At 38.5% G+C, this 139,681-nt stretch overlaps 8 protein-coding genes and 3 long non-coding RNA genes across 26 annotated transcripts; 6 read left to right on the forward strand and 5 right to left on the reverse strand.

Moving 5' to 3' along the window:
* The first annotated feature begins 13,479 nt into the window (after nt 1-13,479).
* Nucleotides 13,480-14,692, forward strand: LOC124193240. The gene is made up of 3 exons (XR_006874123.1): nt 13,480-13,754; nt 13,940-14,176; nt 14,250-14,692. It is a non-coding gene; the product is annotated as an uncharacterized LOC124193240 (long non-coding RNA).
* Nucleotides 14,693-27,414: 12,722 nt separating this feature from the next.
* LOC124193241 lies at nt 27,415-31,148 on the reverse strand. Of its 2 annotated transcripts, none has more exons than XR_006874125.1 (5): nt 29,735-31,148; nt 29,294-29,673; nt 28,911-29,231; nt 28,404-28,840; nt 27,415-28,335 (listed from the first exon to the last, which is right to left on the reverse strand). It is a non-coding gene; the product is annotated as an uncharacterized LOC124193241 (long non-coding RNA). The 2 variants fall into 2 exon arrangements; XR_006874124.1 differs by having other exon boundaries at nt 28,395-28,840.
* Nucleotides 31,149-43,686: 12,538 nt separating this feature from the next.
* Nucleotides 43,687-44,561, reverse strand: LOC124193245. The gene is made up of 3 exons (XM_046586975.1): nt 44,405-44,561; nt 44,119-44,340; nt 43,687-44,060 (listed from the first exon to the last, which is right to left on the reverse strand). Exons 2-3 carry the CDS (start codon nt 44,327-44,329, stop codon nt 43,936-43,938), a joined length of 336 nt encoding a protein of 111 aa, XP_046442931.1. The 5' UTR covers nt 44,330-44,340; nt 44,405-44,561; the 3' UTR covers nt 43,687-43,935.
* A 470-nt stretch (nt 44,562-45,031) lies between these two features.
* Nucleotides 45,032-46,445, forward strand: LOC124193244 (NADH dehydrogenase [ubiquinone] iron-sulfur protein 3, mitochondrial-like). The gene is made up of 6 exons (XM_046586974.1): nt 45,032-45,189; nt 45,247-45,330; nt 45,516-45,763; nt 45,825-45,937; nt 45,988-46,120; nt 46,181-46,445. The coding sequence occupies exons 1-6, from the start codon at nt 45,099-45,101 to the stop codon at nt 46,334-46,336; spliced, it is 825 nt and encodes a 274-aa protein (XP_046442930.1). The 5' UTR covers nt 45,032-45,098; the 3' UTR covers nt 46,337-46,445.
* LOC124193242 (tyrosine-protein phosphatase 69D-like) lies at nt 46,441-57,540 on the reverse strand. 5 transcript variants are annotated; one of them, XM_046586971.1, is made up of 13 exons: nt 55,262-55,375; nt 54,851-55,190; nt 54,434-54,603; nt 53,064-54,367; nt 51,583-52,314; nt 51,029-51,518; nt 50,467-50,945; nt 49,984-50,400; nt 47,271-49,916; nt 46,905-47,011; nt 46,757-46,842; nt 46,591-46,687; nt 46,441-46,532 (listed from the first exon to the last, which is right to left on the reverse strand). In XM_046586971.1, exons 3-9 carry the CDS (start codon nt 54,555-54,557, stop codon nt 49,047-49,049), a joined length of 4,416 nt encoding a protein of 1,471 aa, XP_046442927.1. In that variant the 5' UTR covers nt 54,558-54,603; nt 54,851-55,190; nt 55,262-55,375; the 3' UTR covers nt 46,441-46,532; nt 46,591-46,687; nt 46,757-46,842; nt 46,905-47,011; nt 47,271-49,046. The 5 variants fall into 5 exon arrangements, with proteins under 5 accessions (XP_046442927.1, XP_046442925.1, XP_046442926.1 ...); XM_046586969.1 differs by having other exon boundaries at nt 46,901-47,011; XM_046586970.1 differs by having other exon boundaries at nt 46,901-47,011; nt 47,097-49,916.
* LOC124193246 lies at nt 55,276-56,054 on the forward strand. Its single transcript, XR_006874126.1, has 2 exons — nt 55,276-55,360; nt 55,432-56,054. It is a non-coding gene; the product is annotated as an uncharacterized LOC124193246 (long non-coding RNA).
* Nucleotides 57,541-57,622: 82 nt separating the features above from the next.
* On the forward strand, nt 57,623-61,439 carry LOC124193243 (trifunctional enzyme subunit alpha, mitochondrial-like). The gene is made up of 15 exons (XM_046586973.1): nt 57,623-57,696; nt 57,785-58,013; nt 58,197-58,409; nt 58,473-58,559; nt 58,640-58,728; nt 58,790-59,040; nt 59,103-59,307; nt 59,369-59,544; nt 59,605-59,772; nt 59,870-60,092; nt 60,167-60,366; nt 60,435-60,640; nt 60,710-60,876; nt 60,952-60,990; nt 61,054-61,439. Exons 2-15 carry the CDS (start codon nt 57,950-57,952, stop codon nt 61,255-61,257), a joined length of 2,292 nt encoding a protein of 763 aa, XP_046442929.1. The 5' UTR covers nt 57,623-57,696; nt 57,785-57,949; the 3' UTR covers nt 61,258-61,439.
* A 10,161-nt stretch (nt 61,440-71,600) lies between these two features.
* LOC124192856 (protein grainyhead-like) lies at nt 71,601-101,519 on the forward strand. 5 transcript variants are annotated; one of them, XM_046586355.1, is made up of 15 exons: nt 71,602-72,463; nt 86,032-86,601; nt 86,850-87,909; nt 88,249-88,375; nt 88,451-88,496; nt 89,914-90,076; nt 90,945-91,056; nt 93,688-93,782; nt 94,398-94,454; nt 96,913-97,014; nt 99,175-99,354; nt 99,425-99,474; nt 99,581-99,797; nt 99,922-99,986; nt 100,107-101,519. In XM_046586355.1, the coding sequence occupies exons 1-15, from the start codon at nt 72,168-72,170 to the stop codon at nt 100,234-100,236; spliced, it is 3,270 nt and encodes a 1,089-aa protein (XP_046442311.1). In that variant the 5' UTR covers nt 71,602-72,167; the 3' UTR covers nt 100,237-101,519. The 5 variants fall into 5 exon arrangements, with proteins under 5 accessions (XP_046442309.1, XP_046442311.1, XP_046442310.1 ...); XM_046586354.1 differs by having other exon boundaries at nt 71,603-72,463; nt 88,249-88,378; XM_046586353.1 differs by having other exon boundaries at nt 71,601-72,463; nt 86,853-87,909; nt 88,249-88,496.
* A 964-nt stretch (nt 101,520-102,483) lies between these two features.
* Nucleotides 102,484-103,514, reverse strand: LOC124192860 (small nuclear ribonucleoprotein Sm D1-like). Its single transcript, XM_046586366.1, has 4 exons — nt 103,352-103,514; nt 103,088-103,164; nt 102,724-102,924; nt 102,484-102,665 (listed from the first exon to the last, which is right to left on the reverse strand). Exons 1-4 carry the CDS (start codon nt 103,363-103,365, stop codon nt 102,580-102,582), a joined length of 378 nt encoding a protein of 125 aa, XP_046442322.1. The 5' UTR covers nt 103,366-103,514; the 3' UTR covers nt 102,484-102,579.
* A 293-nt stretch (nt 103,515-103,807) lies between these two features.
* Nucleotides 103,808-105,137, forward strand: LOC124192859 (GPALPP motifs-containing protein 1-like). 2 transcript variants are annotated; one of them, XM_046586365.1, is made up of 3 exons: nt 103,808-104,420; nt 104,511-104,678; nt 104,747-105,137. In XM_046586365.1, the coding sequence occupies exons 1-3, from the start codon at nt 103,947-103,949 to the stop codon at nt 104,900-104,902; spliced, it is 798 nt and encodes a 265-aa protein (XP_046442321.1). In that variant the 5' UTR covers nt 103,808-103,946; the 3' UTR covers nt 104,903-105,137. The 2 variants fall into 2 exon arrangements, with proteins under 2 accessions (XP_046442321.1, XP_046442320.1); XM_046586364.1 differs by having other exon boundaries at nt 103,809-104,420; nt 104,508-104,678.
* A 947-nt stretch (nt 105,138-106,084) lies between these two features.
* On the reverse strand, nt 106,085-109,247 carry LOC124192858 (spastin-like). 6 transcript variants are annotated; one of them, XM_046586363.1, is made up of 13 exons: nt 108,954-109,227; nt 108,719-108,824; nt 108,366-108,424; nt 108,074-108,244; nt 107,853-107,972; nt 107,679-107,773; nt 107,454-107,612; nt 107,243-107,351; nt 107,020-107,168; nt 106,678-106,868; nt 106,496-106,590; nt 106,397-106,432; nt 106,085-106,333 (listed from the first exon to the last, which is right to left on the reverse strand). In XM_046586363.1, the coding sequence occupies exons 1-13, from the start codon at nt 109,072-109,074 to the stop codon at nt 106,170-106,172; spliced, it is 1,575 nt and encodes a 524-aa protein (XP_046442319.1). In that variant the 5' UTR covers nt 109,075-109,227; the 3' UTR covers nt 106,085-106,169. The 6 variants fall into 6 exon arrangements, with proteins under 6 accessions (XP_046442319.1, XP_046442318.1, XP_046442314.1 ...); XM_046586362.1 differs by having other exon boundaries at nt 108,719-108,827; XM_046586358.1 differs by having other exon boundaries at nt 106,397-106,590; nt 108,719-108,827; nt 108,954-109,247.
* Between the last annotated feature and the right edge of the window lie 30,434 nt (nt 109,248-139,681).

The following is a 139,681-nucleotide window of genomic DNA, read 5'->3' on the forward strand; positions in this document are numbered from 1 at the left end:
CGATCTCCTGGACAATAGTTCGCCCAGGATTTTTTAAATTTAAATTACAGGACAATAGAAATCCATTAAAATTAAAACTAAACTTAATTCTAGACAATAGCATCCCCCGAATAATATTATTTAATAAAATACTAGACAGTAGTTTATTCGCTAAAAATTGAATTATATTATATTAAATTAATTGACAATAGCTCTCCTAGACATTAGATCTCCTAGACAATGGACATTGCAACAGTGCAAATGGCAAATGGTACAGGCTTGGATTTTCATAAGGTAGCTTAAAAAGTCTTCTCAATAGATATATAATATGACGAGGTGTAACAAACCCCAACCTCTTCCCAATAAGCGGGAATAAAATAAAGTGAAGAAAATCCCAGCCTCTAACCATCCCACTCTATAAGCGGGAATACTATAAAGGTGAAGAAATTGTGGATATAATGCTGCCCTAGAAAAGCGGATGTATAGAGCTCAGCAGAACGGAAGCCACCCAATCCAACCAGTTTTGACATGGCTGAAGAATTGATTCGTGAACATCCTCAATATTCGTGAATATAACATTTTATTTTAGTTTCTCTCGTGATCTTATGCTCATCTTTGCTTACTGTTTTAAAAGAAAAACATTAGACGGGTCATCCGACTTTTTTAAGGCTCGCGTCTCCACTACAACTGGTACGGCATTCCTATCTATTACTCTACTTACTCAACTGCGAACAACAAAGCAAATTCAAGCAGATGGAACATTTAAGACTGTGCCTAACTTGTTTTACCAGCTATTTACTCTCCACTTTAAAGCATATAAAAAGGTTACAATTTTAGTTTTATTACTTCTAAGACTTTTTTTTTCATTTCAAATATTTATTTTGCTTAACCGTCTCCCGTTTCGCGGTAAAATAGTTAGTGATGTTAAAGGGTAGAGTTAAGAAAAGAGGGGGGTAGAGGGGTTTGGGTTAACAAGGAAAAATGCGCACGAATAACAACCCCTTTCTCTTGCGATAGGCTCACACTACCCGCCAATACAGAGTAAAAAGGCGTATATTTGAGCACAAGGTATACAAACTTGCAGCCGCGACTGTATAACACTGTAGGCCTATTCCATTCAGGTAACAAAGATCTCTGGAAAACATAAAAGACAATACCCATGAAAGAGAATTACACACTGGTTTTTATATTTTTACTGGGGACCAGGCTGGATTTTTATTGATGATAATATGTCCAAAAGTGATGTGAAAATCAACGCTGCTCCAATAAACAGACGGAATGCTCCACTTTCACTGCTGGAATCATATAGCCATAGTCCACTTCGGAATCACGTCCCTTACACATTTAACTTGTAAGAACAATTCTACCTTACAATCATGCTCTTAAGGATCTAACTCGTTTTCGGCGTTTCTCATTTCTGACTGACCCTCCATTTTTTACTATCTGCCTTTTGTACCCGTTCGATTATGGGACGTTTCAAATCATTCTTTAAACGGTACTATAAAGGTGAGTGTAAGGACAAGGAAGTTGATGTATTTCATAATAGTAACACAGGGGAAAGAGGGATTCCTAGGTTAAGAGCGGCTGCTTAAAAAATGACAATATTTCACCCATGTTGTTACAATTGTATTCAACCTATTGCCCATTCCTATCGCACTTAAAATTCCTGGCATAACAGGTTCTAGTTTAGTTGCACTTGTGTTGGTGTAAATACAATATTTTTTGCAATTAACAAAATAATATTTATTTCAAAACGATTTGTTTATTCTCTTAGGGTTTAAAGGTAGTCACAAGACAAATTTAAAAAATGTAAACGTAATGCACGCCGTGGCCCCCTGGCAACTGCCATACATGTTCAATGGTAAAGGAGAGCCTGAGTAGTCCAGCACAGTGCAATAAAAATGCAAATTCTAATAAGCTATGCGTCTATTTTAAATTGTGTGTGTACTTACACACTTATACAAAGTACCCTATGTGCAATGAAAATAGAATGATAATTTTTAATAAAACCCAATTTACTATTTTTAGAGAGTCTTTATGAAGAACACTAATTTCACTTGACATGAGCTAGTGTAACACTGATGCCATTGCACGAAACCACCGTAGAAATAACAACTAATTGATTAATAAAACTGTAACGAAAATCGGGACAAATATAAAAACTAGTGTGTGATCCTAATTATCTTTCATGGGTCTTATGTCAAGTGGTTCCGAAACTCAAAATCTTCACTATAATTCGAAGAACCCTAAAAAAAGCAGTTTTATTCTGCCTTACAATATTACTCTTGTATGGAATTTTTGTCCCATACTATACTATGCGTGTGAATATGTTTTCCATAAAATTATTCTTGTGACTCCAGCAGCCCTTGCTGCAGACAACCCATCAAGTCACAGTATTGGAGGTTCAAACGCTTGTTTCGAAAAAGGGTCCAGAAAGTGTCGGTTTTGCCTTGCAACTAGAGAGGATATCAAAAACAATTTTTTGATTGTGACCATATTCCTAGAACTAAGGAAGACCACGACATGCATTGTGCTGAACTCCTCGATTCTGATTTACAACATTGGTGTACGTTGTATGGTATTAAGAATCATTGTGTCTAGAACGTACGTTGCTTTCATGTAATTTGTGGTTGTATCTCAGATTTGATGCGCGACACATTGGAATGTGTTTTATCAGTTAGTATTCTTAGTATTCAAGAAAAAGTATTTTAGAAGAGCTAAATGGTGTAATTTAAAAATTCCAATATGGTACAGTACAATCTCGAGATAAGCCATCTAAAATAAACCTCAAAATTTAAATTTTAAAACAACAACAAAAAACATGACATTGCCTCAGCTAGACCTGAAAAATTGAATAAAAAAAACACCAGTCCGCTACTAAGCTGCTATTTGGCCACGTCAAGTCAGTTGTTCACTACAATTTATGTAGCCATACTCTTTCTAGAGTGTTTCACTTTCGTGGTGCAACTTTTATTCAGTTTATCATCTTTTCTTAAAAGTAAGTATATTTTACAATTGTGCCATGTTCCCGAATCTAACTTTGTATTTATGTCCACATTCTGTACAGGTTTCGAGCTTTCGAGCTGTGTTTTCTCTCTTTCCCATGGATTAATTGATGTGAGATTTATCTGTGCACTTCGTAATAATTCTTGTATATTTCATGTGTTACAATTTACTTCATATCCCCTTTCTCCCTAACAGGTCCCAGCTACCTAGGATTTATGTATGTAACTTGTTTTTTTTTGTTAAACAAATCACCTGATAGGCTAGCTATAGCTTCCCATGTAAACTTATACTTTGTTGTCTTTCGTCCAATTGTTCCCTACCATGTTGGAACTTATTTGGTACCACAAACATCACCACATTTGTCGCATATCCTTTAATACTCTCATCTTTCATCATCCATCATTCATCTCATTAAATAAACCAATTTAGAGAGAGAGCGAGTTATCAAGAAAGCTTATTTACTTGTTCCACATCATAGAGAAAACCTTTACCCTTCATGGTTGGTGAAAAAATTCCAAATGATGATATGGCATGGGATTGTTTTTAAACTCCTTTTAACATATGCAGACCAATTTTTACGTCTTCCATTTCAAATTTGCAGTTTTTACGAAAGTCATCATCCATCATTCATCTCATTAAATAAACCAATTTAGAGAGAGAGCGAGTTATCAAGAAAGCTTATTTACTTGTTCCACATCATAGAGAAAACCTTTACCCTTCATGGTTGGTGAAAAAATTCCAAATGATGATATGGCATGGGATTGTTTTTAAGCTCCTTTTAACATATGCAGACCAATTTTTACGTCTTCCATTTCAAATTTGCAGTTTTTACGAAAGTATGGTTGATGAATTTCTTGTAGGTTTTAAAAATGGTTTTAATCTGGACATAATTCCGAAGATGCACCATTTGGTGCAATATTCTATAATTATTCGCCACATTGGGACACATAGATCATACTGGTGCATGCTTTATAAAGCCAAACATAGTTATTTCAAATAGCTACAGAAAAGATAACGTCCCCTTAACATTAACGTCCCTTTTACTCTATCACATAAAAACCAGCAGTGGCAATGCCAACAGTTTTTTATGTCAGGGAACGAATTTTTAAAATTCATGTGCTCAGTCCAGTCAAATTTCTAGCAGTCTAATCTTTCATCGATAAGATGTGCTGGGGATATAGTCACAATTCTCAATATTAGAAACTTGTTAATAAAGATTAATATATTTAAGTGGATAATGATCAACTTCATATGGCAGTTTCCTAGATTATTTAACCACTTTTAATGTTTATAGATGCCAAACTCCATAATTATCTACAAAAACGTCTACTAAGCCCATTCCGTTTAACCAAAGCTGATTTAGTGTTAATTCGGAAATAATAAACATGTTGAACAAAAAATATATATTTATCTTTAATGGAAATAAAATGTAAGGAAAACAATAAGGTCTTACGTCAAAAGCATTGTATTGAATGTATAAATTCATAGATTTTTTTTACTCTTATACTTTCATGTCAACTTTCAATAAAGAATACTTAGAGATTTGCTATGGAATAGACTGCAATAATAAATATTCAAACTGCTGAGATTTCTAAAGGTAACTGCCATTAGACAGTAGATGTACGTGTTGTGTCTGTATTGCGATCATCAGATATCAATACATAACAGTAAAAACATATTATAGATAGGGATTCCGATTATCTAAAAAAATTAAGACATCAGATTCACAGCATAACAGGTTTTAGCACAACAATTTGCAAAAGACCAGCGGTGAAAAACTACTTTAGAATGGGTGACTCATCTAAGATGGACTATGTTCTTACTTCGACAAATTCCTTTGTAGAAGAAATGAAATTTTATGGTGTAGATCATGAAAAAGTTTGGTTCTACTTGTACATCAGTGAAATTCAAACATAATCTATAAAGCAACCCGCGAAAACGACACCTGCTACCTTCGACACTGGCTACCCGGGGGGTCGACACTGGCTACCCCGACACTGGCTACCCCAAAACTGGCTACCCCACACTGGCTACCCATACGGCCGACACTGGCTACCCCGACACTGGCTATCCGACACTGGCTAGTGGCTACCCCCGATTTGCTACCCCTGGAACATGGTACTTACAGAATACTCCTCTGGCCTTATGTGTTTTGGCCGGCTGATTATTGACTGTAACAAACAGTCTAAGGCTTTTGGCATATGTCTGCCTTTTGTGATATATGCATCTTTCATACAATAGCCTATGTTTTAAATCAACCACTTAGAATTAAATTTGTCATTTGGAATATTTTGATCTTCAGTACATTTAAATCTATTATAGAGTGTTGACTGTGAACAAAAAAGTCTTGGATAATCGACTGCATATTCTCCAAAACTTTTTAATCGCAATCAATTATCCAAGACTTTTTATATTAACTAGAAATTGTTTTATGCTTGACTACTCCCATTTTCTATGACCATGAGTGCGATGCGTCTGCTTAATGGTAAATCATTAGTTATATGGGAGTAGTCAAGCATAAAACAATTTCTAGTTCGGCTATAGGCCCCAGTGGTGTGCAGTGGCGTAAGCTGCGCACGACTTTTGGCTATGGCGTGTACTTTTTAATTTCAATAATATGTACGTATATAGGCTTAGTACGTATGACGCGTCGTTTGTTAAAAATATGCTGCTTAACCCACAATGCACCTCAAAAGGGTCAATAAATATAAGTTTGATGTGCTAGTTAAAATGGCTTTATTTTCAATGGACAAGTAGCCTAAAAATTCAATTTCAGTTCTTGTCAATGTAACAACCTGTACGACCTGTACGACGAGAATTCTTTTCAGACCAAAGGCTGATTGCGAATAAGTTTAAAGGGTTACATCTGCTTGGCTTCTTAACAAATAAAAACTGGAAGAGTTTACGCAATGATTAACCTCAGTGGTTGACATTCATGATTCATCTAAGAAGTTGTTTTGGCTGTTTGTTGTTTTGGTTGTCTGTATTGGCTGAAAGTGTGTTTTCCCAATACAAAGTTGATTTTGGGAATCAGTGTGTTATTTTTTTTATTTTTTTTTGTGTCAGTTAATTGCTAAGTATCTTGGATAGTATGTGTAGCCATTTGTGTTTCCAGATCACATTTCTTGTATTTTTTTTAATATTTTCCCCTGTTGTTTACTTTTTTCAAGACCGAATCCACAGAGAATGGGCCCGAGGGAAGAAAGGGGAGAAGAGGAAAGTATGGGTCCCCTTTTTTCACACTATTTAAAAATGGCGGACATCAAAACAATTGACACGCGAAACCGCGATGTGAATTGCCTTTATACCTTTTTGATATCTTTTGGTCTTAAAAAAAAGAGAAGAAATTCTTTTATCTTGAACGTATTTTTTGAAAATTTTATGAGTTACAATTCCAGTGTTATTAAAGTTATAAACCGAAATAAAAAATGACCCAACATGCCCTTTCAACGGGGCTAGTTGCCTTTCCCTGTAACTCTAATGGGAGATCAGCCAATACGGGGATTGATTTGAAACCTCGATTTTGATAAAATAAATCATAATAACAACGATTTATTTTTCAAGTGTGGTTTATAAATAATTCCCTTGATTAGTTTGTAATATCCATCAGTAATTTGAGCTTATTCGAAAATTCAGTTATTCTCAGCAATAGTAATTTCCCATAAGCCACCTAGCCCTACGGTGAAAGGCAGAAATAGCCCCAACAAGGTCGTCTACACAAAATATATTTTAACTTTTTAGCACACTATAATTTATTTTTCTGTTTACGCCTTTACATAAAGTCGAAAGAGGATGAAATTCCCTATTTCTTTAGTATTTTTAAATATTGGTAACATTATTTGGATGTGGATGCGGGGGGGGGGTGATTGGGGATGTGGGGTGTCGTGGACTAGAGTGTCAACGCTTTAGAAAAAGGCAATGAGGCTCTGGTTTCGAACCCCAGCTGAACCCGTCATAAAACTGTAAGTAGTGCCCTTGAGGCAGCCTGCATAACACAGGATTCTTGATTGCTTTCAAGGATATGACGTTAAATATACTGTGGTGTGTTCAATCACATCTAAATTGGAAACTGAAGGGGTTTTGAGCATAAAATGGAAAGGCGCCATATAAATACGTGCATTACATTACATTACATTATTCCAAAAGAAATTACCTGAGAAAGCTTTTCGAAAAATTTTACATCAGAAAAGTCAAAAAGTGTTTTTATTGTTTATCTTCAGAACGACTAGTCATACATTCTTGAAATTTGCAATATAAGTGCACATGATAATGATGCATGGTTAAAAGCTCAAATTTTTAAATTAAATAAAGAGCTTAATTAAGTAGAAAAGAGCGACCTGCCACAAGGCCTTTTAGCTCCACTCTCCCCTAAGTCTATTACAGTGATATACCTGAAATCTTCGTTTTCCTCGACAAAGAACAAATCGACAATATTGGCGCAAATTGGGCAACTCTCATTTGATTACTTGTTGGCATCAATTAATTGAATCCACGTCACAACCACATCTTGCCTTAAGAAGCTGCCACGAAAAACCACTCCATATCGACCACTACCCCGTCGCTATTAAAATATCCTGTCGGCAGTAAACTGAATTTCTTGTCGTCGTATTCTTGCCATGCAACCCCTCGCTTCGCTCACGAGTTTCCTTATTATCTACAGTAGTACCATGGACTACTCAATATTAAGGACGGGACTCTTTGCTATGTCGCCGTGTTAAAGCTAGTCGGGTTGGGTTTGTTCAGGAGATAATTAATGGAAAACATCAATAAACACAGTTTTTATCGCTGATTCCAACTTTGTTTAAAAAACTTAGTAAAAAAAACTAAATAATAAGGTATTCTAATTTTACTTTCAGGAGTAGGGGTAAAAAGACAAAACACCGGTGCCATCTAGCAGCCAAGCGACCTAAGCTCTCAAGAATATATGCCACAAGGTAAAAGAGAGTTAGGCAGCTATGTCAAAGCAATAGAGATAAGAGAGTGGTGTCTCTTTCTCTAGGTATGCACGAATGGGCATCTGCTTGCAGACTTCCAAGAGCTTAGGAGGTTTGGTTCCTAGATGGCACCAGTGTTTTGTCTTTTTTTCAAATTTTTCGTAATGTAATTTGCAATATCTCTATAACCGTACATTTTAGGTATAGGGACATTAGGTAAAACAATAAATAATTGTAAATTTCGATTCCGATTCTCCCGGAAAAAATTTACATGGCCGACATAGGAAAGGCCGAAGAGTCCCGTCCTTAATATTGAGTAGTCCATGGTAGTACCTACCCAAAGTTTGGGAACGCGCGAGAAAACTCTATGGAAAAAGGTGATTTTTCGGCTTTCCCAAAAATCCAATTTTCGTCGGAACACGACGATTTTTTTTTGCCGTAGCCATAGTGGGTAAGAATCAGTTGATTTTTTTACAGATTTTTGCAATCAAGGGAAGTGTAATTTTTAAATCGTTTGGAAACGCTCCGTAAAGCTATATGCAAATTAAAGTACTTTAAGGGGGGATATCTACAGAACGGCTAGAGCTAGGAAGACGCGGAAAACTCTGAAATGAAGAAGTTCACTAGCTGAATAACATTCTATTCTATTCTATTCTATTCTATTCTATACATTATTATAGCGCATTTTCCATAGCGAAAAATCAAATGACGCTCTTCCGACTACACACAATTGGACATGAAATAATCAGAGATAAGCAGTGGCATACAAGTGGGTCTTCAGTAGACTCTTAAACACGGGAAAGTTAGGGGCAAGACGAATCGATGCAGGAAGATCATTCCACAGTCGAGGTGCAGCCTGAGAAAAAGCTCTCTGACCATAGTAAATTTTGATTTTTCTTCTCAAGTCGCGTGGAGAGTATCCTGCCCTGAGGAAAGAATAGAAGAGGGAAAACCGTCGAACCCCTTTGTTCTCTCCTTTTTCTCTGGCATTTTTTCTTTAAAAAATCGGCAAAAATCAGCGTTTCATTAAAAAAATTTGAAACTTTGTCCAAATGTAGACGACTATGTCGTCTACCGTTTGTGCAAGTTTCAAGTAATAATTGACATATTTGAATTTTTTAGAATTTTTTAAGTAACATACACTTTAGCATGGAACCATATGGCGAGCGCGCCGAACTTTATATCTAGCACGTAGGGGATAAACTTCAATTCACTAAAATCTGCAAATATCATGGTGAAAGGAAATTCTTTCCTCACCAAGATGATTTTTTTTAATTTGCTTTGCGATAAATCAAACGTGAGTTATCGCGTAAAAAAGGGAGACACTTTGGCCCGTAAGCCGCCGTGTTTCCAAACTTTGTGTAGGTACTGTATTTAATGTAGTCATTTTTCAATTTAAAATGGTTATTTATTTGTTGGCCCGTTCTAGTCCCTTTCTTCCCCCCCCCCGCCCCCCATTTCCACCCCGTGCGCCTTTTCCTCCGTTAAACAGAGAAAACGCGCTTATGACGGGGCGACATGCCTGGGTGGGCGACATGGCTTGGGTGGGAATGCCCGAATGGGGGGAAGAGAGGGACAAACACAGGCAAACAAATAAATTATGTTTTCAATTCACAATTGACTACATTAGTTATGACGCGAACGAAGTTTGTTTTCGCCGCCATATAAGATTTTACGTAAAAATATAAAACAATGCATATTAGTATTAGCTATATTTACATGGATATAAACATTGTTCTTTTCTTTATTAATTTGTAATTTTAGACCTATTATTTTAGGAAATATGGACACGAGGTTTTGAGCAAATTTTAGTGCAGTTGAGATGGGCAGGAAGATTCGAGGGCGGAGATAAGCTATTTTTTCATAAAATGCAAATCTCAATTACAAGATAATTCATTAATTTTTTTTACAGACACATAGAATCGATGTAGGGGAAAACGATTTCAATTTTTTTAAAAATTTTTTTTTAAATTGTAAGGCTTATAAAGCAATCGTCCCACCCTACCCACGCTAGTGTCCTAAGTTACCCCTCAAAATAGGCTCCTCCCACAAATTTTTGAAAACTTTAGCCGTCACCTACTTGGTTTACTTGGTTTACTAAAATAGTTTACTCTGAAATTAAATAAAAATATGGGGGGTACCTTTAAATGTGAAATACATAATAAAAATGTAAAAAATAAAATAAAATACGGTGATTAAATTGGGAGATATGCGGAAAAAAAGAATACGGTCCCGCGTTACTCCAGTCTCCCCTACCTTTCGTCAGATGCACTTTATGACATGTTGCTTCCGTCGTAAGTAAATACCTTTGCGAGAGAGCGGTTAACGGGTTATTTCAAAAAGTGTAGGTCGAAGTTTAAAAGCTGTTAAAAATGTATTAGATTATTTTCAGAGGGAAAAAGTACTTGTTCCGGGCAACAAAACTAGGTGCGCAGACGAAATTAAAATTTCAAAAAAGCAGCTCGATATTTGTATTTATTATCAAAAAGAAATAGGCGCCAAACTTTTGCCAGTTTTAACCGAAAAAATAAATCTCGCGGTCGATTCCCCTGTTTCTTTGTCGGAGGTAAGAAGATCTCTAGTTAGTTACGGCATGAATGGCCAAGTGGCTTGTAAAAAAACCGCTGCTTCGCAAATTGAAAATTCAGAAACGTTTGAAATTTGCAAAAGAACACGTCCATTGGACGACTCGGCAATGGGAAAAAGTATTGTTCACTGATGAAACGAAAGTAGAGATTTTTGGGACACACAGGCAGACCTTTGTTCGACGAGCACCAGGAGAACATTATAATAATGAGTGTCTCGTCCCCTTGGTCAAATTTGGTGGAGATCTGTTATGTGTTGGGGTGCCATTTCTTCAAAGGGGGGACTTCCGTTACACCGAATTGATGGCATTATGAAGAAGGAAATATACCACCAAATTCTTATTCGCAAAGTATATTTTAGTTTGCTTGAGATTTTTTTTATGAAATGGCTGAATTTAAATTTTTAGGCAGTTCCTGATGGTCTTAATTTGCTTGGGGAGGGGTTCATTTTTCAGGAGGACAATTATCCAAAGCATTCTTTCAATCTTTGCCGTTCATACTTAGACAGAAAAGAGAAATTGGGTATTGATTTTTTTTATTTATTCTTTGATTTTTATTCTAATTGCTATTGTATTAAAAAAAATGTGTTCTAAAAAGAATGATATGGCCTGCTCAAAGCCCGAATTTGAATCAAATCGAGCAAGTGTGGGATTTCGTGAAATCAAGATTAGAAGAATAAAATAAAGTAACCAAAAGGACAATATGGACTGAACTAGAAAAGGCATGGCGCCAAGTAACACCAGAGCTTGAAAATAAATATATCGGTAAGATGCAAGATAGTTGCAAGGCAGTTATTTTAGCAAATGGTGGCCACACCAGATATTGATTTTCGAATTATTTTCGTAAATTTGTTTGTAAACTCAAAAAATAAACCCAGAAACTAATTTTCCATTGATTAATTGTATTTTTTCAATTTAAATCCCACCTTTAAGTTCTTAGCGTTGTTGTACTCTGATAGCGCGCGCGCAAGTGCAAAGAGAAGTTACTATTCTCACCCCTCATTTTTGGAGGGAGTAAACTTCAAGGGATAGGAAAGGGTCTTAAAATTTTTTTTTTCAATTAAATAAACTCAAGATTCTATTTTAAAAAAGACGCCAAATCCTTTGGCATAAAGAAAAATGTTTTAACGCCATTCTAAGTATTTTTTTCGTTTTTAGAAAAAGCCAGTTTTAACACTGCGCTTATGGGGGGGGGGGGGGGAAGGGGACTTTATTAATTGGGAAACGTGTAGAGACGTGGGGGTACATCCTAAGAAAATGTCAAGTGTATATGATTTGTAGAGTCTTTCTTCTCATCGGGAAAAAAAGAAAAAAAAATCAATCTATCTATAGCCGTTAAATAGTTATTCAGTTTTTTTTGGGACACGTAGTGCCATAAGAAAGCACGCAAAACGAGAGGGGTGTTCTTAATGGCTTGGTGGATACTGTAGGCCTATCAGTAATAAACCAAAAATAAATTTTCCGGGAAAAATCTACCTCGTTTCGATCCTACCCATATGGTGGCACTATACTCTCAGAGTGGAAAAGGGTATCCTGGGCCATGTTTATTTTCTACTTTTTCTCTAATTTTTGTAAAGATTTGAAAATGAATATAGTATTTTAGAGAATATGATTATGAGTACAAAGCAATATGATAACGTCAGCGTAATTTAATGTGAAATTAAGATTTATTATTTTATTTTATGAGAATGCAAGCATCGGTTTGAGTCTAAATTTGTTCGCCCCTAGACTTTAAAATTTAATAAATACAATTTGCAAAAATTGAACTTAGGGTATATTTACTGAAAAATTCATTGGAAATTTTCAAGAAATGTTCGTTTGACCCGATATTTACCTGGGCAATTTTGTTTTGACAGTTTTCTGCTTGTTTCATTTCAATAATTTTTTGTGTCACATTAAAAAGGAAGGAGTCACGTTGAGAAGACGATACGACTGTCGGTCGTCATGGAAGCAAAAAATTTCCAGCGAAATGAAACAAGCAGACAACTGTCAAAACAAAATGTCAGGACAACCGACTTCAAAACAGAAGTCCCATGCCTATTTTCTTTCTCCCAACTGGCACCCCTGGTCATCGAGTACAATTCCCTCAATTTGGCCTTTTTCAGTGTGGGGGTTTCGGATGTGTCCGGTTACTTCTACAGTCCAACTACTTATGGAGCATTTTCTCTCTTTCTTCTCATTCTCCGTGGTCCGAGTTCACCACGAGTCTAGTTCCTTAAAGTTTCTCTCAGAAAATGATCTTCAAAGCTCCTTTTTCGGGATCTTCCCAACTACACCCAAACACCGAGTTTTAGTTACGCCCTCTAAAATTATAATTAATAGTATTTTTACTGAATTTTTGTGTAAAAAAGTCCACCCGACTGCCTTTAACACGGAAAGATTGGACTGAGTCCATTCCTTAATATAGAGTAGTCCATGATTTCATTTGGCATGGTGGATTAAACCTCCCCATTAGGTTACAGACAACCACTGATAGAAAACTGTATTTTGGCAGAAATAATTTGAACTTAAAATTCTTTGGTCCAAAGCCAAAAGCTAAGATTTAAAAAGATGCCCAATAAGGGTTGATTCTGTGGATACTGTAAATGACATATAAAAAATTAAATTATTTTGGCTTATTGGACATATTTTATCCCGGATATCGAGCTCACTCTTTGCATTTGTTACTCACTCTCTATTCGTAAATGGGGAGCTTACAGAATAATAAAGTAACAGAAAACATTTTACTACTGTACACGTAAAAAAACGCAGTATTTTACTGAACTATCATTTAAATATCATTCCATGAACATGGAATAGCCTCTTGATTGATGTCTCCCCGTTAAAAAAACAGAGTGCACATCATTTGGGTTTGTAGCACATTAAAGAAAATAGAATCCAGTCTAAGCATAACTCAGTATTCCTAAGAACAAATGGCTGGAACAAAGGGTTACGTGATAGAGTTTTATGCTTTAGTTAAATAAAATAGAAACGAGTAGGGGAGACCGGGGCTAGTTGGCCTAGGGGTAAGTCGCTCTTTTCCCTTTAATTTGGCGCCACTTGCAATCCACAATTTTTCAAAATAGCCAAATTGTTCAGTTTTATCAGTAGATGGTGTGTACAAAATTTTTTTCGTCTGCACTTAAACCGTGACGTTTTAAAGCCCAAAAACGTTTTTCGTCACCCGCCAGTAACTTTTTTTTTCCAAAGTGATTTCCTTTTCATCAATTAGGTATTGAGTGTACAAGCAAGAAATTTGCTTTTTCAGAAAGGTAATTCATTTAGCTAACTGGTAATCAAATAGTTTTTCCAATTTAGTGTTCATTTATATAAGTAATTTGAAAAGATGCTATGACACCTACCCATGGGGTAGGTAGGCCGTTTTTTTCGGGGGCAAGTTGGCCTGTTTTTTATAGTCCTGTGGCTCTGTCAAAATTTCCTTTCTTTTTCTTTTTAGATTACTAAAAACTGTGTTGAAGAGGAAAGACTTTATGTGTTACAATTGAAAGAGCCATTGAAATGGTTTTAAAAGAAGTAAGAAGAGTTAGCAATGTTTGAATCCCACTTTATATACCAAGAAGAAGTCTGTAAAGCTACATTGACAGAAAGAAGAAGGGAATTTCTTCAATTATTGGAACAGATATCTAGAAAAAGTGCCTGCAAACTTAAATGTGGTTTCTACAAGTTATACCAGGTAACAAAGAAACTAAATGCAGTCTTCAGTTTAATAAATTGAGCTAATGAGTCTACAAAAATTTTATCGGCAGGTTTTCATAGATGAAGAAAGGACTATACTAGTTCATTGCTTCCATCGATCAGGAGACATTTATGTTTTCCTTTCCTGTGTAAGAAAGCTTTCAATTTATGCCCCCAATGAATCTCTAATTACCACCAACCAAGATCGACAAAACTTTAGCTAGGCCAGACTTGTTGACTCAAGAGATTTTATCCAGAAGGTGGAGTGTCTCATTTAAACACCACAGAAGAATCGTGTTATGAATCAAAGAAGATTAATTCAGTGTATGTTTTTTAAAGTTGGTTTATGGGTTCGTGGGTTTTGTGAAAACATTTTGTGTGTGTGTGTAGCATGTCCCAAATGCTGTGTAAAAATGCAATGCCAACTTGCCCCAATTCATTGGGCAACTTACCCCGTAGTTGGGGCAAGTTGCCCATTTTAGGTGTCGCATTAAAACGTATTTTTTGGCAGAAATTTTTCCTTTTCTTCGAAATTTTTTGACGCTACTTTTTAGTTAAGATAATAAGGTTTCATTTAAGCTAAGACTTTTATCATTACAATGAAAATTACGACTCCCAGGAGCGGGTGTGTGAAAAAATGGCCTACTAGCCCCGGTCTCCCCTATCAAGACTACAGAGTTTATCTTGACATCCTATTATAGACCAAATTTCTCAATAGGGTCTGTTCATGAATAAGGGATCATGTAGAAATAAATATAATTTTAATCAGTTTTTCACGCTGATTCTCAAAAGTATTTTTCTACTCTTAAAATTTGAATTTCGACACGTAATATCTCTTCCAGGATGAGATAAGCTTCTCTCAGATTAAAACGGGCCCCCGCCATATTTTGTGGGAAGTCCTTAAAAGGTGGTTAACTTATTGGGATCATCCCGATATACAAAGCAGCTTAGAAATTTGCTTACATTCGTCATTTCGACTAGACTTCTTTAAAGCTTGTCTTTTGGAAAGAAGTTTTGCAGTCAGTTTAATTTTTTTACCTCTGAAAAATGGGGAGGACTGGTCTGTGGATCTTTTTTTTTAATTCTGCCGTCAAATGCTTTTCCACCATTACCCTTAGAGTATTTAGCGGAATTGCAACAGCCTGCTGCTTGGATTTAATGATGATCGAAACATCTCTTGAAAAGTCCATTTTTTCCGAGCAGATATGGGGAACTTTCACTGTAAAGACATTGCACTTTTGAGAGACATGCGAACGACAAGAGTTGAGGTGAGATGGTTTCTTTCATGTGGTAAGTACATAAAATAATTTTTTCACTTCCCTTAATTTAAATATTGATTTTTTTAGATTTAGACTGGCTTTATAGTAGTATATTGTTTAAGCATACTTTCACATTGTTTTTTTCATCTATATGCCAGACAGCTTCTTTATCGTCCAAAGATTCTGTATCGTCAGTGATAATCTCCCACGTCTTCGTCGTCAAGTCTAGAAGCCACTTTCATTAGAAGCCAGCACCAGTAAGCCACAATGGCATCTTGATACTTGTTTCTTTACTAATCATGACGTATAAGGTGTGGCTCCTTGGTACCCAGTCTCTAGTTTCTTGGATAACACTGTCTTGCTTCTTTGTCAAATTTGATCCAAAAAGCCACAGTAAGGCTTATGTAAAAAACAATGTTTGTTTTATAGAATGTAAGCCACACTGTGGATCTTTTACTTTTAAAAATAGTCAACAATAATAGAATAATGGTAAATACTATTCGGTTATAATAGTAAATCCTAGTCCATGTGCCAGGAAGCTGTTTTTGCACATTTTCTGCACTGTTTTCAGATACAAAATGCTCTTTTATGTTTCTAGAAATAAAAATTTTATGATAATATTTAGTAAGTTTTAGTTGATTTCACTTTTACAATAACAGGCAGTTATTAAAAATTGTCTTGTAAAAATAGTTACTTCAATAGCATTTGATTTCCAAATTTTTGCAGTGGCAAAAAGGTCGAGCTGATGAAGTACAAAAGGAGTACTATCGCTTGCAAAATAGCTTTGAGGAGGACTGAGGCTATCACAGGAAGCGCTGTGGAGCACTGTCTCAATGGATGATCTTTAATAAATACCAAATTCTTTTAAGAAAACTAATATTGAAGTTTATGTTTTATTTTTTTAATGAACGAAGGATTATTTGGATTATTTTTGTATACATAAATACGTCCGCAAAATGGTCCGTTGCACTTGCGCATGTAGATAGTACATGGATAAAAAGAGGACAGTGGATGATTTCAAAACACGTAAATTTGCACACTTAGTAGCTCAGCCCTGAATGGCAATCAATTATTATAATTGTTTCTTTGTCTTTGGTTGCATTAATTCCACGATTTCATTTGTTCTTTTACTCTTGCTAAAAAAATCTTGATAATATGCTTAAAATCTCTTTCTAAAAAAGAAAATATGTTAGTTGATCACATGACTATTAACATCTATATTATTAATAATTTATAATCACACTTCCCAGTAGTCTTGGTTGAGCCAAAAAATCGCGGAATCAACTTTTCAAATGTTTTGTTAACTTTAAACTCTATTGTAGTCTAAAGATCATTGCATTTGTTATATCTTTATTCCTGCTAGTTACCTTGAGAAGAAAATGTAAAATAATCCAACATAAATCAACATTATCAGTACCATATCCATTCCTTTCACATTCAGATTCTGAAATTTGTCCGGCTCAACTGTCATCAGCACTTGTTATTGCGGTGTTAACATTGCTGCTTGTTTATGAATGTTGCCTTTACTCATTTGAATACTGTTTGAAAACGTTGTGAATTATTGGATTTGGCACCTCTATTCTTTGTTGGCTTTATTCCATTGTTTTTTAAAGCTTGGAAATCTGCAAGCATAAAATATGTGTTGTGATATATAAAATGTGTGTTGAATTTTAAGTGTATGATTACAAAATTAAACTTACTTGGCGAGGAATCCTTTTCATTTAGATTTAGTCCTTTCGAGGATAGCAAAACGCACAATCGTTCAGCAAAATTTCAAACACTTGGGGCTTTCCTCATGTTGTGATTCACAAAAAGGGGCGAAATATTTTATACGCACCATTTTCTGATAGAAAAATCTTGTCGAATCGATAGAATAACATCTTATGAGCAAGAGATCCAATGAAAACGCACTTCTGAATAGTTTTTAGAAAAATATTGACGAAAACAAACACTGATTCCAGAAACGGCCATAAGCCACCATGTTAAATGAAAGTCTGAATCATGAGAGAGTGCTCCGCTCCGCCTCTTGTGGTAGTCTCAATCCCCCTCAAAGCTCTAACACTGGGCAAAATAGCGTGAGTTTACTCCTTCTGTCCTTCATGGTGCCGGTAAAAGCGTAAAAGGTATATAATTTTTGAAAACTTTTCAATAAGAGTATCAAAGGAATCCCTACGATAGTTGCTAGCTTCCTCGAAATGCATCATTAAGAAATTGTCAACTCCCTCGAATCTCAAAGAAAAAATTTGAGCTTACCTTCTTTAGGCCACCTTTATCCTTCGGAATCTTTAGATTGTCTGGGTATTCAGATTAATCTTTTGGAAGATTTTCATTTGTGAGTAATGTTGCTATGCCCTCCTTGCAATTTCCAATTCTTTTTGGTCTCAACTCTCAAATAAGCCTCCAAGAAATCATGCACAAAATGATCAAAATAGCTGCTTTACGCCCTAATTTTGTAAACTTCACTACCCATAGTTGACAATCCCTTCGCCAACCAATCTTTTAAATTCATTTCTTTGTTTTTCCCTTTAAAAAAAACAAAAAGTTATTCAGCATAAAATTTTTTGTTGGATACGGTTGTGGTTTGTAGTTACGAATTTGTAGTTAATTTGATCTGCTAAAGATGATTCGTCCATTAATTTTTGTATTGAGATACTCAAAGCTTCCAGGGTGGTTTTGGGGTTGAACGCAGAATCGTTGTTTTCAGTTGTCATCTCCGTTTTCATAAGTTTTCCGAGAAGTTTTCTAAAAACCTATTTGTGGAAAAAGAAAACAATTCTAAGAAATATGGAGATGATTTTAAGATGTTATGTAGACTACTTTACTGATATTATTTGTAAAATTATGCCACTTTTTTCCCATTTGAGAAGTTCTGAGCGTTTAACTTTAAACGAGCGTTCATGCCATTAAATACACTGTTTACTTTCAATACCATTTCTTCACTTCACGATCCCAAGTAGCTCTTTACCGTTATCAGCGTCTCTTCCGTTTAAATGCAAACCATCTTGTGTTCTCCCTTTGCATTATTCCTAACCTTGCTAACCCTACACACTTTCAGTGGGATCCATGTTGCATCACTTGGTAGGCTTTTATTCCAGCGCAACTAAATTTGGAGTTAATTCAATCCATGCTCGTCTGTGAACGGCTGTATGAATTCGAGGACTATGAAAACGGAAAATGTTTTGAAATTCATGCGAACGAAGAAAGCTATAAAATTTACTTGTCTTGAACGAACTTTTATCCTCTCATCACGCTGAAAATTATTTCGAAAATAGGCGAGTAAATGTGTTTCAATTATGTTCACATACTGCACTGTCGTCAAGTTTCCTTCTAATCGACTTAGCCTTGTCAAGCCAACAGGACACATGCCTCTCCAAACCGATACGGATGTTAGGTCACTTCTCTTGATATTCAAAATATTTCTTTTATAGAATCTGTCTTTCTTTAGCCGACGGACTTGAACACGACCGCGAGATAACGACGACCAACTATTCTCGTCAATAAAGATAACTTGCCTCTAAAAATCAACGTGGTGGATGATTGACACACCTTCGTGCAAATAATAGTTTTCCTGCAAACTTCAACCCAGCGACGATAAATGGTTTATCAATGAGAGCACATTACCTATCCAGGCTTCAAAGGTAATATTGGTGCTGTTATGAAAGACGCGTTCAAGCGCTATTAAAAGAAGAAAGGAAAAGGATTCAAAATGTGAAGGGAACGGAAGACAACAAAAAATCTTCCTCTTTGTCGGTTATATAAGGCCTTCCGAATTCCGCATGACGTTTAATTCTTCACGATATAGAGGTGGATCCAACGCTTTCCAGTTTCTGTGTTTACTCCAAATCTCCACTTTATTCTTATTTTTTAAGAGTTTGGAACAATTCATCTGGCTTTAATGGATTATTTTCATTGATTTGGCGGGCGGTCAGCTCAAATCAAACCCGATACAAACAACAGGGCAGTATACCATTATGGCTAACACAGATACGTTGCGTTAGGCGCTTTGGTCGGTATGAATTACGTACCTCCAGTATCTAGTTCATTCCAAATGTCCGAAAATATCAGACTTTACTCATATCTTTAAGGGAATCGTTTATTTGTTTCATATTCCTGAAATACCGATATCCGTTGTCACCAGAATTCAACTGTATTTTTCTGTAAACTTAATAAACTCCAATGTTTCAAATTAAGATGGGAATAGATGCGATTCATTTAACTTTCTGAGACCTGAAAATGGTTTTTTGAAATTTTGCTGGAGATGTTAAGATACTAAATATCGGAAAATATGACTACCTTTGTACTGAAACATAATAACATATTAAGAAGTAATTAAAAATTGTGAAAATGCGTATAGCACACGAATAAATTACTTGCTGATCTTTGCCCAAGTAACACACATTTTTGGGCCGATATCGGCCTGATCGTATTTTTGGTCGGGAATATGTGGTGCAACATAACCAACTTGCACCCTTGCACCCAAAAAGATGTGATTTAATCATGTTGGCATGTTGGTTGCCGAGATCGGGCCGATCTAAATTTAAAAACTATCCCATACTAAAAAACCTACAATATATTTTTATGACACACTAAGTATAGTATTGAAGTGCAGTCAGGAATTTCACCAAAAGAAAATTGTATTTTAAAACAAAAAGGTAAACGATTATCATGCACAATTCTATATAACATGAAGATTCCAACATACAACTGTTAAACATGGTTGACTGCTGGTCGGGCATTTCGGCAAAGCGCCTCTAAAATTAAAAAAATTTATGTTAATTTACTTTATGTAGTAAATCATAAATACATATATACTTTCCTTTTTTAATTGCCCATCCGTGTTTAAAGATTATAGAAAAATAAAAATACAATCAAACGTTTAAGTAATTCACCTTTAACTTTCGATTATGGAGTCATACAGCCGCTGAAATTGTTCATCATAAGCAATTCGATCAGCTAAAAAATTCAAGCACAGAAAGGCAAGTGTTCTTGGTCCCCTTGTCTCTTGGCCTTGTTGGATGAGTTTGTCTTTTATTTTGTTGGATAGCATGAAAACACTACAAATAGTAGCATTTTTTGCACAATTTTTATAGTGAACTTTGCTTGTTCCCGAATTCCAAGTTAGTTTTTGTGTAAAGCTCCAATTTCTTCAATTCCCTTGTAGATTTAATCTCTGCGGTTCCAATTAAAGGACTGACTTGCCTTAACGATGGAAAGAAAATGTATTGAAATCTTTAACTACTTTTGATTTTGTAGGAGTCAAAATGACAACTAAACTTACCAAAACAATAATTGTTCCACCGTTTTATGGAGTGATGGGTAATTCAATGGATCTTTTAGTTCTCGCAAACCTTTTGCCCAGTTCTCTTTGCAGATTTTGCAGTCCAGCCCCTTTTCAAGTAACATGTTGCATTAAAATGCTACTATTCTTTTGCAAAGAACGTAGCCATCTGGAATAGGAACAATCTCTTCATCTATTTTCGGCTTGACCCGTTCTGATAATCTTGCTGCTAATCTCTTTCTCCATTCTAAAAGAATTACTGGTAGAAAAAGAAAAAGAAATGGTAGAAAACATAGGTACGTTCTCTTCTTTCCGCTCTTCGCCTGTTCCACATAATCTACACTCTCTCTTCTTTGACACTATTATCGTATAATAAGACAAGGCCATCAATCAGGATGGGCAAAACACAGTAAAAAAGACTTTGCGCATTCTCGACACTTTTCGAGCAAATTTTGTTATCGTCATCTATTTTTCCACTTTGGGAAATACCTGGACGCTTTCACGAGTTTCGGATATCTATACAGACTATCTAATAGCAATTTTATAGTCCACCTCCTTCAGATGGCTTGTCAAATTCCCCCCCTCCGAGATGGCCCCCAGTTCTCCCCTAGTGTGATCACAAGAAGATCAGTCTGGACACACCTAACAAGGTAGTAACAAGCCGGTGCAACCCGTGATTAATAAACAAGTGTCACACAAGCCCCCCCCCCCCCGTCTGTCTCAAGTCATTACATGGCGCAGATACTGGCAGATCCTTTAACGAACTTATGTGCCCTGAAACTCTAGTGAAAAATACTTCATTTCAACACATCTCCGTCTACCCAACCCAACAAAGCCATCGCCACGCGATTAGTCCACCACCCCACCGCCACCAACATCGGATTTGTCACGTTAGCCTGTACAACTTTGCGAAAATTGGAGTCGATTTTCCAGTGCTCACGCACAGGGGGGTCGACCCCACACTCGCCAAGCACGAGAATTTCGCGAAAAAACAACCCACCCAGCTCGAAGTCCAACAAGTTGCAGACCGCGAAGCAGAAGGCCAAACGGAAGGAGAAGAAGAAAGCCAGATCAGAGCAGCTTAACAAAGACTTCGGGCCCGTCTTCCAATACCTTAGATGTCTGGCAAACCCTGCCGAGGCAACTACCACCGACCCAACAGCCATTACGCCAGCTCAAGTAGACACCAACCCACCAGCACCAGTCAGCGTCCCCAGCCTTACTCATAGGAGCGTGAAAGCAGCCCACCACCCGAACAACTCAGTCAACCTCGTCGAGCCACCAACTACCGCGTCCGTGGCCACAACCTCAACCGAAGAGGCTACCGGCCCGACACAACCAGCGACCGTCCCTGGCCTCCCCACAACCCGCTCCCCTCTCAAGTCAGTCGTCGTAGTAGTGGAGAACCCCACATACTACAGAGAGAGCACCAGCAGCCACCGACCACGACCGGTAACCCTCTATACACGCCACCACCACGAGTGTGTTCTCCACTGCTCACGCAGAGGGTGACACCACTCAGACAACGACACGTGTTCGCTCTCCACTGCTAACGCAGAGGGTGGCAACACTCACGCCCAGCCACACACAAAAACGCCGCCAACACGAGTGAAACTCTTACACAGGACAAAAAACACTCAAAATGGACGCAGCTCAACTCACTGCACTCCATGCCGCTTCAACCCGACTCGCCACAGCCCAAACGGCAGCGCTGAACGCCACCACCGACGCCGTCACAGCCAAAGCAGCAGCCACCACCGCAGCAGCAGCCAACCCAGCCGTCCAAGCAAACATCACCGCAGCCAACGCACACGCCACGCAAGCCTGAGTAGCCGCAATCATGGCTAACATCGAAGTCGAAGCAGCCACCGCTGCCGTAAACGCCCTGATGATAAAACCGGTAAAACCTTTCGAACCACACGGACAAGCCCCTCTTTTTGACATGGAGGAGAGAAAAGACTCATTCGACGTCTGGGAAACTCAATGGAAAATTTTTATCGACCTGTCCACCATCAAAGATCTGGTCCCGGGGCCACAACAGCCAAAATACATGGCGATCCTGCTATTGTCCTGCATGTCACCAAATACGCTGAAAACTGTAGTCAACGCCGGCATAGGAGCCACGGTAATGGAGGACGTCACTAAAATCATCGAATACCTGATAGAGCGATGCAACGCCGGGAAGAACAAACGCATTTGGCGCCAACAAATCAAGTCTTGCACGCAACGACAAAGGCTCTCAATCGACAACTGGCTATGCAAACTGCGCCACCTAGCCAGAAAATGTGAGTTCGAGACGTGCTGCAACCGTTGTGACGTGGAGCAGATACTGGACCACTTCCTTTTCGGCCAGCACGACAGAGAAGTGCAGCTAAAATTATTTGACATCGGACCGACCCTCACCATCGACCAGCCCCTTCTCTACAGCCCGCACATGTGGGACGTCAAAACTCCTAGCCGAGCAACTAACAACCGGAGCATCAGTACAAGGAATCAAGCCAAAGTCGATGTACCAGAAACAGAAGTCCGCCAAAGTCACAACAGCAGCAGCCACAGCAGCAAAAGCAGACGCATCAAACAAGCCAACCACTTGCGACAAATGTGGCACACGCTAGCTGCGCCAGCCACCTCCCATCACCACCAGCAGAGCCGCTCCGCACACACGAACCAGCAACACGGTCCTTCCAGTTTATCCATGCCAATATTGGAGAAGATGACGGCCGACATTTCCTTGTGATCGTCGACTAATTTTCTGGATGGCCAGACGTGACATTGTACGAGGACAATAACACGACAGCCAACCGTCTAGTCAACAGCTGCCAGCCGCTATTTGAAACCATTGGAGCGCCAAAAGGATTCTGGTTCGACATTCATACATTTAAAGCAGCCTTTTTCCAGGATTTCCTCACCAAATTCAACGTCTCCTGGCAATCGTCGTCACCCCACTACCCAAAATCCAACGGCCGAGCAGAAGCAGAAATAAAACAAATCAAGAAACTCGTCTGCGGCTCCAAAACCGATGGCAGAGTAGATCCAGACAAGCTGGCCCAAGCCCTGATGCTGTTTCGGAACGCCCCCGCTGCGGCGGTGGACCATCACCAGCCGAAAGCGTATTCACCCGACCGATTCGCGACGGTCTTCCGTCACACCACCGCTCCTTCACCAACGAATGGCAACGAGAGCCAGAGGAGCTGGAACGCCGTATGACTGCCAGCCGCGTGAAAAGCAGAGACTTCCATGACGCCACTGCCCACACTCTCGCAGCCCTTCGTCGAAAATCACGTCCTCATTCAAGACCCAGACACTTCCAGATGGTCCATTCCGGGCAAGGTAATCGAAGTTGGACCAAACAGGGACTACTTGGTTCGCACCGAAAACGGAAAAGGATTTCGTCGGAACCATCGCCATCTCCTTTGCCGAATCCCCGTCATGCCCGGAACACCCAGACCAGCGACGACATACACAGAAGCAGTGCGAGGCAAACAGGCCACACCAATTCAAAATCAAAACGTCACAGCAACTCCTCCAGAACCGCCAGCACAAGCACCAGCTGATGAATTAGCCCAACAACCACCAGCCCGTCGCACCCGCCAAAGACGAGCCAAGAACACACAGGCCACCCGCCAGCAACCCAAGCGGTCTTGCCGCAAAACGGATTGATGCCAACGATATCAACCCCGTGTAGAGAAAACAAACTCGAGAAAACCCCGATGAAGAAACTCCCTCCCCACCCGATTCAATATATGATCAAGTGTACGTGTGACAAAGTGTAAATGATATTACGCCCCGTATTCCATTTTTAATGCATGCAAACAAAAATGAAAACAAAGAAAGCGAAAAGGGCATGTTACATTCCCCCTCCGTCATATGGTCTGTCACATCCCCCCCCCTCCGAGATGGCCCCCAGTTCTCCCCTAGTGTGATCACAAGAAGATCAGTCTGGACACACCTAACAAGCTAGTAACAAGCCGGTGCAACCCGTGCTTAATACACAAATGTCACACAAGCCCCCCGTCTGTCTCAAGTCATTACAAGCAACGATCAATATGATACGTAACGGAAAAGAGATGAACATATTTTATTTGTAGATTTCTTCGAATTAAACTTAAATAGATTGTTCTTACAACGAGGTTAACGAATAAAAAAAAGGAAAGACTGAATCACCTGTCTTTGTATAATATTCAAATTTTTTATTCGTATTCCAATCGGTAAACACTTTAAAATTTATTGTCCTTGTTCTTTCATGTATTGACTAAGGGTGAAGAAAATATAATTAGGATAATTTCCTATTAGAGTAAACAATGTGTTCATTAACAAATGTCTATAATTTACCTTCTCTGTTTGTCATTGGTTGAGGTTTCGGTATTTTTGGGCAAGTTGTTTTTGCGTGCTCACGTTAAGGTAAATTTTTTTTATTTTCTTATCAATTTTAGGGATAATAGAGCCCCGCATAACCTTCTCAACATTTGGTTGCACGACGCCATCTTCGATCGGTATTTTCTCCAGCTTTTTTGCATGATTACTTTCTGCCAATTGTGTCGCTTTTTCGTACTGCTTTCTATTATTAAATAATTTCATCTTCACTGTGGGATCTGATTTCTCTTTTAAATAAATCTTTAGCTTCGTAAGTCTCCCGAATGTTTTTCCACTTGGTCTAAAACAGAACAATTCACCCAAGTTACTTATCCATTATCATAAAGCATACGAAAACGAAAAAATAAAAGAAAAACGAAAATGTCAATGTAAACACAATTAAAACAATAAAAAAAGTAAAGTTGTGGAAGCTTCCTTAACAATTTATAGTCGGATTTTTTAAAACTATTAAACTTTTCATTTTTTGAAAAACGTAAAAAACGTCAAAAAGTGAAAAGTCACTTGGACAAGGAGGATATGGTCCCCTGTCAGCAGGAATTATAAACTGGTGCGAAAGCATTAGCAATTAGCCATTAGCCCAGCCAACTTATTGAGCCCGTTGCTCAAATAGGGAAAACAAGTGAACAAAAAAAAGGAAGAACACGATAGAACAAAAAAACAAAATTCGCCAAAATAATTAGCCAGAAGCATATGTTTTATCCAAAAACTCACATTTTGAATTCCACAGTCAATCGTCTTTTTCCTCCATAGTAATCCATAGTAAATAGTCTTTCCATGTAATTATCTGCTTGTCCTAAAATTTGTCTCCATTCAGTTCGTGCTTGAAATAAAGAAAACAATTAATTAGTTTATGACCAAATATTACGCAGTGTGGCATTATTAATACTTTCTAATGGTTTATGTCGTTGCATTCTTGTGGGAATCACTTTGACGACTAAGACGTGTTACAACTTCCAACCATAACTGTCTATTTCTTGGAAAAATGGAAAGAGTAGCGCCGGTACGACACCTACCAAACGTGACATGACTCCTCTAATAACGACGGTTCAATGGTGCACGTCATTGCCGAAGCAATCGTTTTCGGTTATATTCTTTTAGAAGGACTTCATCCCTTTGGTTCAATCGGGGGTAGAGGATTCAAGCCAACGATAACAAAAACGACACGGTTAACCTGAATAGTAAGTTAGCGTAGCTTCAAAATTTTTACTGTTCATTTGTTATTTTCTTTACCCTAGAAGTCGACCTTCACCTCGTTCTGACTTATAACTTTGAAAATGTTAGCCGTTAGCCCACCACCCGGAGGATATAATGCCGTCATCGGAGGTCGTTGAAGAATTGAACATTTTCAGGGTAAAGAGATAAAATTGAAAACGGAATAGAAGTCCACTGCAACCCAAACAACGATGGAAATGCCTTCAACATCGTATGCCGATATTATAAAAAATACAACATGGTTGACATCATTCGACTCCTGAGAGGGAAAAAGGAGGCGAATTTAATGGTAATTTTCCCAATGGTTCACCGAAAGCGATAAAAAGTAGACACGATTGACCAACTCCTACATCATAAAGGAAGCATCAAAACAGCAAAAAATTGCATTAGCTGCAGATGAGATGCGAAGACACACACACACAAATTAATAATATCTCCGAAACGGCTGACAACTTTTATCTGTTTCAAAATGGATAATGGTAGTATAGATTTGCGAGATATTTCCGTATCTTATCAAACTGAAAACTTTTATCGACAGTAGAATAAATTAGCAAGTGCTGTTATGATATCTGGCTTCAAACACAACATCCAGCTGAGCGACATTAGACCTAGTTCTGGTAAGTTAATTCATTTTTTAGTATGCTAATGCTAACAAATGAATTTAAAAATCTGAATTTTTTGACAACTTTTAATATATTGTCATGTCATTTGTTATTAATTTTGTATTCTTAATTTGTATAAATTTTCCCTCCTTAAAAAAACATGGTAATCAAAAAGATTAATCAATTAAAAACAGTATTATTAACTACTCATCAACCAAACACATACGAAATATGACTCTTTTACGAGTCTTGACCACGTGTTTGTTCCAGTAATTCTTCAGTTTGTCTCGTTGCAGCCTCTTATTTAAAAAACGTGATGAAACGCCTGCATTAACGTTTTGCGTATTTTGTTTGTTTCAATTCTTTCACGAATGGAGCTAAATTACCCAACTGGACTGAGATTCTTGCTCCAGCCCTCATCATGGGAGTCGCCATCATGAGTCAACTTTTTATATGCGTATCTCAAAAAGAGTGATTTTGGATTTGTCCAGCACACCGACAAAGAGCACTTCAATTTATTCAGCTCCAGAGAGTTTCCGCACAATTTTGTGGCAAATCGCCAAAGAATCCAACGAAAACTTTGCGAAAGCTCATAAAAATTTGGAGAACATTCTGTTATTACAGAGGGTCAAGTATCTGGCTACGCAAGAGATTGCGTGAGGTGCGTAACAAGTTCAAACGAGAGTAAAATTGAAGACATTTTTGGACAGACGCCTGGATAATATCAAAGAAGTGGTTGACGCTGGAGCCAGGTTGACAAAGAAAGTCTGCGATGCTTTTGATTTATTTGAACAGCTGGCAAATCAAGTCATTAAAGCCTCATCGCTAAGCATGAAGCAAACAGAGAAAAAATTTTTGAACGATTTTGAGGAAGTGATGAATATGGAAGCAAATTAAAAAAAAGAAACAGCGAGATATTAAATTACAACTCGAAAAAGCGGAAGACACTCGCAATTGGCTTGTAACTCATGGAATTGATGAAGAATCATTTGAAAATGCGGGACGAATAAAAAAAGAAGAGACAACGCAGAAAGAAATTGACAAAATATCTGAAAGCATTCAACATTTGAAAGCTATGCGAATTGATATATCCTGGACAAAACTTTAGACCAAAATGAAACTCTTCGATCGACCTCGGCCAGTTACTTGACCGAGCAACCATCGTTTTTTCAATAAGAGAAGAAATTAGTTTATTGAGGTAAATAACATTTCCAAGCCTGAATGATTTTTTTACTGATGCAGAAGAAATTGGGTGTCCTACTAGTACGAATAAGGTCTAATTACAACGGAATATGGATATAAAAGAGTGATCCAAATAAAGTCGTTTTAGGGACGGCAATGGACCTACACAATTGGATTTCTCACGGAAAAATATTTGGTGACGCCAAAAGGTTGTACCAAATCCGACGTCGTATATGGGGAACATTAGTACCTTAAAAAAAGTTGCTTTTAAAGTGTTCAATGGATATTAAAAAAATTAAGGGAAATTACCATTCATACCTTCTAGGAACGTAATTTTGGGCCATCTTTTCCCTTATTTTTAAGGCACCAGCAGTGAAGTTCAGTAGATCTATACCTTATTATTGTACATTTTCCAAAAAGAGACCCCTAATTTGAATTACCATTGTTTTGATTTAAGGGATTGAAACTGAGAAAAAAAACTCCAAGCTGTGGGGAATCTATCCTGCGGATTCAGATCCAGCGTTCCCGCCTAATAAGAAAGATAAAACAATTAATTTTGACATGTATTTGTGAATAAATACTCGGTGGAGAAAAACTGGATCAAAATGGAACTCTTCTACACAGGAAATGGTGGATTTTATCCTCTATGTCAAAGGCATAGGCAAAGGACTGCTTTTTTCGGGAGCACCGAGGTTTTTTTGGTGGGGAGTCCGGGTATTTGTTTTAGCTGGGGAATTGATGAACCATGTGACATCCTATAACATTCAAAAATAATAAAGTGAGTTAGATCTGTTTCGAAATACCAAAAATTTTTGAAATGCTTACCTGGATCACAATCGAGCAGAACCAATCAAGCAACAGTTAGCTGTTTTGCAGAATTCTAATGATCTTTATGTCTCTCAAGAACAGCTATCAATAGGGGCCACATTCAACATCATTAGAACTTTTTATGCTGCTGATCAAAAAGTTCTGGGAAACAAATCAAAATAGAATTTCGAAAAGTATAACTTTTTTCGGAGAAAGCTCGAAAAACCGAGGTGAGTTCAGAAAGAGAAGTGTTTATGGGGGACGTTTCTCCTTTCCTTTGATGAGCGCTTTTAGAATCATATGATTCAGATCCCGCAAAATCAATCAGATAAAAAGTTCCTGCAAAAACAAAACTTTAGAGCTATGGAAAATATTTGAATTAAAAAAATAAAACAGATGACCTTCAAGGATTTCGTTGGCATTCTCTTTCATTTTTTTTAAAGTTGCCACGATGAAGTGACTCCTTGAAGAGTATTCATCATCGGCCTGTGTGGCAGCGGAAATTCATGCTTTCCTGGCACGTTGGAGCTGGTTCTTAATGAGAATACCTCAGAAAATAGCTGTTCCTGTGATGTTTTCGGACGTATTTAAATTTCCGTATTGGTGGCTCTGAAGATTCTTCAATGGTTTGGTGGTAATTCAAGACGTTTAAATAAGGTTTCACAATTTTTTCAGTGGGGTTCGATTGGTGAATCCTGAAAAACACCCGAAATTTGCCCTTTAAATCGGCAAAAATGTTCCGTATAACTCGTCCATTATCTTTTTCTTGTCAAAGAAGGACCTTAAAAATAGAAAAAAAAACTATTTATTACGTTGAATTACATCATATAATCATAATTTACCAGCAAGTCTCTTTTTTCAGCTTGCCAAGTTTCTTTTCCTTCGTCATATCTAGTTTCTCTTTCAAAACACATCCATTTTCTTTTTCCTGGAGAGTTGGGCCTTAAAAATGAAGAATTAGTTAAAACATTTGAATTATATTACTGATAATGAAAAAAACTGTAAGTCTGTTTTCTCAGCTAGCCAAGTGTCCTTCTCTCCAAGAAATTTAAAAAAAAACATCAGTCCCTTCTCCGTTTCATATCTTTGTTAATATGGAGATTTAAAATTGAAGGGGAAAAGAAAAAAAAATGACAACAGCCACTCCTTAAAGTGTGTAGGACTGTAAGAGCCATTTTTAAGAGATAGGTCCCAGTTTAGGAGAAACTATCAAAAAAAGCTCTCATTTAAGTCAAAAGACAATCGTCGGATGAAAAAGGGGGACAGCAACATGACGACTGGAAGAAAAACTGGGTGGTATAGCAATGGTACATTCATGTAATCCAGCCCAATCTAAAGCGAGCATGATGGGCGAAATAGAGAGCCGTCCATATCCATCACGTCACACAAGCAACCAACATACAAAACACATAAGAGTACTCACACACAGAAAGAGAGAAAAAAGTAGAGTAAAATTAGCAAGTCGGGAGAAGCAAAGTTACCACACAATCCAACTCAATTTGGGGCCAACGCATAACGAGGGAGTCTAACTCACGTCAATAAATAGCGAGTACATTGATCAAGCTGGAATTGTGCTGCTCATGGGTATCACTGCCTGACTTTGCCGCAGTCTTCCACACAGCACAGCCCCACGCTTGAAAACTTTGCCACCGAGAAAATGCTGGCCGTTTCCAAGTTGTTGCTGATTCTCTCGGCAACCGACATCCAAAACCATTGTCCCGCCCATAGAGGAAAAAATGACATTCCCAAAGGAAAAAAGGAGCGAAAAGTCAACGTCACAAAAGTGACGTGATGAAGAATGAACATGACCAAGATTTTCTGGACGTGACACAGCATTGATAACTTCCTATTCCTGTAATGCGATGCGCTTCTATTGGAAATTTTCAAATTTACGAGCTCTGCTCCAAGATTCGTGCTGATAGCCTCCTTGACGTCAGTGATGCTAGTGACATTCTGGTGAGAGAAAATTGCTTCCATTTCACCCATCTCACTTGACCGTCTAACAAATTCAAAATTGAAAATCAAACAAATTCCATGCCTGCATAAAATGTTTCTTAAAAAGACAAATCATCAGTTTTAAATAATTTTAAGAACAGCAAATGGTTTGAAGGATATTGGGTTAGAAAAAAAGCTAAGCCTAAAGCCTATAGTGGAATGGGTTGGTAAGAAATTACAATTTCATGTTGATAGCTACTTGAAAATTTGGTTAAGGGATTATCGTGGGAAGGTCGTGCCCTTGCCCGTTTACTATTTTGTAAAATGTTCGTTTAATTTTTCAGTGTATTTTCAAATGTAAATAAAACATTATCACTGCTAACCTCTGGTTCAAAATTTCCGTTTGATGGTCATCCAGCAGAAATTATTCCTGTAATGGGGGTTCATTGCCTTCGTTTACAGTTATTGTGTAATTATTGTGCAACCATTCATTTTTTCGATATAAATCGTCTGCCGAAAAATTTGCCCTTGAATACTTGACCCTCTTTTTTAACTACATCTCTTTCTTGACCTCTACCCCCTCCATGCCCAAAAACGGATTCATCTAAAATCTAGATTAAAGTAGACGAAAACCAAACGAGATGAGGATATTGCTTATTCCCTCGATGATACATACCCTGGAGATAAGTTGACGTTACCACCCCCTCTCATAAGGATAAGACATCCCCCGTTATTATCTGATTGGTTTAGATCCTTCTTGATTGGTGGAAGAACTTTCCTGAGCGAAACTGGAAGGTGCTGGTCCTTTGCTCACATCACAGATAAAGCCAATTCCCATCTTCTTGTGAGTTTCTTCGAATTCTTCTTCATCGAAGCTTCTGAATAAGGCTTTTACTGCTCATCTGTGAGCTTCACTTGGTCTTCGGTGCGTTCAACTTCATCGGCTTGGCTTTTGACTTCCGTTGATTGTGCAGATCTTTAGGGTTGATTACTGGCTTCGTAGTCAAGAAGCCACTTTTCCAAGAAGCCAGCACCAAGAAGTTACACTGGTTCTTGTTACTGGTTCCTTGACTAAAAAACGTCTTAATCGTGGCTTCTTCATCCCCAGTTTCGGGCTTCCTTGATAATAACGTTTGCTTCCTTGCCAGAAGAAGACACTCGGGATTACTGGCGCCATCTAGTAGTGACCAAATGAAAATTTATATTTAAACGCTAGATCCTGCATTTTTAAGGTGGCTCAACAAAGCTTAAGCTTAAAGTAGAGTTAACTCCAATTTTCAAACTTAAAAGTTATTTAAAGTTTTATTGATGAATGTTTGTTTTATTTAATATATCAAATATTAAAATTTTTAAAAAATTAAACATTGGGTGTATTTATTCAAAAATAAATTGTGTTTTTTTTTAGAAAAGTACGTTTGACCCGTTATTTACCCTGGCTATCTCGTCCCGGGTTATTTTAATGTCGTTTTTTGGGGAAATGTCCCTGACACAACCTTTAAAGGAAAACACCCCTTTAATTTTATACCTTTAGGAAAATTCTGCCTCACACTCATTAGGTCCTGTCCCGTGCCACCGCTTACAGATGAAGACCACATAAAGCCTATTAGTATTAACATTCCATCTATTCCCAATTTCCCAACAGAACCACCGTGGCGCTTCTCGTGGAGCGTAAGGGCCAGGCTCGTGGCAGGCTTCACTTCCAGAGAAAAAGGAAATGGAAGAGCTTGCAATATGAGTGGTTACACCAGTACCAGAGCTATAGATTTGAGTCAACATACACTTGAAGACTTTATCAGTCACACTTGATAACTGAAATAAAGCTATAGAATACTGCTTATCCACCGCATGAAAACTCATTCTTTAATGTTAATAATAATATTAACGTGGTTGATTCGTTTAACAATATAGCTTTTTTATGTTGAACATGTCGCAAATATAGTCAACTGGCATCACTCGAACTCTAAGAATACTAAATTTAAAACAAAAATAAGTAAACTGTAGCATTCAACTACCTCACAGAAATAGAAAAAAAAACAACAACACAAATCCGATGACAAAATTGTATTTACCAAAAATCAAATATGGATCTTAAATGCAGGAGCAAAAGGTAATTTCGCAATTCCATTGCAATTGCAATTGTATTTTCGCAAATAGTGATTTTTTCCCCTTATATCGCTTTTTCCTTTTCCGCAACCTCAGTTTCCCCCTCCAGAACCAATCTAAAATTGGTTACCCGAAGCAACCCTGACTCTGACGAGGCAGCCTAATATCTCACCCTGATTATTGACCATGTATATTCTTATTGGTCTCCTGTCAAACCTTTCGATGTGCCTTTTCCCCTTGTTCAATCTACAGAAATCACATGTAATTTGGAGCTATCTCCAAATTACAAAGGTATATAACCCAGCAACCACGACATCTTCACCAGTCGCTCGAGTCGCCAGCCACCAGTCGCTACCAGCATAAGAGCAAGTAGCCAGCCAGCAGTCAGCCGCCGGTCGTTGACCACTCTATGGTCTCCTCCACTGGCTCCTCAGTAACAGCCATTCTCCCTCTCTATTCTCCCTCTCCATTCTCCCTCTCTATATTCTCCCTCTCTATCCTCCCCCTCTATTCTCCCATTCAGTTTTCCTTCTTACGTAAACGGTTGTGTACGTGTATGTTCTCGGTGCTTAAATGAAACAACTTCAAAGTGAAGCCCTTCAATTTGTTCTCACAACCAACAAGTTTCTTACATGGTCTTTTTTCAAGTTACTGACAGAGAATTTCCGTCAATTCCTGCGACTAATGAAGTGTTTCTCCGGTAGTGAAGTCTGTACCTTGCCCTGTAGATGATAAAAAATTTACTTATTTAAGAATTAACCACAAGTCAGTCAACACAAAACTTACTGTGGCGGAGGACGATGGTGTCGAATGCTGTTAAATAAACGTTGAAAAATGTATGGGTTATGAAATAAGCCCCAACGACCGTAGAGGAAAAATTGGAGAGTAGTGGCTTTCCGGCAGAAATCATTAATCCAATGGACTTTCTTGGAAAAATCCAAAAAACACAATATTGACATTGCAGTGATGATAACTTGACGGACGATAAAAATGACATATTCAGTCACTTTTTTTGCTCTTGTGACGATATGCGGATCTATAAATTCTTCCTCAAAGTAGCCGATTTACTTTGTTTTGTTTGATTCACAATGCTGAGGACGTACAATTTGCGGTTTACAACACGCATCAGATGAAATGACGGAACAGACGAGAGCGAATACATCATGCGGACTAGATTGAATGCCTGTCCATATTTTTTTTCTTTCGAAGGCCTTCTCGTTTGCCTGTTGGAAAGTTTACCCTGGTACAAGTCAAAGTGGAAACAACGAAAAGAAACTTGGTCGTTAATTCGTTGTTTTTCGTCACCTTTTCTGCGAGCGTAGCTTTGACAGACATTAGTCACACGCGATTTAAGGTGAGGGTGATGTGCATCAAATCGCCTTTTTTCAGTGATTATGGTGGTTTCTTGATTGCAGATCCAGGACGCTGTCTATGCAACCAAGTTTAACTGTATTTCAGTACAAAAATCAGATTTTATTTCATCCCCAATCTCAAATTGATGTTTTCCGATCACTGCGATGAGATGGACAACAAGACAAGCAAACGCAAGTTGCGCCAGGAGCGAGAAAAAATGAAATCCAGCGACAATCAAAGCAATCCATTAAAAGTTAAAATGAAACATTAGTATTTTATTCGAATATTACTGAAAGAAAACCTTTTATCAACGTTAACGCCGAACAAGCACAAAATCGAATGAAGATGTAGAGGAGAATCATCACTCTATACATAGACAGGGGGACCGTTAGACCGTAAAAAACGCCCAAATTGTGTGAAATTTTTTAATAAAGTATAACTTTTCATGAAGTTTAACTTTTCATAAAGTATAACTTTTCATTAAGTTGTACTTTTTAACAATTATAACTTTTCATAGAGTTGATTTTTTATAAAGTTGAACTTTTCATGAACTGCAGAATACACACAAAATCAATCACGACTGAGTTTCACGTATCGTGTTACGATTTTTGCGATTAGATTCCACCGTCATTTGCCAAGCCCAGACAATAAAATTACGGATGAGATGAGCAGAGACTGGCTCGGAGCAAAGGACTTGCGAGTTGACGTCGGCGTATCCGATTCATTTCTGTTTTTCTTGAAAATGAATACCAAAACTGTGAGGATTAAATTAAATAAATTTAAGAAATAAATTTGAACATAATACCAGGAACAGCCGTTACATACCCACATCAAAGAACGGGAGAAGAAACCTCGGGAGTGTTGTACACCATAAATTTCACACAAGTTGCCAGAATTCAGAATCCGGATATTGCAGTGCAGAATAAGTTAAAACAATGTAACGCAGTTTGTCTTTTGAGATCCATTCGGTCATTGTGAAACCGTCTATCCAGGAAATCTTTGGCTTTTCTGTTTGTCCATATCCTAATCTGTTGGTTATTGACTGAACTAGTCGTCCAAAACGAGTCTAAATTGTTGGCACTATCGCCCTCGGAGATTGGCCTTCAGATTTTCTTTTGCTGTGGAAATTCCTGGCTTCTCAGTTTTACCAAATCTGTACACCCTGTGCAGTGCTTTTCAGCTTTAAATATAGTGCATAACACGAAGTCTCAAATGAAATTACTTGTGGGGGATAGAAGCCTACTTTTTTTTAACTTCATAGCTTCAACCCTCGCCTACAAATCTTCCACATTGTCAGTTTGTGATTCAAATGGAACTTGATGCAGAGGAAGAAGATTAAGAAGTTAATGAAGAGGATGATGAAGATGAAGGTGACCGTCGTCTGGAAGCCATCCGTTGGACACGAAAAAATTGTTCTTTCAAAATGTTCTTTGCTTCGAAATATTTTGATTTCCACGATGCTATTTCCTAAAAATTATTATGATGTTCCACAAACACTAAATTTTTCATAATACGTTAAACCTCTCTAAAAAAAAAGGCGGTTGTCATCTTTCAATACCTTGATTTGTTTCCTTTCCAGTAATCGTCTAATATGTAAATAAAAAAATCAAGACAAACATCAGATTAGTTCTGATATTATAAATAAGCAAAGAATTCAGGCTCACCAGGTTGATGTAAGACAAAAAAAACACTGAGATTTGCACTCTACCTTCATCCGCTCTTACATAGACTTAAAGTCTTGATGCCAGTCATACCCTCTGAATTGTTCACAGGTAATGAATTTTTAAAATAAATACAACAAATAATTTTTTGTAGTAAATACTTGTCAAATGGATGCAAAGCAATAAACACTGCTAGGTAGAAAAAAAGGAAACAGTCTTCGAAATGATTGATGAGAATGCAATTATTTCTTCTAAAAATTTTACATAGACCACGTAAGTTTTGAAATTATGTAAAGAAACACAAAAGACTTTGGTTATAATATAAGAAGAAAACAAAATTACGTAAGAAACTGCTAAAATTTTATGAAATTTCCAATTCGATTTTCAACTGACCACTAACAAGTGAAGACGTCAGTCTCGAATCTGGGCACGAAACACTCTAGCAGAGCTTTAAAATACTGGTATAAAGTAATTAATTTTATACTTGTTTGTATATCATATAAAATTGCCACGTTGTGATCGGCTGGATTTTCGACGACGAAGAACCCACAGCTAGATCAAAATCAGATTGACAGCAGTCTTCGTTGGAAATGAACTAGTTTCTCAAAAAAAATTCCATAAAACTAAGTTATTTATTATACACAACAAAAAGAGAAATAATTTTTACCGAGTAGAAAACAAATCTTTAGAAGAAACAGATCCCAACTGGATATTAAGAAGAAATTGGAAAAAGTCTTCAAAATTTCCAGCTAGATCAAAATCATATTGACAGCAGCTAGTCTTCGTTGGAAATTTACTAGTTCATCCTAAAAATTTTCAGAAAAACCAAGTTATTTATTAAACACAACAAAAAATAAAGTTTACCCAGTAAAAACAAATCTTTAGAGAACAGATCCCTCAGCTAGATTGAGGAGAAATCGGAGCAGTCTTCAAAATTCTCAGCTAAATCAAAATGGTATCCACCATTTTGGCACCGAAAACGCTGAAACTCAAAGTAACCGTTTCGGCACCCTATATAAAACTCCTATCTCGGAATTGGAACAATTCACCTGTTTCGGCACCCATAGTTAAGAAACTTTCAACCGTTTCGGAACCCATTAAAAAAATCTATCTCATTATATTGAACATCGGGAAATAGAAAATCGGGATTGACCACACGAACGGATTTTCAAGTAGATCTCAGAGTTTTGACACCGACGGAATATCAACAGCTGCTTCCATGGCGCTCTTTTTCTTTGATTCTGACCGAATACAATTTTTAGAAGACTCAAACACTTCCAACGAGCCGTTCGGATTTCTACCGACCGTACCGTGCCATCCTCACCGCGGTTTAGTTGTTTCACGACGGCTAACTTCCACTCGTACCTTTTGCAGTCTTGGTGAACTTGTGCGACGTCTCCAATCTTGACTACTTCCTCGATTGGTCCTTTTGTTGCTTGGCGATGCTCTCGAAGTGACGGGAGATATAAAGTGCTCCATCTGCGCCAGAAGGCGCGTAAAACATTTTGTGTTCTTAAAAACGCTTTAGACAAAATCTGAGTGTCCATATCTCGTCCATAAATTGGATCCTCACGCTCCTCATAATTAAACTGTAGTGTAGTAATTCGCCGACCTTAGAGAAGATGTGCAGGGGTAGCGGCTCGAAACTTTGGATGTCAGTAAGGCCGAACATTGAGAATCGCCTCTATCTGGGTGATGACTGTTTGTAGTTCAACCAGACTTTGTCTTGTCCGACCAACCATTTTTCGTAGAGAAATTTTACTTAGCGCAATAAGTCGCTTTAACGCGAACGGGAATTGCACCGAATTGCATCTATTCCGATAACTTCGAAGGGGTAGGATTCTCGGATTTTATCCACTGGAAGAAGCGCTGGGCCTGGCAATTTGTACGCTGACCCATGGTACCGTCGGCGCTTAACACAGTTTCGACAGATACTTTTAAGCTGCGCTCTTGCTGACGGTATCCAGTAACGTTGAATCAGTTTGGTTAAAGTTGTTTTAGTTCTGTAATGGACAACTCGCTCGTGGACATCAGTGATAATTAGTCGTTCCAAGTCCGAATGTTTTGGAATAAATACTGGATATTTCGCCGACTCAGCCATAGTAGAGTTTTGGAGCCTGCCTTTGCAGCGTATCATACGGTCTAGTTCTAGGAATAAATAAAGTTAAGAAACAAGTGCAGGTCTCCAGGATTTCTTCTTTGATTGTAAATAGTCCAGTTTGGTAGGAAAATATTTTTTCTGAAAGGCACGGATCCAAACCTTCTCTGGTCTCTGCAGTTCTTCTGAGTTGAGCGGCGATAGGTCTTTTAGTGGAAAATTGCTCGCGATTCGAAACACTTGCATTCTCACCCGCAACAACATATCAAAACTGTATTTTGATGGATCTAAGGCACTAAACACTCCTAGCTTTACAAGGTTATCATATTCAACCTTTGATTTTCTACTGCTTCCTCTTGCAGCATTGGTTATCGGAAAGTCGTACATTTCTGCGATTTGTATTCTTCGGATTTGGGTGAGGTAACCTTGGAACTAAAAAGAAGATAATTTATCCATAAGCAAGATGAGACATTCCGAACGAGAGAAAAAAAACGGATGAAAAAAGTTTGATTAGTTCTTGCAGATTGTGGCGATATTTGTCTTCCAGTGGGTCGACTAAATCATCGATTACTATCGCTCGCATGACGACGACAGTTCCATCGTTAACTGGAATCCCAAATTCGACAACTTCAAAGAATTCCGGAGTGGAACTGGCATGGGCGAATCCCAACGTAATCAAGCACTCTTTAGTTTTCGCTCTCAGACCAATCGAGTTCGTTGGAATGCGACGATTTTTTTTACGTAGACAATAAGGTTGAGAATAGGCTTTTTTTTAGATTAACTCCTTATAGGGTTATGGCAAAGTCTGAGCCCGAGGAGTACTAATCAAACTTTTTTCATCCGTTTTTTTCTCTCGTTCGGAATGTCTCATCTTGCTTATGGATAAATTATCTTCTTTTTAGTTCCGAGCTTACCTCACCCAAATCCGAAGAATACGAATCACAGAAATGTCTGATTTTCCGATAACCAATGGTGCAAGAGAAAGCAGTAGAAAATCAAAGGTTGAATATGATTACCTTGTAAAGCTAGGAGTGTTTAGTGCCGTAGCTGTCTTGCTCAAAGATACCTCTACAGATGGCGAAAACCAGTTTTTTCTTGCACCCAATGGAGGTGACATAAGTTTGCCCAACCACGTTTCCGCATGATAGTCGAATGTCGTCAATCTTTAATGTGGGACTTAAGCTCCTATTCAACTCGTGAGGAATATTTCACCTCCCTTTTCGAAACAATTTTTAATGGAAGATCCGCTGTTTACACGAACCCATTTTTCTTTTTATAAAAAAAATATCACATCGCTTGGCGTGTCACAGTGAGTCCTGGTTAAGAGAAACACCCATCCTTGACCATGAACCAAACTTTTTCCGTTGGTGTTGGTGGAAGCGGCATAAATAGCCCTTCCCTGTGAATATTAGTCAGTGTTGCAATTTGACTTTGATCACCTGAACTTGAATATGAGCTGCGCTGGACTTTCCTGCAGTAGCTTTGTTAACGTTGGTGGTTCTTGTTGTTTCAGTTCTCTCTTCATGTGTTTTAATCAAGCGCTATTTTTCTCGAACTAACATGGATGCACTGTAAGATGGAAATTCAGAGCTAGTGTTTGATCCGAAACGGATGAAAAGAGTTAGTGGACTTGCAACAGGCTACATTTACCACGTTCATCCCGATTCTAGGTATAAAATAAACTTCATTCTGTGTGAATACGCTATTTACATATTTAAAATGTGTTAATAAGGTGGCGCTGCTCCCAACATCGAAACAATCGGTACCAAGTTATGGTTTCTTTTGGGAGCAATGAGTGTTTGGTTTTAGGGAAGCATTCTCATCCTAATGATCGGCAACTTATAAGGAACCTTGAGAAAATTGGTGCCACCTCGAAGTCATAAACTCACCTAGATCTCTTCTCAAATTTATCTAGATGCAATTAACAGGTAAACATATATAGTGTAGTGATTCTTGTATCAGAATCTTTTTCTTTATTTTGGCAACGGGCCAAATGATTGTGTGATTTGAGTGATAGTATTTCCATTTTCAATCATCATATGTTGTTTTCCTGAAATTTAAGATTCCCGACCTTCATATTTGACCAGATTCGAAGAAATCTACAAAGAGTTCGCGAAGGAGCGAAACCTAGAATTCAAAATTCCCTCGAGGACGTGCGTGGAAGTTACTTGAGAATAGCCCCATGTACAGGTATAGCACATGAATTATTTATTTGTCTCTTCAGGTAAATATATCGCTTAATTACTTTAGGATGTTGCGTAATGGGCAAGACCAATTTGATTTCGGAGAAGAAAAGAAACGCCGATTGACTCACTTTGCTGAACAATATGGAATACCGCACGGTGGCGTGGAAGAATTAATTAGCATTAAGTTCTACTATTTTAACTATTACTCGAGTTGCTTCCTACACTTACTCCTCAGGGACATTGCAGAGCCTGAGCCCGAGGCGTACTAATCAGACTTTTTTTATCCGTTTTTTTTTTCTCGTTCGGAATGTATCAACTTTCTTGTGGATAAATTTTCTTCCTTCTAGTTCCAAGCCTAAGTTTGAGGAAAGAGAACACGCTATGAAAGAAAAGAATGCATTGGATGGAAGCAATGGATTCAAGGTGTCGATAGATAAACCACCAATTGGTAGCTCTGTAAATTCAGTGCAAAAAGATATATAACTCTAAAAAATTAACACATCAAGACCGGCATCGTAAAAGACTGAATTATTCCCGCGCTTTTTGGAACCTCTTTAAATCTGTTTGAGATTATCGGAACTACTGAATTTATGGATTTACTCATTACGGATCAAACTGAATCCCAAAATGTCCCTTGCACTTGAGTTTTTAAGAATTTTCGAAAATCCCGAAGAATGAAAACTTGTTGAAAAGAGAATTTCGCAGACGGTCCTCAGTTTTCTTCATCAAGAATTTCATGAAAAGCCTGGCTTTCTCTTTTGAATACCTTTTAAAAATCAACAATCTCTCTCCTAATGATGAAACACTGAAGGGACACTAAAAGAGATCATTGCAACAATATTGAACGATATTGTTTCGATATTGATATATTGCTGTATAATATCAAAATTGGTTGATAAAATAATCAAAAACACACTTTCTAATATCCCTAGAACGTTAATATTCCCTTTTGGCGAATGATTAAATTAACAATATATCAAAGCAAATAAACTATGTAGTCTTCCATCTCTCTCTCTCTCTCTCTTCAACTGCATCCCAGAAATGGACAGAACAAAACAAAAACCTTTCGTTGACACAATTTCCCTTACCGATAAGCTTTCTTCTTCTAATGTGCTTTTCTGTCAAGAATTATTAAACAGAAATTTCGCTTTACTTATCAATGGAATATCTGTGTATTTGTATTATTTGGTACCCAAAGCACATTACAAGAAAACATCAGACATGACAAAACTTACTTGACAGGAAAACGATGACAACGCTCGTGGTGGGAATTGTTGCAAACTTACTTTTAATAAGACAAAATCATAGACTAAGTTTGAGTATGAATAACTAAAGAAAAAGTCGTATTAACACCATAATTCAACGATCGATTCTTATACGCTAGGATGTTCTTTATTTTTTAATAACAATAGAAAAAATTTAGGTCCTATAGTTTATAAGTTATTGTCACTTTACTTAGGGACTATCGGGCATAAGAGACCGTGTTAAACCTTTTTGGCGGCACTGTAAAATTTTTACAAATGTAACAATTTATAAATTATACAACTACAATACCGCTCGACAGAAAACATTCATATTTGGTGATATGATGTAGCCTATTACAAGGTATAATTTCATGATTTTTTTTTATTTTAAATATTTTAAATTCGGTATTTAATTAATAGTTAAATGAAATTTTTTATTTAAATTCAATATTGTTAATAGTAAATATAATTATTTCTTCGAGGGGTTTTGAACAAGTATTTATTACGTTGATAGTAATAAAGCTCATTAAAAAAATCAATTCTTGCAATTTGTTCTAGGTTAAAATATAACTTTACTCCACTAGATCTTAAGATTAAGAGTGGAACAGTGGAAGCGATCCAGTCTGTATCTTCCGAGCTGGTTTTCAAGAATTTTAAGAGAGCCTTCACTGAACCCCACCATTGATCCGGAAACTATTAAGGGCTGTGGCCCACGCCATGAAAAGCCGGGACACAGCCCGGGCTGAAGGAAAAAAAAAAAAAAACCAACTCGACCCACCGAGGCATTTTTTATACGGGCCGGGCGATGGGTCGAACCGCCGGGTCCATGGGCCAACCCGAGCAGTGGCGCCATCTATTAGTGAAATAAAGAATCTTACTGCAGCTGCAGCTAGAAAGTGCCAAGTGTCAGAAAGATGAAGGATAGGGATAGGATAGCCGAAGACGAAGAAGAAGATTCAGGTATTTGAAAACTGTTTGAAAAAACAAAATTTGTATTTGTTCGATAACTACAGTTAATTCGGATGTTTCTAATTATTAACACTTCCAAGTTTCTTTTCGGTTCATTGATGTTTTTCATGTTCTCAATTTTTTTTTATTCAGTTAAACAAAGAATACAAATTCAATTTGTAAACGTTGCCCTATATTTATTGAAAAACCTATTGATTATTTTAAAAAAGTACGTCTGGCCGTTAAAAACCCGGGCCGTGACCCGGACGGTAAATATTTTATGACCCGTGGGCCGACCCGGGTTGAACCCATCTACGCTATTGGCCCAACCCGCCCAAACCCGTGTTTACAAAAATACCCATCTAGGAAACCCATGGAAAAAAACCGCCCAAATACCTCCGGGCTACAGCCCTAAAAGAAACCGAGGGGGATCCGTATTCCGATTTAATGGATGAATTGGAAAAGTCCCTACAAGAGTCGTTGGAATCCTGCTACGAGACGCATCAATCCGTCGCGATCTGCCGCAAAACTGTACGTCTAGAATGTCTTAGATAAATATAATAAAAATCGTCTTAAATATTCCGGGACTGGAAAACGGAGAATGGAAGAATCGAATCTAATTCACCTGAACGTCACTGGACATAATCGAGTATAATTCGTCTTTTCTGGCCGAATTGTCGTTGCTACCGTCTCATTGACATCGACCGTCTCTGATCGTCTCGTCGACCGTCATCTCTGTCGACAGAAATGACGATTGCGTTGCGGATGATTCAAACTAATCCCTCGACTAATCCGATACCCAAAGGAAGCGTAGGTCTAGGAAATTTGTCTGGCTTCTCAAACGCTGCTGCTGTTCGGTGGAAGCGGATTGTTACTCATAACTCATGTTCGGATCACGCGTGTTCAAGTATTTTCAAGGCGTGGATTTCCCGAGTGGACTGGTCGTTGGTGGATGTGATTACGTACTGTACTACATCTGCTTCTTTATAAGGGCAGCGCTAAACTTAACCGACAGAAGGTCGTAAGAGCTCGACTAGACATAAAAATCGCTGCATTCTGTGTGGTGCCCCGGTGGTCTAATTCATCTACGACTTTCATTCACTAAAAACAGTTTCCATTATTTGAAGCGACGGCCGACAGAGAACAACGCTGCTCGATAAGTTTCCAGCCAGACAAAGTATGCTTAAGCTTGATTTTGATTTTGAGAGGAAAGGGTTCACTGTCGTCTGCCGATGAATTAAATATGGCTATTTCAAATGCGAGACACTTGATACACATAAGTTTATTTCATTATTTTGTTTTGTTTTATATTTCACTGTTTCAACTGTTGTTTGGAAACAAACAAAACGCATTTGGGCGAGTTGTAAAGGGGATGGAGGTGGTTCAAGAGATCAGTTCTACCGAAACAATAAAGCAATGCAGTGATATCTCCACCATAAGTGTCACAGATAAATAAAAAGCTCAAGTACAAAGGAAATTATAAGCGCTTTTCATAATCTGTGCTGTAAGGTTTTGTCATCTTTTTTTCTTTCTGAAGCTGTCGATTTCACTGGCCAAAAGTTGAATCATTTCTACAGGAGAACTACTTAATTTTTTCTTGATATTTGACAGTTTAGTCTTATTCTTCAGATATTTGACACCTAAATATAATAGAAAGAATTATTTTCATTCATAAGTATAACTGAATAACAATTGTACCATCTTCAGTACATGCGAGGCGACAATAATTAATCACTTTCGCGAAATGTTTTGGACAAGGTTCAAGCTTCCATTTGATCCGATAAAAATAAGCATCCTCATTGCTCAGTTCAACAGTGATACCTTCCAACATTTCAAGCTGAGAAACAGAAATTAGAGAAGGAAGCTTTTCCTTGCAAGTATCAAGTCCAATTTTCCTTGCATTATTCATTTCACTATAAGCTGGGTATTACAAATTACATTAATATTTGATACAACTAAAATCTACAAATAAATAAAACAATACCTTTCAAAACTTTGAAGATCTGCTCAACATTGCATTCAACATTTTCAAACCATGGCTCAAGCTCTTGTTTGCAAGGTGCAGAAGTTTCAATAGTGCATTTTTTAACACAGCCCTTGAGAGAGGTTTCCTGTGAGTCAGTGTCCAGCTCAAAGTTAACAATTTTACCGCAGTTTTTTTCGGAATTTTTTCTTTTAATTCTGTAGGTTTGGACGGTTTTCGTTTGACTTCGTTGGTATCTGTTTTTCCTTTTTTTCCTAACTTGTCCACCTGAATTTAAAAAGTGAACTAATTTTTAACTAGCGAGGAAGTGTTTTTTTGTTTGTTTTTTTTTACCTCAGTTCTTTTCGGCATTTTAAAAATTTGAATCTTGAAATACGTAAACTAAAATAATTCAAAATGAAATAATAACGCAAGTTCAAACTTTCAATCTTCAGTTTTTGAGTGAACTTGAAAGTTGAAACTTCAAATATAAGATATAACTTCAAGGCCGGGATTTGCGCTATGCTATTGCTTCGTAACTTTTTGAAATATGGTGGCTCTAGCGGTAAGATCATTAACCAGCATTCGTTTGTGTCTCTGACCGCCCTGACGTTGGTTTACTTACCGCTAGATGTACCATCTTCCAGAACAGAAGGGTTATGAGTGAAAGATGCACACTTGTGACTTGAACACCGGCCTTGAAGTTAAGTAAGCCATGATTTATCCTGGTCTAGCCAAAATAGCAAAACAAATGGCGGCTTCTGGACGTATTATTCGAGGAATTTCTTCCTTAATTTATCGAAAAGGTGAAAAAAAAATTTTATTATTATTTTTTATTTATACCAATTCTCGTTTTTGTACAGGGACGGGATCTAACAACAATTTATTCAATAAATTATCAGCGTCATCCACAACTTTTTTCCGGAATCAAACTACGGATACTACGCGTATGAATAAATATTTTATATTATTATAGTCACATTGCATAAGAGTATGCTTAGTCTAGATACCAGTGATATAAAACAAAAATCTTTATGTGTGTTATAAATGTTTGTTTTTCATATGCAAGGGCTTGATCAACAGTGTGAGCAATGTTAAATTGTGATGATTACATTTTGAAAATATTTCACAGCCACCATAAGGAAAAATGATGCTGTTTCCACCTCCAGCCTTATGGACTTTGGTTTATATGTGGCAGAGTGTATGCCAAAGTATGTGCAGAAAGTGCAGATTGTAACCGGAAATGAATTAGAGGTTCTAATTGCACCTGATGGAATAGTCCCTGTTCTACAATTCTTGAAAGACCATCATCAATGTCAGTTTGCTAGTTTGGCCGATATTGGGGCCATGGATGTTCCTTCAAGGGAAAATAGATTTGAGGTACACAATTTGCTCTTTTAATTTCTATTCAATCATAGCCTTATTACTATTTGTATTTTAGGTCATCTATAATCTCCTCTCACTACGATTCAACTCACGGATACGAGTCAAGAGTTATACAGATGAATTGACTCCGGTCGATTCTTCCTATGAAGTTTTTAAAGCTGCTGACTGGTATTAACATATTTAATCCATAAAGGAACTATCCTAATTTAGTTTTGAAGGTATGAAAGAGAAGTTTGGGACATGTATGGGGTATTTTTTGCGAACCATCCTGATTTACGACGAATTTTGACTGATTACGGATTTGAAGGCCATCCATTTCGAAAGGATTTCCCCCTCACTGGATATGTTGAAGTATGGTGAATTAATTCTTCGATCAATGCGCTTAGTAATTTGTCAATTTTATCGCGTCAGGTACGTTACGATGATGAAGCGAAACGTGTTGTTGTTGAGCCAGTAGAGTTGGCACAAGAATTTAGGAAATTCGACCTTTCAAGTCCGTGGGAGACGTTTCCTAATTTTCGGGCAGTTTCTGCTGGAACGGAAGAGGATAAAACTAAAGCCACGTAACCTGGTCCAGGAAATCAGCGAGAAGTACTTCAACTGCTGTTGATTACACGCGACTGGAGTTATTTTATAGTTGGTGTACAAATAATAAATACAGTAACATCCTATTAGAGATGAGATCTTGACAATTTATTTAATAGCCACCGTGTTATTTTAAAATCTTGAAACCACTTAAAAGAAGTACGTCTGAATTTTGCCCCTAGTAATTAATTAATGTTATTTAGAATTTTGTACGTAATGATACTATTTAATATTACCGTCTTGTAATCTAACATCATGGCCTTAAACGAAAGGAAATCCGTGAACTCGCGCAAGATATCGAAAATTTCTCCTTCAAGTTGGACAGGTTGACTCCTGAATAATTAAATCGTGACATGAATGTTAATGGAAATGAAATATGTAGAAAATTTTTTTCTGAATTACTTGAGCTCTTTGACAAATTCCTCCATAGAAAAAAGAGGAAACATTTCCCTTAGTTTTTGTTCAAGAAATGTTTCAACAAGCTGAGCCTGTAATTGGTAACATTTACTAGTTATTATAAGTATTGTATCATAACTTAGAACATACCCACATAATCTTGGAAAATATCCAAATAAATAAGTTTATTTTCTTCCATATCATCAAATACTGTGCAGTGCTTAGTCAAGAAATGGTGTTGTGTTTTGAGAAATTCTTCACCTAAAGAATATTAGATGAAATAAAAAATTTGGGACAAAAGAATATCCATTTGAATCAAAATAGAAATAAATAAATATCCAATCACATGTTTATAGTTTGAGAGATGTTCATCCTACAGTTAAGACATAAGCAGCTTCATTGTTAGTCTAATGCTGTAAAACTATTAATAGTTGTCATGCCTTATTATTACAGATATTCAACATCATTTAATAAATAGTAACCACGGTAACCCTTCGTCGATAAACATGTAAATGCTTACTCATTATTATTTCTTCTATACAACCAATGCACTGATCAAATATTATAAAGGAAGGGTCGATCGATTCAACATCTTCACTGGAAGAAGCCATTAGAAAGAAATTAAAGAAAACAGTTTATAGAAGCTAGCACAAACTACGCAACACTAAACTTAGCTCATGTAAGCATATAAGAGTCCACCACAAAATACTTATTTCCTAAACTCCAAAAAGTACGCGTCAACCAAAATTGTAGCGTATATTACCGTAGCATGTGTTGCCTTACCTGCGACCTATCACCGATCAATGCTTTTAACTTTTCTTGAGTCCCTGTTTATCAAAAAACGTAAACAACTCCGGGAATCGAGCATAGAACAATTCTTTGTTCGTTCAAAAGATAGCGACTACACCAAAGCAGTCACGAAAATAAATTATTTATTTGGTTTTAATTATAATTCATGCAATTAGAAATGTTTCGCATTTTTCTTAGGCTATTTTTCAATGTATAAATGATATCAACATTCACGGGCACTTTACGGACTTTACGTGAGTTATATTTAGTGAATTGTTGGTTTAATAAAAAGGGCAGATAGAGCCCAAGGCTCCAAGGAAGACTTGACTAAACTTATTACCAAAACGAGGTCCGGACTTTGTTTACAAAATACCCCGATTTTTCAGCGTAGTTTACTAAAGATTAGTAGTTAAGAAATACATTCCATGTATTATTTGTTAAATGACAGTTTATTTTACGAACTCATTCCAATCGGTTCCTTACGGAACGCGACCCAGCTCATCTTGACTTTTGCCGGCCCTTCCTGAAATAAAGTGACTGGGTATAGGCCAAAATCATCGTGTTACAACAGCTTTTAAGAATAACGACGTCTGTAGGAGGTGAAGGAGTAGATGATGGCGAAATATTTTTTTTCTTTCTGGGAGAGTACTGCACGAAACAATTGTCATCAAAATAATAATTAAAAATCACGGAAAGTTACAGGCTATTCTATAAATCAATTTACCGGTGTTAATAGATTAGGGTAAACAGATTACGAGATAGAGAAGAGATGTCGTAAGGATAATAACACTGAGGCGAAAGCATACAACGATGTTGTTGAGCAACACACACGATAAATGTGACAAGCGCGTACACATAATAGAAGGTTTCGAATCAAATTTTAACGTTGGTCATCACTTCTAAATCATTGGCACTGCAAATAAAACTGTATACTACCATTACGAGAAAAAAAAACTAAAAAGAAAAAAAAATATGACGTTGAAATAGTGCCGCGTCGAGTTACACTCCGGTCCAACTTGCACCAAAAGCGATTCTGATATTCGTTTCATTTGCTTTCGCATTCAACCTTCTTTTCCTCAAAATCAACGAGATTACCACATGACAAAGGCTAGCCCAGTGTCAGAAATCCAGTGACAGCTGACAGAAAATGGAAATGACAAGACACAAGGAAGAATAAATTTAGAAAAAATGAGACTGAAGAGGACTGCTGCCTTCGACGTTGGCAAATTTACAAAGGGTGGGCATGGTGAGGGGTGTGTACACTGGCACATTTAAATGGAGAGGCAGTGGCTAATGAAATACATGGAAATAAGATGACTACACTCTCAAAAACTAATGCACTTTTTAGTAGTTTTGGCTAACCCGATGTGCCTTAGGTGTTAATTTTTCACACCATTCATGACAATTTTGTTTCAGTTCCCCTCAATTTCACTTTTGAGATTACAGATGATTCTGCCCAATCCAATAGTTTGTGGAGTCGAAGACACATATATGTCAGGTGGAGTGTTCATAAATAATTAGCCAGAGCGTCATATAAGAAGGCATACTGCATTGGAAACTCGATCATGTGAGCCCTTTGCGAGCGTAACTTTCTGACAGTGGTGAAAACATCAACGTATTCTTCTGTTCTAGCTTGCTCAATCAGAATGCACAAGGCAGCCATAACTGAACTACGAATGTTGCCAGTACTACAGTGGAGGCAGGCCGATCCTGGTTGGAGTTGTCGAGCACGAGCAGCAATAGTTTCCATGGCCACTGTTACAAAATGGCTGATTTGTTGAGGTGGTGGAACAGAATCATCTTGAAGACCGTTGGTGCAATACCCCCAACCGAGGTACTGAATCTGCGTTGTCCGAATTTCTTCACGAGTTTTGGTACTGCGGACGATAAAGTCACGCTGGATGTATCCCGGGAGAGTTACCGTGGAAACGTGTTTCACAACGATATGATCATGGGTGGCTTCTTGATCATCATCAGGCCAATACTGTGGGCAGCAAGAGGTATCCGATGCATCACCCATTTCTGACAACATGACTATGACTACAATATTATGCTCTAGCACCATCCGCCAGAAATCGCGTTGAGTGGATTCCATGGGATCTTGAGTCAGGATGAAGGACTCGGAGTTGTCGTAGCCTTCGATGAACGAAGCGTTTATGTATGTTGAATAGTCTCGACCAGCCACTGGGGTCAGGATAACGCGATTCCGATCAAAGGGGATGGCAGTTTCATAGCGGTTCTTTGCACGATTCTCATCCGATGACGCTACACTCATCGGTTTGCGGTCATCAAATGGTTGGTCCAATCGATCGAACTCTTCTTCGAGTGGAGACTTAACCCGACCTTCCGTTTTCATTCGCAAGTTAGTCAATGCATTCTGGTAGACGAAAAATAACGTTATTAACTCAAACAAGAGGATATAATCATTACCAATTAAAACGTACCTGGAAATTTGAAATAGCAATCTCTGTGTTACCAAACTGCACCCATTCCATGAGCGTACGATACACAAAAATATACTGTCTAAGCGACTGGACCAAGAAATTACGTTGATGACGGAGATCGCAGACTGTATTTAATACGGAGACGGAGCCTTCCTCTTCAACTTGTTGAATTAAATGATCAATGGCCACCAGAGTTCCCGTTCGTCCTACACCTGCGCTGCAATGGATTAAAATGGGTCCTCGATCGGTGCTGTAATCTTCATTCAAGCGACGGAGAAAACGAAGAATTCCCGTGGCATGTTCTGGGGCCTGGAAGTCTTTCCAGACTAGGTAGTGGTACTGAAAAACTGGACGAACTTCCCTTTCCATTATGCCCAATTCAGGATCAGTAGGAGTACCGACTTTAGGTCGTGAAACCTAGCAATAAATTTTGAATTGTAAGAATATTTATAATATACAAAAGAATGATCGAAAAAAATTCACCTGTAATTCTCTGACAACATACTCCGAATAGCGTTTCTCTTTGACATGAATCACACGGATGTCGCCGAAAGTCTTGTCGCCTTGAGGAGCTTTAATGGTACCTAGCACTGTCGGCTGTTGAATGTCTACTGTACTGCCGTTAGAAGGCGAATGAGTGGTCCCACCATTGGATTGCGTTTCAGCCACTGGGTCAACATATAGCGGTTCAGGAGTAGACGCATTTCTCGACGGATCGGGATCAGGCCAATACTGAAAGCATTTGGTCTTATTATACTCTTCTACATTAGTCAGCATGACGATGATTTCGACTCGTTGTTCCCAAGCCATGCGCCAAAAGTCATACACGGTACCCTCCATTGGACCTTGTGCGCAAACAAATTTTTTTCGCTCTTTGTATCCCATGACAATGTTAGCGTTAATGTATTCGGAATGAGCATCTCCATTGATCGTGTTAAGCTTCACTCGGGTCTGGTCATAGGCTGAAATAATTGTAAATTATAAAAAATTTATGATTTGAAAAAATCCTTACATATTCTCACAATGGGTAATATTAGATTGTTACCTTTTATATCTGGGTACCGATTCTTTGGCATATTCTCTCTTGTATCAGAAGCTCGAGTAGTTCGATCAGCAAAACGCTCGGGCAAAAGCTCGTATTCGTGTTGAAAACCGTAATCGGCATTTTGGTGACGTTCCATAAACGCTTGAAGAATGTCCAGTTTAGCTATTGGAGCAGCAGACGTGCTTGGAGGTGACACGAGCAGGTGTCGACCATCACGAAATCGACTCCATAGATGACGGCACGAGCTACTTAATGACATTTCTACTCCTTCACTTTGTGCAACGTGTTTGGAGTAGCGGCGCAGGAAAAACAGACTGCTAACAATTAACAGCAGGACAAATGCCAATCCGCACAAGACTCCCAGGGCAACCATAAGTACCACAGACCGATCAGCAGATTGATATGGTGATGGGATGGGTTTTGGAGTCATCGGAGTTGCATACGGGCTGAAAACGCTCTCAACCTGCCCTCGCGTATTCGGAGAGAACAACTACTAAATTCAGCACATCTATTAGTTAAACTAGTCATAACGTATTAATGACAACTTAATTTACCCGAACGAACAAGGTGTAGTTGCTCTCCGGAACCAGGGCTCCATCGTCGGATAGTACTTCAATGTCAATCATGTTTGTTGGTGAATCTCTAGAGGAACTTCTTTCAATTCGATCTGCAATTTCTAAATCCTCAAGGTCCTCCAATTCCACTTCCACTTCGGTTTGTCTTGGCCCGTGGATAACCGAGCATGATTTGCATGGTGGATTTCGTTTGTCAATGCGGTTACCGTCACCCAAAGAAACAACATCAGAAGGAATACGATCGAAATCGAATAATTCTGCGATGTATGCTCCAGCTCCTTGTCTATGAACTTCTTCGTATGTTAACAATGGCAAACGATGAGGTTCTGGTAATGACGTAAGCGGCTCGCCTTCTAACATTTTGACTAACACAACGGAATAACAACAAATTGGGCCTTTTCGCTGAGACACTTTGGGAAGACTAGCTCGCAGGCCCCACCTGTCTGCCCTTTGATATCGCATCAATGAGGGACCACTCAGGTTCTCCTTGTCTGGTATGGAAGCTGGCATTTGACATGTTGCTTGCGATGCCTGGCTGTGCTGTACCCTAGTTTCAGCTTTCACGTGGACACTGTAGTTGGTATTTGCAGGAATATCGTCGAATAAGGCTGTAAATTTCGACCCATCTACGTTCTGAGTCATGGGTCCAAAATCATCTCGTTGTTGAATTTTCTGCTCGTTCAAATAAAATGCCACTCCGCTCAAACTTACCTAAACAGAAAAATAGAGGCAAGAATAAATATAAGCAATAGCAAATTTCCTTTCCACCTGAAGTTTGGGATCGCACGAGAGAACCTTATGGAAAAGGCGATTTTCTCGGCGCTCCCCAAAATTCAACTTTCGTCGGAAAGCGACGAAAATTTTTTGTGCGTAGTCATTAGGGTTAAAAATAGGCTATTTTTTTTTTTTTTTTTTAATTTTTCAATCAGGGGAAGGGTAGTTTTGAAACAGAACTCTATCCAATTTTGAATTAAAAACCCGTTTTTAAATTTCAGCTGTTTTCTCCCCTCGTGCAGTTGTTGCGTAGTCTCAAATCCCCGCAAAATTTTTACAAAAAAGGGAGGGCATCTAGATTGGGAAAAAAAGGAAATTGGCTATTTTTTTTCATACCCCCCCCCCCCTCTAATATTGGCAAAATGCGGATTTGGGAGGATCAACTCAGTTGGTGGAAGGTGATTCAATATTCTTGCATGGGTAACAACGACAAAATTTGAAGTGGTCCATCCAATACCTGTGGTGGGTACTGTATATTTTAAAACTAACCCAAAAACTACCCTTACCCCTATTGAAAAAAAAAATGCCTAATCCAACACTAATGACTACGTCCAAAAAAATTCGCCGCTTTCCGGCGAAAATTGAATTTTGGGAGCGGCGAGAAAATTACCTTTTTCCATGTTCTCTTGAGCGTTCCCAAACTTTAAGTAGACACTGTATTTCATTTAGAAATTGGAAATACATACCGAGAAATGGATGAGTTGTCCATTGGGATGAACTGGAGCCTCCCAAGTGACAGTAACAAAGTACTTATTTCCATTTCGTTCACAGAGCATTTTTACGTTACGAGGTGGTGTAGGCTTTCCGTCGATTGTTTTGTCCTTAACGGGATCGGAGAAATTTCCGCAGTGGCCAGTGTACCTATGGCATGCCCTGACCTTGAATAAGTACATGGTAGCCGGCTTTAGATTGGTAAAAAGATGAACTGGCGAACCGTCCACTGCTGCAACTCTGATGGTTGTTTCTTGCCCTCCTTCGGTGTCTTTGTAGGCTGATATATAATGACCAATCAGGTGACGGATTTCTTCTGGTGGAGCTGTCCATCCGAGTGTGAAAGAATTTGATGTAGAACCTTTAATGTCGACCACAGGAATATACTCGGCTTCCGCTGATAGAGTCTTAACAGCTTCTTTATATTTATTGGGGTGGCTTCTACCCATCACATTTTCCGCTTCAATTTGGATATGATATGCTACATCAGGTTCCAAGTCGTTTATCACTAAGCTTGTTGCAGATACGTTTGGAGCAATGCGACTATACTGCCAGCTTTGTTCACCATCTTTCAAGTACTTGATTTGATAACTTTGAATAGGGAGATTTCCGTTATTCAGAGTCCAATTAAGGTAAATGCTACCATTGCCAACTCCCAAGGCAAAATCAATTGCCACTTCAGGTTTGGTTTGGATAAAAAGCGTCACGGGTTTGCTTTCCAATCCGGCTTTGTTAGATGCTTGGCACGTATAAGTGCCATTATCAGAGCGGACAGTACTTTTAAACTCTATCTTAGATAGTGCTGTCGTCATTTCTTCAGAACGAGTTACGTTAAGTCTATGGGATTCCGATTTGATTTCTACCCCGTTCAAAGTCCAGGTTATGTTGGGCGCTGGGTATCCGTTGGCCGAGCATTGTAACGAAGCATACGAGCTTGTGTTTACTTTAGCGCCTTTTATCATACTGATGGTTGGAGTAACTGGAAAAAGTATTTGCACAGTTTTTTCAGCTTCTAATACACCATTCTGGTCTCTTTCAATTGACACTCTGCATGTTACATTTCCAATGTTGGAAATGTTGCAGGGAAGCATCAGGTAGTATATGGCAGATCCATTGAAGTCTTCAGTGGATTTCCATCTTTCTTCATTCACTTCCTTGCCATTGAGTAACCAAGTTGCTCTGATACCACTTGTTTCATGGTGTTGTGCAAATTTTGCTTCACATGTCACAGTTGATGGACATTCTTTGGAGAATTTCAGATTCTCCACACTTAAACACTCTGTCAAGAAATAACAACATTATAAATAAATCCACAGTAATTCAAGCAGGGTTAACAGAAATTTACCTGCACAACAAACAATCCCTGCAATGACTATGAATGCTGCAACACAGGAAAACAAATTTGAGATTCCTGAAGATTCATCTGGGGTTTGAAAGGATAATTTCATTCTGGTCTTTATTTTGTCCATATTTTTAGTAGCTTTAATCAGCTATATGCAGCTGACCAAGTTACTCCTGCATAGCAACAACAAAATTTGTGATTAATTCACTTGACAACTTTCTTAAATTAATATTATGATTGACATCTACGAAAATATTAGCTCTAAATTCACTTCTTTACCAGCTTTTGAGATCAATCCTACCGGGTACGAGCTCAGTTAAGGTGCACTTAAGACTTAAAGAGGCCAAGCTAAGCTAACAATGTCAGTTGAAAAACACCACACAAAATTTGGGTGGGGATACCGATCAATGAGTAACTTACGAGAAAATTGTCAGTACTTCAAATGCAGACACAATCACCAAATGTCAACGTTATTTCATTTGATTTCACAAGTCTAATACACAGTTGGAACTTTCAGAAGAAATAAAAACATTTTTTTTTAATTCCGAAAAGAAATAAGACGCCATGAGCCATGATTGGGCAGGGATGCCAAATTGCTACTGGCAAAGCAAGCTGCCGGCTTTTTCGACGGTGTTCGTTGTTCGTTCAAAGAGCAGAGATATAGAAACATGGCCGCAACTTGACTGTACAGATTCCCCTATCCCAGTTTGGTATATTCGTAGCCCGGTTTTCGGCGTTTTCTGGGCGGAGCTTGCTAGAACTGTGATGGGGAAATTGGTCATGTGATAGTAGAAATAAGCATCAGAGTCATCTACAGAGGAAACCATTTACTTTTCAAGCGGCCATGCTCGTGAGTCGTGATTATTCCTGCACATGGTAACAAGATGTGCCTGGGAAGGGACCTGTAGCCCTTTGTAATAAAAATGGATGGTAGGTCTGCCGTTCCTGGTTTTAAATCAACATACATATTACAAAGGAAAACGGTTTGGCTATGTTTGCAGTTCCCAAATCATCATTGATAAAGCAAATTCCGTCAAGTAACTTGACGAGCACTTCCCGTATTTGCAACCCGTCATTTGGACAAGCGCGATGTTAAAAAAAGGGGAATAAACATTGAAAGACTTTTATCCTTTTAAATAGTGGATTCTAAAGTTTGGATCTATTTCAAAACATTTTCTGTAACCTGGTATGTGTATATTTCCGTTATCTTCTAAATTACAAAGTAATCATTAAGTGTTACAAAGTAAGTTAAAAGATGAACCTAATAAAGCAAACTCTCGAGAAGGATACGAGAAAAACATACCGATACCAATGTACCGGACATGAATATCGTGTCGCCATTAACTCTTTTAAAACGGATGACAAGAAATCATACTTTATGTGGAAATTTGTGTTATTTCAATCACTGGTATCACACAAACTAAACTACCGTACCAGACAACCAGAGAATTGGACTTGTTCGTTTTATTAATCAGAGAAAGCAACATTTTGCATTTCCGCCAAACTAATGCCTAACGGAATATGTACAATAAAAACCACAATTCTTAAGAACTCTCAAAGTGTTTTGTATGATTGAATCATATTATTAATTGAAAGCTAATAAACTCAAGTACTAGTCTGCCTATCAATTTTTGAACAATTGAAGATCTATCTCAATTGATAAAGAATTTCAACAATAAAAAGATGTAAGCAGGCATTCTGAAAGAAAAAATCAAGAATGAAAAATGTTAATGTTTCATCACGACTGTCCGGCTATTTGAACTCTGTTTGGAGTATTGCGAAAAATTTCTGAAAAAACGATTTCAGAGAAAACAAAGTTTGTGTTAATTGATTTTATTTGAAGAAATACCTCCAAACACAAAGGTTAAACAAAGAAGTGAAATTACCAATTTCCAAGGAAATAACTAAAACGTCATCTAAGTTAGCTGACAACTTAAAAAAAATAAGATACAAGTTTAAACGAACGAATATACGTTGGAAGTTTTATAAAATGCAAGCAAGAGGAAAAATATTTTTCAACGTAACGCTATTCAATGTTATTTTTGAATTTTGTATTCTTTCATGATTCAGAAAAATAATTTACGTGCGTCATATGGTTACACAATAGACAATTCAGCTATTGGCTCCTGCAGCAAGGGGGGGGGGGCGTTGTAGTAGGTGGTTAACTGGTTATTGAGTGTTTACTCTTTATTTTAAAACGTCATTCTAGTTGGCATTTTAATATTTTCTTTGGACGTTAAGTCTCAGACTTGACAATGTTCCCTACCCGAGTCGAATGAAAGCTTCCCGTTCTAGTATCGGAATTTAAAAGTTATTAACAATAACATATTTACTTTAACATTTTGTATGTCGCTTTGACAAAATTAGTTTTTGGTTTCGTGTAGTGTAGTTACTAAAACGAGAAACTACAAGAACTTTTTTAATCTGACACTAGAAACGGCACTAAAACGGAAAAATTTCCGGGCCGACCCCCGACACTAGAACTTATTTTATTTATTTTATCAAGCGACAGTGGAACGGAATACGGATATAATTGAATTTTTCTAACACTAAAAAATTAATCTAAAGAAAATATTAAAATACTAACTGGAATGACGCTTCAAAAGTAAACACCTATAAACGCCAACGCCAAAAGCCAACGAGCCCCCTATCGGCAGGGGCCAACAGCTGATTGTTTATTGGCTCGCTCCCGGATTCCGGAGGCCAATAGATTTCTCAATGTACGATTCAAAAGAAAAAGAAAATAGATTTGACCACCAACAACCTTTCAGCAATAAATTAACTGACAATTCCCCTTACTGTACACTAAACTGCTGGACAAGACCCCTTTCACAGGACAACATTTACTTGTTTCAATTAAGCCCCTGTCGGTATTTCTGAAATGTTGTCTCACGTTTCACGTATACGTCATTCATTGTTAACTTGTAATACATAGTGAATCTGAGAATGACAAATAAATAATTGTACCTTTTCAATAAAAATTTATCCTAAACACATGATTTCTTTTAGGGCACACTTTATAAGAAGACAGACCGCTATTCACTTTTGCCTCTTCGACAGCAGAACGTTTTTCACTATGACACTAGTTTTGGCTTCTTGGCTCTTGCTATTTTGCTCTAATCAGATGTCTGTTGTGATTCGTTGATGAATTTTTGAAAGGAATTTTCTGATTGGTGCACTGCTACACACACACCAGAGTGCTCTCGCCTAGACGGAAAGCCGGAAAACCAAAAAATCTCTGTTCCTTAACAAACCGTGCTAAATATGTATTACAACATTCTCTATTGTCGCATGTTTAATTTTTTTTGGGATTTTTTTGTTTATCAATTATCAATAAATTCCTCGATTACACAGAAATTACAGCGCACGCCGTTTGGCGACGTTTTTTTATCAGTCGCTGGGCCCGGTGCTTTGCAGACGCCAAACGGGTGTGTTAGAAACTAATTTACTACCGCAGTACCGGCTACGTTTCTTATTCATTTCTTGTTTCCTCTGCGGGAAATCAATTTGCGATCTGTGATGGCTACCAGCAGATTAATTTCCATTTCCAAATTTGTAAGCTTTCCTAACAACCTGCCATTGGGTAAGTGAAGACCTCAAAATTATGTCGTAAAAAACTAATGGCACCTTCAGTGTTCATGCAAACACTATGAGTATTTAAAAACAGACTGATTATTTCGATCTGTCTTACTCTATTTATTATAATGTGCAGAGTTACCATGTGAAATAAATATTTTTAGTATTTATATATAACTTTGCAACATAGGCAAGTTTTCATTACGTCATCTTTCAACATCAAGAAGGTGTGATGGTTATGTACATACCAAGTACGAGGTTAAAAATGGAATCGCCATTGTCAAACTTGACTCTCCAAACTCCAAAGTCAACACACTCAATGTTGAAACCATGACTGAAGTCAAAGAGATCATGGACATGATTACTAAAGATACAAATGTGCAAGCCACTGTGTTGATGTCAGGTACTTTTTCAAAAGCCTGTTGTTGTACATTTTTGTGTTATTAACCAAATTTTAAATCATCAGGAAAACCAGGTTGTTTCATCGCTGGAGCTGATATTTCAATGCTCCAGAAATGTAAAACAGCTGAGGAAGCTTCTCAGCTTTCAAAAGGTAATCACTTGAGCTAGGTCTTAGTTGTTTAATTGTTTGCTGTTTAATTTTGAAAACTCATGCAACCTCTACTTTTTTAGCTTGTCAGGATTTGTTGATGGAAATGGAACACAGTAGAAAGCCCATTGTAGCTGCAATCATGGGCAGCTGTTTAGGTGGAGGACTTGAGGTCAGATTATTACAGTTGTATGAATCAAAATTGTCTCATAATCATCAATGTAAATGTTTAGGTTGCCATGGCTTGCCATTACAGGATTGCTGTGAATGAGAATAAGACTGCTTTGGGATTACCAGAAGTACTTTTAGGTCTCTTGCCTGGTGGTGGTGGTACTCAACGCCTTCCGCAGTTAACATCTCTTCTTACTGCTCTGGATATGATCCTTACTGGCAAAAATGTCAAAGCAGACAAAGCTAAAAAGCTTGGTCTTGTTGATCTGACTGTGCAGCCATTGGGCCCAGGATTAGATAAACCTGATCATCAGTAAACATTGCCAAAGAAAAAATATGTTTGTTTTATTGATTGTTATACTTTAATTTTTTTAGAACTTTGCAACATTTAGAAGAAGTAGCTGTACGTACTGCTGGAAATTTGGCCTCTGGTTCATTGAAGGTTAAACGTGAAAAACCAATCACTGATCGTTTATTTGCGGCTGCATTGAAGTATAACCTGGTGAAAGATCAAATTTTTCAAAAGGCCAAAGCCAAAGTAATGAAGCAAACAAATGGGCTGTACCCAGCACCTCTGAAGGTAAAATAAAATAATGCATCATTAGAATACCTTGTAACTTTTGAGTGAATGTTGCTTTTAGATTCTAGAAGTAATTAGAACAACTTTAGATAAAGGATTGGAAGCTGGATATGCTGCTGAAAATCAAGGTTTTGGACAACTGGCAGTCACTAAGGAATCACGTGGATTAATTGGTTTATTTCATGGTCAAACTGAATGCAAAAAGAATAGATTTGGGAAACCAATTTTGCCGACGAAGTAAATATTTTTTAATAAATTATTCCAGTGTATAATCTTTATTACTTCGAATGATTCTAGGACTATTGGGATAATAGGCGCTGGCTTAATGGGTGCTGGTATTGCCCAAGTTTCTGTTAAAGGATTTGATGTTTTGCTTAAAGATGCTGTACCTGCTGGTTTATCTCGAGGCCTAAATCAAGTATATGCGGGTTTAGACAAATCCATGAAAAGGAGAAAAATTACCAGGTATAAAATATTGTTTTGTTTCGTTTTTTTTTTTTTTTTTTTTTTTTTAATTTCATTGGAGAATAACAAAAGGTAAACATAATTTTTTTATTATCAGTTTTGAGCGTGACCGTATTGCCTCAAACTTAACGGGTACCCTAAATTACGATGCGTTCAAAAATTGTGACATGGTTATCGAAGCTGTGTTTGAAGATTTGAGCCTTAAACACCGTGTTGTCAAAGAAGTAGAAGCGCTCATCCCAGAACACTGTATATTTGCCACGAATACTAGTGCCTTACCAATTACAAAAATAGCAGAAGCCAGCAAGCGTCCGGAAAAAGTAATTCGAAATTAATTAAATGGCTTTAATGCATACATATTAATTTAATTAATGTATAATTTTTGGGGGAATAGGTCATTGGTATGCACTATTTTTCTCCAGTCGATAAGATGCAACTTTTGGAGATTATAACAAATCCCAAAACATCGCGTGATACAATTGCATCGGCCGTTGACGTGGGACTACGACAGGGTAAAGTCGTTATTATAGTAGGGGATGGTCCTGGTTTTTATACTTCACGTGTACTTTCATTCATGATGGCTGAAGCTCACAGGTAGATGTTTAAAAGTGTTTGTGCTCATTTTGATTTCCTTTACCATCAAACTACTATTGTTTATTTAGACTTCTTCTAGAAGGAACTGATCCAAGGAAGATTGATAAACTTGGCAAAAAATTTGGTTTCCCTGTTGGTCCAGTTACTCTAACTGATGAAGTTGGCATTGATGTTGGTGCACATATTGGAAAGTATTTGACTACTTGTTTTGGAGAGCGGTTTGCGGGAGCTGATCCAGAGGTCCTTAATTCATTGGTAAAGGCTGGGATCACAGGTATAAACCTTTTTCTATTTCACTTGAAATACGGGCCTTTTAGAAAAAAAAAATGCGTTTGCGTTCTAGGGCGGAAATCAGGCAAAGGTTTCTTCGTTTATGAGAAAGGAACCAAAGGAGAGAGACCAATTTGCACGGAGGCTATGGATTTGCTAAAGAAATATTCACTGGTACCGAAAGGATTACAAAGCGACGAAGACATTCAATTTAGACTTGCCACACGATTCATAAACGAGGTACCGTATAGTGTGATATGTGAATTGCAAAACACTGTAGTTAATTTTAACAATATATTTTATTTATTTATCTAGGCCTTGTTGTGCTTAGAAGAAGGAATCCTCGCTAGTCCGGTATGCCTTCGTGTACACTATGTAAATAAATTGCGGCAGTTAACGTTATTTTTATTCAATTAGGCTGAAGGTGATATTGGAGCTGTTTTTGGATTGGGTTTCCCTCCATTTACTGGAGGACCTTTCCGGTTCGTCGATGAGTTTGGGGCAGAAAAACTAGTAGCTATCATGGGGAAATTTGAGTCTGTTTATGGCAAATGTTTCACACCTTGTCAACTACTATTGGACCACAGCAAAGGCAACAAGAAATTCTATCCTCGTAATTAGAGCTGTGTTGGCCGTTGATGGAGTAACGTGGTGAAAGTCGCGTATCCATTCAATCGATTTTGCACCATCAATGCAATTTTTAAGTGATGCCAATTAGGCTCCTTAGAATATAGTTAAGAAAGGGTCTTTTTGTTTTTTTCTAGTTAATGATGTTTTGAAATAAACTATATATTTCATCGGGACTAAATTTAAAAAATAAAAACTGGAGGAAACAATTATCAAGCGTCTGATTACAATTTGTGAAAAATAACGATTTAGTTTTAAACATATTTATGGTAAACTATGGTTGATTAAATGTAGTACCGTATGTGGTGTCACGAAAATTGAAACAATAAGAACTAAACTAATTTTGTAGCTACGAATTTGTAGCTTTGCAGAAATCAATAGCGACTCAAAGAATGAACTGAAGAATGTCAAGTAATAGCGGGTGTCGTGTGATGTAGTACATCAACGATAGTGTCTTCTATAATTGAGAGGAAACAGTTTAGGGTCTGTTGGGTCAACTAAACACCACTAAACGTTCTTAAAACTCAATCCATATGAACATACATATTTCAACTAAAATATTTACCAAAGAAAGATTCTGAAAAAGCACACAAAAATGTAGTACAGAGATTTGGAAATTTTAAAAAATAGGGGAATTGCATTTATCTTTTTTTATTGTTAGTGAGAGATCCGGAACTAAAGCGGTAAGAGGATGCGTTTTAAAAGTAATCAAGGAAGGAGTTGTCTTGTTCAGAATTTGTCGTTATAATTAAGAATCTACAGTGTTACGGAAATCAAAACGGGGAAAAATTGAAAAACCCGAAAAGTTCCCCAGTCCGTATCTGTTTTCGCGGTTTATTGGGCGAATACAAAATTAATTATTACAAAATGTAGTGCAAACCATATTCGAAAAAGTAGTCCGGGAAAAGGGTCCAGATATAAAGTTTTTATGAAAGTCCCGATTTTTCCCGTTTTTATTTCCTGAAAATCACCCAAACCAAAACGAATGTAATTTTAGCAGCATTCAGGCGATTAAGCACAAGAGGGAGGGGAGGGATTCGTATCGCTTTATGAAAAAATGGGCAATTAAAAAATAAACTAAATTCCCTTAAAGTTACTGTGGCTCAAATCCAGAAGGAAGTTATTTTCCATATTTGATTGGTCTAGTTATGACTGACCCAAAAGTCACCCCCGCTCCCCTTGCAGATTCTGTATGCTGAAGCTTGTGTCAATAAGGTCCCTGTGTCACATCACTCATCAAAGTTGTTGAATGTTTATTTATTAAGGCCGAGAAGTATCAGATTCTGCACAGAATCCGCAAGGGGCGTGGGGAATGTTCATCACGTTTGCTGAAGGTGAAATAAGGCTCGCTTAATTGTGTGCAGACCATTAATCGAAGTCAGCTTTTTTAAAATACATTGTTCCTTAAAAAGTTCTCGAATTCATACCCTAAACCGGTGAAGCAACGATTCCATAATCAAAGATGGAGGCTCGAGAAAGAACGAACTCTCGCTTGCTCTACTCCATGGCTACGACGTTGACCGATGACAGGTGCATCGTCCCATCGCTATCGAAAATGGAAGGGAGCAAAAGAAAGCTGATAAAAGAAAAAGAGGCAGTCCAATTGGATCTGGATTAAACGTAACCAATTTCTCTCTGTCCACCATTCCATATTCTGGGCACGAATCTCCAATCTTCGTCAACCACCTCGACTGTCCTGCATCCATCGTGACCTGGCGATGATAATAAAGTTGTTTCGATCATTCGGCAACCAGTTCTCGTAAACCAGACAGCGACCTTCCATCCTCTCTAGTCGCCATGTTTCATGTCTATATTTTCAACTGAAAAAAAAACTGCCAATAATAATCGGTGAATAATCATCTGTCTAAAAAAGAAGGGGTTTATTAGCATAAACAAACCATGACCTTTACAATTTTTAATTTTCGTGTCACTTAACGATTTTTAAGAGACGTTAGAAAATCACCAAATTAGTGGAGCGCCAACGATTTACAATATATTCTGTACTAATAAAGAATTAAGTAAAAACTTTAGAGTTTAGGCGATTAGCGCAATTCATTTTCTAGATACATAATTTTTAGATCAACTATAACCTAAACGAAAATAAGCGATTCAGTTTTATTCATTTTATTTATCCATACCAGGAAGAACCAACAGCGTGAACAAGCAGATGTGACTGTCGGCGATTTCATTTGGTAGTATCATTTTTGAATATGAATAAATAGGCACGAAAGAATTCACCCTCATTCGCGACGGAAATTAATAAACACAAATTCCACAAATTAAAAACTTGCTTTTCTTGCATATCTTAAATCCCGAAATGGCTTATTTCGGTGGTAACTAGTAGTTACCGACGGCGCAGTTCAGTATCGTATATTCAACCTATGGATTCAGAAATGGCTTATAAGTCTGTGGATTAATGGCAAACCTCATATTTATTTTTTCTTATAACTAGTCTAATCTTGAAATGGATTTATTGATAAAAAACAGGCATAGTTTTGGTTTTTTTGTTATTTGAAAAAGATTCCCCGATTTTATTAATAGATTTTCTCTTAGTTATAGCTAGCTACCGCAATATGGGCGTTGAGTACTACTTTGACTTTGTCCCGTGTCTTTAACTCGAGATGGCGTGAATTTCCTTAGAAATGAGTAATTGTTTGCAGAAGAAGAACTATACCCATGTTGGGCAATCCCGGATATCTCCAAATATCTTTTTCATTTGCCCACCCTTGATGTTTTTGGTTTTGTATTTTTTTTTTCGTATTTTATTTTTTTTTTATTTTATTTTTTTTTGTGCACAGTTAATTGCCATTTTGCCAATTTTTCTCCACCTCTTTAATCATAAAAAAATAATATTCAATTTCAAGTCCAATATTTTTTCCAAAATATGAAAAAAAAAAATTTTAATTTTCAATTATTTAGAAAACTGGGTTCCCAAGCTACAGTGCCAAACTGTTATCTGTTGTAATGCAACCAATATATCAGAAGCCGGGCAGTTTTCCTCCTGAAAATTAGCTTTAAGTGGGAAACATCGGAACATTGAGAGAAATGGCACGAAATGCAGGTCTGGCCGTCGGTTTCTGCGTTAAAAATGACATTTATCGCAGACCGTTACCAATTTCATCCAACAGAAAACTATCTCCCCCCCCTCAAAAAAAATTAATGCAGAATAAATACTGTAGAACTCATTTTTGCAATCATATTTTAATTTTTAATTTTTTTTTTGCATTGGGGATAAATTCGGAAAAATTGGGGCAAATAAAACTCTTTTTCACGTTTTTTGTAGTCTTTCTTTTCTAAAATATAGGCTGAATTTATCATAAATATATGTAAATATATAACTGTAAAATGAGTTACATTACATGCAAGATTCAATTTATAAAACTCAAGAAGTGATGCAGCAAGAATCACATCTTTCCCACTGGCCTATTAATCTCTTATTTGTCATGGATATGGTATTTCTGGATAAGCGCATGACTGACACGTGTATTTACTGCCCCAACATTTCAAAATTAGATTTTCAAGGAAAAGTGTTAATAATATTTTTCTTTATACACATCACAATCCTTACATTTCACGTTCAAAGTTCTGTTTCCATTAGAAAAATCATAACTTTAAAACACGTCGCACTTTCAGGATTATCTAAAAACTTTTTGGACGTAGAAGAGCGCTGATAGTTTTAAAGTAAAATCTCCTGTTTTAAAAAAAGTTGCACACAATGACTTTGTTGATTTTTATTTTTTAAACTTGGATCATCAGTCGGTAATAAGAATTGTCGTTGCTGTATCGCCAGGACAAAAAACGAAGTAAAAAACGAAGAGAGAAAATGAGTACATGACATCTTCATTAACTATTCATATAACGTCGCCAGACTATGCATGCAGCCAGGACCGTCAAGTTGGATAAGGACAGTTTTAATTAGACGATTACCATATAACATTCTGTGTGTACTCTGATTGCCCTTTCTCGATCGAGTTATACTTTTTCGGGTGTTGTCGCCTACCTTTCTCTCTCCATTAAGAATAAAATTCAAAGACTGATAGTTGGGAAGCAGCACGCATATTATAGCTTCCCTTGCAGGGACATTGTTATTCAACAATGCGGCGGCTGGTGGTTCACAGGCAACCTTGATAACCTGTCTGCTCCTTTGCAAGGTTGTTGTCTATATTACTAAGGTTCAAAAGACACCATCAGAGGCTCAGTGGCTCACGAAGTATAGCATTTTATGACTTTATTCATGTTGACAAGAGCATTTGTAGTTGTTACGTAAATACATTAAGACTATTCTGATCGGGACTCGGGAGGCTAAAATGCGCAACGCTGAAAGTTAAGAATTAGAAGTTATAATTAGAGTCTTTTCGGCAAACAAGTGTTCATAACATAATAATTTAATAACGCTTGAAATTGACAAGAGAATTAATTAATCTAGTTTTAATGAACAATGTTCACTAAATTGAATTCATATCCACTTGTTGATTTTCAGTGAAAGAAAATAGTCGACACTACTATCCCAGAAAACCTACATTTGCCTTCCGATTTCCCATCAATGCAAAGGTCAAATAAACAATATACGGACATATTGAAACTCGTAAAAACTTTAAAACATTTTATTTCTGAAAAATAAAAAAAATTTCTTCTAATTTAAACTTTTTGGTAGTCATTCTAATACAGAGATTCACATAAACGTTGTGCTTCTCAAAATCCATAACTTCTTTTAAGTTGTAATGTACTAATGTTAATGCAGGAACTATTTAGTGTCAACGTGTTATGTTTTTCTTCGTCACGAAAACAAGTCAAAGAACTGGAAAAGTATATTTGGAACATAAACGTTAACATTTTTTTTTTCGTATGTGTTTGCCTATTTAAATTGAACTCATAAAACCGGCTTTGGTAAAGTGGATGGCTGGAAGTTATTGTCGATCGCAAAAAGGAATAGAAAGCCTGTTTTTGGTGGGAAATGCAAATTAGAAAGAAGCGAATATAAATAACAAAATATACAGTTTAAAAATTAGTATAAGAGCAAAAAAACGACTAATAAAGTGATTTCGAAAACTGGAACCGTAATAATGTTGACATTTTTCAAGCGTAAATACGGTAACCATAAGAAATGTGAAGAAAAACACCATCGGAAGAAACCTTTCTATTATTGACCAAACTACGCATTTCGCGGGAAACTCCCCTTTCTATTAATAACTGGTTTTCGCGATTATAATTAAAAACATGAAAACAAATAACGTAAAAAACTAAAATGAATAAATGACCCTTCCCTTATTAATCTGTTGGCCTTTGCTAAAGAAAATAGCCTCGAGGACAGTTTACTAATGATTGGTCAGTGTCTGTGATGGTTAATATGCAGTCAAACTTACAAAGTTTGATGCTTAGAATGAACGAAGGGTCTCGTAAATTTTCACACTAGCCGAAGTAACTTGACAAAAAACTTTACTTGGGAACTGAAACAGAAATCCTTAAACAATCTACAGCGATGAGAGGTAACTTTTTTTTAATAATTTAATTGGATACAGCAGTCGTGTCTGTCCGAGTGCTTTTGCTCCAATCAACCTTTAACATGCATCAAAAAGCCTTATTTGAGAAGAACAAAAAGAAAAATCACGACGAAGAAGGGAGGTTCAAACATACGGAATACTTCATTTGCATGAGTTCAAAGCAGAGATAATGGTCCACTCGGAATGGCAATTCCAAAAAGAATGCTGTGTGACAGTCGATTTGTCATTTTAGATTTTTTAGAAAAGAGGAGGAGAAAAAGTCTATGCCGAGCAAGAAACAAAAGAAAAAAATCATAGATGGCGTTCCCACGAAATCACAAGAGAATGATCAACAGATTTTTACACCGTTTTTCTCATTTTCGAATGGAGAGCTTTATTTTGAACAATTGACCTTTTGCCGATTTATCTTCCACCATACACCTACTTTTCACTCATTAGTTGAAACTGAAAACGCAAATTTTTGTAGGAAAATTAATTCCTGTACATATAGGAGATAAAGAGAATCATTCGACGAAATAAACGATGGATTTGAATGGAAATGCGCATTTTCTGTTGCTAATATCACCTATCAGTACAACCATGAAACGACATTACGCAATCGTTCCCACTGGGTCCAATTGACAAGCCATCTAACTTTGACTTAGTCATCGGAGAGTAGTTCTGCATTACCCCAATAATTACTCAGGTACAGTAACAATAAAGGTTTTTTTTTTTTTGCTAGTTGAAGGAAGTGTGAATTGAAAACAAACAGGTTATTGAACAGAAATATTCTGTTCACGGCAATTGGTATTTCCCAGCATAAACACAGCATTCACGGGAAGTAGCTTTGAAGATATGCTCTGCTTTTGATAATCCATGGACTTGATCACAATGACTGGAAATAGATCGACATCTACCCGACATATAGGCATACATAGATTGGAATCTATCCCCATCCCCAATAACCCGCCTCCCCAGCGGCGGGTTTCTACTTTTTTTTTTTTTTTGGCTCATTAGTCATTACCACCAGCTACTCAAGTACTCATGGCATTGCCATTTGCCAATTCTGAAGAAAAATCTAACAAATATTGATAAAAAAAAATGCTCTTACATGGACAAAATTTCACGCTGTTAACTCGTTGCATAAGCTAATTTTTTAAACTAATAAGCGGAAACGGTCAAATGGACTCAACCCCTGTTTTGTTTTTTACATATTTTTGTTGCATAGTTAATGAGCATTAACGATATTTATAAAAAAGCAGAGCCCGTCGCTGTGGAGCCGGGCAATGGGAGGTTGTAGATTCCAATCTATGTGTGCCTATGTCCTGCTGTAGACTGGCTGTAGAAGACGTCGAACAAGTTCCATGGATCATCTAGGGCAGAGCATATCATCAAGAGTACCTGCTGTGGATCAAGTGTTTCTGACGGGACATTTCAATTGCAGAATGCTGCTAGGTTAGTTTTTCTCTTGCACGAACAAATAGGCTACCGGTACTTATTATTTTTTTACAAGTTGTTCGATGAAAATGCCAATCTTAACGTTTTATTTAGTAGAAGGGTGGAGTGGCCATCGTTGGCGTGTATTCTAGTGATAAGAAGTGTAGAACATGCATTCGCACGCATATGCACGGCTTTCATAACCAACTTGCGGTTTTGCACAGTACTATAATCAAATGAACTACGTTAAATATACGTATACGTATCAAACTATAGCCTTTTTTTAGCAACAAGTATAACGTATTTCAGTTTAATCTGCTGAAGGCAGCTGGTTTTCCTAGTGAAAAACCGTTGCTTGAACTGTAAAGTGTTAAACATAAAAGGGCATCAAAAGGGCTGTGGCATGAAGGTAGCGACAAAAAAAAAAAAAAAATATTAACATTATACAACATGCAAAAATAACATTTACTTTACAAATATTTCGAACGATCATTAATTTATTACAATTCGACAATTAAAAAAAATCCCAACTAAATGTATAGTGTCATGAAAATTTCAAAGGCGGTAGGGAAACAAATTTAATAACTAAGAAAAATATAAACAACACATTCTCTGCAACAAACCAACAAAGAATTTTTATTTCTTTTGCAATTATTTTCGTTGTCGTCTTTCAGACTTCATGATTGTTCAAACTTCTAAATTGCCCTAGTTGCGGGAATTTCTTCAAACTTGGCTGCGCTGCGTAAATATACAAATAGATCAAATAAATGTAACCCAAAAGCAGTCGTGGTTGTTCCAGTTTGGCATGTCTGTATTTCAAAAAGGAAAAAAGACAAAAAAAAAATCAACACAAGAAATTCGGGAAGTCTTCATTAGTAGTACTTCAGTCCCAGAAAGGAATATTCTTATAATAGCCTACTTATCCACAACAATATTTGACCTTAGTTTTTCTGGCATTGTTTTGTTCCTTGTGTTATCGACCAGATGTTCTTGTTATTATGAAGGTGTTCATATTATGAGCAACAGTCAACAGAGGAATAAATAAACCTTTGAGAATAGCCAAGAGAATAGCTTACATATACTGGTTACGTAAATGCAAGAAATATAATACGGAAGAAAAAAAATTAAATATGCAAAATGCAAGTTAAAACGAGTTGAACAGGAAACTTTTAAAGAGGTTCTTGACAATTTTACGCTCGTTTAAAAAATCCACTGGATGATAAATAGTTGTTGTGTGTGTGACTGTGTGCCGTGCGCATTAATGTGTGACAATTCTGGTTTCGGGGATCAATACCTGTTGCTGTGTTTCTTAACTGTAACACATGACTTACATATGCTTGGTTTCGCGCGTTAAAAAAAATTATGAATTGAATGGAATTGTACGGGATCTCTTAATGTTACAGTGGTCTAACCTATCTTAAACAATTACGTTTTTTTGGGAACGTTAACCTGTCACAAAAATTATTTTGTTTGTGTATTATTCTATCTAATGATCAACGTGTCGAAATCTTTGAGTTCAGGCAAACGACGTTCTAATCAGGTAATGAATGATTTGATGCGTAGGCCCATCAGGCCCATTCATCATTTCGTTCCGGCTCAATGATAAACTAGTTTTTTTTTAGAGAAGATACGGTAATAAAAATGCTACACTTGATGTTCCGAAGAATCTAATGACTCCAATGACAAAAACAAATTAGTAATTTTTATTTCTAGTCCATATAATCATCGTAAAATTACTTTAGTAACATAACACACCTTTATTTGCTGCATGTTCTCTACCGCATATACTTTGCAAACTGCAAAGAAAAATGAAATATTTGCAAACAGTGCATACAAGTCACTAACTCATGTAGTAGAATAGCACATAACGCTACCATTACACGCAGAAGAATCGTTGATTTTTCTTTCAGAGAATTCGTTTATGTTAAAATTAAAAATTATAAATACAAAAATTATGCACAACCTCACTGCATTTTGCATTCGCATTTTCATTATAACAAATTTCCAACTTTCAGTAAAAAATTCTAAACAAGGTTTGTCATAAAAAGTTTATTTTGAGTTGATGCGACAATCTAGTCGCGTGTGAATGAGGCAAACTAAAGTTTTGTCGCTGCTCGTATTCGGCAAAAAATAATTTGTGATTCGACTTTTTCAAATCATTCTCATACTTGATTACAGATGAATAGTGTTGAATTTATTAGCTCATATTGAGAAGGTGCGAATTGCGTTGTTGATGTTTTCATTGTTATGTAACCCGGTATTACAGCTGAAGCTAAATACAGGCCGCCGTCACAGGCTACTGACTTCAAACTTGCATTCAAATATATATATTTTTTGTGTGTGTGTAGCACTACACGTTGGGATTAAAGAGCGAATTGGTGAGAGATAGAAATCTACAAAAACTACTACTGTATCCAAATTCATAATATTATAGGTATGTCTTTGGGGAAATGGCTTACAGTCTTGTATTGTTACACGTCAAAAAAGCGACTGTTGAGATTCATGATTGTGGACATGATCACATAAAATGTCGAATTTTCATTTAAATCGTATAAAATGACGAGATAATAGATCAAATAAAATTTTCGGGAATAATTATAAAGTGCTCGGATGAGTTCACTTTTGTCCGAGAGGAGATGCACTTCAATCGTAGTCGACGTTGCATCGAATTGCGCAGTGTGTAATGCACACGGCTGCGTGCACACGAAATGTGTAACAAAAAAAGGTGTTTCAACAACGGATATCAGAGTGACGAATAGTCTCGACGAGAACCCACCGTCTGTCTGCGTATCTATTATTTCCCTGAGGCAAGCGCATGCTATAGTTTCCTATTCAAATGCTTTGTGCACACATCACATCTTTTTGTTGAAAAGCCAATGTTTAGACTTTAGACGCTGCCGATGCGTTACCTGCCGACCAGGTAGGCAATCTCAAAAGACGCCGTGAGCTTATGCGTAGGAGTTTGTCATTAAAATATCGTTTTCATTCGATTTCCAAGTTTATCTTTATTATTCCATTACTGCTTTTTTATATCACTATGATTTGTCCGTTGTTTCCCCCCCCCCCCTCCTCTCTCTCTCTCTCTCTCGGTCTGTCTTGCTGGGCGATGGGGAGAGCTGAAAAGTTCCTCGCAGCTATTTTCCCTTCTCTCGGAGAGCAGAGACGACCTTCTTCTTGGTGCACTTACGGACGTGTGTAGATGAATCAGACACAATGTGCCTGCAGGGACGTCGGGACGGTTTGGTTTCGGTTTCCAGCCAAGCCAAGCGTTGTTTTCACATGTTTGTCTGAGCGCGAGCATTTCTCTCGTTTGGGCAACAGCAACAGCAGCGAGCAGCAGCAGCTTCATCAGCGCAGCAAGGCAAAGAATATAGCTACAGCATATACATACGAGAAGGGAGTTCCTATGTTGGGGGCCTAGCCGTGATTCTCCGCTACGATAAGCCATTCCTTTTTCAGTGGCACATCTCGTAGCGGCAGCGGTTAGTCTATCTCGGCGGCCCCTTGCGGTTTGTTGTTGTTTTCCATCCCGTTCCAATCGTTTGTTTCTTTGTCTATCCCATCCACAAACTTGTTGATCCGGACACCAGCAACCAGCAACCGGCACCTCGACGTCGTTCGCCGCAACTCCGTCACAACTCCGTCACAACTGCTGCTGCTCCATTTTCTCCCGATCTCGAGTTGGCGGACTGGGGTCCGCTCGCGAGTCGTCCAACTGCTTCCTGTCCCGCGGTCGGTGTGGGCAGAGCGAGCAGTCAGAGGAGAAAGGACAAGAACAAAACAAGAAATAAAGAAAGAGCAGAGAGACAGAGAAATAGAAAAAAAAGGGAGGAACGTGAAAAAACGGGAGATATAATTGGGAGGGCCGAATCAAGTCGACTTGTTGGTCAAGTCAAAGGAGTCGCAACCACGTGCGTGCTGGCTTGTCGCGTCCTCGTTAGATCCTAAGCCCAGACTGCGGTGGTGGTCCTTTTTTTCCCGTGTGACATGGAAGGCAGTGCTGACCAGTCAGACGAGATGGCCGCTCCGCCAATAACAAGAGCATCCTCATCTCACGATCCCACTTCAACAGCGACAGCAGAAGCCTCAGCAGGTTATTCTGGTTACTCTTCCGTCAACGGGACTGACCCTGATCAAAATGCTGACACGGCAGCAGCAGCAGCGGCGGCAGCAGCAGCAGGTTTCGACTCGCAACTAGCACCTCTTCACCCTGCCCACCGCCAATCAGCTATTGCCCAACACCAGCCATCCGTCGCTAGTCCAAAACACGGAGACGACAACAGGTTAGTGAAAATGCATTTCGTGGAAAATGACTATGACGACTCCATACAATAACAACGTTTTTTTGATGAGGAAGTTTCCTCATTTCAAATCGCGTCAACTAAATCTCTTGCACACATTAATCGTGTCAAGCATACGCATTTAACGAAATTTCAGCTTTATTCAACTCTGTTGATGTGTTTCATCACTGTTCTCGATCTCAGTTTGGGTATATATATAAATACAGTAACATATAATGTAGTCAGGTTGACTGGTTGGAGACCCCTCGACCATACAAGTCCCTTTGATACCGGTACAGACAAGGTAACAACATCTCGTTGGCGATTATTATTGACTCACACTGAAAAGTTATTTGTACCGGTACTAAAAGTACAATTTGTTTCTGAGGCTTTTCAAATGCTGCAGGTGTTGAACACAAATAATAATGCTGTTCAGTTTTTCGCACTCTTTTATTTCAGTTATTTTTTCAGTTGTAGATCGCCGAAATTTAATTACGGAATACAAAGAGCCTCAATAGACTGTCACGTAAAAAGTAGAATTTGGGAGAAGCTTTTTTTAAAATGTCGGATGAATGCAAAACTTCTGCTTGATAAGGTCGCGCCGAGAAATAGCTGGTAGCCTAGCTAGGCTGCCTTTTGAGCTAAATGGAATGAGGAATTGCCTCTGCGTTAAGATTCTATCCAAATAAACTGAAGTGAATTTAGGTGAATTTTCGTTTCCATAGAGAAAATGGAGCACGTATCAATTCGATCTACGCAGCACTAATTAAAAATGGAAAGACTGGTATTCGTTGGATCGTTACAACACTATGTCGTTAGCTGAGGAACGTACTACTACTCTCTCGCCGTTGGTTTTGTTTTGCTTGTTTTGTGTTCTGTTGGGTTTTTATTCCGGCTGAAGTATTTGTTTTCACAATACACGTCGCTGTCTCGAATGCGCGGCTACATTCACCTATACTTTCAGAAACGTCGCTCTTACGTCAGAACCACGTAGAGCTGCTGCATGCCTTATTTTTTTTTTACTTTTCTTTTTTTTTTTTACTTTTTTATTCTGACGGTTCGTTCAAGTCCACCTGAATAGAGCATATACAAACGTCGGGAATCTACGTTTAGGATTTCATAACTTTGGAGAGCTTTACTTCGTTCGTTGCTATCCTCCGTGCATCGACATTCTCCGGTGCCGTAGATAGACAACAGTCCGCATGGAGAACATGTCGGCGTCCTTCACTTCGGCGAGCGCATAAACAAAAGAATTCAACATCGGGGGGACCACGCTGCTCTCAAGTCGGCTGCCCTCTTTGACAGCTCATTAGTCATACCCTCTCGATTCTTTGCTTTATGGACCCGTGAGGCTTCGATTTTCTGCTCTTATTTAAAACCTAACTAAATGATTATTGTTGTCTTTTCAACTTTTGACTGCGATTGATCGAATTTCATGCATCTTGATTTTCAAAGGGAATTTCTACCAAAAATTAAATGTTACATGAAAAAAGGGGACAGAGATAAACCAGTGAAGTAAACTTTCTATGTTTTTCGTTCTAGCCATAATTCGAAAATTGATACCTCATACGAATGCTATCAACAAAATGATGTGATGTCCGAGCTTTGAATTGAATTCTTCTATTCATTTTAATTATGCCCAGTAAACACATTGTGGTCAAATTATTAGTAATAAGGAAAAAATCGACTCGGGAATCGTGATCTTCATCCATGTTCCATTTCCATTATCTGCAATAGAGAGATTCCAGGTTCATTTGGAAGCTGGAAAAAAAACGGAACTTGGTGATTAGGAATAGATGGCGCATTAGTTAAATTTTTTCTGCAATTTTGTACCCCTTATTCCAGTCCCTTAATCTGCAAAAAGGTTCCCATTCAAGACGGTTAAGGGGCTGGTATTCGGCCATCAATATTATGTCCTCCTTTTCCCCTCCATGAAAGTTATTATGAAAGACAACAATGAAAGACGCGAAGACGTTTTCTAAAATTGCCCTTGTTTCTCTAGTGAAATAGCAAATCTATAAGAAATCAAGTTATTCGTTATCAAATAGTTTTAGCGGTAAATCGATGATCAACTTTCAACTTTTTAATTCAGCGCGATTTTACCGGATTTTACTTATTTTGGGTTGTCACATTCGTTGTTGCATGGTGGATAGATTTCTAGGCCTTCGTTTTAGATAAGCTTCAGAGCTTCTAATGGACATTTGAAAAAAAAAAATTGAATTCTATGTACCCGTATAACTTTTCCGTGATTTTGACGAAATTCAAGCTTGGCAGTTTATAACGTTTTTAGACGTGAAATGTATGATATCCTTTAGACTTTTTCTATTAGCGATGCTTTACATTTTACGAAGACAACCTGCATGTTTGAAGCAAATGAATTTCAAATGAGAAATGACCGACAGGGATTTAACCTGACTGGCTTGATAATTTCATAAGACTATTTGCCATTGATAAATTGCAAAGCGCATTACGTTGATCACTACGTCACGACGCGCCTTCCGTTTCTTGATTTCGCAGACCTTCCGTCACCATCAATAACAAACATGAATCATCACAAACGGATAGAATACACACAAAGCTGGTTTGGACGTCAAGAATGAATAACCGAAAACGAGATTTGACCGGCTATATGTGTAGTGTTGGTATTTGGTAATGTAACACAGTTGTTAGGCAGGATAACAGACTCGCAAACTTGTGCTTTGCGCACTCGTTATAGATCAGAAACACGTAACACCGGAAAGTCTACTATATCGGAACTGGATTAAAAGAACACACTGTCTATTTAACATCAAGTTTTGTTTATTGTCCCGACCCACGAGATCGTAAAAGAAAGTGCCTAATAATAGTCTCGATGACTGATGCAACACCAAAAAAAAAAATAAAATAAAATAAACCACCTCGTCTAGCCAGCTATATGAATAATTGATTAGGTGATCGACAAAAATAGCCCAATATCTTCGACAAGGAACCGGACAAAATTAAACTTTGAACGATTGATTTCATTTCTTCCATCCAACAAATCCAATTCAAATTGCAAATTAGCACTATTTATTAGTCGACGTGATAGCCAAAGACGGTGCATAGTATTAGCACACAATAGTAACCTGCGTAACCAATAACAGAAACGCCATCTTTGATAGGTATACACCTGTTCTCAGGATAAAAACGGCGTACGATTTCTTTTCGGCATAAGATCAAGGATTTGTCATGCTTTTCATTTTTCCCTCCGTTTCTCAATAACAGCATCTCTTCATTAGTGCCAGGTTATCTCCTTGCGCGATGGCAGGTCTTTGTTCGTTTGCAGTCTTTTGAACTGCGTAAAACGTGTCCCTTCCAGAATCGTGCATTAGTTTCTTTTACGTGCACGACGAGTCACATCGTGGTAATTGAGTAAGTAATTATCGGTACACAAATCCATCAAACATTTGTCCACTACCTACTCTCGTTTGAGTTCTCCCGAGTCCCTGTCGTGGGAACTTGACTAACTTTCCAATGAGAAGCTGGGGAAAACGGATTGATAATCGTGAGCGAGCAATAATAAGCCTGTAACCCGCTCACATTTGTGTACAAATGTATCAAGTGACAGGAATGCGTCTACGCACAAAGGCACAAAAAATGTATAAGAAAAATATAAAAAAATGAAAAGAAGTTGACGTCGTTCTCAGAGTTCTTCTCAATTAATATGAAGTTTGGAAAGAGAGAGAGAGAGAGAGAAAAAACCTGACGTCAAATCAATCAGACATGCCGGTCAGTCAGACGGAACGATGCTGCTGAACATGATGAGGATGAAAGGTGACGGACTAACGGCTGCGGGTAGAATCCTCGTCGTATGCTGTAGTGAAGGCGGTTGAACGTCTGATAGTAGAACTTGATTTTTGATTAGCATGTGTACAGTTCCCACGGCCGAGGATGGGTCTCGAGGTTGTCGCAAGTTGTCTCTTATCTTGCGACGGAAATCTTTGATCGAGATCATGTCACTATGAGAAGACGTACGTACCTGTACATAAAAACGAGTTGCCAGCATTCGCCCGTTCCCAACTTGCACTGGACGGTCATTCACAGCTTCTTCGAACGTTCTTCTTCTATACGGAAGACACAGCACACAATGTTTAATAAAAGAAGGATGGAGAAATTGGGGCATCGACTCCAAACGACAAGTTGAAGACAACAATTCAAAAAAAGAAACAGACAAGTTCTGTCAATTAAATTTTTGGGGAAGTTTAAAAAAGTTGACGAAAACTGGTTTGCAATTGATTCAATGTGATTCAATGTATTCTTATCCTTCCGCTTATTACGAATTAATCCAAGCATGTAGTAGGTCAATGATTTCGCACTTAAGATAAACTAAGGATGACTTTAGGACAAAAGAAAATGACCAAGGAGAAGACAGGACACGAAATTTTGTTTTGTGCTTCGTGGCCAGAGAAATAAATATAAAAACTAACATGAGTGAACTCTTCTTCTTCTTCTTCTTCGGAAAAAGAGAAAAATCGAGCGACACCATTTTTCTATTAAACTGATAGCGATAGATACATGAGATAGAGGGCGCACAGGCTGGCGTAGAACTGCGATCACGCCCAATCGTCACAATCACACCATCAAATATTAAGGAAAAAGAAAGCTGGTCAATAGATTTCCTATACAGCGAGAGTCCGTCGTCTATCGCATCCGTCCCCATCGCCATCCAAGGTTACACGGAAATTTCTGGTGAGAAACAAAAGATAAGTTTGATCTTGATTCCCATCCTTTCTCATCCATCATTTCTTGATTTTGAATTTTTTGTTTCCATAGCACTCTCCATTCTTTGCTTCGACGAGAGTCCGTATAGCGTTAGACGATTCGACTCAGTTGTTATACGCTCATTCAAAAACTGGCGCTCGTCGCCCAAATAGCCCGACCGTTTGGCTGGCAGTTTGTAAATTCACGCAGCACAACTGCGCTCACATACCGCATTATCACCCGCATCGCTATTGCCTCATGAGCGGGCCTTCCCTCTCTTTTCTAATCTTGAACTTGAATGCAAACTCTTTTTCGCATTTTAATCAAACGAAATTTTTTTTACATCAAAACCATGTCCCCCCACACACTTTTTTTAAACTTTAAATGCAAATCTGGAACCCATTTCCCAAAGTGACAAAAAAAAACTACAACAAAAAAACAAAACAAAAAAAAAAAAAAAAAAAAAAGAAGCGGGGAGAAAGTTATAGGTCTCGGAGCGATGCATCAAAAAACAAAACAAGGTAAAACACTAAGAAAGGAGAGAGTCAGCCGAAAGTCCATTGCACCAATCTTCCTCTTTGAGAACGTATAAGACTATTTGCTATGGGTTTTTTCTTTCCTTCACTTCGTGAAAATATTTTGCTGCGTAGCTATAGGAAATCCAAGCAATTGTCAATTCAGTTGATTTGGCAGCGATTCTTTCCCCAAAGAGTCACAATCAAGGGTATACAATCGAGTGTTATGTGCGCACTTCTAAAGCGGTTCTAAAACAAAAAGAAACCTTGAGCTCCGGCTTGTCCCTTGCTTTTAGCAAGATCTTGGCATTTATATAAAAAGTTTTTCAATGTTGTCCTCTTTCTCGGTTGATATCAGATACGACGTGTACATAGAGTCAAATTAAGAAGTCTAAGTTCTTGGCGTTTCTTTCCAGCAGTTGGCCTTCTACGTGGTTCAGCTCACCCTTATTAGCGATCAATAGTCGAGATTTCATTTGCGTGTTTTCCTTTTCCTTCTCTAAGGCGACAAGGAGAAAAAAATGGTCGAAGATCAGCAACGAGCTAGTGAGAGTCACTAGATTGAATTTGAAGTATAGGTCACCACGTATTGTTCCAACGAATCCAGCGTTAATTCGCTGCAACCTTGATGAGAAACCTCGCGATGAAAGGGAATTAATGAGCCCATCAGCCGAAAATGTGTACGAATTTTCCCGATGAAGGCCACGAAATCGGAGTGTATTATAGACGAGTCAGCAGCTCAGATTGAAAGAACAGAGATTACATCGAGAGGGCATCCTTCACTCTCGCATTGTTTTCTTTTCTTTATTATTATTTTTATTTGTGTGAGCCAGTCCGTCGAGTGTCGAAGTGAAAGCTTTCTTGGAGCGTTCTCCCAGCACGGCTCGGTCGGGACAGTTCTCTCCCCCCACCCCTTTTGGTCGGGTCGGCTGTTGTATAGTATTCAGTTCTGAGAACAAAAAAATATGCCGATGAGCTATATACGCACACCACTATAATGGCTAGCCGTAGTATAATCCCAGCCGAGTTGTGTATATTCAGCTATCCCATAACAATATGAACAGCAATCGCACCGACAACCTGCGAGCTGCCAGCTGCCTATGAAATTAAGCATTAAATAAGCTTTTTTTTTCTTCTTCTATTCCGACTCTTTCCCTCTTGCTCTGATGCAATTTCATTAGCCAATTGACGCCATCCATCAGCTAGCAGGCTGAACGTTGAATAGGGTCGAGTCACCTCTCGGCATGAACATGAGCGACGCCTACCTGAATTCTAACTTCTGAGTACCTGGCTCGTTTCCAATGCGCCCTAGTCTTTCGACTCATTTGATTCCCTCCAACACGGTGGATTACTTAGCCTACAGGCGGAATAAGGCCTAGTTTGGAAACGTGTACTTCTTTTGACTATGAGCAAACCTGTCAGAGCTTGGCAGTTCCCTTCTCTGTTCTTCCCTCACAGACTCAACAGAGAGACGAGAGCCTATGTAGAAGTCTATTATAAGAATTGTATGGAGGCAAGATGGAAATCGAGGTAGGTAGTCTCTCAATCTTCAAACCCTATCTTACGCCGAAAGCGGTTTTTCTTCGAATATAAACGCTTATGGGGGGAGGGGGGATAAGTGAATAACCTTGTTGAATCGGACTCTTTCAGTTTTCAAGTGGAATGGGGCTCGACTTTATTGTCATTGAATTTGCCAGTTATCAGGCTTTTCAATATTATATTTGTTATGTTTCCCGCCATGGAATTAAAATCTCATTTCTGAAATTGTTGACTGAGTATAATAAGAGTTAGACATCATCCCGTATTTCCATATAAAACGCCCATTGTCGTCGATACCATTTTTTAAAGATTTATACCACTGATCTTCTGATATCGCCTTTCCATAAAAAAAAAGCTTGAACTTACCTACAATAATTGATTAGAATTGTTTTTCTAGCCTATTCCGCCTATTATGAGCACCGGTGACTTTTAGTTTTGGTTTTGGCCGATTTAAATACCGGTAATGGTTTGAGCAAGGGTATGCACTCAACCAGTTGCCTCCATCAGTGTTTGATGAACAGAAAGATGGTTCATTACTGAAGCCGCAAAACATAAATAAAATAAAAAAATTGTCAGAATTCCATATAAGCTGCTAATTGTTTAAAGACAGATAGAAATATACATAGGTAAATTTGAATGCAATTTTTTTTACAACTGTTGAGTATCAATACTTTTAATTCATGATCTTGAAATCGCATAAAATTGACGAATTGTTATCAATCACTTAAAGCATACTTAGTGCAACCAATACCAACAACAAAATTTGACCTGATATATTTGAAAAAGGAAATCTTATACAGTTAGAGCGATATTACAATTTGCATCTCAGTGGTTAAAGACCAATCAGGCTTTAAGAAAAACGAACCAGCCCGTAAGCATCGAACTCCACCTTATCCTCAAGAGATGGATAGGTATTTATATATTTTTTTTTATATAAGCAGTCTGCACGTATTCATCATTTATACCAATCCAGGCCAGCAATTAAAAATAAAAAAACAAAAAAACAAAAAAACACAATTTGATGTTCTTTTTTTTATATTTTGGCTGAATCTTATTTTCCCCTCCCATTGTTGTAAATGTGTTGGGATTGAAATGCAGCGATCCATTCGTTTCAATCAACAGGTCTTTCAAGAATGCACAGTAGGCTACATTTCATAAGGGCACAAAGAGTAAAGTATAATAGTCGATGATACACAACGGTTTCCGCTCATCTACTTCCTTACTTTATTCTATGCCGATATTTCGACCATGGGAAAGGGTGGTCCGTCTATTAAAGTGCTGCAGTGCTGCTCCCCCGTCTATGGCCTAACTAACGGCAGCTGCTGATTTGCATAAAGAACACTTGGAACTGGTCGCCGACAGGCGTGTTGCGCTGGCTAACTCAAGATAAAACCAAGTTTGCTCGCAAGTTTGGTTCAAATTTAATTTATTACTCGTTTATTGTTCATTTGTAGTTTTATGATTTCGTACCCAAATTTTAGTCAATAAAATAAAATCAAGTACCCAGATCTTTAGTAGGGGGTGTTATATTACTTCAACTATTTTTTTTTTTCAAAAATCAACGTGTTTTTTGTTTTTTTACTTTGATTAATTTAACAGTTGAATCTTTATTGAATTAGATTTTCTGTAGCCTAAACGGTATAGAGCTTTCGGAATTCGAATCCCCAATAAGCGCTTAGTGCCGCCCACGTATTATACAGTTTTAAGTGTTTTACATAATATATCTGCTTGTAGCGTTCAACTGCTAATAACGAAATTCAAATTTAAGTTGATGTAATTGGTAATTTGTCCGTGAACTTTGGAACTGAGTGCATTACAAAATTTCCAGTTACCTAACTAACGTTGTCCAACTCTCTTAGCATCTTGCATCATCTTGACTGACCTATCGGACAGAAGGATGTACGGAGCAATAAACTAGATCAAAATATTGTGAAAGGAATAATATGGTGTGTGGTATAGGACACGTACAATTGCTGTTGAATTGAATTTTCGTTTTCTTTCTCGGTACGTCAGTGGCAATAAATGCCTCGGAAACCCAACTCCCGCCTGATTTCAGCTTAAATATATATATTGGCTGCACGCATTACCTCGGGCCCTTATAGAAATGTGGGTTTCACTTGTAACAATCTTAAAACTTCATCGCGAAGAAGAAAATGCTCGGAGAATCACAAAGTCTATATTCATAATTTCGTTTCTCTTTTCTTCGACTCTTTCACATTTTCGAATTTTTATTTTTTGATTCTCGTCACTTGAATGTTTCATTATTGCGCGATTCTACCGAGAGAGGATCAGCATAGATGAGCACATATAAGTGTAGACGACGGAATGTTGATGAAATCGGTGTGATCGGTTCCTTCTCTTCGCACGTAAATTGAAATTCCATTCCGATGTGAAATGAACACAGTTTTCAAAAGAATTGATAGAATTTTCGGCGACGTAATGAACTACGGGCGGATTTGAATGAGCGAGCCTGAAGAATAGGATCGTAGCAGAAGGAGACGAGTGCACCGAGAGCGAGAGACCGGGGGGGGGGGGGGGGAGAGCCTTGTGGGTATTAACTAGTGTACGGGGAAGGAGGCGGTCCCTCGTATGCAAAGTAATTGGTGAATCTTCGCGCCTCTAGCAGAAAGGGGCGCTGCTTTAACTCATTGTTGAGCGTCAAGAGCCGTATAGAGGAGTTGAGGAACGGCCAAAGGCTGAGGCCCCCGACCTGAAGCAAAGGGTAGCACAAGCTAGTTCAGTCATGGTAGGGGCTGGCATGGCTGGAGGCTGGCTAAACTCGAACGACCGAAAGGACTTTACTTGCTTTCCCAGCGTTTGGCACAGTCACTGGCCAGCAAGTCGGTATCAAAGGCGGCAGCACTCTCATCACGCAGCGTTCAAACACTCGAGTTTGCTACCCTACAGTTTCGCTACCGAATTACAGATTACGGAATAAATCATTGGCACCGACTCAACCTGTGCTATTATTTTGGTGTTTCACATTTGGTTGGACTTAGTTGAACGACATTGAGTGCAAACTATTCTCTCGTTTTTGAAATCAAAGAAACCCACTGAGACTGTGCGATCGAATGACGGGTTAAGTCATCTGCTGGTTATTCGTTGATTTGACCGCAGTGGTTTGTGGTACAACGTCGTACGTTTTCATTCCTCCATCGGCCATTACTCATTGAATACTTCCTCTATCCATCAGGTAAGCAGCACTTTATTTGGTACCCACACGCCTGTTCCCGACGCTATTTTTTTGTTGTTGTTGTTGCTGGTCTCTCTCGGTCGCACCCGTAAATTTCTTTTTTTACTGGGAAAAACATTTCCCGTGAATTTCTATATCCATGTGGCGCGCCCGTGCATTCTCGTCATTTGCGAAAAAAGACGGGAGGAAAAAAAAGGGGGGAAGATATAACTCTGCTAAAAAAAGATATGAGATCAGGCCAGGTCATAAAATTTCAGCAGTTCGTAAAGAGCGCCTTCAAATGGATCGCGCGCTCCCTTATTCCTTACATAATATTCCGTAGTTTCTCCCTTTCCTTTTGCTGAAATGTTTGAAACCTTTTTTTTTCTTTTTCTTTTTGTATTATTTTGCTAGTCGTCTTTCAAAGTTTTTCGATATCCCAGAAAGTTCGACACGGACTTTCACTCACTGACATACACTCACAAAGCGAATGAAAAAAATTCAAATAACGTGCGGCGCGCACGGTACATCTGCCTCTGGGAGCCGAGGAAAAAAAGAAAAATTCTCCTTTTTCTTCTTCTTATATTTCTCTCTGTTGGAAGGCTCAGCGTTCTTCAAGTCAATCATCGTCTTATCTTGGTCCCCGCCTCTGTGTGTGAGAGAGAGAGAGCGAGAACAGGAGGGGGAAGAAAAGACGAGCGTCGGCTGATCGTAAAAAAAGGTCTCGTCACCTGGGTGCACAACTTTATACCCTCCTTCTTCTTCTTTATTTTTTTCCCCTTCCACCTACACTTGACGCAACATTGATATAGGAAACTTGAGAAATCTTTGTTACCCTCCAACTTCCTTTTTCCCATTTTCACCCAAGACGCCATCCGCGCGCAACACACCGTTCTTTTTGGGCCTCTTTTATTTCCAGCTTTATGGCCGCTCTCCGTTCTCTCTCTCTCCCCCCACTTTTTCCCTTCTGTGGGTAAATTGCGCGAGTGGCAATACGCCACTTTGGCAGCGCAAAACTGTGACGAGATGAGGAGAGAGTTGAGAGGGACAACACCACCAGCAAAAGGCAGGGGGTCAACCGAAACTCAAAAAAGAGCCGAAAGGAAGTCAAATGACAGTAGAAATAACCCGGCGCGCGGATGGGTTATACGACCAAATACTTTTACTATTCCAGCCTTTAGGATTCTTTTTTTTTCTTTCGCAACAACAGCCAATAAATTGAACAGTCTATCCATTTGGTTAAGGTCATAAAACTCATAAAAACAAGCGGATGAGATGTTCGCCGCGGTATTGTTCCTCTTCAACTTCTTCTCCTTCTTCTTTTGGCTTTTTCTCATCTTTCAGTTTCCATTCAACTCCATTTCCAACTCGACGCTGAATGGAGAAAGAATGGCACATCAACTAACTCATACAATGAAAAAGCGATAGGTGTAACATTGCGCTTTATTAAGCCGTACAATAAAGAAGAAATAGATGTGCTGTTTATTCAGTATTATTATAATCACGTGTTTGTGAAATAGAGAAAATAAACAAGAGTATAAGCGGATGGGAAATGGGAATCCGACGACAGTTAGTGGCCATTACCTGAATGCATAAGTAATGAGTTTTGCACCACACCCATCCAAAATGATGGGGCTCCCCTCGCCGGGCGTCCGGAGCGACTCAATCCGGTGGTCCAGAAACGCATCGCGGGAGGCCGAGACGTTGCTCGATTCCACCGACATTAACTACCGGTTACCTGTTGCGAGCCTTATCCTAATGTCTGCATACACAAAATGGAAAAGGTCAGACGTCCAAGACGCGCTCTTATGGGATGCGCCTTGGCTGATGCTCATATGGCCTGTCCAATGCTCTGACCTCATTAGAATAAAATTTAGTGCCGTCCGAAAGGTTTCCTCGAATCCAATCAAAGAAACGTTAACAGAAATTAAAAAAGTCCATTTCATTTTCTTTTTTTTTTCGATTGGCCTATTCTGCTTGAATTTTTCATTTCCTTTATCGCCTTTTTTATCTCAATCGTGATTGCTACCGAAGAAGAAAGCCGGATGCAATATCTCCCCTCATTCGAAATTTCTTGGCCGTTAATTGAAATCACCGAATCCGGAAGTATAATGTTATAGTCGTGCTTTGAAGACATATCATTAGCACTAAACCAAGTTGAAGTAGTACCTTTCCCGCTCGATGCCCTGCAAACGTCCAGCAGATCTAATTCAGAGGCCAAAAACCTCCTGCTGACGCCATAGTCAATTTCCTTTCACAGATTAGGTTGTAAATTCATTGGTCGATCTCGTCGTTTGGCTTCTGATGGCTGCGCATTCGGGATGGGCTTCTGAGCTGTTAAACCAACGGCTGGTAGCCAAAGTTGACCCGAGGCGCATTTCCACGGCAGCCGACAGAGAGTTAGCAGACACAAGTCATCTATCTTCTGTCATTCACTGGGACAATTAAGACGATCCTAACATAGTCATCCCCTTTTTTTTCTGGTATTTTTCGTGTTTTTCAGATGTCGTTTTTGTTTTTGTTTTGTTGTTGGATTTTTTTGTTTTGGGCGGGAACGTTTCTCTATGATAGATCTCGGAGAGACTCGGACTGGTTTCTTTCCTGCCAATTAAATGGCAGCGATCGAAATGCGCGTGTTTGGCATTGACAAGAACCCAGGAGTTCCTATCGAAAATCTCTTACATGGCCAAGTGCAGCTCTAATAAGAGGAACTTTTTCGGCGGCGCGGCTTGTTTCTCTTTTTTCATTCCAGTTTTCGGGTTGTTTTTTGTTTTTCTTTTCTTTTTTCTTCTTTTGTCTCTCGACATTTTTTTTGTGTGTGTAGGTTTTTCAGTTTTTTATCAACGACGAAACGTCAACGCTCAGGACCGACAGGTTGGTTCCAAAGAAAGAGCATCTATCCATAGACGGCATTAAAGTTCTGATAAGAGCAACAGCACTTTGTCGCTGCCAGTCGACATCTTCTTCAACTGACTTGGTTTCTCTCTCCACCAGTCTATATCCCCCCTCATCCCTCCCTTTCTGAGTCAACACACTGTCCCCATAGTTTGTCTGCGTCCATATTTCAAAATGACATTAACTTTTTTCTTCTGTTTTTTTCTTTTTTCGGATGTTATCACACGTATTTTTCATCGGCGCGCTGTTCGTGCTCAGCGCAGCGTTCCAATTAAAATCTTCGTAGATGGTCACAGCAGGCAGTTGGGGCTCTCCGCCGACAGCTCAACTAAAAGCGGAGAGACGATTCGGCTACGAGTATGCCGTCATCTCTTTTTTTGGGGAGTGAATAACTATAGACACAGCCGCCACCCTGTCCCCCTCCCTGCTATCACTCACCTTCCCAAAGTTCCATCCCTTATTATATTCCCAAATGGTTCAAATGCCCGATGGAAATTTCCAATCCCGTCATTATCTATTAGCTTGGGTCCCTCGTCGTCGTCAATTATTCGTAAGAGATAGAATGCCCCAGCCAATCAGAATATTATATAAACATGTCAGACTTTGGTTTTTATTTCAACATTCTCCATTTTGTGGATGCATATATATAAGTTTCGAAATAATAGAAATAACTAGCCTTTGATAAAAGGGAAAAAAAACAACAACTAATATTTCGGTATTCGATTGTGCAGGGAAGCACAGGAGAATTTTCCAGCTGAGGATAGCCAAGCCCCAGCAGGAGCCGCCGATCCCGCCGACCGGCCTCAGCTTATGCCGCAGATTCTTCGGCCGTCGGTGAAAAGTGGTGGGCTGAAACCCGGCTCGCGATCTCGGTCGTCTTCTCCGTCGCGAGCCTCGCCTTCGTCGCCTTCGTCGCCGAGCGTCACGCGGATCCGCATGAGCTCTGCTGCCGAGACGTTGGGCGCTGTCGGCGGCGGCAGCGGAAGCAGCGGAGCGGGCGGTGCCGCAACTCCGGCCGGCGAAAATGAGGATGCCGCCTGGCGCAACACCTTCTACGAGCACCCCCTGCACGCCGCCACCAATGCCATGCTGCACCTGGGAGGAGGCAATGCACTGAACGAAGACTCGTCCGTCAACTCGGTCGGCAGCGTTTTGGTCTCGTACGAGCATCACTACTACCCCAGCAAGAGCCAACACCACCACCAACCCCATCAGCACCACTCGCTCATCAACAGTCTGCCCGTTTCGTCCTCCGTTCAACCTGGTCACAAAGACGGCAAATCCATGAATGACCTTTGGCCGTAAGTTGTCCATTTCCTTGTATGTATAACACTACTTGCAATCTAATAACTAGAAAATAGTTGGACATTGAGTGCCCTGAGCTAATGGAACCATGCGTGGCCTAGCTTATTCAGACATTTGGCAATGTGAAAACAATGGCGCATCAGCATCCCATTTTGCCGAGCTGGTGCGCCAAATCTACTTACAATACGCAGCCAGCAATTCATTTGGTGTTTTTGTATTCTAAACGGTTTCTTTCCTTAATTAGTAGGAGCGGAATGGGCGGTTCTCATTCGTCTTCAGCCGACGGATTGTCCAGCGGCAAAGAAATCGGTGGCCAACAGAATCACCAATCGCACGAGCAGGCTACTTCTGAGCCGGACATTTACCCACTCGCAATCAAAAAAGAGCCAGAGGACTTGACGAGGAGGAACCTGCGCCATGCCCTCCATCATCCCGATTCCAGGATCGTCTGCTCCAGCAGCAACGACAACAACAAAGTCGACAGCGGCGGTGGTGGTGGCGGCGGTGGCGGCGTCAGTGGCACCGTCATTTCGCGCGTTCTGGCCGACGGCGAATTGGTCCACGAGATGATCCCGCGGCTCGAGTCCATCTCGCACGTCATGAGCGGCGGCGTCAACGACGGCAGCCGGGAAGGAGGTGCCAATCCCTCGGGTTCCGTCATCCACATCCGGCGCCCCATCTCGTCGCAGCCGAGCCACGACGGCGATTCGATGATGTCGCCGGCCGCCTTGGACCTGGCCCGCGCCGGAATCCAATCGGCGCTGCAGCAGCAATACTCACCGTCGGCGTACAGCAGCAACAGCGGGGCCGTCGGCAACGGGCACCAACAGAGCGGGTTGGCCAGCATTCAGGTGGTCAACAACCATGGCTACGATTCATCTCCCGGCCCCGCTTACGGCCTGGTTTCACCCAACGAGCCCGGCGTCTACACGGCCATCCATCCATCATCGACGCTGCGCCAACAGCCGAGCGGCTACGCGGTGAGCTCCTCGGTCGGCTCCAGCGACTCCTTCTACCGCGACTATTTCACCAGCAGCGCCAGCAACAACAGCAACGCCAACGCCAACAGCAGCAGCAACGGAGACCAGCAATACGCCCGTGCCGTGGCCCAGCTGGCCTACGGCGAAGGCCACGAAAGCGCTTTTGGCGATCGATTCATCCGCAGCAGCAACAACCAGCCGGGCGTCTACAAGCAACAGCAGCAGCAGCAGCAGGGCACCGGACTGACCGTCGACCTGCCCTCGCCCGATAGCGGAATCGGAGTCGATGCCGTCACGCCGCGCGATCAATCCGTCGCTCAACAGGTAAAAGTTTGTACAGCTGCGCAGCAGACCGTTTCAGAACTTGTTCAAAGTAGGAATGAACGCTGTTTCATAACACCAGCATCAGCAGGCCAAAAAACCTGAAGTCGGTCTATATTTATTATTCACTCTCTTTGTCCGTCATACGCAATACTGCGCATGATACACCCCACACACGTGAGCGGGCGAAACTCGTGAGCTCGCGTACGCGCTCGCGTAGACCGGTAAAACCGGAAAGAGAATATAATCATTGTAATGCGGTTTGTGATGACGTCATACGCGATGCTATTTGTTTTGTGTTTGTTTTTTTCCTGTTGGGCGCTAACGTTTGATTGGTGGCAGAACTTCGATTACACGGAATACCCGGGACTGATCGGCGAGCCGGCCATCGAGCACCCGTCGTCGGAGCAGCAGCATCACAACAGCGCTCACGGCGGCAGCGACGAAGGAAGCCGGACGCCGACATCAGGTGGTGAGCACTCAAAATCAAGCATGTCACCTGGTAGTGCACATCTAAATTCATCGCGTTCACGTTCTTGGCCAGACTGCAACCGGCAAAGTGAGGTCGACAAAATACAGATTCCAAAAGTGTAAGTTATTCTTTTATTTTATTTATTTTTTTTTAACTTTAAATATGTCTTTATCCAACTGTTCCCAACGACGGAAACCTCATTTGGATTTCAGTTATTACGCTTCGGTTGCATAAATCAGTTAGGCCTACGAATAACAGATTATCGCAGACTATCAATCTGTATAACATGATTGGCGCTTTCCAATATAATGTTTAATAGCGATGGAAACAGGGAAAAATCTAATTGAATGGTCCGTGAGAATCAAATCAAATTGCTATAGTTACATGACGACATCCCCATTTCATCGTTATATTTCTACATTACTGCAATGTGAAAATAACAGTAAATGTGATATTGTTGGGCAATGTAAGTGTAGTGATGGGGCGATGTAACTCTTGCCAAACCATAGTCTTATTCACTAGCTGCTATCTGGATGCTTCACTATAATCAAGGTAGTAGAATCTAGATTTCGCAATATTTTTTTTCTTCAAGGGGGGATGGAGTGTAGGCTAACATGATTTCCCAGATTCAGTCCGCAAATTTCGCCGCAAAAGGTATTTAGCTGTTGGCTGTTGCTATTGTTAGCAGCGGCTAATTCGGGGTAGTTGCTGAGCACTGTGGTTATAGCATAATTCTTACGTTGTTATATAGTTTGTTCCTTTTTTCATCCAAAAACGTCCGTTTTATTGGCAATGTTAACATGCCCTAAACACGTAGTAAAGTAAAGTGGGCACTAAACTAGATTTCCACTCATATAAGATACGGTACTGCGAACTAATTAACGCAGACGGGCGTATACAAAGTCTTATGGAGCTGCACTGCTGCAGCCTTTGCTGTTATTCTTATGCTTTGACGCCATTGCCCACGCACTTTTCGGTTTGGCAATGCAATGGGGATAGATATAGTTAACTTGTTATGCTGCATGCACGATGCTTCCAGTAGTGGATACAGTTTATCCTCCTCTATCTGCGCGAGTTAACATTTCCTTCGAGGCGAAAAAAGAATGATCGAAGGCATTTCTTCAAGGTTCTTCTGGCTGTCGAGAAAGATCGATTTCTGCGTATTAAATCCATTACGACTAAATTGAGGTGTGCACGCTGCGCATTTCCGTATAGATAGAGCTTGCGAGTTGAAACGCACTTTTGAAAATCCTAGTTTGAATTTTTAATTGTTCGTTTAACGCATTCGGCGCAAGACTCTACGAAATAAGTCAGCACAATATTTGAAGAGAAGTGGCGTGAATCTATTATTGGATGTATAGTTTTGACCGTGAAAATTCCGTTCAATGATGAATAACTAGTAGCCTAAACGGAATCCAGTTTGTTAGGTTTTTTTTGTTGTTGTACTAGACATGGAACAGCTACGTCATTCAATAACGTGAATAGTTCAAGTTCAACTGTAACGCATGGAATTCAATCTCGTGAACGTTTAACAGGTTCAACCAGTATGGATTCCGCTACTACTTGGAGTCTCCCATTTCCACCTCGCAGCGGAGAGAGGACGACCGCATCACCTACATTAACAAAGGCCAATTTTACGGAATAACCCTCGAGTACGTCCCCGATCCGGAGCGACCATTAAAAAACCAAACCGTTAAGGTACACAGTTTTCGTTTTTCTGTTTTTCTTTTTCGTTTTCTTTTTTGCGAGTTAAATTTTCGGTTTTGTGAAATTAGAACGGCTAATTATTCTCGCAGCTATCCATCGTTCATCTTTTCCTTGACAGTTCATTAGATTGTCAGAAATCATGACCTAGTTGCACCGCTGAGATTAGTCCTCCGACGATGAAAAGAACTGGGTAGACGTATACGTCGTATGTGATTTTGAAATGAGAGAGAGGGCGTCACAGTTCTGTCCGACGAGTAGATAATCACACTGAACGACAAAACCCGCACTCCACGTTAAATTGGAACAGCAATGGCGATGTTAGATTCTTTCTGAGCGCGCCACCATGAGGCACTCCCGTGGCAGTTCAACCGACTTTCGAATTTGAGTTTTGAGTTTTTTCTTTTTGTTTCTCTTTTTTTGTTCATCCCACAATTGACAAGGTAGACAGAAACGACTGGCGTGGTTACTTCCCAAACACCAACAAAACAAACAATAATAAGCAGACAAAAAATAAATTCACCGTTACAAGTTTACGCGTTCTCGTGCAACCACGCGCCAAGTATATTGCCGAGGAAAGACGATTGCGAAATCGTTTCGCACATGCTAGAAACCTCTTGTTATAAACAAAATGTGTAAACTCAATTGCAGGTTCATGACGTACTCTAGCTATACATTGTATACCAATCATCTTTGATATAATAGGATTATTTCTCTTGATTTACTTAGGCCCGTACGGTGTTGCTTATTTATATTATCAAAATAGTGCCATTCTTCATAGTTTGATCGTTTATTCAGTTGTAAATGTGTTCAGCGTTCATATTTATCTACAGATTTTCCTTTTTTTGAAAATTCATTTTAGACGATGGTGATGTTGGTGTTCCGAGAGGAAAAGAGTCCCGAGGATGAAGCCAAGGCCTGGCAGTTTTGGCACGGCCGACAGCACAGCGCCAAGCAACGAATACTCGATGCAGGTATGAACGATCACCACATACGTAGCTAGTTCTTCTTCTTCTTCTTCTTCTCCTCCGCCTAAAAAAATGTGAGACGCCTAACTCTAGATCAAACTGATATGGCTGCTCGAGATGAAAATGTCCGTCGTGAAAGTTGACGCAACATTTGCCGGGCTCGGCCCGATCAATGATATGTCGCCAAGCTCGACATTTCAAAAAAACCAACAACTCTAACAAGTTTGAGAGATGGGTCAAATAGTTAATACCAGCCTCGTCACTATCAACGAATCTTGGTTGAATATCAAGTAGCTAGAAGACAAAATAGAAGCAACCGAGTGACGTTATTTTTTTTTTCTTCTTCTTCACTTTCGTGATTTTATATTTATACGTCGTCCTTTGACTTTTTCTGACTGGGAAAACGGTTGACGTCGTAAATATATACGCAGAAAAAAAAATGGCAGCGAAATAGACGGACATTGTTTCGAATTGTCCGTTTGGGTTTTTTAAATTTCCAGCCGAGTTTATATAGTCTATAGAGCGCATGTCTGTGTCGATTTGATTTCTCGGAGCAGAGGACCGAAACCGGTGAGACCGTGAAAAACGTCAACTGCGCCGGAGACGTCAACTGTTGCGTATAGAATGGAGAGATGGAGAGAGAGAGAGAGAGACACGAAAAAGATGATGAGAAAAGAAAGAGCGAGAGAGCCGAAGTGACTGATGGGGGAGAAAATGGAAAAAATGAGGAAGGGAAATCAGGTTGATCTAGCTAACGTGTCAAGCCCAGTAAACCGTGCTGCTCCTGTTATGTATATATCTCTACCCTTTTTTGGGATTCTTGAAATGTTGGCCGCAGTCTTGACGGAATAGCTAATGCTCCGCGCTGGAATAAGGAGAGCTGTTGCATGTGCGTCCGACGAGAGTTAAGGTTCTTGAGGAGACAAAAGAAAGAGATCAAACACAAATAATCTCGATGTGACATCTGCTTGGAAACCAGCTCCGACGAACAGGTAGAAAGTGGACTACAAGATCGAAGCGAAGCGACGGCCATGGATTACTCACATTTATTCACGTCTTGATTTTTTCGGGTGGTGTGTGGTGTGTTTTTTCTTTCTTATTTCTTTTTCTTTTTTCTTTCTTTATTTTTCTTATTTTGGGGTTGTTGTATTGTTTTTCTGTTGGCTCGTTGCATGGTCCTTGGCCAGCAGCCTGATAATCAAGGCTCCAAAAGTCTGATAGGAAGTTCTCTGAATAGAGACGTTGAAACTGTCGTGTTAACCACTTATATGGCCAAGCAACACAGACACAGCGCTGGATTTCGTCCACGCAGCGTGACCTTTTGCGTCATTTTTGATAAGGAGAGTTTGAGCTGTGAGGAAGAAGAAGAAAGTATATGATGCAGGACGGTCACAAGAGAAAGGGGTTGATGGCAGGCAGGCAGGCAGTCACAGCCTCGATGGTCGGTTGCACACGTACACCTGAATTATATTTCCTCCGCGGTGAAACGTTGCGGAAAGACTACGGCTCTGCCGGCCGAGGAGAGGGGGGAAGACAGCCATAGAGAAATAGAGAGAGAGAGAGTTGTGTGACCCTTTTCTATTAGAGTTTTCACGGGCATCAAATTGCTACAAAAGCCGCATGCGGCTCTCAACTCTTTACCTATCCGCATCCCCCCCCCCCTGCCCTCTCTTTCTCTTTATCAATCCTCGGTATCTGGTAACTAACTTATTTTCCCGTGTGTATGTGGCCATCAAAGACGATGGCTCCTTTCAAATGGCCCTCCTATATATATGACCTGTACTTCTGTCTTTTCAATACCCCTCCTGTCCGTTCTGTTTGCAACGGCGAGTCTCATTCAGCTCCTCTACATTGTTACAAGACCCCCCTCTTGTTATATAAGTTCCTGCTCGATTTCTCGCAGTTTTTTTTTATAAATTCGACCGTCTGGGCGAATGGTCAAAGTGGGAAGCTTCCATCGGAATTCCTGTAGTCATTTCAAACTTTTATAAATCAAAAGGGTGGAATTCTGACATGCAATCGTATATATCCTGTAGGCACTAGATGCTACAATAGCTGACAATATAACATTAAAAAGACAACTATTAAACAAAAGTGTTTCCATTACGGTGACTTGTACAGGAGGATCCAGCTAGAATATTTCAAAAGAGACTCGTAAAGTTTTTTTTAGAGACCTCGCGTTCATGCAATAAAAATAGTGGGGCGAAAAGAAGAAAAACACAACAAAACTTGCAAAATAAAACACGGTCGAGTTGTAAAAGCGGTCGCGCAGATGACCAGACCATAAGAAAAAGGGAAAAGTAGTCGTGGTTTATGAGTCCGCCAGTATTTTTTAACCTAAGCATTTCTAATGACACATTTCCAATCCGAATAGAATACCTCTATTTTCAAATCGTAGCATTTTTAAACCATCTTTTTTTTTGCCATACGGAATGTGCCTGGAAGGCGAGCAGGTTCGTATCATTCAAGTATAATTAAATGCAAATGAGAACAGTAGCTGCTTGCTTTCTGAATACGATTATTACTTACAGATGATCGCCTATCATTTTTACCCGTTAGTTTGTAGCGTGACCGAGGCCTACAGTGAATAAAAGTTAATTCATCTTTTATTTTGTTTTTATTTTTCGTCATCTGCAGATACGAAAAATAGCTCGGGCCTCATCGGTTGCATCGAAGAAGTAGCTCACAATGCTATCTGCATCTATTGGAATCCACTGGAAAGTTCAGCAAAGGTATTTCGATGTCTGTTTCAATTGTGTTGCACTGCTGCTACTCTAGAATCAACGCTATAGAATCTCATGAAATCGCTATAGATATATCTGAAGTCGTTCCCAATAGCTAGTCAACGGAACAATAAAAAATGTTCCACTTCCGATATCCACAGCGATTTAGAATTTGATTGAAAACAAAGTTCCAGTTGAAATGCACTAGATAAAAAAAACTACAGTATTTTCACTTTGCATTAGCAACTGTAAACACTAGAAAAAAACAAAAACTGGTTAGAAGTAATTATTCCATGTATAGAAATGTTTGGTCAGATCAAAGAGGACTTCCTGAAATGAAAAAAAAAAAAAACTTAGAACAAGTAAAATTAACAGTTTTCTCTGGTAGAGTGCTAGACACATTTGGTTCAAACACAGATAAGATATAAAAGTTACACATTTGTTTTATTACACTACGAAAATGTACATAGCCAAATGAATGCGATTGGAACCGGGCGAATGCGTGGCTTCATCATTTATTTGAAAATAGCTAGACACCAAGGCCAAATTGCTTTCAATTGACAAAAATATCATTATGCATGAGACTAAATTAATTTTATTTTTGCTTCCGCAAATTTCGTTTAGATCAACGTGGCCGTTCAGTGTCTGAGCACGGACTTCAGCAGCCAGAAAGGAGTAAAGGTAAGGGAGATTGAATTTCAAATTCATTTCATATCTTTTTTATTTATTTATTTATTTTTTAAATTTCGTCTTCTGGGGTGGGCTAACCGGCACTCATCGGAATGAACACTGTATAAAGTCTAAACGTACCATGGAGTTGAAACCCTATTGAATCTACATGTTGCTTCTAATACGATATGTGATGGGAAAGAAAATGAGAGGTCGGACGTGGGTGCCAACTGCGTAGTAGTAGTTTTTTCGCCGTCTATTGAAGCATTGCGCAAGACTTTCCCCTTTAGTTGTATAGTGCCACAAAGTGAAATGTGAATAAGACCAGGTCGATTTGAGTTCAGCTCAACCCCCTCTTTCTTTCTTCTTATTGCGCTACTCTACCGCCCCATCTTCGCTCTTCTCTCCTGAAAAGCACAAGGGTACATGGTCTACTCATTCTTTTCATATGCAAATCGAGAATTAAGATTTGATCAGGGCCCAAACGCACACCCAGCCAGCTTTTGGTTAGCTCGGCATTCTACTATATATACTACATCCTATATACACTACATCAACCTTATAGCTCAGAGCGCGTATCTCTTAATATCGCCAACTGTCATTCCGATGGCCTTTCACGTTGTACGAGCCGTCTCTTCCGTTTCAAACGAACGCTCCAATGAACTCTTCTTTTTAATCACTCAAATTAGCTTGCATGACGTCCACTGGCTTTTTGGCATTTTTATTCATCGATGCCAATCTATACTCGACCTTACACGGATTTTTTGTTTTCTTTTAGAAAAAAAGATACGTGCTTGTTTCATGCGCTGTTTTGTGCTCGGGAAAAAAGGTCTCATTATAAAAATGTTTTCAATCAGATTATTTTTTGGACTTGGTGACCAATCCTTCAAGTTTTTTCCCTTTGACAAATCAGAAGAAATAAAAATAAAACAAAAATAAAAACAAAATGCCAAAATGAGAATGTTAGCTGTTGCTGGCTGGCGCTGGCCCTGTAAGGTCAGGAAATGGATGTCTGCTCTGTTTTCGAGATGGGCGATAAAAACACCCTGGTGGTCGATAAGGGCCGATCCGTGAAATGGTAACCAGTCAAACAATCCCCACCCAAATCTTACGCCATAGCTCGATCCGATGCTCAATTGTTCATCCTTATGTGTACAGTGCACACACACACACACTGCCATTGCTCCAATGTCTCCATGACCGCCCTGCATGTTCAGTCACCTTTTCTCTGCGAGTCTTTGACCGTTTTCTCACGGGCCGATTTCTCTCACCCTATCTGTCTACCTCTAGCCTTTTCTTTTGCTATGCAAATGAACTATCTCTTCACGAAGAGAAAGAGCCGAGGTCCTCTCTCCCTTCTTCTTTTCTCTTTTCTTTCTTCTCTGCGCTCCGCTCGCTGTGTGCTGCTGCTGCGGCGAGGTCCCCTCTCCAACAGGATTGATTGATTTCTAAGCCGTCATTGCGTGGCATCATCATTCTTCCCGTTAGATTCCCGCGCAAGTGAGCGGCGGGGTCCACCAACACTGTAGTGTACCTTGTGTCTTCTGCTGCCTACTACTTACACACAACGATCTTGTTAAAAATATTTAGATTGTTTCGATACACGTTCACTTTTTTTCTACAGTCGGCGCGTATAGCCAGAAAAGAAAAAGAGAAAACACAAAGGCCAAAGAAATAACAACCGTTAAGGCCTATCCGTGAGAAGAGCGTTTCCTCCAAATGCATAGGGGTGTAATATCGTATACACACCAATATGGATTATTTACTTTGAGAAACTTTTTTCTTCTTTTCTTTCTTTTCTTTCTTTCGTTTGGGTTAGAGAGAGAGAGAGAAAGCAATTCCACAAACACACAGCCAGAATGCGTCACTTCACTTGGCATCGCAATTGTACACGCCGGGTCTTGATTTAATCTGCGAGGTACAAACGTCCATCTCGTTCCTCTTTCTCTCTCACCGTGACGGACACCTGTCCAGATTTTTTTCCCTTTACATATATACAGCACATCAAAGCAAGCATACCAAGACTTTATTTTTTCTTTCCACCTCCCTCCCTCCCAGTGTGTGTATGATATTCGTCTCTTTTACTCTATTGAACTCGTGATAGTCCTTAGCCCTCGTCCGCAGGGCTCACAGCATAACTGACACGCATTTTCAATGTTGATTCGATTGAACCCTGGGCACCGCTCCTCCATGGCTATATATAGTGATATGGTGAAATTCAAGACATGCGTTATCCATACACATTTTCACTGACCTTAATCATTTGAATAAATCGAATGATGAACACACTCTGTGTGATTCATGCCGTGGGCTGCCAGTTACTTGCACAAGTTGATGGATGGGATTTGATCTAGCCATGCCTTATTATTAGCGTCTACCATGTATTTTCGTATCCAATTTTTTTCCCCCTAGTTTTTTGGACTTGGCCTAGCCAATAACGATGAACTTTTTTTTATCTTGTCCACGCCAGGGTTTACCTCTCCATCTGCAGATTGACACGTTCGACGATCCGCGGGATTCCATTCCAGTCTTCCACCGCGGCTATTGTCAAGTTAAAGTTTTCTGTGATAAGGTAAGATTTTCTGCTGTTTTCTCTACACATTAGAATTACGTAATAATGCCATAGCCGAAATTACAGCGCGATATTCATTTGATATTCCTAACCCATGTACTGTATAATAAATTGGCTTCAATATGTTAGGCTACAAAGAGTTATCGAGACATAGTACATTTCGCCAGTGTAATTGAGTCCATCTTCGGGGAATTGTGTGTGTTGTTTTTTCTCTGTTTTCCCACTCATGCCGCTCACAATTGACTCGCAATGGTCGGCAGAGAGCGAAATAAGATAGGGAGGAACAGGCCAGAAGGAAAGAGAGAGGAGAAATACCGTAGGAGGGCGGAGAAGTGACGTGTAATCTTTGACCCCGCCAGCATGATGGATCTTTCTACGAGATGATATGAAAATCTGAAGTCACGCTCGAAAACCATCCGAACCTCATCTCAGCTCTGCGCTCGGATACCTTTTTATCCTCAACATGTTTTTTATTCTGCGTTTCTCGTCTTCGATGCATTTTCAATTGTTGCGCTAAGAACGCGGAGACTACCGTTAAACTAAAACATTTTAGCGCTCGTCGGGCTCGGCTCTGCCTCTATCCTGTACGTATTGTGCGTCCAGACTGCATGCAACGCTGGCATCCTGGCGCTGGCATTTCAAGTTATTGGCCCCGGCATGACCAAACCACCTTAGTATGGTTCTTCCGCTTTTAACCCGCAGACTAGTTGAAAAATGTGTGATACAGCACTCAAAAAGAGTCGTAGATTCGACTAAAGGACATAGCTAGGGGAACCAAAAAGAAACAGATACAGCGATACAGCGACAAAATATGTAGCTTTTCGGCAGATAACTCTTTGATTGACGTTTCTTACGTTCTATCATTGAAACTTTCCCGGTGAATGCCTGCCGGCTATTTAATTACTATTGCTGAGTGCATGCGAAACTGGATGATGGTCGCTGATAATTTGAGAAAGTAACAAAATTAAGAAAGCATCTTTCCTAGCTAAGCTATTAGTTATTATCTTCTCGCTGGTATGTCTATTGCTTTCTCCTTATTGGTATTCATGTTTTTGCTTGGGTTTCGGTCGATGGGAGGTAATGTTAAAAAAGTACCCGGACCATTTTGAAGCTAGAAATCTATTTTCCGTTTTTTTTTTTTTTTTTAAAGCAGCTAGGCCTGCACTGTCAATCACAATTTGATAATTTCAATTTCAAAACATAGGGGACTGACATAAACATATCGTTTGTAAATGCAGCGGTTTGTTGAAGCACTAAAAGATGAAAAAAGAAATAAAATGCCAGTTTAAGGCAGACTTGTTCAATTTTTCATAGAAAAGTTTTTTTTCTGCTAAACTGCTTTCAGTAATAACTTTTGATTTTACCTCACTTTACGTAATATTGAAAATGACTAGCCGCTTGCATAATTGGCAACGTAGAATATAAACGTAACCGCGCGCACTACACACTCCTGCCTTTTCTCTCACTCCCCAATTTTCATTTTAATTAAAAAAAGAACAACAAATGGCAAATAAGATACTTATAATATGGCTCTACGTTGGCTTGATAAGATTCCAAATTCTCTGCGTACTTATTATATTTTCTTCATGAACAAATTCATTTCATACGGATTTCTGATCAGACCCCACCCTCTTCATCCCGCGGCCATCATCGTTAAGTTGCGTGCAAGCCAGACTTCACCATTCCTCTCAACAATCCTTTATCTCCTGGGCAGCGTCATCTGAAGGAATAGCCCGCCCTTTTCTAAAAGGCAAATTTTCACCTGTGGCTTGTATTAAGTCCGAAATTGTATTTGTTCGAAGTTTTTATCAAAGAATTTTTACACGCTTTTAAAGAATGGTAACACTGCTGCAGTTTAAAGCGATCAAAACGGAACCCCGAGGATATTACACCTTGTCAAGTCGCAATTGACAATCGAGTTGAAGTGAAATTATCGTTCAAGTGTATCCGACACCACGCCTATTCTCGTGAAATTTAATTAATTTTTACTCTAGATTAGCCTTAGGAAAAAAGCTTAAAATAGAACGTTAAGGAACGAAAGAATAAAAGCGTAGAAACCGAGTTGAGAAACACGCTAAATATTTTCGTAATGAATGATAACCTAGAAATTAGAAACTGTTTTGTACTACACACCTATAAAACGATGCTCTGTATTACCAGGGAGCGGAAAGGAAAACACGCGACGAGGAGAGACGAGCAGCCAAAAGAAAAATGGTCGTCACAGGACGAAACAAACGACTGGAAGAACTTTATCACTTAAACGCCGAACGCTCTGAATTTTATCACATGGCAGATTTAATGAAGCCACCAACTCTCTTTACTCCTGACGACCACGAAAAGGTAATTTACTAGCAATAATTTACATTTCAGTTAGTTCATATACTGATTCGGATTTATGTTAACTTTGCAGCTAGGAGCTCCCATGGAACTTCCAAGTTTCTACGGCCAAGATCATGAGAGGTACTCAACCGTTTTCCATCTATCTTTATTGTTCTAGATTTATTAGTTATTTATTTTTTATTATCAAATCACTTTTATCTGAACATTTGCTTATTATTTTACTCAGGAAAGAATTTTTGGACACACACACCAGCCTAATAGGAGCTCCGGCTATCGCTACTTCTGGTAACATCGCCACTCTCTATTCGTCACCGGCGTCAAAACGACGAAAATTGACACCTCCTCCCTGCGAGCGAGTTATGATATACGTTCGCCAGGAAAATGAACTTGCTTTTACTCCACTTCACTTGGTGCCACCCACGTCACTCGGACTTCTTGATGCTGTAAGTGTGAAACATTGATCATTTCCATCACGTATTATTACATAATCAACTCACGGTTAAGCAAACAGGGAAAGCGTCCATTCTCGATATTATAATTTTAACCACTCTTATTTGTTGTCAACAGATTGAGAGTAAATACAAGCTATCTGCATCTACAATCAACATGCTCTACAGGAAAAATGCCAAAGGGTAAAATTTATTTTTTCACTTTGAAATTTCAATCATTTTCTTAATTTGATATTTCGACTGGATAATTTTGTTTTTCGAATAGTTAGCTAAATGAATTTTTTTTCCTGTCTTGAAAAATAGGATTTTGGCCAAAATAGACGACGACATGCTCAAACACTACTGCAACGAGGATCTGTTTATCTTAGAAATCACAACTTCGTCGGAAGAGGGAATGTATGACATCACTCTCAAGGAGCTCTACGACACGTGAATAGTTAAAAACTCAAAATTTCGAATTGCCATAATTGAACGACTTTAAGCCATCTTCAGCCATCCATATGCTATATATATATATTAGATTGATCATTAGCATAATTCGTGTCTGCATTGTGCATTCTCTGAGATAACTTGCCTTCTGATATGATTCTTATTCTCAACTTCAAAAGATATTAGACCGACGCTAACCAGTGATGAATAGTTTTACACTAATAGTTTACCGTGATGTAAAGCACCTGTAATGCCCAGAAAGTCTGGATTCGTACAAGAACCTCTTGCATAAATGTTTTTCCCCAGTGTTCCGGATATATGGCGACAGCATATCAAAAGGAGTTGTGTGGTGCACAGGCCATCCAACAGACCAGCGCCGCTCGCTCTGATCTCATACAACACGGCAGCTCACTCACTCTCATAGCTCTCTCAGATCAATTATCCAGAATTGTTGACTCTTAACCCCAGTCTTCCAGCCAGGCGGCTGCCGTAAACTGAGTATACAAAAGAGATGTTATATGAACTATTCGCAGTTCCACACAAAACGAGGATGAAAGGTCAATTTGTATTTAAATAATGCACAATGCCAAATGTCGATCGTTGTTGCCAAATCAATGAGATCAACCCCAATCATGCCATGCGTTTCCTTCAGAAAAATATCTCTACTCGCGTTATACTTAGACTTACGTGGACATTTTTGAATGTCGATTCAAGCTATTAACTTTCTTTATTCGTCCAGTTGCTTGGCCGACCATGGTCGAGTAAACCTCTGAGTGAATGTTTTCGTACGTCGCTATTTTAAACGGATGTTATAAAAATGAATTATATTGTCTCGATTGCCCTCTTGTGTCCCAACTTTGATGTATGCTAGAGAACACGCTTTCTTTCTATGACTATAGCTCAAAAAGCATCAAGTGCTGACATTCGTTCGAGAGCTGAAAGCCCTCCGTTCACTCACCATGCCAATTGCCAATGAGCCTCTCAAAGGACGTTAAAAATGTGGTTTATCTTTGATTATAATTTCGTGTTCGTCTATCTATATATCCTTTCAATCTTTGACTTGTGCAAACGTTTTAGTGTCCACCTTTTTTCCCTGGTATCTGTTAGCATTTCTATTATTTGTTTCTCACACACAGTTTTGTCAAACATTTCCTTTTTTCGCATCCCGATGATTATAGAAATGAAGTGCACATGCACAAAAAAAAAAAACACTTGTTTGACATCGTCTAACGATAGCCAATTATATTCTCATAGTGGTCCAAATATACAGTTACGAAAACTCTCAAATTAACATTAGCTGATTTAAGCATAAAACGTGTAGCTAAAGTTTGCTACCATTGCCCTGCAATAATTTCAGTTAAAAAAATTTACATACGATTCTTAATGGAAGAGCTTCACGGAATGATAAACAATTCTCAACGTTGAATGTGGATACGTTCAACACGTGCACTATTTTAACACAAATCTTTGTCTTATCAAGCTGGCCCTCTCTTTGACGACTAGAAAATCAAACCTTGGTTTGAATTACATCACTATTGTTTTTTACGCTTCAGATTTTGAGTTTTTGTTACGAATATTCCAAATGGCCTTGCAGTAAGGACTTAAGTCTTAAGGTTGTTTTCAATTTTAATTTCTAATAGTTTGTTAACATAAACCTGTGCTCGAAACAGAAACATTGCTAGTTTCATTTTGTATCTTGGCGGGAAAACGAGGAAAATGCAAATTTTGCATTTCATTCTATGTATGAATAATAGAAAATTAGGAGCAGATATCGCCGAAAGCCTCTTAAACGCAAATACCTCTTAAACTGAAGTTACAAAAGCAAATAAAACTTGTAGCCACGACTGTTCTTAAACATGTCAAGTTTTCCTTAAATTTGCGACATTCTTAATTTAAATTAAAGTTTAATGGTTTAGTCACAAAAAATTGAATAGTTTTAGTCTAAATTTAATAGAAAAGTAATTTAACTTTCATTTCCATCAAACTTTCATTACTTATTACACCGCTCTTTACACTTGTTTTTTCCCCGACTCCTCTGACAAAATGGCAAGAATAGTCAATATTCTTGAAATAAGCAAGGAAACGTTATGCGATGTCCGCTTATAAATCAAGAAAAGGAATTGACGGTTCTCTACAAATTATCTATGCTTACATGGGAGTCAATTGGAATTGATAAATAATTCTCATACAGACTCAACTGTGGGGAAAAAAGTGTTTGTTTTAAGGACTTTTCAACTGACCAAAAAACATATAAGACAATGACAATTTGTAATGCAAATGAAAACTGATTCCACATTTGCTGAAAAGAACGAAAAAAAAAATGGAAAATCGTTGGAAATTACAAATTTCAGCGTCGAGGACCAGTAGCACCACGTCCACGTCCTCGTCCACGTCCTCCTCTGACAGCTCCGCGTCCACGGCCTCTTCCACGAGCTAAAAAAAGAAAAGAAAATGAAAAGAGGAACACAGTGATAAGGGGAAAAAAGTTTACCTCTACCGCTAGCATCCTTCTTCTTGGCCTTGGCTTTCGGAGAATCATCCAATAGTAAGGTTTCAAGAGGAAGTGAATCAGGTAAAATGTAGTACCGGATGTTGTTTCCTCTAATACTCAAAGTTTCAAGCTGAACAGGGTCTCTGTTTTTAACTGTCATTTTCACAGCTTTTAAATGAGTGTTCATAGCAACATCAACTCCTATAAAACATAATCAAATGAATGAATTTAGTAATATACAAAACGGAAAACTTTTCTTCTAAAATGTCACTTATGTGTTTGCAATTTCACTAAGTTTTCGAAGAAAGTATTTAAGGATTGCAGTAAAATAAAAAATCGAATAAAGACAACAAAATTGAATTACCTGTTATTGTTCCATGAACCTGAGTACCATTTTTTAATTCAATAATGACTGTTTCGTGGCTCAGTTTCATCAAAAACCTAAGGATTATACAAAATAATGGTATTTATTTCAATTGAAAGCAGTGAACTATTTAAGTTGTGAAATATAGAAACGGCATAGTTTCCCAGACGCATCCAACAACCGGCTTAATACCCAGACCAAACCGATTTTTGTGGCTACTTTCTGTACGAATTTACTTGACAATGAACATATTCCGAAACTTACCTCACTAATTTCATTTTTGATAAACTTGTTGTTTGATGGCTGTAATAAAGTAAATCACCATATACGACTTATTGAATGTTTTAATCCTTAGTTTAGTGAAACGCACGAGGTACGCTAGTCAAAAACCAAAACTGCTTGTTGGAAGCATAACTTATACTAAAAAGGCCCTGTGACATTTCATATTTCATAACGGTCGATGACTATGATTTTTGTACTTGTAACGTAGCGCCATCTACGCAAATATTTTGAATTTTGTTATTAGACAAGGTTTATTTTTGCATATTTTAATCAAAAATTAACTAATAATAATTTTTTTTTATTATTTTAAATTTATTTATCAAAATAAATTCATAAATCCAGAAGCATTATCGAAGCGTATCATAGAACCGCATAGAACACAAGTGGCATGACATGAGTGACAATAAAACGTACTCCAAAACAGAAAACACATGAGACAGGCCTGCATACTATAACAGCATTTCCAGTAAGCTAAACATTGGGTTTCGGTTTCACCTATTTTCGATTTTTTAAAAATAATTCTTTGTCGGTAACGCATTCTCAATTTCCCGCGTGGTTTTAATTTTTCCCTCTCAAAATGTCTCGAATCGGACCAACATTACCTCCTCATCTTCAAACAGCGTATGAAAATGATGATTCAGATTCTGATGAAGGTGATCTCTACGGACCAGCACTTCCCGCTCATTTAAAATCACAGAAAGTGTCCAGCAAGTTAGTGCAATCAAATATCTCCAATGACAGAGGATGCTCTGTTAATCATGAAGTTGACTCTTCATCAGATGATGAAGTTATTGGACCACTGCCAGCTGATTGTATGGATGCTGAACATAGTTCATCAGTTGACATTGAACAGCGGGCTCTTAAGATGAAGAGGAAGTTGCTTGGTGTGGATGATGATGAAGCCAACAAGCAACCAAAAAGAGAAGATTGGATGATTGAGCTTCCAGAACTGAAAAGGAAAAACTTTGGCCTGGGACCTCGTGTCTTTAATCGTTCTGACAAACCTGAGGTTGTAGGGAGAGATCAATGGACTTCAACACCAACTTCCAAGGTTCAGATAGTACAATAGATACACATATAATGAAATTTTCTTAGCTGGTCATTGCTAATTTCTATAATTTAATTAATATAATTTTAGCAGCCTAGTACATCCAAAGAAAAAGATGAGGATTTTGAAGCTGAAATGAGGAAACAATACTTGGAACAAAAAAGGAATAAGAAGCTTGAGAAAATTGTGGCCATGCATGATAAATCCAAGAAGAGGTCAGAGAGTTTGTTGAAGACACATCAAAAGGAAATGAAAAGCAAGGTAATCCTACATTTTTATTTTTGCTGTTAAAGTTGGGGTAATTTGAAGTAAGATTTTTGTTTCTATAGAAAGACAACTCGTCCGGTCCTAAAGAAAGAAAACCTTTTGATCGTGATGAAGATTTAAAACTGAATCAACTCGATAATGCAAAGCGGAAATCCTTAATTAAGAAGTCCCAAGAATTAAATTCAAAGTTCAAAATTGGGAATCAAAAGTACCTTTAAATAAAGTGTAATTTCATAGCTTCAAACCTTGGTTCAAAATATGGTTCAGGTGATAACGTTTTTCCAAATTTTGACTATAAGTTGAAATTTGTTGATATCATGGTGAGCTGCAGCTCTAATTATAAATATTTGTCTATTGAACGACTTACATATTTGCTATTGTGGCCACACAAAACTTTTTCTTTTCCAACCTCTTTTTTCCGTTAGAAGAAATACATACTATTCCTACGACAAATTCAAAGCATTTAGCACAGGACAGGGACGTTAATTTTCAGATTATATCGACCACGCGATGTTTGCTTTACAATTTTCCGATAGACTCACATTCAATTTTCCAATGTTGGTAATATTGTTAAAAATATGCTATAGTTTGCATCTCTGTAATTTAATTTATCCTGATCTATCCTTATAATTATTATTTTCCCCTCAAATCGTAAGAAAACGGATTAGAAGTTTTGTTTTTCGTTAACCTATATGAAGCTGCAGTGTCCGGCTGATCTCTCTTGGTTTTCGTTTGAATGCTCAATTGGCCTGACTCGGATCATCAGCCGAGTATGAGACACAAAAATATCAGTGGACTTGGCATAAAGTTAGACACCTAAGGTCCTAAGTCATAATGAGAGTAAATAGTGTAAACTACATTGATCAATTGCGGACCTGAAACATCTAAACTATCTCATGCATTTGCATCTATTGATTTTCTGGAAAATTATGAACAGCATTAATAAATCAGTTATTTAAAAAAAAACGTCGTGAAGATTGCCGTAAAATCGAAATCCCCCCACTTTTCATCTTATTGAGGGGCGGGTTGCATTGCATGTTAAAATCAATGCAGAACAAGAACATACGCATATAGTCGAGCCAATGAAAATGTACGTTTCCCTTTCCTAAATATCTATCGAAAAGTTATCGTTTGTTCGGGTTAAAAAGTATTTAAAGGGATTATTTTTCACAATTTTGTACCACCTCTTCTTTCAAATCCGTCAAACGACGACTTTTCGGGTCAAAAGCGAATCAATCGTATCAATCGCACCAAATGAGGAGTGGAAAAAATGGTATGTAGCCCTCTTGGTAAACCAAAAAGCGAAATAATATCAATAATACTTGTCGAGACAATTTTTTCATTAGAAAACACGGCAATATATATTTCATAAAAATTGTTTCTTATAATGTTAAAAGCAATCAAGACAAAGCAAGCATGTTACAGTATGAAAGAACAAAGTGACGTTTTGTAAGTTCCAGATTTCGGGAGAGATTATAGCAAAACTTAGATGCTCACATCACCGTATTCACGGTTCCATTTTTCATACACAGTTAGGGAAGATCCTGATACACTATGGCGAACTCGTTTAAGAGAATCCAAAAAATCCTGCATTGTAATCGAGCGAATTTGTTGCGTCTTCATCAACTTAATCTTTTCTGCTCCAAGTTCTAACGGAAAAATGTTATTTAAATTTTGAACGAAGACTTCAATGATTTAGAATGAAATCATACCTCGAATCGGTCCAAGGGCCGCGTCTTTGGCCAAGGCTGTTAAATCAGAACTAGAGTAGCTTTGAGTCAGCTCGGCGAGTTTAATGAGTTGTTTTTCACCTAGTGGACTGTTATGCTTTGAAAGAAGTTGCGTTAACAGCAGAACTCTTGCAGAGGCATCCGGTAAACGGACATAGAGTCTTTTGGGGAAACGTCTTGAGTGAAACAAACGAACGTTCATAGGATTTCGTGATTGCTTGCAATACAAATTTTTAAGCGAAATTGGCTTTAATATTTAATACCTAAGGACAGCTTCGTCTAACTCCTGTGGTCGATTAGTTGCTCCCATAACCAAGATTTTTTCTTCGTGCGAGGCATGAAGTCCATCAAATTGACAAAGGAATTCTGTTTTAAGTCTTCGGCTCGCTTCATGTTCTCCTTCCCTACGTTCACAAAGCAGTGAATCGATTTCATCGACAAAAATGATAGACGGCTGTAAAAAAAGTTGAAGAAAATTTCATTTATATATTTCTCGAAGGCACTTTTTTCTTTGTGATTTTTTTTTAGATTACCAAGATAAATAATCTCGGCAAAAACAATAAAGAATTTTTGTGAGTTATTTCTCCTAGAACATGTCACAATACCTGTAATTCTCGAGCAACACCAAATAGAGCCCGCACAAGTTTTTCGCCTTCTCCGACATATTTAGATGTCAAAGACGAAGCGGATATATTAAAAAATTTGGCAGATGATTCACTAGCGACAGCGCGAGCCAGCAGCGTTTTACCATTACCTATTTAAAAATACCAGTAAACCGTTAAAAAAAAGGGGGGGGGGAAGGCTGGTGAATAAATTAATTGTATGTACCAGGGGGACCAAAAAGGAGAAGTCCTCGAGCAGGTGAGCGAAGTCCTGTAAAGAGTTCAGGTCTTAGGGAAGGAAGAATCACAATCTCTTGTAGAGCTTGCTTGGCTTGCTACAGAATTGATAAATAAAAAAAAAAAAAAAAAAAACAAAAAACAGAAAAGAATAAAATATCTACTGTAAGTTCACTTAATGCTAAACGATATGTTTCTACCTCCAAACCTGCAATGTCATCAAAAGAAACTCCAGCACCACCGTCGACAATTTCATCCAGAATTAAAGATGCTAACTTTGATTCAACACCTTTGATACCAGATGCTTTTAAGGTCGGCTTGCCTACGGATGAGGACGGGGCTTTATTCGGTGTAGTACTCTATTCAGGAATCCCAGAATTGTGTAAACAAACTATGGTTGTAAGTAAGTACCACTAGGTAATTACAGAAATAGGTGTGGGGCGACGGTTAGCTGCGGCAACCGGCAACCTAACAGGAGTTGTTTTGGCGGTAACGGAAGTGGTGGCATTCGATCTGGTGACTGAAAAAAAAAAAAACAAAAAAAAATCATTATACTGAGAAAATAATAGAAAGAAATTATTAATTTTGCCTGGTTTTACCTGTTCCTTTTGCATTCGGACTGCCCTTATTGTTGGTTACTTGAGCAACAGGAGTGATATTGGATTTTAAAGTACCAGTTCTACGAATTGGAGTTACGACATTCTTTCGGGTCGTAGTCGCTTTAATAATCGCAGAAAAATGATGAAAAGGATAGTAGCAATCAATTAATCGATATAGAGTAAATTGATTATTTTAAACAATACAAGTATCAAATAAATACCAGATCGTGCTACGGCAATACCGGAAGGACGTGAGGTCGGCAAGGCTCTTGATTGGTCAGAAACTTTGCGATTGCTTTCTTCAGTATTTCCGCGAGCAGGTACAAATTCAAAAGGTAAAACTTCGTCCTCCGGATCACACAAAGGTAAGTGCTGTAAGTCACTCATGCCACCTAAACAAAAAAAAATAGAAAAAGTTAAGAAAATGTAATTTTCAAGTTTAAATCATTTGTAGTGAAAATAATCAAGAAAATGAATAAATTACTTTGCCAGAGTAATTAAAAAATTGCTTACTTAAAAAATGTAGGCGATCTCTCGCCATTTCCAAATTGGTTCTCATCTTCATTTGTAATCTAGTGTTGGTAAAATTTAAATAACAAAAAAGAACATGAGTAAGAATTCAAACAAACACGAAGTTATAAAAATAAGCCCATGTAAATTGAGGCTGCTTAAACTTAGACATTCATGAATCTTGGTGTAAAATGTTACACAAAAAAATAAATAAAAATAAACTGAACTACTAAAGGTAATAGCTACAAGTTCCTTGAATATTTGAATAAAAATTTTATAGGCATAGCTTTGGGACAATACATGTGCAATCATACAACCTTGATTTCTTTATTTATGGGTACAACAACTTGGCTTACCTCTTGGCACTTTCATATGCTTCTCCTATTCCTTTTATTTCAATGCTGATTCCAGATTCCAATTCTTTTATACCTTCAGAATATAATTCGATTGCTACAGCCTTATCTTCTTTATGTGCATAACAGAAGGGCCCACAAAGCAAGTTAATATTATAAATACATTTATAAATGAGAATGATGAATCATGTGATTTGATTTCAGAAAAATATATATACATATAGATTCGCTGGGTTACCATTAAAATTTCGTTCGTCAAGTTCCAGGGCTCGCGAGATTAATTCGAATGCTTTTATATGGCACTGTTTTTGCCTATTGACGATATCACTTGAGGAACCTTTACCACCTGAGTTCCACATTTTAAATAGGGTGTACTAATACTAAATGGTTGAAGCCTGAAGGAGGAAGTGTCGTGGAAAGTTTTGAGATATCAAAAATATCAGGTGTATATGTCGTTACTCGTCACGTCAGCTTCGTCAACAAGAATCAGACAGACATTGACATTCACTTTGAGCTGAGGCAACAAAGCCAAATTTCAACAAAGGCAAACAAAATTTACGAAAATCAATCATACTTCATACAATGATACAAAAATGGCAAAAGTAATAATATTAGAAAAATAGCAATTAAGTATGATTTACACGTTATTTAAATGTTTTTATTTTTTAAATATTTTTTTACTCTTTGGATCAGAGCTATAGAATACTGCGGACTGTGGTACCGCCACTGCCATGTTAACTCCTCTCGGAAATTTTCTCTAGATTGAAGCCAACTTTAGCAATCGATAGTGAAAATCGGAGCTAAGATATCGATCTCGACCCTTACCACTCCTCCAATTTTCCCTCTATTCCTATACCATTCCTATACCCTATTTCCCCACACACCCGCCGTGGCGCTTATAGCTACGGGACAGGGCAGGCAATAAGCAGGCTTCACTTCCAGAGAAAAAAAGCAATGGAAGGGCTCGCCATATAAGTGGCGGTACCAGTAGGCTATTCTATAGCTCTGCTTTGGATGGTTATGGCAGGTTAATAGGTTATGGAGAGCATGGACTACTCTAATTAAGGACGGGACTCTTCGGCGTTTCCTATGTCGGCAATGTACATTTTTTTGTGGGAGAAGTAGAATCAGAATTAAAAAATTACCATATAATTACCATATGTTCCTATACCTAACATTTATTTTTATAGAGATATTTCCAATTCCTTAACGGAAAATTTGAAATAGGGCAAAACACCGGTGCCATCTAGGAACCAAACCTCCTAAGCTCTTGTTAGTTTGCAAGCAGATGCCCATGCATGCATAACGAGAGAAAGAGAGACCACTCTATTATCTCTAGTCCTACATAGCTGCCTAACTATCTTTTACCTTGTAGCGTATATTCTTAAGAGCTTAGGATGTTTGGTTGCTAGATGGCACCGGTGTTTTGTCCTTTTATCCCTACTCCTGAAAATAAATTTCTAATATCTTAAGGATTAGTTTATTTCGCTAAGATTTATATCCATAGTTGGAATCAGCGAAAAAAACTGAATTTAATGATATTTTTTATTAATGTTTTCATGAAAATACCCCACCCGACTAGCTATAACAAGGCAGGATAGCGAAGATTCCCGTCCTTAATTAGAGTAGTCCATGTGGAGAGATGTTTTCCAATCTTCATGTTAAATATCCCCCAAGGAATGTCGTTTATGACGTGCCGTTTGGCTCACTACCCCTGGCTGACTTTGAAATACCGTGGCGCCACCTAGTGAGCGTATCTGCAACTACCGGTCTGGGGATGCTCCTACACCAGCCACCATGTAGTGTAGTGTATGGCGTAGTATAGTGTGGTGTAGTGTAGGGAAACCGTTTTTAATTTTTATTTTCTGACTCCTGATATAGTGTAGGGTAGTATAGTATACTATAGTGAAAACGGGTCTTTCTACAAATTTGTCCCCATGTATGGAAAAAACATTATTTACAAAAAATTACGGGAACATGCTCAAAACTGCAATGTCCCATCTAGCCCCTGCCCCAAATAGCCCTGGTCTACACACCCGTTTTTTGGCGCGACAGTATATACCTGACCTTTTAGTAAAATGAGCGGACGACCCCTTATGGGAAATTTAACATGGAGACTGGAAACCATCTCTCCATAGGGGGGGATCGGAACTATGTGGGACATTTTTTTTCTTTGCTGCCATTTAAATAACAATAAGAATTATGAAAAATAAAAGTATAGGGGTGATTCCCTGACATTTATTTACGTTTGGTAATTTTTTTAATTTTTTTCGTTGATTCATTTAATAGTTATGTGATGAAATGCCAACATGAAAAAATGCCGAAAAAGAAATTGGGTTAAACAGAACAGAGTCAGGGGTAAAATGGAACATCGTTTTTCTCTTTTGAAGGGCTTAATTAAATTTATTAAATAATGCACTGTGAAAAGGAAATTCATTTCCCTTTCAGAAGTGCTGTTTTTTTATTTATTTTACAAAGTAGAAATGGAGATACCATAAAAAAGTTTTTTTGATCATTTTTCTTTGTTTATGTTGCCATGGGGCGTTTTCTGGAAATAACGTTGATCTGGCAATACCTTTTAAACCCCGTTTTCCATGTCCCATTTAACCTGAACCCAAACAACATTAAATAAAATAAATTATTAAATACTTAGGAACCCATTAGAAAAACAAAATATAGCAACTTAATTTAGAATAAAATTGCTAAAAGATAGCTATTTAGGTTTTACAAAAATATTGATTTTAGTATAAATAAAATAAAATACTAAACGTCTTAAATATTTTTTCAGATTCCCATTTTTTAAATTTCCCATAGAACAAGAAAAATTAATCACAATTTCAAGAAATAAAGTTTGTATGATTAATAAAACGTAATTTAACATACTCTGTATTTATTTCATAATTTTAAACCGAATTTTACATGTTTTAATTGCCTTGTACATTATAGCCCGGTAGCCCCGTGTCCCACATAGCCCCGGTCTCCCCACCCATGGTAAGACTGGTTCGAGGTTTCCATATTGGATGGTTTTATTCCCACCTTTGGTACAGCCACAACCCCAAAGCATTGGCATGTTTTGGTTTATTCCTTAAGCAAGAGATTACAGGGGGTACGAATGAAAAGACAAAGGAGAGTGAAAAAGAGGGCCCTCTCTATCCCCTGTATTCTTCCCTTCCTTTACTGCTCAATGGAAATAGCCCTAAAATGCCAATGCTTTTTGGTTTGAGGTTGCACCAAGGGTGGGAATATAACAACCTCGAACCCAGAGATAAGGAGATGGCCAACTCAATGGGGCAGCCAGCAGACGACGTCGCCTTGCATTTATTCACCCGACCAGAACTCACCCGAAAACTCTCTCCCTACCACCCTTCGCGCTACGCTAGCGCCACTACCGACCACTGCCCGTAACATCGTCGGCAACGACAGCAACCTTTAAACAAGATGAAGTGGAAAGTTCCGTCTTTGGGGAATTCTAGTTCTGTTATATTCTTTCATTTTTAATGCTCAAAAGGCACTTAATTTAAACGTAAATTGAGTAGAACCTCTCGGGAATTTTTTCCCCTGATAGGACGAAAAAGAGAATTAAGAAGCTCATCTTTAAATCTTATAAAGTTCGTCGAGGTTTTGTTCTCTAAACGAAATCTGTGGCGTTTCACACATCTTTTCCCCGTTATTTTTCAGACTTTTCCCCACCATTTTTTTGTTACCCTCCTTCGTTACTCCCCCTTTTTATGCCCTTGACGATCACCGTTTTTTTACCCCCTTCTTTACTCCTACCTTTTTTGCGCTTGGCAAGAAAATGGCGGGAAAAGTCGGAAAAAAGAACGCAAAGAAAAAGAACGGTAAAAGGTGAATTTTTGAAATACAGATTTCTTTTAGAAAATAAAACCTTGGGAACTTTTATAGAGATACAAATGAACACTGGAGTTGGCTCCCCCATTTGGGACAAATAAGCTTTCCACGATGCTTTTTCCACGGAACACCGGTACATGTTCCACTAACACGATCGGGGCTGCCAGAACTGTAATCGACATCAATAGTAACGGTTACCAAATAGTTTTTTAATCTTTTTTGAAAATAAGAAAAACCACTAAAAATATTAAAAAAATTATCACCGCAAAAACCCTAAAAAATGTTAAAATATCCGAGTAATAATAGATAATGGTCTAGCCACTTCCATGTTATCTCCTCATAAAAATGTCAAGATACTGGACAAATTAGCCAATATTTCGCTATATTCTCTCAAACTATTAAGCGCCTTTTGCTGTTAGACGACGGAATTGTGAACAAAACATTCCTCATTTCCCAACACTTACACACGGGTGCTCTCGTTAAGAGCCTGCACCCACTTAGAGCTTACACTTCCATGGGGAAAAGCTTTTCAAGTTTTTGAGCCTATAGTCTTTTGGTGAAAGAAGAAACATGTTTTGGTTCAATGATAGCGATAAGAGTTGAAACTAACTCATAGAAACGCGAGCTTATTTGAAGCTCTTCGATTATGGCTTGACATTGCCTTGGCACAAGTGAGCAGAGTTTTAGCCAGCTCAAGCTCACAAAAAAAACTTAGCTTCGCTATTTTTGTAAATTAATGATTAATAGAATACAACTTAAAATTTTTTATTAAACTTGCTTTTACTAAGATTGGTAGTCGGGCAGAGAATTTACGGGAGTCAAATCTCAAATGCAGACTAAATGGAAATAGTGAAAGCATAAAATAAAATGATAAGGGGCCAGTCTATTTCGTGTACGTACCCCAGTTGTATACAATATATAAACTGTATGAAATATTTTAAAGATACATATGCCTTTTTAAAGCCAAGATGGAATTATTAATTGAACACGTTAACTTTTTATCCATTCTGATTATCTAAATACAGCACCCACCCTAAGTTTGGAAACACGAAACACGAAACACACACAATTTCTGCGCTTTTAACACGGCGGCTTATAGGCCAAAAAGTTCCCCTTTTTCGCGATAACTCACGTTTGAGTTAAGTGAAATTTTTGTGAATAGCACTTTCCTCGCAAATTAATAGATTTTAAGTTTGGAAACATTGGCGCTTCCGCCATATGTTTCCATACTAAAGGGTGTGGCACTTAAAAAATTTCAAAAAATTCAAATTTGTAAATTTTTACTTGAAACTTGCACAAAAAATAGATGACATAGTCATCTACAATTGGGCAAAGTTTCAATTTTTTAAAATAAAACGCTGATTTTTGGCGATCAGCAAACGTGTGTAATTCGGAACGAACGATGTCTTTCTCCTTTCAAACAGACATTGAGGAACTTCTCTCATCTATCGCATAGTGTGCAAGTACTGTGACCACCACTCTTTGTCACTTTCGTTGACTCTCTCACTCCAGCCTCATTCTCAGGGTAGAATGATTTAATCCAATTAACAAATCGATTATTCTACATGCAGGGTGTAGCCCTGGCATTTCATAAACTGATTCGCAAAAAAAAGCTAATTGCCACTAATTTTGCAAACGCTGTCTTAATCTGGAACTCCAGCTTCTCGTACTGCAACTTGAAGCCAATGTGGTTTCAACGAGCAGTGCATTCAGGAGAAGCGTGGAATTTCTACCTGGATCCACCATAGCTGTCAATGGTACCAGCTCCCCATTTGCAGACAATGCCTCTTGTTGATTATGCCAAAAGTGATATGCACCGTGGCACTGTCCGTCGAATGACACTAGACTCCATCTTCACGTCTCGGACAGCTACGTCGATGTGTAGGAACTAATTGTGTAGAAACATTAAAGATTGCGAGTAATTACTTTCTGGGCGTATGGTTGACGACAAACTGGATATCCTCGTGGCGCTTCCACTCGTTTAAGAGCTTGAAGATGGGTGGTCGTCGCCCCGTGACTTTTTCCACACGCAGCTTAATCACCTTAATCTCTAGAGGGCGTCTTTGTAAGCAACTTTCTTTATCTCCAAGGCCATATAAAAAAAATAGCTAACCTAAAGAAGCTTTTCTTCTGATGACTTGCCAGCAGTAAAATGATTGAGGGCGTGAAAAATTCCAATCTACTCAAACCAATCCATAAAGATCAGCCTGAATAAACAAATTTTTTGTTTTTGAAAAAATTAACGTAAATGTATTTGAAAAAAACTAGTTTCGGAAAATATAATTTGTCGTGGAATTAAAAAAATACCGAATCCAATAAAATAAAATACCAAATCATATACAGTATTTTAATATTTATTGAAAAGTGAAAAATACGGTTAAAAATACCAAATAAAATCAAATACATGTTTTTTCCATAACGGGTTTTGTTTTGTTGTCAAATAAGTACAAAGAAATTCTTGGTTCTGTGTAGAACGGTAAAGTTCTGTTTATTAATAAATCAATATGGAAGGAGTTCAATAATAAAATAATTTATCAATTTTGAATGATGTTTGAAGCAAAGTAGCATACAAAACAAATCGGCAGCTTAGTTCACATCCTCTTCGCAGTTATAATGGCAGTACTGAAAACTCTTTCAATGCTCGCAGATGGCGTCGGACATCCATAGATAAATCTTGAAATTTCCATGTGTTAACACAAGAAAAGTTTAGGAAATGATGAGAATTTAGACTCCAATATTTAAGAGATCTTGCTGGTGTTATGACACTAGAAACATCTTCTGTTTGGATGTTTGGCTTGTTTATACATGCTTCAAATTCTTCAAGAATTTGAGTACTTCCAGCTGATGGGGGCCTTTCTGGAGCATTGTTTGTGCTGTATAAATTGCGTTTCTTCTTAGTGGGTGTTTGGGCCATTTTCTCTGTCTTTTTCTTGTTCCTCATTGTTGTGGCTTCGTGATCGCTTCGTGAGTCTCTAACGTTTAAATATATTGCAGTGTAATTCAAACCTGACGCTATCTAGAAGAAAATACTCTGATAATGAAGCTGAGGAGATTAAGCATGTCTTAAAACGGGGATCAAGAATAGCACAATTTGAAAAGTCAACGTAAGAAAAAGAATAATTATTTTTTTACCGATAAAAAACTCATAAAAATAAACGACTCAATTTCAAATATCCTTAGCAGGACCTTTATTCTGAGTAATATTGAGAATTCCATCATGTAGCATTTTTGGCCGGAAGGTGTAAATTTGTTGCATTATACACGATCTCTGTGTCATTCACACTTAATTCTATGCACCGTGCTGATTATGCTGAAAGCTTTGTCCATATAGAATCGCCAACAGCAATTTAAATAATAATTTCTTAGTTAAATTTGAATGGTCAATGTACCACGAGAAAATATTCTTACGCAGATATATTGAGACAACCCTTGATGACAAGTTCGAGTAAATGCGCAATGCAATGCGCCCAAAGGTGTATCGATAGAAAAATCTGTTGGGAATGCATGAAATCATTTTTGCTTATTCCAACGACAAAGACGCTATCCTTCAAAGCCGTTTCAACCTCCTTTACTTCTAGTTCTTCTTCTTCATCCATTTGATCGAAATCCATTTGCATTTGTTCACATGAAAGGTGAAGATCATCGATTCTACTCCTTTCAGTAGTATCGCCGAACTCAATTTCAATGTCCACCGTACGTTCGCAATCTAAATTTTTTAAAGTCTTGGAGTCAGGCAAAGGGGCACTCGACAGTCATAGCTTGAGGCGCATTGGTCGGAAATTTAATATTAAATGCTCGTATAATGTTGCTTCTCCCGTCCGTACGAACTCAAAAGATCCCAAAACAAAGATTCTCACTCCTGTAAGACATTTTCATATTCACGAATTTTCCTGCAATTGCCTGATCATACCAAGGTTGAATTTAGCCACATCAACAGCTGACTTCAATTCATTCACGAAAAACATCGATTGTCAATACGTTTAGAGGAAGGTTAACTTTGCTAACAACTCGATGAGTGATGCAATGTCAAGCTAGCTTTTTCGCTTGAACTATAAGTAGCAGTATGAACAGTGAAAGGTTTGATAGAAACTTGATTTGTAACACTTCATGGTGTTATGAACTTTCTCTATTCTTTGCAGTGAGTTCTCGTTCCATTGGTTGAAAAGTTTGTAAATGCTTGTTTTGAGTAGAGAAACACGCTTATCGTTACATAACATCCACTGCCTTATACCACTTTTGTGTATTTTCTCCAGTTAGAAATAGAATCGCCTACGCCAAAGAGCAAGCTTTTCATTGTAATAATTGAAATAGGTTTGCGATGCTGTGTTTTCACATTTACAGAGTTAGTGGTTATGGCTGTGTTTCAATCTTCTCTGTTTCCAATCGCTTGAGATTCATCTGCATCGCTATTCTCTGCCGAATATTTTTTTTTAAAATAAATTCTTTATTCAGAATAAAATTTCGAATGAAATCTTTATTCCTATTTTTGAATAGATTTTTATTTTATTTATTCATATTCTTTATTTTCGAATAATTTTACCGCTTGTATTTATTTTTTTTTCGAAAAAAGAAATGAAACGAAGAAATCGGATAAATTTTCGAATAAAGGCCTATCTCTTAAAATTAGGACCACACAGTATTTGGTCGTTGATGCCATCCCTAACCTAAACGAACACAACGGTTTGTTGCAGTTGGTCATCACTGACATAATTGTTTTCTACGAGCGAAACATTGCAGTTATCAAAGTAGCTCCACTTGTTTTCTCCTTTTCTGTTCCATCTGTTATATGAGAAACTTAGTAGCCTAAAAAATTGAATTTACTTACAACATTTCCTCGTTTTTACGTTTCCTAAAATTATCTCTACTTTCAGAGTTTCCTATGTGAATTATGGATTTCAGTGAGTAATTCGGCATATTTTCAAGTTCAGGATTGCATGTCCATGGATTGATGTCCAATTTTGCGGAGTAATTCCTTACTGTACGCAAATTACTGTGTAGAACCTAAAAATTCTTGTTCTAATGGATATTCAAGATTAAGAACATTGGATTTGCATTCTTATTATTTTTCCTTACTCTGGTACATGATGAAATGGTTTTGTTTTTACGCGACTACTTATTAAGGATCCACAGGGAAAGTATCTATTTTCTTCAGTCTGAAAGCTATCATTGAGAAGGTACATGAAATCGAGTGCCACACCAAGAGGTTTTGAAATCATCAGAAGGAAAACGAAGAGTGTTTTCGTCGACATAAAGTGAGGAACACCTATGGTTGTGTTGAAGAAAAATCATCTATTTGTTTTTATCATAAAAAATGTTTGTAAATTACTGAACACATTGATAATTCTTATCTTTATAATTCTCCCCTCTTAGCTATACAGGATTTATCTGTCTGTGGATCTCTCATTAATAGCGTGTCACGATGACGATGCCTGGTAACCGAGGCCGCGTAGAGTGCAACCCAACAAAAATTGTTGGGAATAATTTGCAATTCTAATATTAAATGTTCATAACTTCTTAATAATGAACACTATTAGTGTTATGATGTATGTTGTATTCTAACAGCCAATAGTTAACAGCTTTACTCGTTTATGGACGCGTATTGTATCAGCTCAGACTGTTTGCACAAATATGTACTTTAGTATGTTTCCCTTTACTAAATCGTTTAATTTCAACAGGTTATGGGGCCAGGTGACTAATCCCCGCTTTGTCAGAAGTTTGACTTATTGTCAACTTTATACGCAAATTTTATTTAACTAAAATTCAGGAAAAGTAAGCATTTGCATGCAAAGTATGAGGCATGTATCCACAGTCTTCATAATATGTGTTTATCTCTTTTAAATACTTACTATCCTCATCTTATGTTAATGGAAATTTTTACAGCACAGTCAATTTATTCGGTAACACTGAACTATAGCTGCACATTTTTTTTTTTATTATTTCAAGTGTGCTGGAAGATTCCGTCAACTCTAAATTGCAGTCATATGTCACATTAGGTTCTTTTAAGTTTATGTAGGATGTAAGATGTTCATTTTTAATCTACTTTTATTTCATTACGTAAATTATCGTAACCAAGTTCAATTTTTTTAGTTGCACAGATATTTACTTTTGCTGTCTAGCTGTATATTGTATACATTTCTTTTACAGGAACTACCCTCAACACTGGTCTCAAAGCTATGATCCGATTGCTGCATGTGTGTCAATGGATTGATTAATTATATTTTGCTTACTTGTCCTTAGAACAACTAGAAATAATTTTAACTAATCCTTTTGAGTGTGTTAATATAGGTTGCAAAGTTAGAAGGCAGCAGTTAATGAAGCCAAGAGATAAGTAAATGCTTTTTATTTTCTGCTGTACTTCCATGCTGTTATTTTATAGTCTATTCTAAACAGTATTATGGATAATTAATCATTTCTTTAGCCGTTTAGGAGATAGGATGGCGATGAAGCCTAAACACTAAATCTAATTATTTTATTCTAACCAGATCAGCACTATTTCGTCTGTCATGAAACTCAAATTTAATAAGTAGACAATTAAACACACTTGCAATATTCTAATATAATAAATTATCCGCTGTTTGCTGCTCGGAGTTGGGGATCGAAAACGGTACCTCTCAGGTCTCATTCGCTTCCAATTCAAAAGAATCAATGGCCTATGTTTTTCACTACAGTCTTTTGTATTTTTTTACTGATCGAACTAATGTTAAGTTGAGTTACTCATGGTCAGCCTTGTGCTTAGCGAACACTAGTAATTATACATGCAGAGGCAGTTAACTTTTTTCTTTAGTAGGCCTATTTATTGATTAAAGTTATGTATACCCGAAAATTTCTTCACATAAAATGCCTATTCATTAGCTAGTAAAACTATATTAGTTATTACCTAGCTTTCTGACATTTACTAATGTTTTAATTTGCACATTTTGTTTAAGACAGATATTTCTTAATAGACTTCTGCATCACTTCAATGCTTATGTTTTGTTTTAATAACAAGTAAAAGGTAGCAAAGTGTATTACAGCTTTCTATTCCACTGCAAGAGATGGTTCAATCTGCTGGATAATATTTCGAAGATTTGGTTCGCCATCTCTCCTACCGGTCTATTACAACATCAGTATTAAAGCTCGAGTACAACTTGCTGTGCTAATCGGTCTAGGTTCCATAGCTTGTTTATCTTAAGTGTCTTTCTCCGTTGCGGATTACGAAGTTCATCTTAGCCACAGATAATTCTACCTGATCCACTGACTTTCTTTTGTTTGGTGTGGCAGGAGTTTCAGGGGGCGTAAAATCCTCTCTCATTATTGGAAACCTTTATAAAGCTTTGTTTCAAAAGCTAAACAAAGCGTCAGAATATTCTGGTCCCTATGAAAGCTTGGTTGGACTTGAGTATCAGGATAAAGTCATCGATATCTATCTTCCAGAAGGCTAAAGCCTTGGTTATGGGCCGAGCGCTTCTCCTTTAATGTGCAAGGAAGGCGATGCGAAGCTTGTCATGGAGATGGCGTTGTCAAAATTGAAATGCACTTTCTGCCCGACGTTTATGTCACTTGCGATGTTTGCAACGGCAAACGCTTTAATCGAGAAGCATTGGTGGCATAGTTTAAATGACATTCGATTGCCGAAGTTTTATAGAGATGACGGAAGACACAGCCCGTGAATACTTTGAAGCTATGCCCACTATTCGGGATAAACTGATGGTTCTTCAAGAAGTGGGATAGGGACACATCCATGTGGAGTAAAGAGCCACAACCCTTTCATGGGAAGAAGAGCAGCTAATCAAATTTTCTAAAGAATGGACGTGCCGCTCCACAGGAAAAACCCTGTATGTAACCCCAACAGGGTTACATTTTGTAGATGAAGGAAAATTACTTCAAGTGCTTGAACGCCTTGTAGACCAAGGCAATACTGTCATTGTGATCGAACACAACCTTGAAGTCATCAAAACCACTGACTGTATTATTGAAATGGGTCCCGAAGGGTGGTGGACAGCTGATTGCTGAAGGCCCCTAGGAGCAACTACCCAAAACCCCCAGAACTATTCGGGGCCTTATCTCAAACGTTATTTGAGATTTTTTTATTAATTCTTCATCCATTCAATGTGATGTGGGTTTTTTTCAGCGAACGTCCTTGAGAATGTGGACGGAGAAGCGAAATTGATTTACATATTGGCAGCTTTTAGCACAATAAAAAAAACTCCTCCACACAAGACCCACAGCTAAAACGATATACCACATTAGTAAACTCCTTTTGAGTCATCATGAATGAATTTTTTGTAATTGTGGTATTGTAATTTTAATGGTTGACTGGCTTGAAGAAGCATCCCGAAGGGTAAGGCTATGAGTCAGATGGGTACTCACACGGGGAAATGGCACGACCCCATGAAGGCGGTAACACTGCCTATCGCAATCCCTTGGGTCTTAAAAAAGCGATGAAGCGATAATGCTGGCCAAGCCATAGTGTATGGGCCAAGCCATAGTGTATGGATTAACTTTAATGAACAAAGAAAAAATATGTTTAACTGAAAATAACGGAGTATAAAGTACAGAGAAAGCAAACATGTCAAATGGTTTAAAGAAAAACTTGAAATTTCGTTCTTACTGCTTGTTGAGCAGTGGAAGACGTCGTTAAAGCAGTACAAGTTTAGTTGTCTTCGTTACTTTTCACTATCATTCCTCTTTTTGTAAGTCTGAGAAAAAGAAAAATGGAAGTTAAGATTACGTTACGTAATAAAAGGAGTTTTTATATTTACAGCTGTCTTTTTCGAGTCGGTTAAAGCGCTGACTTTACTTCGTTCTTGTTGTAATTGACTGGACATGTTTTCAAGCTCTGCGGTCAATTTGTCCTTCACTTTGGAGATTTTGTCCATTTCGACAAGAAGTTGGGACTTTTCTTTCACTATTTATTTAAAATCGAGATTAAATTAGGAAGAAAAAATAAGAAATTATCAAACAAAATTTTTCTTTCTCCTCGAAGCAAAATTCCGCAAAGTTTCTTGTTGCGAGTTTTGACATTAAATAACTCTTCACGCAGTTTGTCGTTTTCCAATCGAAAGCTTTCAATCTCCAGATTTTGCTGGTTAAACTCGTCCTGCAGCTGAGCAAGACGTGGTTGTTCGACTTGAAGAGACTTTATAAATTCCGTTGAATTCTTTTAAATTATTTAGTTAAAGAAATATCACATGGTGCTGAATTACTGCTTTTTAATTGTTTTTCTTTGACACTTCAGCTTTCTTTTTTCCTTGCTTGCGATTTTCTTGGCATCATCTGCAACTTCATCAAAGAAATGATCATCCTTAACAGCTTTCCCATTAGTTCCTTCATGTGCTGGGCTTTCATGAATAGGTTCCTACAATGAGGGAGAAAAATGTCTTATAACCTGACAATGAAATAATTATTGAAAATAAATATGTTTTATACCTGAGAAACTTGCTTGAACTGATCCAATGACATGGTAGTGGTTCCTTTAGTCTAACTGTTCCCACCCTTTTTTTTATTGTATGGCTTGTTAACAGTATTTTCTGGCAACTTCGGGACATTTTTTTTCAACTAGAGATCAATGTACCTCATCAAATCAACTCTGCTGCCTGCCACCGCTGCCACTGCCACTTTCAAAACTGTACACAAAACAGTCAAAACTTGAACGACACAGTAAATATTTCGGGCCGTGGCGTTCAACCTAATTTTTTAAATCAATGAGCATGGTTTGTTAGCCTTCCATTTCTCTGTTGTTCTTTTCGTTTCCCCACCTCTAAATATTACAAAGTACAACCCCCCTCTCAGTTATCGTCATTGTCTTGCTGGCTGTGGGATCACGTAGCTCACGCCAATGCCAACTCGAAAGATAAACTATTGATCAACAGTAAACAGAATCAAGAATCAATTTGAAATATAATTGATTAAAAGTACTGATTCACTGAAAAAGCTGTCATTGCCAAATGCATTACTGGTATTCAGGCTCGTTAAATTGCAGAAATTGTGTTCATTACATAAAATTTAAAAATAAACAAATGATAAGTTTCTTACATTGTAAGACAGAATTATTTTTATCAATAAGCAACTCACTACTGTCTATGGTCTCAACGACTTTCCAAGATGAAAGCTGAGATTGATGATGAGATCGTAGGGTTCGTATGACATCTCGACGCTCCTTTTTCTCGGTTGGAGTGATAAAGGGCGTAGGAAAGCGCTCTAGAAGAACTTTTTGAAATTAAATTAGCGGAGGAGTGCGTGACGGAGTTGGAAAATTGGCTGGATTTTCCACCTAATGCTTAATAGATAAGCAAACGTCAGTGGTTTCTGTTATGGGAGGAGTCAATGAAAAAATGGATCCGGAAGAAAAAGGAATGATCCCGCGTATGGCTGCCACTCTAACGCATGTCGGCTCTGATGACTTCATAGGTGTTTTTGGTATAACTGAGGGTTCATCATGAATTTCATCAGCTTCTTTTAGGTCCCCATCCTTCTTTGTAACATTTCCACTGACAAATTCAACTTCTTTGATTTCATTTTGTTCTGGTGGATTCACATTTGTCACCAATTTCTCATCATTGGAGTCTTCAGGTGTTTGGATGGCTGGTTCTTCTAAAAAAAATTTTTGTCGACAGAGAAATTAGGTCAAGATACTTTTTTTTTAATTGAAGAAAGCGATTACCAGAAATTTCATCAGACAGCAGACTGGTCAAGAATGCTGCTGTGCGATGGCATGGAGTGATGTGAAGAGTTGGGTGTATTGGCAAACTATCTAGAAATTTAACTAGTTTCGCCTCATATTCCTTCTGACAGTCACCGAGTCTGCATTAAAATAACTTTGCTAAAAACTAGCTAATTATTTGTGATTATCAATCTTTATTACCTAGATTGTTCTACAACTAATTGAGCAAATGTATAAATCAGTGGTGTAATTTTAACATCAAAATCAGGTAATGCCTATTAAGAATTAGGGAAGTAAAACCTTGTAATATGTTTTACAACAAATATAATAGAAATACCTTATCTGAAGATGCATGTATTTCATTCAAGTTGAAAACAAACTCTTCTAGTATGTTCAAAAATTTATCGATATTTTGCATAGAATCAACATTAGCAATTTCTTCTCTTATTAATAACCTGGTATAATACTTTGAGTCAAATCGTACAAGCAGTAATCAGATTCGCAAAAGACAAGAGTACCTGACTGAAAGTGTAATCAATGATTCCAGTTGGTTGAGGACATCTTTTTTTTTCCAAAGTAGCCATAATTAAATCATCCAATGGCAAAAAGACTTGTTTAGACCAAGTTATTTCTTTACACAGAAATTTTAAACTCATGACGGAACTATAAACTACGAAATCTCAGACAGAGACTCAGCGCACGTCTTGGCTCGTCGGTTTTTTTTTTTTGACTATTGAAACCTGAACTGGCGGGGGAAGGGTTTGCTTTGTTGCCAGTTTTCCTCTGAGAGGCAGAGCTTTCTCGAAGATGGTCTTCTGTCTTCTTGGCTCCTCCTCTTTAGCCCTCAAGGAAATTTTTGCCGGAAGTTTCAAAGTTTCAAGGTCAGGGCGTCTCTAGAGTCGCGCTGGCTATGGCCTTGGTTCCCACGCGGCCAGTGGCCTTGGTTCCAATCAATCATATTGTTTCGGGAACTGTTCTTCTGAACTTTCAGAAAATCTCGAACGAGAACCCAAGAACCATGAAGCACATGTTATTTTTGCTGTTCAGCTGTTGCACGAAGAGCAGAAAAATTTTTAATGGCGGGTAAATTCGAATTCGAACGTGCTATGTGACATGCCATCTAGAGACGAATTTATAATTATATATTATGGAACGAAAATTCAATCTATTACAACATGATTGGGCATGGATTGGGTTGTGTAAACAACTAAAACGACCGTATGAATTAAATATGAAACCACAGTGTGCATCAGGAGTGGTGTTAATGTGATATTTTCGCGTATTGCTGCCACGCGCGAGAAAGCTCTGCCTCTCAGAGGAAAACTGGCAACAAAGCGAATTGCTAACCCTTCCCCCACCAGTTTAAGTTTCAAAAGTTAAAAAAAAAAAATCTGCCGAATGAATACGTGCTGAGTCGACTCAGTGAGTCAATAAATTTCTGTAAAGTTACTTAATTGCCAGAAGTTTCAAAGTTTACAAGTGACGCCTCTGACGTCATTTCTAGCAAAACAAGAACGATTAACTACGCTATTCATACTAGCTTCATCAAATGAGTGGTGCTTTAAAAACTACTGGTCCCATTCAAACACACACCCGTGCTGATTTCCTGAGAAAGCATTTGGAAGAAAATGAATCCACTGAAGATCCTATACTTTGGATACTTTGGAGAAGAGGAATCTACTTTGCGATGTGGCTCTTAAAAAGGCGGCCGTCAAAAACACCATTAATCATTAATCATCAATCAAAGAATTTTGTCGTGGAATGTCCCCGATAATGCTGCGAAGAAGACCAGAGATTTAATAGAATCAACATGATTCTATTAAATTTTTGGTCCTCTTAGACTTATGAAACGCAGCATTGGAATATCTTTCCTCGAAATCTCCTCTCGGATAGACGACAGAGAGCGAGAGACATTGACCTGTCGATGGGAGAGAGGGAGTGTGAGTGTTCTGCCTTGTTTCTAGAAGAAATTGGGGAGTGAGAGAAGGCAGCTAAGAAATGAGGGGTTGCAGCATTGCCACATAAATTTTGGGAGAGAAATGAATATTTAGGCGTATTATCTGGCAACGCAGCGTGGAGAAGCAGGTTCGGGAATGATGTGTTTTCAAAGATCATGGAGTAAGAACAAAGGAATAAGCTCGCTCTACTCCTTTGTTTAGTACGCGCTTACACTGTTCTTGTTTACAATTTTTCTTACTCCATGATCTTTGAAAATACATATGATACTTGAAAATACAGCCCGAAAAACGCCTAAATAAAACAGACCCCCGAAGAGCCCTATAACAAGGCCTACTAAATGGTTAACGCCTGTAAACTTGGATGTTGCCATATGAAGGCGAGAGAAGTTGCAAAATGCCCTATCCTTCTCCCGGGCTAATCCAACGAAAAATCCAATCATACGAAAAATTGAGGGTTGAACTTCGCCATCTGGTGTTCTATACTGCTATCTCGTTAGAATGTAGCTGGTAACTAGACATACAAAGTTTTTTTACGCTCACGGCCATGCTATAGTGCTCTTCGGGGGTCTGTTTTATTTAGGCGTTTTCGGGGTGGATTTTCAAGTATCATATGTACAACGGAAATCCGTGGTAGTACAAGGGAGTATTCTTTTAGTCAAGCATAAAACAATTTTTAGTTCGGCTATAGGCCACAGTGGTTCGCATTGGCGTAAGCTGCGCACAACTTTTGGCTATGTCGCGTACTTTTGAATTGCAATAAGATCTATATTGACATGTGGCGAACGATTACGAGTGACCCATGGATTTTGGAGACTGTTGAAAAAAGTCTTACTCTGGATTTTTTGTCCCCACCAACTCAACAAAAAATCCCACATAACGCCGTTATGAGTGCAGACCAAATTGAGATTTGTAAGGCGTAAACAAGGATTCCGTTTGGTGGTACATCTTGATGATATTTGGATTATTGGTCATTCTGAGGAATAGACAAGGGAAGCGGTCAAATTGGTAGTCAACTTGTTCGAGTCTTTAGGTTTTGTTATCCAAGGCAAAAAATCAATATTGGAGCCTTCACAGGTACTCGAATATATTGGTCTCGTCATCGATACAAACTCTATGACCTTTTGTCTTCCTCAAAAGAAGAAAGACAAACTTTTAGAATTGTGCTGTAAAAACTACAAGTCAATGTCATTATCACTTAGAAAAATGGCATCTCTTTTTGGCATTTTTAACTGGGCAACCCAATCTGTAGATTACGCCCCGGCGCATTATATAAATTTACAAACTCTCTACACGCAACAATCAAAATCAGCAAAGGGTGACCTTTCAGTCTCCGTTTCTCTTTCGCGGGAGGCCAAATCTGATTTGTTTTGGTGGATCAAACAGGAAATATTTTCCGAGGGTCCGAAAATTCTAATCTCCTTTCCCTCTATCTTAATATTTTCTGATGCTTCACTATCGGGTTAGGGAGCGGTGAGAGAAGATGTAAAGACAGGTGGACCATGGATAACGGCGGATACCAATCGTCATATTAATGAATTGGAATTATTAGCGGCATTTAACGGTCTGAAATGCTTTGCGTCATCGGCATTCCGAAGTACGGTAGAAATAAATATTGACAATACCACTGCCGTCGCATACATTAACAAAAAAGGGGGGAACAAAGTCTAGCCCTCTCTGTTCCGTCGCACTTGAAATCAACAATTGGTTTGAAGAGCGGGAAATTGATTTATATGCAACGTATTTGCCGGGTAAATCAAATTTCGTTGCCGACGCAGAATCGCGCAAGCAACTCTCAACGGGGGAGTGGAAGCTCTCGACCTTAGCCTTCGTAAAGATCCAGCAAGTGTGGCAAATGAAGGTCGATATTTTCGTGAGTTCGTGGAATACACAGCTTCCGATTTTCATAAGCTGGCTTCCCTATCCCGGAGCCTGGATGACAGACGCATTCACGCTGAACTGGAAATACGTCAGGAGCTACTCCTTCTCTCCATTCAGTCCCATCCCACGTTGCCTTTCAAAGCTAATATAGGACCAGGCAACAACCGTGATGATCACGCCGCTCTGGCCCACACAGTCGAGGTTCCCGATCCTGCTGGAGTTGGCGGTGGATTTACCCCGAATGTTCTACCCGGAACAGGATCTGTCGACATCCCCGTTGGGGGAATTTCATCAACTGACAGCCAGCCGCTCAATACGGCTTGTCGCCTGGAGGCTATCGGAGTTGTCTCCATAGCTGAGGGTCTCCGCGACTCGATAGCCGAGAGGTTATCGAACTTTTCCTTTCAGCAACGAGAAAGAACACAAATTCTGCATACCAGTCATCGTGGAAAAATTTTAATAATTGGTGCGACGCACGGAACGTCCATCCCATGTCTGGTGGTGTGAAGGAGGTGCTCTGCTATCTAGCCGGAATTTTTGGAGCGGGTATGAGCTATAGCTCTATTAATGTATCCAGATCTATTCTCTCTTCTACTCTTAACATGGGAATCGGCAACAGCGAGGAAATCGGAAAACATCTCCTAGTCACCCGGCTGATGAGTATTTTTTTAGTTTTTATCTATTTGCCAGAATACTTTAACGACTCAGTTTCTAAACTCTGCATTATTGCAAAAGGCCCAGATTGTGAAATTAAAATCCCCCACTGATACAAATCAGTCAATTGAAAGTAAGATGCAGACGTCCCCCATCGCCATACCTTCCATCATTTTTCTTTTACCCACCATTTTGAGTTCGAGGCTGCAGCGTGATATTGACACTTTGCGGGGGTAGCTCATTGGTTCCCTCTTTTTACCGGGCTAACCTTACAGGCCCGTTGATTTAAGATTCACTTCTTTACAATATTCGTAGGGGTGAATTTAACCTTTTTCCCACAACATTTCTGGTATTTTTCAAGCAAGGCCGCCGACCTCAAGTATAGCGGAACATGGGATCCATCAATAGTCCTCTCTCATTTTGACGTGACGGCCGGACAAACTTTATCTCTTTTACAGCTAACACGCAAACTAACCACCCTGTTGGCCTTAATGACCCTATTGAGATGTGCCGAGATTGCATCTATCCAGACAGAGACGATTGAATTTGCCGGTCTTAAAGTTTATTTTGATCTCGGAACCCTCCGAAAATCTCAGCGTTCCGGCCCGCTTATGCGTCTCTCACTTAACGAGTGCAGCCAAAACAAAGCTATTTGCCCCCTCACCTGTTTGCGATCGTACACAGAGAGAACCAGTAATCTCCGAACTCCACAAAACGCAAAACAGCTCCTTATCGGTTCCACCAAACCACATAATCCAGTCACGAGTGCTACAGTAGGGCGATGGATTAAAGATCAACTGAGAGAAGCCGGCATCGACACTTCTATTTTTCAGCCCATTCTACAAGAGGGGCAGCGGCGTCTAAAGCCGCTTCTTCTGGAGTCTCTATCCAAGCCATTTTAAAGCAAGGGCATTGGTCCAACGAAAACATTTTTTCTAAGTTCTACCGTCGTGAATCGGCAACTGAACAGAACACAGTCAAGTCAGCCGTTCTAGCAATTATGGACTCTGAATCTGACTAGTTAAGTTTTATTATTTTAAATGTTCCTCAAATTTGTTTGATTTTGAAATTTATGCTTTAAATTCACATAGGTAGTTGATGCGAGACGAATTTATAACAATTTGAGATTGGCCGAGCAAGCGAAGCTTGCGATGGTCAATCATAATTGTTGAAAATGTAGTTGAGCATCAACTAGCTATCTCCCACCCACCCGCTCCAAGTTATCTTCCCCTTTCTTTTTGGTAAAATTTCTAAAAAAAATTCTTTTGTCTTTATTTAGATCTGACAACAGAAAGGGAACCAAAAATTGGAATACGGGCTGGAAGAAGAATAATGGTGGGCAGTCCAAGAATTAAATTGTATTATTCATGTATACCCGTATTTTTTGTGCATAAAAGATCTGAGGTATGTAAGGGTATACGCCCGCCACCTAAATGTTTTTCTGCTTTTAAGTAGCTAAATACAAAGGTCAACACATAGCTAGTTGATGCGTAACTACATTTTCAACAATTGAGATTGACCATCGCAAGCTTCGCTTGCTCGGCCAATCTCAAATTGTTTTTATATGTCTCACCCCATCCACCTTTGGACGAGTTTTGAAGTATTCAGGCATTTACACGGTTGAAGAGGTTTCCTGCCGTTATTTACGTCTAGTGGATCGGGAGGTGTCTTCGGATCCAGTATATGGAAACCTACACTCTTAGATTTGGAAAACGTGCATCACAGTGGACCACCTGCACCGGTATGGAGAGTTTCGGTGAAACCCCACTTCAGATTTTGACTGTGTCACATCAAGAATAAAGTTATTCCACCCAGTGATGAGTAAACCACAGCCAGCTCTGATTTTATTTTACTGGATGCCAATCATATGGTAATGAGTATACCACAGCCAGCTCTGTGATCTTATTTTACTGGATGCCACCCATAAGGTGATGAGTATACCACAGCCAGCTCTGTGATGTTATTTTACTGGATGCCACCCATAAGGTGATGAGTTTACCACAGCAGGGTCTGCGATGTTATTTTACTGGATTCCACCCATGTGGTGATGAGTTTACCACAGTAAGGTCTGTGATGTCATTTAACTGGATTCCACCCACATGGCGTTGAGTTTACCCCAGCGGATTCTGTGATGTTATTTTTCCAGGTTCCACCCGTAATAAGGTGAAGAGTATTCCACACGAGTTCAGCGATGATTAACTGTTGATAACGCCTATCAAACTTCTCGTTTTGCGGTGCAATGTTTCGTCAACGAAGTAAATACTTCCCCTATAAATATCGCTAACGTTTATTTTTAGGCAAAAGCAATTTGGTTCTTGAGTATAATGTAAAATGCTTAAACCGCATATCTGTAACATCCGATTCTATTCTTCTGAAGTTTTACATAATTCTGAAAGAGCCCCTTATTCAAGTTCTTCGGGAATAAGCAAAGTTTGTCCCTTGTAAACTGTAACACATGAAATATTCAAGAATATTTACCAAATGCACAGATAAATCTCACATCAATTGACATGGGAAAGAGAGAAAACACAGATAGAAACCTGTCCAGACTGTGGACAAAAATACAAAATTAGATTTGGGAACATGGCAAATTGTAAAATAGACTTAACTTTAAGAAAAGATGATAAACACTGAATAAAAGTCGCACTTACGACAGTGAAACACTCTAGAAAGAGCAAGGCTACTCCAATTGTAGCGAATAACTGACACGACGTGGTCTGTTATGGTTTTTGTTTATTGCAAATTTTGATGTTCAATTTTAGATAACTTATCACGAGATTCTGTACCTTATTGGAAGTTTTCAATTACACCATTTAGTTCTTCTTAATTAAAATACTTAAAAAAAAATGCAACATGCAAGAAATTCACAAATAGTAACTCAAAAACACATTCCATGTCGTGCATCAAATGTGAGACACAGCCACAAGTTACATGAAAGCAACGTAAGTTCAAAAGACACAATGATTCTTAATACCATACAACGTAGACCAATGTTGTAAATCAGAATCGAGGATTCCAGCACAATGCATGGCGTGGTCCTTATTTCTAGGAATATGATAACAATCAAAACATATTTCTTAGAGATCCTCTCTAGGTGCTCCAAAACCGATTATTTCTGAACTCATTTGCGAAACCAGCGTTCGAGCATCCAATTTACTGACTGGGTTGTCTCATGAAGACAAATTTTACGGAGAATCCCATACACACGCACTGAGTATAGTATGGGACGAAAATTCCATACAACAGTAGTATTTTATGACAGGGAACTGTTTTGTGAGGGATCTTGGAATTAATGTGAAGATTTTGAGTTTCGGAACCACTTGATAAGACCCATGAAAGATAATTAGGATCACGCACTAGTTTTTATATTTGTCCCAATTTTTCTTACAGTTTTATAAATCAATTATTTGTTATTTCTACAATGGTTTCGTGCTATGGCATCAGTGTTATACAATAGCCCATGTCAAGGGAAATTAGTGTTCTTCATAAAGACGATCCAATTTTAAATTCATTTTCATTAAATATTTTTATACAATTTTCATTATTCTTTAAACATAGGGGCATTTTTTATAAGTGCACAAGATGCATAGCTTCTATTTATCATTTTCCATTTCATTCGATTGTGTTTGACTACTTAGGCTCTCCTTTAAAAATAGAGCATTTATGGCAGTTGCCAAGGACTCAAGGAGCCACGGCGCGTTGTGCGTTTTAATTTTTTTAAATTTGTGTTGCGTATGCCTATAAACTCTAAGATAATTAAAAAATCATTTTGAAATAAATATTTTTTGTTAACTGAAAAAAATATTGTATGCACTACACAAGTGCAACTAAACTAGAACCTTTTATGCCAGAACTTTTAAGTGCGATAGGAATGGGCAATAGGTTAAAAACTATTTTAAACAATTTGGAGGAATATTGTCACGTTATAAGTTGCCGCTCCTAACCTAGAAATTCCTCACTTTTTCCTGCGTTACTATTAAGAAATACATCAACGTCCTTTTCCTTTGTTTCACCTTTATAATACCGTCTATAGAACGATTTGAAACGTGCCATAATTGAACGGGTACAAAAGGCAGATAGTAAATAAAGGACGGTAGGTCAGAAATGAGAAGCGTATAGAACGAGTTAGATCCTTAATAACGTGATTGTAAGGTAGTTACTGTTCTTACAAGTTAAATGTATAAGGGACATGATTGCGAAGCGGACTATGGCTATATGATGCCAGCAGTGAAAGTGGGGTATTCCGTCTATATATTGGAGAAGCAGTGATTTTCACATCACTTTTGGACACATTGTCATCAATAAAAATCCAGCCTGGTCCCCAGTACAATATAAAAACCAGTGTGTGATTCTCGTTCACGGGTATTTTCTTTTATGTTTTCCAGAGATCTTTGTTACCTGAATGGAATGCAGTGTTATATAGGAAAAAAATCCACATACAAATGTGAATTTTTACAATAGTACCTACCCGATTCTCGCCTCTTAGCAATTTTTTTTCCTTTTCTTCTTGGAGTGACGGAGGCGGATAGATTAGGAAAAAGGGATGGGAAGTTACCTATCGACGACCAGCAGTATAGGGAGAAAAGATACAATTAATTGTGGTGAAAAGTGATTTCGACACCCACTGTACAGTTTCTACAGTGAAGAGAGTTGGATTTAAGCAACGCTTTATCAGAATTGCCGCTCTATAGGTATGGTCGGATGAGAGGGAATGTCCTCATTGTCCTCATTGACGTATTTAATCCTTATATCGGGATTTGATGTTGCATACGGTTCATGGTTGAACGCCACATCGATGTCTAGGTCGAGCAGTATTTGGGATAAATAATGGAGTGCTGCCAACCAAGAATGTTGCAGGTTGATTTACAATAATTTAATGCTTGATGTACAGTATCGTCCAAAAAAATCCGAACACCATGGTCTCTTTCTTTATTTAAAAAAAATATTTCTGCATTTTTTTCTTAATTCTAATAAATGAACTTTGTAAAACAATTAATTCTACACATAATATGAAGTCTTGAAAGTTAAAAACAAAGAATCTACATTAAACTGGGCTTTTGAAAAAGAGGTGCGTTCGGATTTTTTTGGACGATACTGTAGAAGGGTTTGTTTGGTGGGTCATGAGACAATATAAGCTAAGTATTGGCTAATGGCCTCCGTGTTGAGTGGGCACGCCCTGGAACCAGCAGCGTGATTTTGAGGGCAATTTGCACATATAAAGGATTTTGGATGAAGCACGCAGGAGCTAGTGGTATAAGGACCAGTGCATATACCGCAGGTCACTGCAGCCGCTTTGCAAAAGGTGGACAAGTGACCGTAGTTCTGGCAACGAGAGCATGACGGATTTCTTCCGATGGATCTGCCTCGACAACAGCGAGGAGTTTATCGTCTACAGAGATGCGACCTCTTTCCAGCAGTTGCTCACAGCTGCTGTTTGATGACATGCCCAGTCTTACGAGTAACGAGCAGGTTTATGGGCGATTTGCAAGAATTCTGACTAAGGATAAGTGATCGCGGAGTAGAGGATTTTCCTCTTTCACTAACTCGAGAATTATACGGCTTTAGTTGTCTCTAGTTTGTTTAGGGTCGTCTCCGGTAATTGATTGTATATTGCTAAGGCCACTTAGCCGGGTGATGGCTGGGTAGGTTTTTTGAGGGATGGATACCGATTGGAAGACGCCTTTTTTTAACGAATCGCTGATTAACTTATTGTCCTCATCCCTAAGGGACACATCTCTAAACGTTAGCGTTACTCGGTCATCAGATTTTTTGAACAGCTGGACAACCGGGCCATCTGTTTGTACCCTCAACAGCGAATCGATCTTGGAGACTGAGATGTTATATTTTGGGGCATCTTTGCAGAGCCAAGTGATTAGGGTAGGCCTCATGTCGATCTGTTTTTCTTTTAGGTAGATATTTGTTCGTTTTAGCTGGCCTGGTGTCTCCAGTAAGAGTGGTATTTACAGTTTGATTGCCGATTGGAGGACTCAGTATAGTGGTGGCTTGGCCTGTTGATCGCGTGGCTTCTAATAGCCAAATTTCTTTGTCTGCAAGAGCTAATTTGGCGGAATTTAGTTTCGTGTTAAGCGAGTTTACCTGGTCGCAGTCGGTTAATTTCGCAATTATATGTAGCGGCTTGTTTGGTGACATTGAAACAATTTTGATAGCTGCGAGAGTTTATCGAGGATAGAGAAAGAGTCAAAGTCACACCGAAAGGAAGATTTGAACGTGAAAGCAAAGTCATCTGCCTTCAAAAGTTTGGATTGTATATACTCGATTGGGGATAGAGCTGAGCTATCTCGCTTTTTATTTTGCTTTTACGAATGGAAGTGAGAGCGCAATACTTATGATTACCTTGGCCGACGGCTTGGACCGCTCTTTTGCAGCCTTTTGGGGGGAATTTTTATTCCATTGATGGAAGGACCAGCTGGCTATCTGGGCTGGCAGACGGACCTGAACTATCTGAATCAACACCGCCATCCCAATTCAGTGTTGGAAAGCACAAATGTTTTACTCGACCTTCACAAGAAGAACTATCAGAAAGCAAAGTCCATGTCAGAGACACATACTGATTTAGAGAGAAAAATAAGGTAATTAATTAGTATTTTTCTGTGTGTGTGACTGTGTATAACTGTGTGTTGATAATAATCTATATTTTCTTATTTGCAGTGCTTTAGAGCTGTCTCATACCACTGCCGTGGCTCAGCTAGAAGACTTTAAAAAAACATATTCATTATTAGATCTTCAAAATGAACGTCTTTTGAAGGAAACATCGTTTCTGAAAGAGGTGGACAACTTGACATGCGACAATTGTATCAGCTTTTCGAAAACCTTGACGTTTCCGAAAATTTGTTTTTTTCTTCTTGTTGTTGCTGCTGTGTGTTTGTTCAATCGTCGGTGGGATGCCCAAATACGTCCACGTATAGAAAAACATCATGGTGGGGGGGGGGGGGGTGATAATCGATTTATTTATAATCTTCCTGTTAATTTTTTGTTTTCAACAATCGTTCAAACTTCAGGTGAATAACATTATATACATGGGCTACCTGAAACCGGCTAGCAAGAGAGCTAAAACCAATTCGACCCATTTTTGCCAAACAGGCATTTTTTTAAATTTATTAATTGCTTCTTTAAACTGTTTTATGTTTCTTTTACAGTTTGTCTTAACAAACCTTCGGCCATTTTTGTCATTCTCAAAAGCCTTCCCTGCTAGCAAAGCCCGTCCAGTTTTCATCCATAGGACGTAGATACGTCCAAACTCCGTTCATCCAGTTTAAAACCTATAATTCTATCTTTTGGATGGCCCTTATCCATCCATTACGGATGTGCCCCGCTTTATTAAATTCTAATATAATTTATTTTAATTAGATTCACCCACACCCAATGTTATTGGCCATGATGAAAGTTCTTCCACCAGCAGCAAAAATAGCAATTTGGGTTTAAATAATTCTCATCATACTTTCTATAAGTTCTATTGTTCATAATTTGGATTTTTCAAAAATATATGTCTTAACCATTTCATAGATTCAAGTAATGTTATTCATGACCAACATTCAAATCCTGGGAGTTAATCTCAGCACCAAAGTGAGTTTTTTATCATCTTTTTTATTGTTTCCTATACTAAAATGTCAGCACAATATTTAACAGATGCTAATCGTGGGATTCCTAGTCATGATGGAGCAAGTACTGGAGGCGCTGATGCTTATGCCCAACATACTAGTAAGTTGTGCACATATCTTTCTATTCAATATCTTACGGGGCATGTTGCATAGAGGGAAAGGCTCCGGCTCTACAGCAAAACCCGGACGACAAATGAGATGGAGACGACGACGAACGAGAAGTCGTTAAGTCATTCATCAAGTCGGGTGACGCGGGACAGTGGGGGGGGGGGGGGGTATACACACACAGCAGACGGGAGCGGAGAAGACAAACCAAGAACAAGACGTTATATATGCAGCCAGCCCGGCACATATAGCACCGCTCTCGACGCCACGTAACAAAAAGCTCCATTGTAAAGCTCGAAGCTCAGCTATGTGTTGTATTCTAGTAGTGACACCACAGCAACTGGCGTCGGTCTAACACTAACAAGAGTGAAGAATGAATAAGACGACGCTCTCGGGTCTCATCTCCACATGGGGAAGAAGAAGAAGACGCTCGAGTCGGAGTGTAGTAAATTATGAATCGGGGCAGGAAAGAAGAAAAGAAGACGAATATAATACGCCAGAAGAAAGAGTAATTTAAAGGCCAAACGGCAGAAACAAAGTGGCAAACAACATATACTAAAAGGAGAAAAAGGGACCATTCATCAAGTGCGCATAGCGTTCGTGAAAGTGAGGAGGGCCATCTCATCTATACAAGTCGCAAGGTGGAACACACCAAAAAAAGAGGCCCTGCGTGCAACACCACCCTCTTCTCATCCGTGAAAATACCCCCCCTCCCTCGTCACCCACAAAGCAGTCAGTGTATAGCATTAGTCTGCCCCTTGCGTGTCGTCTGTATAATAGGAAGTATACACCTCGTTGCCGGCGTGTCACGCTCGGTCAGCTCGGAACAATGAGCCTCCCTTATTCTTTCCTTCCTTTTTTATTCCTCTCGAGTTCCTTGGTGAGTTGTCCCATTCGCTCTCGACGAATGCGATAGGCAATTTCTCTTTTTTGTTTTGGTTTTCCCGACTCGCAACAAGCAGCGGGCAACTATGCGCTTGCCCGTCTGACGTGTTCTTGTAGATCGCGGCTCTCGGCAGAACATTCCGTCGCGGTCGAAAAGGCCGACTTTTTCTTTTCTCCACCAAGCTCTTGATGATTTCCTCGCCAAAGCTTTATTCGGTCAATACTAGAGTGATTCTTGTTATTTCATCGGGATTTGCATATTAAACTGGATTCGATTCATTTAATTGATCTAACGGTGTAGACCGTATTAATTCGAACAAATGAACTATATTAAACATACACATCTGTATAAGTCTGTTTAAGTTTTAATGACATTAGCAGCTCCCGCGCACACCCAAAATAGTTACGTTTGAAGTTGCATCTGTATATTGATAATTGAGGGACTGTATTCGTTATTAAACTACGATTTTTCTTACTTATAATAACATATCTCATGATAAGAATGAATGATATATGACTCCACTACGAAGTCATCATAATCTATCTCTAACCTTAACTCATCATTTCACAGGTTAGTAGATGAACTGGGAAATCTCCTAGTCTAGAATAGTAAAATTTTTCTCTCAGTAAATTCCGTTAATAGGTCTACACAACCCGAATTTCTTATAATTCTTTACATCTTTGAAATCGAGAATAAAATTAAAACAAAAACCACACGTCACATGATAATTAATAAAGTTCAATAAACTAAATTACATTTACATATCAATGTCATTAGTTACTAATTTGTTTTACTTAAAACGCGACAATATGAAAGAAACGCCCAACTAGATGTGTTACACTGGCGCATTGGTGGGTCACGTGAGGAAAATAAATGCAAAAAAGATAATTAAGTTCGTGAATACATTCGAGAAAGCAGATTTGCCTTCTTTACTTTAATTAATGAACACGCTACCACACAGTTATTTCTTACAGGACAAGTACGTATTTTTAAGTTTAGATCGTGAACACATAATCCACAGTAATCGACAGTAGACTTGATTAACTATCAACTCTGGGTTAGTGAAAATATTCTTAGTTAGGTTTAATTTTACTTTTAAAAATGCATTATCTAGAATGTCCCTCATCCGGACCAATAAAAACTTAATCTGTCGTTCGATCTTCTATGACAATTAACGATGAAAGTGTTATTTGGTTTCTTGACTTTCTTCTGTCAAGCCAGAGATGGGGACAATCATGAGGATATTCAACGAAATAGCAACTCCACATCCCTAATGACATTTTTCCTATGTCCAATCCCTTAAGTAATGAATTGATTGAGTATTCAATTCTATTCAGCGTCCTGCTTTGTAACACGCTCAACCCCTATCATAGGTTGACACCATCCGCTAATACACATTAAAAAGGCGGGTTTTGGAGCTACACGTATAGAAACTTTCAGCCGTGACTGTATAATGGACTCGCAACAAGCAGCGGACAACTATGCGCTTGCCCGTTTGATGTTCGTGAATATCTCAACCCTCGGCAGAACATTCCGTCACGGTCGAAATGACGATTTTTCCGCTTTTTTCTTTTCTCCAGGCCGAGCTCTTGATGATTTCGTCGCCAATACTCCGTACCACAGTGATTCTTGTTAAAGCAAGTTAGACTGAATTCGATTTATTTATATAATCTAACGGTTTAATATAGGCCGTACATGAATTCGGAAGAATGAACTATTTAAAGCGTACGTTCATCATATTGCGTTCTAGTTGAAACGACATTTATACTTACCACGAATCTAATTCAATATTCCTCGAAAACACTCGAATGTATCGGTGGATCAATGTTGATACGCCACTTTAAAGTACTAATTTTTTAAAATTTAATTTGCTTGATCTATGGACCGGAGGAAGAATATGTTAATGAAATTAACTAGCTTTCATTAGACTTTCTTTTTCCTCGTGTTGATTTTATAGAGAAAGCAGGTGGATTCGTAAAGAATTCTCATGCTAACATGTGAATAGAAAGGATGAACTAACTGGAGAAAATCCCAGAATATTAATATTATTCTCTTAAATAATTCCGTTACTGTACAACCTCAAATTCGATGAACCCGTAAATTGATTGGATTCGAAATAATTGAGTAAATGAAATCATAATACCACACGTCACCTGGTAAATAATAGCGTTCAATTAACTAATATACATCTTGCAACTCGAAGTCATCTGTTACTAATTTGTTTATCTGAAAACACGACAATTTGAAGGAAACGCCCGATTAGAAAAGTTACAATGACGCATGGGTGAGTCACGGGAGAGAAAGGCAAAATGCGGAAAGAAAATAGGGTTCGTGAATATAATCACGCGAAGTAGGTGTGCCTTCGTTACTTTAGATAATGAACATATTTACTCACGGTTATTTCTTACACGACAAGTACGTATTTTAATGTTTAGATTTTAAAAAATATCCATGGTTAACACAACAGTAGACTTGATTTACTACCAACGGTGGTTAGTGTAACACATTCTTACTCGAGTTTGATTTCTTTAAAAATAAGTTCAACATCGTCTATTGAAAATCGCGAAAATATAACAATACGATGTCGTCTTTCCGATTCAAAGTTATAGTTCGTTCATATTTCAGGAACTGATGTGGAGTATCTGGAGATGCTGAAGCTATGCAAGAATAATAATGTTCAACATACATATCCAGTAAACCTAACATATTATCATGTAAAAAATCGTGCTTGACTGGCGCCCAGATATCTGAAAAAATTTATGCTGCTGTATGATGTGACTTATGGTTATTTCAGATTCTCCAACGCCTGGTCTGGTCAGTGCAACTCTTCCCTCTAACGACAATATTACCAAGATAAAGATTTAATCGAATCATTTTGATTCTATTAAATCTCTGGTCTTCTTTTACTTCTGAAACGCAGCATTGGAATCTCTTTCCTCTAAATCTCCTCTCGGATAGACGACAGAGAGCGAGAGACATTGACCTGTCCATGGGAGAGAGGGAGTGTGAGTGTTCTGCCTTGTTTCTAGAAGAAATTGGGGAGTGAGAGAAGACAGCTAAGAAATGAGGGGTTGCAGCATTGCCACATAAATTTTGGGAGAGAAATGAATATTTAGGCGTTTTATCTGGCAACGCAGCGTGGAGAAGCAGGTGCGGGAATGATGGATTTTCAAAGATCATGGAGTAAGAACAAAGGAATAAGCTCGCTCTACTCCTTTGTTTAGTACGCGCTAACACTGTTCTTGTTTACAATTGTTCTTACTCCATGATATTTGAAAATACATACAGTGGGTACCGAAAGTATCCGTACGGCTGAGAGGATCAGTAGGGAAAACGCGTTTTTCAAAACGCTCCCAAAAATAGAATTCTCGGTGG

This window comes from Daphnia pulex, chromosome 4, assembly GCF_021134715.1.
Source record: "Daphnia pulex isolate KAP4 chromosome 4, ASM2113471v1".
NCBI classification, from domain to species: domain Eukaryota; kingdom Metazoa; phylum Arthropoda; class Branchiopoda; order Diplostraca; family Daphniidae; genus Daphnia; species Daphnia pulex.

Bases quoted from the DNA above. Each gene is read 5' to 3' on its own strand.
- LOC124193245 (XM_046586975.1), bottom strand. From the start codon at position 44,329: ATGAATAATGCAAGGAAAATTGGACTTGATACTTGCAAGGAAAAGCTT. The intron at 44,061-44,118 runs GTACAATTGTTA...TATTATATTTAG, and splicing joins CCTCGCATGTACTGAAGATG to GTGTCAAATATCTGAAGAAT.
- LOC124193244 (XM_046586974.1), top strand. From the start codon at position 45,099: ATGATTTATCCTGGTCTAGCCAAAATAGCAAAACAAATGGCGGCTTCT. The intron at 45,764-45,824 runs GTACACAATTTG...TTTGTATTTTAG, and splicing joins CAAGGGAAAATAGATTTGAG to GTCATCTATAATCTCCTCTC. The intron at 46,121-46,180 runs GTATGGTGAATT...TTATCGCGTCAG, and splicing joins CCCTCACTGGATATGTTGAA to GTACGTTACGATGATGAAGC.
- LOC124193242 (XM_046586967.1), bottom strand. From the start codon at position 54,557: ATGGACAAAATAAAGACCAGAATGAAATTATCCTTTCAAACCCCAGAT. The intron at 54,368-54,433 runs GTAAATTTCTGT...ATTTCTTGACAG, and splicing joins AGGGATTGTTTGTTGTGCAG to AGTGTTTAAGTGTGGAGAAT. The intron at 50,401-50,466 runs GTGAATTTTTTT...ATTTATTGCTAG, and splicing joins ATGTTGTCAGAGAATTACAG to GTTTCACGACCTAAAGTCGG.
- LOC124193243 (XM_046586973.1), top strand. From the start codon at position 57,950: ATGGCTACCAGCAGATTAATTTCCATTTCCAAATTTGTAAGCTTTCCT. The intron at 59,545-59,604 runs GTAAATATTTTT...GAATGATTCTAG, and splicing joins AAACCAATTTTGCCGACGAA to GACTATTGGGATAATAGGCG. The intron at 60,877-60,951 runs GTACCGTATAGT...TTATTTATCTAG, and splicing joins CCACACGATTCATAAACGAG to GCCTTGTTGTGCTTAGAAGA.
- LOC124192856 (XM_046586352.1), top strand. From the start codon at position 72,168: ATGGAAGGCAGTGCTGACCAGTCAGACGAGATGGCCGCTCCGCCAATA. The intron at 91,057-93,687 runs GTATGAACGATC...CGTCATCTGCAG, and splicing joins GCAACGAATACTCGATGCAG to ATACGAAAAATAGCTCGGGC. The intron at 97,015-99,174 runs GTAAGATTTTCT...CTGTATTACCAG, and splicing joins TTAAAGTTTTCTGTGATAAG to GGAGCGGAAAGGAAAACACG.
- LOC124192860 (XM_046586366.1), bottom strand. The intron at 102,925-103,087 runs GTAATTCAATTT...TATGTTTTATAG, and splicing joins GGTTCATGGAACAATAACAG to GAGTTGATGTTGCTATGAAC. The intron at 102,666-102,723 runs GTAAACTTTTTT...TTCTTTTTTTAG, and splicing joins GAAGGATGCTAGCGGTAGAG to CTCGTGGAAGAGGCCGTGGA.
- LOC124192859 (XM_046586364.1), top strand. From the start codon at position 103,947: ATGTCTCGAATCGGACCAACATTACCTCCTCATCTTCAAACAGCGTAT. The intron at 104,421-104,507 runs GTTCAGATAGTA...ATATAATTTTAG, and splicing joins CTTCAACACCAACTTCCAAG to CAGCCTAGTACATCCAAAGA. The intron at 104,679-104,746 runs GTAATCCTACAT...TTGTTTCTATAG, and splicing joins AAAAGGAAATGAAAAGCAAG to AAAGACAACTCGTCCGGTCC.
- LOC124192858 (XM_046586358.1), bottom strand. From the start codon at position 109,074: ATGTGGAACTCAGGTGGTAAAGGTTCCTCAAGTGATATCGTCAATAGG. The intron at 107,774-107,852 runs GTAAAACCAGGC...TTTTTTTTTCAG, and splicing joins TCCGAATGCAAAAGGAACAG to TCACCAGATCGAATGCCACC. The intron at 106,334-106,396 runs GTATGATTTCAT...TTTTTCCGTTAG, and splicing joins GGCCCTTGGACCGATTCGAG to AACTTGGAGCAGAAAAGATT.